Source organism: Quercus lobata, chromosome 9 (assembly GCF_001633185.2).
Source record: "Quercus lobata isolate SW786 chromosome 9, ValleyOak3.0 Primary Assembly, whole genome shotgun sequence".
Taxonomy (NCBI): Eukaryota; Viridiplantae; Streptophyta; class Magnoliopsida; order Fagales; family Fagaceae; genus Quercus; species Quercus lobata.
Genome location: NC_044912.1, coordinates 26,260,559 through 26,404,737, shown reverse-complemented (window position 1 = coordinate 26,404,737; position 144,179 = coordinate 26,260,559). Strand labels below are relative to the sequence as shown.

The following is a 144,179-nucleotide window of genomic DNA, read 5'->3' as shown; positions in this document are numbered from 1 at the left end:
TTATTTGACTATTTTGGTATCTTCAAACTGTAAGAATAAAGAGTGAATATTTGTGAGTTGCGAGTGTCTATTTTATTATAAATATTTATTATATGTGTGAGTGTGTTTAATATTGATTATGAACATTTTCTTTTGTGTGAATTGTGATGTGTACAAATGTGTGCATATATAGTACAAACATGATATAACTTTATATAATTTAATTTTTAGGAAATACAGAGGGTTTGTAATGATTCAAAATATGAAAACTTTTAGAAAGAAATTATAAAATTTAATGCATTTGCGTGTTTTTTTTTTTGTTGTTGTTGGTAACTTGATATAGTCAAGTTTTATTTTAATTAATTTTTTTTTAACTTATATTTCTTAATGAACCTTTGGGAAAAAATTCCTAGAGCCGTCACTGAGTTTTTGGCAAATTTGGATTTTTGGTAGTGGTTGTGGGTGGTTGTTCTTGGCTTGCTAGTTGTTGTTGGGTGGTTGTGGGCGGTTGTTTTTGGTTGGCAGTGGTTGTTGTTGGGTGGTTGTGGGCGGTTGTTTTTGGTTGGCAGTGGTTGTTGTTGGGTGGTTGTGGGCGGTTGTTCTTTGTTGGCCATGTTGATGGATTGGTTTGTGGTGTTTTTATTGTAGTGAGATAGATTATTTTATTGTAGTAGATATATTATTTTATTGTGTTGAAAATTAAAATAGATCCACTGCTACAGCATGTGTGTAGGTAAAATAGATAAAATAATTTTTGGTGGAGCTAAATTGTTAAATTTTTAGCTTTACTGCTATGGATGCTCTAAAGAGAGAATAATAGAAAGAGAGGCTTTGCCTCTGCTTAAATGATACACACACACCATGTTGCTCTGCTTAGATTTGATGGTTGGTGCCTAAAGTGGTGTCGTATTGCCTGCCTCTGTTATGTCTCATACCTCACTACCTTCGTTGGTCTGCCCTCCTCAAAAGCAGCAAGTGTCTTTGTTCAATTTCTTATTTATGTTTTTTTTTTTTTTTTAATTTATAATTATTTATTTTGATGGAATGTTTTTGGGAATTTGGTGTGTAAGATCAGACTAGTTTTTGGGAATTGCAAAGCCAAACAATTTTTTTTTTTTTTTTGTCTATTTTCATAAATAAATTAAAAAAAAAAAAAAAACGGATTTTCCATGCTGAACTGAGGGTCCTAGGTAACCAAATTTATTCTTAAATAAGGTTTTTTAGTTTGGAAAAATTAAATAAGGAATGATGACCTATTTTTCCAAGAAACAAGAGATATGTTATGATATTATTGCACTCTTTTTTGTTATTCGTTTTAAATTTTGTTTAAAAGAAGCAAATTTGGGTGGATATGAAATTATCCAGTAACTGTTAAAGATAAAAAATGGGTAATTGTTATAGGTTTGGTTTAATCGTATGGGTAAATAAAAGCCTTTGGTGGCCATTATTGTGTCATTCTTTGACTCTCTCCCAAAGCCTGAAATTCAATGGCAAGCAGTGTTAGATTTCATCTATGCTTCCTTGTTGCCTCTATTCTCTCATATTATGTTATAGGCCTTTTGGTTACAGCTCATAATGTCCCCCAAACACAATTAACACTACACAAAGATCAACATCTCATGAAGGTCTCAATTGGCACTCCACCAGTTGACATCTATGGCACTGCAGATACAGGCAGTAACCTTGTGTGGACACAATGTCTACCTTGTGATGCCTGCTTCAAACAGATTCATCCCATGTTCGATTCTAAAAAGTCCTCCACATACCGCAAAATTTCTTGTCAATCAGAAGAATGTCGTATACTATTGGATGAAGCCACTTGTTCTCCTCAAAATATTTGCAATTACAAGACTGGATATGCTACTGGTTTGTCCAAAGGTGTTTGGTCCAAAGAAAAAGTTACCATTAATTCTACCTCAGGGCAAGCGGTTTCCTTTGACATTGCTTTTGGATGTGCACACAACACAGGCGGCTTCCATTACGAAGGCCATGCAACGGGAACCATTGGGTTAGGAGCAGGGCCTTTGTCCTTTGTTTCACAAATTGGTAGCAAGAGGTTTTCTTATTGCTTGGTACCATATGGTACTGATCCTAGTATTACAGGCAAGATAAGTTTCGGCAATGGCAGTGAAGTTGTGGGTGATGGTGTGGTTTCAACACCATATGTAGGTGGAGATCAATATTATTTGACACTAGAAGGAATTAGTGTTGGAGACACATATGTACCCTTTAACTCTTCAGGTAAGGTTTCTAAGGGCAACATTTGTATGGATTCAGGATCACCACCATTGACTTTGCCACCAGATTTTTATGATCGCTTAGTGGTGGAAGTGAAGAAGCAGATTTCAATTGATCCCATTAAAAATGACACTCTTTTGGGGACACGGCTTTGCTATAGAACTGAAATTACTAATGAAAATGGACCAATATTGACTGTCCATTTTGAAGGAGCAGATGTGGAGTTAAAGCCCATACAAACTTTCAATCGACCAGTTAAAGAATATGAATATTACTGCTTTGCAATTACAAATATTGCAAATACTAAGTTGGATTTTAAGGATGGCGCAGGATTATATGGCAGCAATGTTCAAGCAAATTTTTTGATTGGGTATGACTTGGAAACAAAGATGGTCTCCTTCAAGCCAACTGATTGCACCAAACTGTAGAGTTTGCCACTTTCATGGAACCTATACGATCAATGGAATTAAGATATATACCTACCTATACTTCGTAAATATAGCTCAATTATCCTTTTTTTTTTTTTAATTTTTTAAAAAAGGCTTTATTTTCGTTGCGATATAATCACATTTCCAGCAATTTATAGAAATGTTTTTACTGATCGCTCCTCTTTGCTGTTCAAAAAATATAAAGTAAGCTTTACATGTTCTTTTCTTATTCATTAATTATTTTGGATTGGACCTAGGGAACTCTAATATTTATTTTCCCTCTGTGTATGGTAGACTTATTGGATTATCATCAAAGAAAGCCGTCACCGAAGTTTTAGAAATTCAAATCATGTTTTGTCTCTTCTCAAAAAAAAAAAAAAAAAAAAAAAAATCATATTTTGTGAATGACTTTAGGTTACGTGGCAATCCTGCTCTTTATGGTGGTTTAGGTACCTTTGTCTTCGCCTAAAAAAGAAATTCATATATATATATATATACTTTTTTTTTTTTTTAAAAAAAATTAGAGAGAGAGAGAGAGAAATTCATGTCAAGGACTCTAGTTATCAAAGAAGGCGAGGCTAGTTTGATTTCTTACGTGATTTGTATATCTTGAATTCTTTAATTTTGCACAAGACATCATTCACCTTGGACTAGGGAGTTTTGGATCACTATGGTTTGTCCTCTTCTTCAATGTACCTAACTTCAGCTCCTTAATTAGGTTGTATATATAATTAGGTTTGTATATATATTTTCTCTCTAATACTCATAGCATGTTTGTCCCTTTAATTTTTTTTTTTTTTTTTTGAGAGGTCAGCCCACAAAAGAGGGCAGAGGCTATTCATTAATAAAACCAAGATCTTGGTTGTAAACATCAACAGAGTCTGGGGGAAGTTCCTCCATCCAAACTAGCAAAGGATTACAAAAAGATCTACGGGCTAAAGAATGAGCAACCCGGTTACCCAAACGTTTAACATGAAGGAAAGAAATACAACTAAAAGAAAGAGATAGAGCATGGATATCTTTAAGAAGGTGACCCCAGCCAGAAGAGAGGAGAGATTTTCCTTGATAGCTTTTATGACCACTTTCGAGTCTCCTTCAACCACAACTCTCTCAAAACCAAGCTCTTTGGCAAACAGGAGAGCTCTTCTCGCTGCCATCACTTCCATTGTCTCCACCGAAGTAGGCAGGGGAATACTTTGTGACAGGGCAGCCAATACCAGTCCAGCCTGGTCACGAATTATCACGCCAAGACCAGCTGAAGAATGGGTTGAGAAAATAGCACCGTCGAAATTAACTTTCACTAAACTAGGGGGTGGCGGTTTCCAGCGGACCGCACGGGCAGTTCTTGGGATTTTTGCATGGGTTGGCCGAATATGGTGGAATTCTTGCACCAAGGCACAGGCTTGCTCTGGAATTTTTTCAAGGGGCAAGCAAACACTATTGAAGAATGCTCTGTTTCTAGTCATCCAAATCAAGGATATAGTGTTTGCGAACTCTTCCACACAAATAGGATCTTGAAGTGCTAAGGACATAAGGTCTACGAAGCAGGAGAGAGAAGCAGAAACTTCTTTAAGTTTTGCAAACTTTGGAAGCCACATGATGTCAAGTTTCTTACAGGACCACAGGGCATGAACTATTGTCTCGGGTTCCTGGTTGCAGTTGGGGCAGGTGTCAACTTGCAGCATCTTTCTACGGGTCAAATTAACCTTAGTGGGGAGCGAGTCAATGGAGGCACGCCAGAGGAGGGAACGGATTCTGTTTGGAACGTGGAGGTTCCAAATTTTTTTCCAAGTGCTATTGCAAACAGTTTGGGCAGGGGCACCCGGAGCATTTAGAGACTCCCAGTCTCGAGCAAGATTGTACCCCGTTTTTACCGAGTAGACTCCGCTACGAGTCCAAGGCCAAAACAACCAGTCCGGAGAGTCCAGAAAACTCAACGGGATAGCTTTGATAACTCTGTCCTTAGCTGGGGAGAATATAGCATCAACCATATCAGTTTTCCAGCAGTGCAAATCATGGTCAATTAAGGAAGCCACACTCAATTCAGGGTCATGGGTTCCGGGAGGAGAGGTTACTCTACCCGAGCCTCCATTAAGCAGCCATTGGTCCTCAAAAACCATAATATTCCAACCATTACCAATCCCCCACTTAGCACCCCTACTGATGATGTCCCGACCCTTAAGAATGCTTTTCCAAGCAAAAGAGCCCAAGTTATTTTTTGCCTAAAAAATGGAACCATGGGGGAAGTATTTTGACTTGAAAAATCTGTAGAACAAAGTGTCATGGTTAGTGAGTAGCCTCCACACTTGCTTGGCCAGAAGAGCATCATTGAACTTCTGAAACTCTCTAAAACCCATTCCTCCATTCTGTTTAGGGAGACACAAAGTATGCCACTTCACCCAGTGCACTTTTCTTCGGTTACCACGCTGCCCCCACTAGAATTTGTGAACCATGACCTCAATTTCGTGGCAAAGTGTCGAGGGTAATTTGAAACAGCTCATGGCAAAGGATGGGAGCGCTTGGATTACAGCTTTTATGAGAACCTCTCTCCCGACCTGAGAGAGGAGCTTTTCCTTCCAACCCATCAACTTCGACCATACTCTTTCCTTGATGAAAGCAAAACTAGCCCTCTTGCCTCTCCCCATAAAAGAAGGGAGACCAAGATATTTCTCGTATTGCTTAACCTCCGGAGCCCCTAGAAAGTTGATAATGTTTTCCTGAGTACTCACTGAGGTTGCTTTGCTGAAGAAGAGGGTCGTTTTCTCTCGATTTAGCTTTTGCCCCGAGGCAGCCTCGTACTTTGAGAGGATGGACTGGATGTGGATGCACTCTTGAATTGAAGCCCTGCAGAATATGAGGCTATCGTTTGCAAAAAATAGATGTGTTAATTGCGGACCATTTCTACATATAGATATGCCACGGATAAGACCCGCCTGGGCTGCATTCTCAATCAAGGCGTGTAGGCCCTCAGAGCAAAGAAGGAACAAATAGGGGGAGATTGGGTCTCCCTGCCTGATACTCCTGGACGGAGTGATTTTTTCAGAAGGTTCCCCATTGATCAAGAGAGAGTAGGAGACCGTTGTGATGCACATCATCATCAAGTTAACCCAATTCACGTGAAAGCCCATTTTTAACATTAATGTTTTCAGAAAAGACCATTCTACCCTGTCGTATGCTTTGCTCATGTCCAGTTTAAGAGCCAAAAAACCAGATTTTCCTGATTGATGCTTCATATAATGGAGAGTTTCGTATGCCATCAAAATATTATCAGAAATGAGTTTCCCTGCTTGGAATGCACTTTGATTTTTTGAGATTATATCAGGAAGTAACCCCTGGAGCCTATTAGCTAACACCTTCGAGACCAGTTTATAAACCACATTACACAGGCTAATAGGTCTAAATTCAGAGATACGTTTAGGGCTCTTAACTTTAGGGATGAGGGTTATAAATGTGTGATTGATTTCAGCAAGCATAGAGCAATTATTAAGACAGTTTAAAACAGCAGAGGTAACATCATCACCAACAACAGACCAGTAAGTTTGGAAGAAAATAGGAGGCATACCATCCGGGCCAGGGGCCGAGAGCGGTTCCATATCTTTTAGAGCCACTTCCACCTCCTCTCTTGTGAAGACCCTAACAAGATTTTTGTTCATGTCCACTGAGATCACTGACTGGATGGAACCAAAAATTGGATGGTTTTCCTCAGGACTGCAAGAAGTGAAGAGATCCCAATAGAAAGCACTAGCTATCTCTTGGAGTTGATGCTCAGCCGTGCACCAAATGTCCTGGTTATTTTTAAGCCCTTGGATGCGGTTTCTCTTGTATCTTTGGAAGGCCTTGTTGTGAAAGAAACGGGTGTTGCTATCCCCCGATTGTAGGTACAAGGAACGAGCTCTCTGTATCCACATCATGCTTTCCTTGTCGAGGAGCTCATTGATTACTAACTTTAAGCTTCGGACCTGGTCATAAGAGCCGCCCCTTGCAGCAGCCTCTTCAACAAGGACAAGCATTTTTGAAGCCTCTGAAAGCTGCCTTTTGACACTCCCAAAGGCAGACCGACTCCATTCCACCAGCTTCACTCCACACAAGTTAATTTTTGAAGAAACAAGGTTCAAATTGCTCACAGGAGATGGCAAACCCCATACAACATTTACTGTGTTCCTACACCCATCATCCTTTAACCACATGCTTTCGAAGCGAAAAGGTTTATTTTTGCAATGCACTATCCCTTCAGGCTTGATGACAATAGGGTTATGGTCAGAGGCATTGGAGTGTATGTGGTGAACCCGAGTGGCTGGGAAAATTTCCAGCCATGCAGGGGTGGCGAAGGCACGGTCTAGTCTCTCCAAGATCATAGCCTCACCCCTTTTTCCTCTCCAAGTAAATTTCTTTCCCGTGAAACCAAGGTCAATGAAACCAAGTTCATCAACCACATCCCGGAACGCTTCCATCTCCACTTCCCTTCGTTGCGACCCACCGAGTTTCTCATGAGCTCTAAGGATCTCGTTGAAGTCCCCTGCACAAACCCAGGGGAGGTGGAACTTATTATTTAGATCACGTAAGAGATGCCATGTTTCCACCTTTCTTCTTGATTCCGAAAAACCATAGATGCCAGTAAACCTCCATGCATCCTCCTGACCATCATTGACTATTGCATCAATAAAATTAAGGGAAGAACCAACTATTTTAATACTTACAGAATTTTTCCAAAAAAGAGCCAGACCTCCAGCTTTAGAAATTCTGTCCACTATCCATTTCTCCTCAAAATTAAGGTCATCACACACTTTTTTTAGCCTTTCTTTATCTGCCCAGGTTTCGGCTAGGAACAGGACAGAGGGGTCTTGTGCTCGCACTAGGTTAGCAAGCTCATGAATCGTACGGTGGTTCCCAAGCCCCCGCACATTCCAACATAAGCAACTCATTGATCTCGGTGGGGCTGGGAACCAGCCTCCACTGATGGGCTAATGTTTTCTTTCTGGTCTAGCATAACCATGGCTCTACGTTTAGAAGGTTTTGAGTTGCAGTGAGGGAGGTGAGCAACTCTTTTTCCCAGTGCAACGTTGAGGTCCTCAGACTCCTTAATAGAGCCCACTTGTCTCATGATCCTAGTCCATTTAGGAGAAGAAATGGGCGTTGGCTTAGGCATGGCTGGGCTTAAGTTTGTAATGTTGGCTAGTGGGCTAGTAGTAAAAGGGGAAGGGGTAGCATTAGTTGGGCTGGACTTGGTTGGGCCCAGGGGGGTAAGAATTTCAGAATTTATAATGGGAGAGTGCTCATACCTTTCAATTTCCTTGTCCAAAGCTTCCAACGTCTCCTCAAAAGTTTTTCCCGCTTCCGTTACATCATCCAGCACTATCGCACTAGCTTGCACGTGACCTGCCTCAGTCATGTCACTCTGAACCACTTCTGGGGGCGTCGGAACTTTCAGCTGAAAAACCGGTTCCATCATGACATTTGGATTTGAAAAAATTCCTTGGTTTTCGGGACGGATTACCTCCGGTGAGGGGCTGTCAATCCGGAGCACCATTACTGGTATATTGTTGCTCTGCACCGGATTTGGAAGCGGATTGGCTTTCTTACTTACCTCCTTAAAACCCGGAACTATAACCAACTTACTTTTTGAGGGCAAAAAAGGGGACGCTCTTAACCAAGGTCCAAACTGAGGGCTTTCCTCTCCCTGGTTTCCTTCACTAGCAGACCATAATTCACAGCTTCGTTCATCATGCGAAAGACACCCACATCTATAGCAGAGGTTAGGAAGTCGTTCGTACTTGAACGAAATCCATAAATCCTTGCCATCCTCTAGAGTAATCACTCTACCTCTGCAAAGAGGTTTGGAGATGTTTAGAGTAACCCTTACCCTCACAAATCTGTCCCCCACTATGTCCGTTTCCTCTTCTTCACGTTTTACTATTCCCATGTCCCTCACGTCCTTTGAGCCATCAAACTTTTGCATAACCACCAAATATTTATCAAAACTCCAAGGTTCCCCAGCTAGGACTCTCATCATGTCGGGTTGATCCTTGAAAGTAAAGAGGACAATGTGGTCCTCCTCCCTTCTAACTTGGAAGCCTTTTGAAGCTCTCCACAGGGGGGAGAAAGTTTTTGCAATAGCCTTAAGGTTGAGTACTCGCCTGGTTAGAAACTTGGCTGCCAGTACCCACCCTGTTTCAGCATGCTCTTCTAATAATCTAACATTGGAGCCCTCACAATCTGACAGTTTAAGCTTGCTCCACGTTTTTGTAAGGTCTTCCATAACGTGATTTTACTGGAAAGGAACCAAAAAAATAAAGGAGGTTTAGAAGTCAATAAGGAAAGGAAAAAATCAGAAAGGGATGGAGAAAAGGGGAAAAGAAGGAACTGTTTCCCAATAACCCAAGAAAAATTACCCACAGGCCTCTCGGTGCACTTGTCACTGAGAGGAATAGAAACCCACCTTTGAAAGGAGGGACAAAAGTTCTGCAGTCACTGGGAAAGATGAAAAGAACACCTGTCCCAAGCGAGAGAGAAACCTGGTTTGTCCCTTTAATTATACGGTTTATATATATATATATATATATGAAAATGTGATACATATATGTGATCGATAAGATAATATTATTTTGATAAGTATAAACTATGAGAATGATAATTTATATTTATTTTATGGACACTTCCTTTCATTTTTTCTAACTTAACTGAAATTTGTTTATATATATATATATATATATATATACACGTTAGAATTTGGAAATCTACTAATTTTATCCCCTTAGAGCAACCACATCAGTGTGTCTAAAAGATTCCGTCTATTTTACACAAAATACTTACTTTTTCTATTTTACACTATCAATTTTACAAAACACCCACATCAGTTTATCTATTATACACACATTTTTATTAAAATAATATTTTCCTTACTTTTTTTTTATTATTTCCCACCTAACCCCACCAACCCTTCTTCTTTATCTGAATACAGCCCTTTCCCCTTCTTCTTTTTCTTATTCTTATCTCTATCTCCGCCCCTCTTTCTTCTCTTTTTTTTTTTTTTTTTTTTTTTTTTTTTTTTTTTTGAGAATCATTTTCTTTCCTCTTCTTCTTTTACAATTTGGGTTTTATGCTTTTATCATAGATGATGATTTTGGGTTGGGTTTGATTAAGGCAAGGATTTTGGGCGGAGAAAGCAAAAATTTTGGGTGGAGAAAATGGTGATTTTGGCATCTTCTTCAGCATCTTCTTCTTCTCCTTCTTCTTTTTTCAATTTTGGTTTGATTATTTATATGAATTTGTATATGGGTTTGATGAATTTGGATCTAGATTTGGTGTGTCCATGTTGTTGTGGTGGTGGTTGCCGGTGTTGGGTTGCAGTGGTGGTGGTTGGCGGTACTGTGTTGCAGTGGTGGTGCTTAGCGGTTAGCGGTGCTGGGTTGTTGTGATGGTCGGCTGCTTCTTCTTCTTCTTGGCATTGATGAGTGAGTGAGGGAGGGTCTGATAAGGCAAGAGTGAGGAGAGAGAAAAAAATATAAAAAACTATATAGAAGAGCTACAGTAACCGTGTAAATTTACACGGTTACTGTAGCTCATGAAAATTTTTAGAAGACTTTACACAATTTTAGATGAGCTGATGAGAAAGGTTTTTTGACTAAAATATGTAAAATGGAGGAATTTTTGTATTATAGAAGACTATCCACCAACTGATGTGGATGCTCTTAGGAATGAAGGAAATGGGCCACTCAGAGGAGTATAGATCGGAAATGATATTTGTATATATATATATATATATATATTTTTTTTTTTTTTCGTTTAACAAATTGTTACTGGTTAGCTTATGTAAATGACTTTGGACTTTGGGGGCTGCTTAGAGTAGCATAGCTGACAGCTTCCATGAGATGAGATGTCTTTAAGTTTAAAATCCTATTCCTACCCACAAAGTAAATAAAAAAGATGTTTACAGAAAAAAGAACAAAAGCAGCTCAAGTATAAGGAATATCATGACCAAATTTTTTTAGAATTAAGTCTTTGGATTAGGCAACATTAGAAGCCAAAGGGCACATGATGAACAAAAGGAAGGGAAATGATTTTGTTATGGAGCGACTAGATAGAGCATTAGGCAACATACAATGGGTCCATTCTCTCCTACATTGTGTACTTTAGAAGGCCTTTCTTATCAAAAAGAAAAAAAAAAGGTTATATGGCCCATCCGCCTAGAATGCAAAGAAGTGATCAAAGAAGCTTGGAAAGCTAACAGGCTCATGGGTTAGGTTGGGTTGGGTCGGGTTTGGTGATATTGGGTATATATGGGTAAAAAATTAATTAATTAGATTAAAGTTCTATTACCCATACCCTAATTTATGGTTTGAATTCGAATGGGTTAACTAGTTTAGGTCCAAATTTACAAGATCTAATCATATGAACCTAACTATTTTCTTTTCTCATTTTGTATCACCTTTGTTGAATAGGGTGTCGTATTTGGTGATCCTCCATTCTTGTTCTAATTTCTCATTTTATCAATGAAAATGATATACATTCAATAGCTTCACGACCACCCTTTTTAAGATAATGGTTGGGATTTATTTAATTCAATCTAAATTTTTTAGAAAGTAATTATAAATCAATACTTGTATCAAAAAAATTATAAATCAATACTTAGATTGGTTAAGCACTAGATAGCAAAATATTATAATGCTTATTTAGGTACAAGTAGGTCATGCTATATGTAAATGTGCTTTTCATTATTGAACTTGCTTTGTTATTTTTTAATTTCCTTTTCTCTTTTTTAATATTTGGGTTGGGTAATGGAATTGTGTTCTCATTACATGAATAACGTGGATTTTTTTTTTATAGATATGATATGATTTGAATCTATTGTATTTACTTTGATAATTATCTTTATTATCATAACAAACTCCAATTTTTTTTTTTTTTTTTGGGTGTGTGTATGCAAAATTAAATCCTCAATTATTGTTTTCATTGATTGAATTAACAGGAACCCACAAATAAAAAAGATTTAAGATAAACTAAGATAACATATCATATCTCATTTGAACTCAAGCTTTGCGAAACATGTTAAAAACATAGATTAGCAAATGCAGCTTATGGCCAATTTTACTTTATTATGTACAAAATTAAGTCCAATTGTTAAAATAAGGGTAAAACATAGATATGATAGGTAGGTAGGTGTTCTTTAAATTTTTGACATCCGTCTATTTTAAGTTTTAATAGCTCAGAAAAATGGGAAAAAATGCTTATTGCGTTCTCAGGTGAAGGTTTCTTTAAAGGATCATAATCAATTTTGATATTGTGGGTATTGTGTACAAGGTGGGTGGGGAGGAATCCTCAATCTTCTTCTTGCATTTTGTGTTGTTTTATTGAAATCTCTTTGTATTTTAATTCATTCACTCTGGTTCTGTCTCTGTCTCAATTCTCCCTTATTTATGTTTGTGTTGTTTTGGTGTGTGGGTTCAATTTCAGTAGGATTCCATGGGTTCTTTCATCTTTGGGTGTTTTCCTAGGTTTTATGGCTATAAATTTTAGAGGGTTTTAGTGTGTCTTTGGGTATGTGATTTTTCTGTTGTCAAAAATCTGTAACCATACCATTCAATTGCTTTGTTTTGGTGGGTTAATTTTGAAACTATCTCAAAGGACTGAACTGAATATCTTGATAAAAATCTACCTCATTTATCAGTTACTAAGAACCTACCCTTCTATTCCAAGGTGTGTAACCAAAGACAAATCCTTTATGAATGGATTAATTAAATAATTTAAAATTCATTGCATATTCTGTTCTATGTATTACTTCTGTAAATGAGTCCAAGCACTTATAACATGTTCTTTTAAAAGTAATTACTAATTTTAATTACTTAGCTTATCAGTATGAATAATTTCCCCTTTGTTTCCTTTTCAGTGTCATCTTGTGCTAGGATTGATTTCTTTAGATCATTAAGGTAAAAATTATACGCATAATTTAATTTTTCCAAATGATGAAGTCTAAATTTGTAATGTTATATGGACATAAAAGTGAACTATGATTATACCTCACGACTTATACCTCACTACCTTAGTCGGTTAGCCTTCCTTACAAGTAGCAAGTGCCTTTGATTAGTCTCTTATTTATGTGCTTTATTTATAAATTTTTCTTTTTATATTTATTTATTTGATGGAATAGATTTTGGAATTTTCCATGTAAGATCAGTCTGGTTTTGGTTAAATTATTTAAGGGCATGGTCTAATTGGTTGAATGATTGGGCTAGATTTTCTTTAGCTTTTCTCTTGGTGATTTTGTGGTTAGGCCAATCATTTTTGGCTTGTTATTTTTTTTTATTTTTTATTTTTTTGAGATTTCATATTAGTAATTTTTAATGGGCATTTTGCTTTTGTTTTGGATGATCTAGGATGTTGTTAGTGGGGCCAAGCATAATTTTATTGCGCAAACTTGCTATAATTAATTACCTATATATATGTAATTATTTTTTTCATATTTTTTAGGGAGGGGGCAGGGGAAGGGGAAGGGAAACCCCCCTAAGATCAAAGAATGACTTTGTCCCTGACTCTAGGCTCCCGTCCCATATCTGAGTAGAGAGGCACAATATTTGTCCCTCTAATATAATGAGATTAAGAAATAAACTTTTTAGATTTAAGTGAAGTTCAGCAACAAATAAGACTCATTAAGCCTTATATGTACTTTTCCTATTCAATCATTATTGTTTAGCACCAAAGAACTCTTATTTATTTATTTTCCTCTCTATGGTAGCTAGGGTAATTGGATGAGCATTAAGAAAGCGGTCACAGAAGCTTTGGTAAAAGTTTAAATTCATATCATGCCTTGGGAATGCCTTTAGGCTAAGTTGCATCCTACTATTTAGAAAATCTTGTCTTCGTCTTAAAAGAAAAGCAGTTCCTTTTAAATCGCAAAGCCAAGCAAAAAAATATTCCTATCTTCATTAAAAAAAAAAAAAAAAAAAGGCGCATTTGCCATACAAAACCAAGGGGCCAAGATAACCAAATTTATTCTTAAATAAGGTTTTTTTTTTGGGAAAATTAAATAAGGATTGATGACCTATTCTTCAGTGAAACAAGAGATTTGTTATGATATATTGGTATTATTGCATTTGTTACAATCTCTGTTTTAAATATTGTTAAAAAGAAGCAAATTTTGTTGCTTATTAAATTTCTAGTTTATAGTAGTACATTTGATGCCATTCACGGACGGAAAATTCTCTTCTTTCTGTTTTTTTGTTAGGTTAACTTAATGGTGCAATCAAGTAATCGTTAGGCTAGACATGGAAAGTTCGGTTTAATCGTGTATATAAAAGCCTTTAGTATAGCCAGTACTGTTTCATCTCTCCAAATTCAATGGCAAGCGGTGTCATATTTCATCCATGCTTCCTTCTCTCATATTATCTTATAGGCCTTTTGGTTACAGCTCATAATGTCCCCCAAGCACAATTAATACCATACCACGGTCAGCATCTCATGAAGGCCTCAATTGGCACTCCACCAGTAGACATCTATGGCGTTGCCGATACAGGTAGTAACCTTGTGTGGACACAATGTGTACCTTGTGATGATTGCTTCAATCAGACTTATCCCAAGTTCGATCCTCAAAAGTCCTGCACATACAGTGAAATTTCTTGTCATTCAGAAAAATGTCACGAATGGGACCAAGTCCATTGTTCTCCACAAAATAGTTGCAATTACGTCAGTGGATACGTAACTGGTGGATCCCAAGGTGTTCTGGCCAAAGAAAAAGCCGCCATCACTTCTACCTCTGGGCAAGCGGTTTCTTTTGACATTGCCTTTGGATGTTCACACAACAGTAACCTCATTTACGATGGCCATGAAACGGGAATCATTGGGTTAGGATCAGGGCCTTTGTCCTTTGTTTCACAAATTGGTAGCAAGAGGTTTTCTTATTGCTTGTTGCCATTTGGTACTGAATCAACTGATCCTAGTATTACAAGCAAGATAAGTTTTGGCAATGGCAGTGAAGTTGTGGGTGATGGTGTGGTTTCAACACCATTTGTAGATCGAGAATCTGGACATGGATATTATGTGACACTAGAAGGAATTAGTGTTGGAGAAACATATGTGCCCTTTAACTCTTCAGGTAAGGTTTCTAAGGGTAACATGTTAATTGATTCAGGATCACCAGCATTGTCTTTGCCACCAGATTTTTACGATCGCTTAAAGGTGGAAGTGAAGAAGCAGATTTCAATTGATCCCATTAAGAATGACACTTTATTGGGGACACGGCTTTGCTATAGAACTGAAATTACTAATGAAAATGGACCAATATTGACTGTCCATTTTGAAGGTGCAGATGTGGAGTTAAAACCTATACAAACTTTCAATCGACCGATTAAAAGATTTGAATATTATTGCTTTGGAATTACAGATATTGGAAGTGAATATAATGAATTTTCGGATGGCACAGGAGTATATGGCAACTATGTTCAAGCAAATTTTTTGATTGGGTATGACTTGGAAACAAGGATGGTCTCCTTCAAGCCGACTGATTGCACCAAACTGTAGAGTTTGCAGCCACTTTCATGCAACCTATACGATCAATATACTCCTACCAACTTATACTTTATAAAATATAGCTTAATTATCTTTTTTTTTAATTTAAAAAAAAGGTTTTATTTTCATTGCGTTCTAATCATATTTCCAGCAATTTAAAGAAATGTTTTTACTTTTACGGTTTGTCTTTCGCAACTGCTAAAAAAGTGTAGAAATTTATTTAGTTGCGCCCACACGTCTCTCTTCATGATCATTTTTCGATGAAGGGAACGAATGCATCTTAGAATACCAGCCCAGTTTAGTGACCACTGGAAAGGGAATGGGGTCTCTTTTACAAATAAGTCACTTCATTTATTTATTTATTTTTTAGAAAATGTCAAGAATTTGTATTAATCAAATGAAGAATAAAACAAAATACAAGGAACACTAAGGCTTTGTTTGGTTTAAAAAAATGGTCACTCATCACTCAGTTTTCATCACCCATCACTCATCACTTAAAACACCCCACCCCGTTTGGCACCAACACTCACTTGTCATTACTCAATATTTTTCAACTATTTGTGGGCCCCATACCTGTACCTTGTGCAGCTTTTACTTTTTTTTTTTTTTTTCCTTCAACCCCCAGTACCCAAACTCACCCATTGAACCCAGTGAAAAAAAAAATGAAGAAGAAGAAACCCAAAAACTAGAAAGAAGGAAAAAAAAAAAAGAAAAAAAGAAGAAGGAAGAATTGAAGACCGAACCAGTGAAAAAAAAAAAAAAAAAAAAAAAAAAGGAAGAAGAAGAAGACCGAACCCAGGAGAAGAAAGGAATAAAAAAAAGAGTCAAAGGTCAAAAGGTGCGGCTGTGGGTCCCTCCATGTATGTTTAATTACAAAAATGCCATTGAGTTATGAGTTTTGGAAACTGAAAACAACTAAAATGTGTTTTCAGTTTCCATAACTCATAACTCAAAAATCAGAGAATTGAGTGATGGAAACTGAGTCATGGATCATGAGTCATGGAGTCCAAACAAGTGCTCTTCCGTGGGCCCCACCAGTTTTGAATTATGAGTTATGAAAACAGGATGATATCACTCAAAACTCTCTTCATCCAAACATCACCTAACTGATCTTTTTTTTTTGAGAAACCAGCTGAATCGTTTTATTGGAATTTAACAGCTAAAATCAGCCTAAACTACATTTGATATGTCTGGTAGTACATCTTCCATCCAGGCAGTTAGAGAGGACGAGTTAATAGCCCATCTAGCCAAAGCATGAGCGACCCTATTGCCTTGTCGACATACATGAACAAAACTACGTCAATTGAAAAATGAAGTTAAGACTTTAACATCTTCAATCAAGTGACTGTGGAGTGCTAGTGATTGTTCTGGATTATTGAGATCTTTTGAGATTACGTCTGAGTCCCCTTCAAAAACAGCTGAGGTAATACTAATCTCCAAGGAAAATTCTATTACTCGTCCTGCTGCAAGAGCTTCCACCTTTGCCACAGTAGTTGGTTGAGGTATTTGTTGCGACAAAGAAGCCATTACCGCTCTTTCTGAGTTGCGGATGACCACTTCGAGTCCAGCTTTCCCTGTTCCTGTGAATATTGCACCGTCATAGTTTACTTTGAAAACTCCCAGGTCTAGCAGTTCCCAATTCGTGTGCATCTCATGTTTCTACTTTGGACTGACTGTGTGGAGGTTCTGAAACTTAGCTCTTCGTTCCTTTGATAGCTGATCGATGCGTTGCAGTGGACATACCACTTCGTTGAATCGGACCTTATTATGTCTATTCCAGATGGACCAAGCCATAAACGCTAATAAGGATGGATCCTTGTTTTCCTTGAATGCATGCTCGAAATGTCCATTGGTGTTTTCCCAGTCATAGTTGCTAGCCAGCTCCATTGAGGGTCCTGTGTCCAAGCTTCTTGCAAGTTAGAACCAAAAAAAAAAAAAAAAGCATGTAAGCAGTCTTCAGCCATCACCTTGCAATTCTCATAAGTTGCCTCGGTGATGACTTTCCTCTTGCATAAATTGCCCTTTGTTGGAAGAGCATCCTTACAAGCCCACCACACAAAATTTTTCACCTTGCAAGGGACTTCCAAACTCCATATGTCTCTCCAAAAACTAGAGTTTATAACCGACACCTGATCCGGTACTTCATTTTCATGCAGAAATTAGTAACCCGACTTGACAGAATTGTGCCCCGATGGAGTAAAGGGCCAAAAGAGTGTGTCTTGTTGCGGTGAGGAACTAAGAGGGATAGTCTTAATTGCCTCTGCTTCTATATTACTAAAAACATAATCAATCACATCTGCTCTCCATCGCTTGGTTGGCTGATCAATCAAGGCTTCTACACATGAATTCTATTGCCCAAACAGTACTAGTGAAGTGACTTTGGCTTTGTTTTTAAGTGGCAGCCAATTATCTCCCCAAATCCTGATTTGTTTGCTGTCTCCAACTCTCCACACCGCTCCTCTAGAAATCACATCTCTCCCCTTTAAAATACTTTTCCAAGCATAGGAGGCTGAGGGTGACTCTTTTGCACCAAGGAGGGATCCATTAGGAAAAAACCGAGCTTTGAACACTCTATAAAACAGCGAGTTATCATCTTTTAGGAGTCTCCAAGCTAACTTGGCAAGCATTGCTTCATTGAACATAGTCAAATCCTTAAAACCCATCCCACCTACATCTTTGTGATTACACAACTCTCCCCACTTATCCCAATGGATTTTTCTTCTTTCCCTCCTTTGGCCCCACCAAAACTTTTTAATGAGTGTTTCAATCTCATGACACAAAGTAACCGGGAGCTTGAAGCAGCTCATTACATAAGTTGGAATTGATTGGATGACCAATTTTATAAGGACTTCTCTACCAGCTTGTGACAACAACTTCCCTTCCCAACATTGGAGTCTCTTCCAAACTTGTTGTTTCAACTTGTCAAAGCTTGCCCTTTTATTCCTACCCACCAAAGCAGGCAAACCAAGATATTTCTCATAGTTCTTTACTTCGGCTACTCCAAATTCATTCATGATGTGATTTTGCATATCAATCGTCGTTGATTTGCTGAAAAAGAGAGATGTCTTGTCTCTAGTATAGTAATAGTATTTTTATGATTTTTTAAAATTAAGATATCTTAATCACATCAAGATTCTCTAAAAAAATTTCTCAAAAAAAAAAAAAAAAGATTCTCGAAAATTTTTTAGGTACTCTATATTAGTATATTATAATTTTTTTTAAAGCCTCACATTTTATTTAAATTAAATGGCTAATATTATGTCATCTTAGCAATCCACTAACAAAAACATAAAACAATTCATTCCCTCAAAAAAAAAAAAAAAAAAAAAAAAAAAAACTCAAACTCAAACTCATTCACAGGCTCTTAAACTTCTCTCTTCATCCTGTACAGCACAAACCTGGAACAAATCCATTACTGGCAACCAAGCCCATCAAACTTAGATTTGTTGGTAACTTTCTCATATTGAACAATACATAACTTCACAAAGCTCTAACCCTTTTTAAAATTTATTTATTTATTTTACATATGTTTAACTATGATAGCTATCATAATTCAACATATGTAAAACAAATGGCATCTTTTATGATGTCTCATGCCAAGGATTCGAATCCCACCTCTTTCTAAATTCTACCCCATTATCTACCTATTTAAAAATAAAAAATAAAAAAATCCAAATTCTCCTAAAATTACAAAGCTTACATCAATGAAAATTTATTGATAAATAGCATGTTACTTAGAACTAGTTGTCCATTTTCGTAACCAACTAAATTTTAATAAATTACAACAAGCATAAATTACTTTTGAAAAATAAAACCATGTGCATATAAATATACCAATAAATTATTTTTTATTAAGGTAGAGCACAACATATTGATTAAATTTACGTACTCTATGCCATGAACTTTATAATTCAATTGGCACTTGTTGTTTATGTTAGAGACGTTTAAAGTTTAAATTTTCCTCTCCTAACTATCAAATTATATATATATGTGAAGAGGAAAAATTAAACATGACGGATCCATCTTGACGGACAAAAAAATGTACTTGCATTGGACGGATCACATTAGGACGGGCATAGCATGGATGGATCGAGCGGTCATGTGGCATCCAACTCATCATCACATGGTCTCCAAGGAACCTTAAATGGTAAATACTTGTGACACACGATTAGCCCTGATTCGTAGAGTCCCAACATGAATGGAATTCCGATACGACTAGAATTCTAGAATATACGCGAATCAATGAGTATTTTCCTTATAAGGAAAGACTTGCTCTGCAAGTCTTGGGATCTGGCCCTATGCGACTATAAAAACCCAAAAACCCTTAAGAAAAAGGTACGCATAATTTACCCCTCTCTAGCACTCTAGAGTTGTGAGAATATTTCTAACTTGACCTTCGGAGGGTATTTGGCCGGCACCACACCGGTGCTCTCTGTTAGGTATTCTCTTTTTTGTTGTGCAGGTCTTGCTTCGAGTGCACGAGGACTGTGTGGCTCATTGGTGATTTTTACGGCATCATCAGTTGGCGCCGTCTGTGGGAACGACAGCGATTTGTAAGCCATACAAACACTTCCCGGACAAAGAGTTGCATGGTACTTATTCGCTCGATGGCAACCACCAACAACGTTCAAGGAGACGAGCCGCGACCCACTACCCTGGAGAGACAGGTCCAAACCTTCACAGCAGTAGTGGAACGCCTTACCAAACAAAATGAAGTCCTAGAGGAGCAGCTATGGCAAAAGAACGCAGCCATGGGTATCTAAGAGGAGGATCAAGAAGGTACCAGTGCTGAACGAAGGGACCATGAGGGGCTCATTGATACGGCTCCGCCCCGAAAGGCAGGACATGAGTCGTCCATCAACTGTTGATACGACTTCGCCCCACATTGTCGTGGAGATGCAGATGATGAGAGAACAGATGGACTTCATGATGAACGCGCTCAAGGGGAGAGTGTCCAGTGATCTTGACGATTTGGTCCACTGAATCGACTCGCCATTCACCATGTCCGTTAACTCTTTCCCCCTTCCACCAAAGTTTCGTATGCCGTAGGTGGAAAACTACGACGGAAACAAAGACCCGCTGGATCACTTGGAGTCCCTCAAGACTCTCATGCACCTTCAGGGGATACCGGACGAGATCATGTGCAGGGCCTTCCCCACAACATTGAAGGGCCCCGTAGGGGTTTGGCTTAGCAGGCTGACGCCCAACTCTATTAGTTCCTTCAAGGAGTTAAGTACCCAATTCGCATTATAATTCATTGGGGGATACAGGTATATAAAGTCTACTGCATGCCTGATGAACATAAAACAATGGGAGGACGCGATGCTGATGTCCTACATAACTCGTTTCAACAAGGAGGCCCTTTCAATCGATGAAGTGGATGACAAAATACTCGTAGCAGCATTCACTAATGGCCTACGGATAGGAAAATTCTTATTTTCTCTAAGAATGATCCAAAAACCATGTCAGATGTGCTTTACAGGGCCACCAAATATATGAACGCGGAGGATGCGTTATTGGCCTGAGAAGAGAAGCCTAGAAAGAGGGAAAGACAGGAAGACGCTCGGCAGGATAGGGGGCGAAAGATGGCTAGGGCCGGAGAACGACGGGAAGACCGACGCTCCGAACCCTACACTGGGAAATTCGCAAGTTTCACACCGCTGACAGCCCCGATAGACCAAGTCTTGATGCAGATTAAAGATGAAAGAGCATTGACGTTTCCCGGCAAGTTGAAGGGAGATCCCAATAAGAGGTCGAGGGATAAGTATTGCCGGTTCCACCGTGATCACGGACACGACACAGCCGGTTGCTACGATTTGAAGCAGCAAATAGAAGCTCTTATAAGACAAGGGAAACTGTAGAGGTTCGTTCGTAAGGAAAGGACGGATCCACCATAGGAGCAAGCCCCACGATGGGAGAATGAACGCCCTAGACCCCTCATTGGAGATATAAGAATGATAGTGGGGGGCACAGCCGAAACCGGGTCGTCCAAAAAAGCCCAAAAGACCTACCTCAGAATGGTCCAGAACGTCCAGCTTACAGGCTCCGTATCTAAGATGGCACGGATTGACAACCCTGTAATCGGATTCTTGGAAGAAGACACTCGAAGGCTCCACCACCCGCATGACGATGCACTTGTCGTCAGCCTACGAGTAGGAGATTATAAAATGCACCGGGTTTTGATCGACAATGGCAGCTCATCAGACATCCTGTATTACCTGGCCTTCCAGCAAATAAGGATTGACAGAGAACAACTGGTCCCGATAAATGCCCCTCTCGTTGGTTTCGAAGGTACAAGAGTATTCCCCTTTGGCGCCGTCACGTTGTCAGTAACGGTAGGTGACTACCCGCAGCAGATCACTAAGGATGTAACATTCCTCGTGGTCGATTGTTCATCCACTTATAATGCCATTCTCGGATGACCAACCCTCAACTCATGGAAGGCTGCAACTTCAACTTACCAATTAATGATCAAATTCTCTACAGATTATGGAGTAGGAGAGCTGCGGGGAAATCAGGTGGCTACACGCAAATACTACATTGCGATGCTAGAAATGAATGATCACCAAAAAACATTATGCATAGATGAACAAAGGGCACTAGCAAAGCCGGTTGAGGAGCTAGAAGAAATAACCCTTGACGAATCAAAGCCCGAACAGACGACTAAGATGGGTACTTTATCAAGTCGGACGGTACGACAAGCGCTCATAACTTTCCTTAAGGACAACCAACATGTGTTCGCCTGGAGTCATGAGAACATGCCAGGGATTGACCCTTCGATCATAGTGCACAGGTTGAATGTATCGCCCTCATCGCCTCCCGTCTAACATAGAAAACGAGTGTTCGCTCAGGAAAGAGACAAAACTATAGCTGAAGAAGTTCAAAAGTTACTTGATACAGATTTCATTCGGGAGGTGTATTACCCTGACTGGTTGGAAAACGTAGTTATAGTTAAAAAGGCCAATGGAAAATGGAGGATGTGCGTTGATTTCATGGATCTCAACAAATCCTGTCCAAAAGACAGTTACCCACTCCCACAAATAGATGCCTTGGTAGACTCGACCGTAGGACATGAACTTCTGAGCTTCATGGATGCTTTTTCTGGTTACAACCAGATCAGAATGGAGGAAATGAATGAAGAGAAAACTTCCTTTGTGATGAGCCAGGGACTTTTCTGCTACAAAGTAATGCCATTCGGACTCAAAAACGCAGGGGCTACGTATCAAAGATTGATGGACAAGATGTTCGTCCACCAGATTGGGAGGAATGTGCAAGTTTATGTAGACAACATGCTGGTAAAAAGCGTAAGTGAAGACGGACACAACTTAAAGTCCAAAACGCAATGTGGACGGACACATTTTGGGAGACGGGGTTTTAACTCAATGGCCATAAAATGGAAGGCCTTAAAAGCACATAGCGGACGAATCCGTCAAAATTCAAACCCCCATAATTTCCATTAAGGCTTAAATGACGGGTCAAATAGAACGGACCCATTGCGTTCATATCAACCATGAAATAAGCAATTAAACAAAAATAGGTAGGTAAAAATATAAAACCCTTGAAGGGAAATTGTTTAACATGGAAAAAGTGATGACTGATAAAATTAAAGGATTGTTCTCCCAACTTAAAAAAAAAAAAAAAAAAAAAAAAAAAAAAAAAAAAAAAAAACCACTACTCTTAAAGGTTTGCATCCTTTTCCTGCTCGAGCTGACGGGTATCATCCCCCACAAGTTGGACTTGAGCATTTTGCGCTTGGGCTGACTGTCCTTCGCCTTGAGTCGCATCTTCAGCAAAAAGGTCCTCAGTGTTCTCCGAAGCAACGGACACGACAGAAGTTTGGCCTTGGTCTTCAACTTTGATGTTGGACACGTCCAGGTTAGGGTAGGCCTTCTTGACTTGACATAGAGCATCATCAAAACCTTCTAGAAAAGAGTCTCCTAGCTCGGATAGCAAGGCGTCGGAGTCGCGGTATTCACGGATTGCCACTTCCTTAGCTTGACGGAGCTGATCCTTCAGGTTTTGGATCTCCTTGTCCTTGTCCTCCAAGACCTTCTTTACCTCCTCCATCCCGTGCTTAAGCTCTTTCCTCACCTTTTCCGAGAGGTCAAACTTCTTTTCAATATTGGACTTCCAGGCTTTGAGCTGACTTAGTTCATCCTCCGTTAAGTCTGCCTTTGCCCGCACATGCTCCAGGGTGGTCTCATGGTGAAGGCACCGTCCCATTAGCCCTTTCATCATGACCATTGCCTGAAGAGAAAAAGGGGGTTAAATTTGAACTAAAAAGTAAGGACGGATGGAGAATGGACGAACGAAATTACCTGAGCTATGCTAAAGAGCCCTGTCTCCCCCATTGCCTCTGTGGAATGATTGCTTAAGTCTTTATAATCCTCAGTCGTTATGATGGACATCAGCGTCTCTAGGGCATATTTGGGGTCCTCACGGAGAAGGATGGGTGGCTTCTTCTAAGAGGGTGATGGCCCCTTCTTTAAACCTTTTCCAGCTCCATGCTTAGCCGGGGTAACCGTCTTTGCCCCTTCCGCCTCCAACCCCACGGCGGTATTCGAAGGAATCCTGGGCTTCTTGGATACACGGTCTTGTTTGGTTAAGGTTTTCCTCTTAGTGGATGGGTTTTTTGGGCCCGTCCCCTTTGGCACCTGACTACCATCCTCTACCTTCTTGGCAACTTGTGCCTTAATCATAGCTCTCCTCTTGGCAGCATCCATTTTTGTAAAAGGAAGACGGACAGAATTAGCTATATGGTAAGAAATCCAAAAATTCAAAAAAGTGTTAGTGACGGACTTACGTTGGCGCACTCGAATGTCGTATTTAATTGCCTAAGGGGTAGGCTCAAGTCCGTCACAATACCAATTAAGAGTGTTTAATGTAATTAATTTAGCCCAAGTCTTTTCCTCTGGCTTGGTCTTGTTAAAAATCCTTTCCAGGAAGCTCCACTGCTCAAGAGTAATCCGTGGACGCCGTCGAATTGCAAAAAGAGAACGGTTAGAGAAATTGTGAAGAATGAAAACTGAACAATTAAAAGGACTCATGCATTAGGACGGGTGCATACCAGACAGATTCAATATGCCCCAAATTGTGTCGACGGGTATGAACTCTGTGTCCTCTGGATGGCCCATCCATTCATTTCCCTTTAGGAAGAAATAACGATGCTTCCAGTTCCTATTGGAGTTTGGGGTCTCGTACACAAGCCTCAACAACAGGCTCCTAGGTGCAAAGCTATACATGCCCCTTGATTTATCTATCTCATTTGGACGGTAACAGTTAAGGAATTCTCGTATCGTCAACCTCCTAGCATCGTCCGACATAACCCTATAAAGGACCTCCATTGCTAGGAAGACCCTCCAGGCATTTGGAGATACCTGGTTGACGAACAGGCCTAAGTGTTGGAGTAGCTCACGATGAAGGGAACTCATGGGAAACTTGAGCCCAGCCTTCAACATCTGCTCGTATACTCCGACACCTTCCAAACCGTCACAGTAACATTTCTCCGACTCGTAGGGCAGACGGACGGAAATGTTATCTGGTATCTGAAAATGGGCTCTAAACGTTTTGCAGTGTTTCTCTTTAATTGAGGAAGTGAAGTAATTTATTGACCACTCGGGTAGCATGACGAACTGCCTAAGTCCATCAGGACCCACAACAGACTGAATTGCGAGGTCATTATTGTCTAGTTCGTCATTAGAACCCTCTTCATCACTCATCTCCAAACCTTCATTCCTTGAGGACGGAGAAGAAGCAGACAGGCTCCTCTCTTCACTCTGACTATCATGGTCTTCGTGACCTGACGGGTACACTTCCTCGTAGCCCGCCCCGTCATGGACAAATGACTGGTGACTTGACACATTAGACATATCCTACACGCGACGGTTAATCCTAAGACTCTGATTTGTTTGAAGTGGACGACGGTAATACAAATTTAAAGTGTAAAAAGAAGAAATTTTCTAAGTAGAAGGAGAGAAATACTTACCAAAAAATCAGGACGGATGGAGAAGAGCTACAGCAACAAGTAAAACGGCTGGACGGTCTCGTCTGTCTAGCAAGGATGACGGTTGTGTTCTGATCGTAGATTTCAGCAGAAAAGTAAAAAATGAGAGGGAGGAGGGTTGGTTTATATAGAGAGATAGCACGGAAGGCGAAGCGACACTTCGATCCAAGAGAATGGCCACTCAATGAATGCCACGTGTCCTGCGCAATAAATGATTTCAGGCCAGCTTGACAAGTCTGAGGATCTTGAATGAACCGTCACCCCACGGGTCCTTCCACTCAAATATCACGGACCCATGGGGTGAAGGGGGCAACTGAAGAGGAAAAATTAAACATGACGGATCCATCTTGACGGACTTGACAAAAAAATGTACTCGCATTGGACGGATCACGTTAGGACGGGCACAGCATGGATGGTTCGAGCGGCCACGTGGCATCCAACTCATCATGATTAGCCCTGATTCGTAGAGTCCCAACATGAATGGAATTCCGATACGACTAGAATTCTAGAATATACGCAAATCAATGAGTATCTTCCTTCTAAGGAAAGACTTGTTTCGCAAGCCTTGGGATCTGGCCCTATGCGACTATAAAAACCCAAAGACCCTCAAGAAAAAGATACGCATAATTTACCCCTCTCTAGCACTCTAGAGTTGTGAGAATATTTCTAACTTGACCTTCGGAGGGTATTTGGCTGGCACCACACCGGTGCTCTCTGTTAGGTCTTCTCTTTTTTGTTGTGCAGGTCTTGCTTCAAGTGCGCGAGGACTGTGTGGCTCACTGGTGATTTTTACGACATCATCAATATATATATCTATATCTATATATATATATATATATATATATATATTGGAGTTAAAATAGGCATGGCAGAAAACTTTATGAAATTTAAAAATCACCGTATTTTGCTTTTTACACACTAGTTTAAACTCACAAATGCATACCCAACAAACTAAACCAAACCGTCCAGAAACGTAACAGAATTCTTATTTTCTTTTGAGGTTGTAATTTTAATCCTAGTAAGTTTCGTTTTTGGTTTGGATAAGCGGGAGAGATATTGGGTATATCTCTTTTTAACCAACAGGTCTGTGGATGGGTAGGAACAAAAAATAGATAAGATCAAGATTATTATTTTTTTTTTTTGGGATTATTATTATTATTATTATTTATGGAAATACTAGAAACTTCATTAAGCACTGAAAAAATAAATTACAATATGGAAAAGGGCTTGTTTAACAAAATAAGGACTCTCTTCAATCAAACTGAGAGGAAGATTATTAATCCTTAATAATTAGAAAACAAATACTTACACATTGTCACATACACCAAATGACTCAAATTTCACCATAATAGGACTCAAATTTAGGAAAAGAATTAATGATAGACTATAACCATCACTAATAGTATAAGACTCTTTTAACGGTATAAATGGAACAAATACTTACACATACACTAAGTCCTGATGGCTGATAGGACTCAAATTCCCAAATCTTGATAGACTCAAATTAAAAAAAAAGTAGTAGTAGTATGATAGGACTCTTTGAAACTCAGTATAAATTGATTAGTATGTTATATGATTTTGATTCTATCAAAATAGTTAGACGAATTTGGGTTTAGAGTTTACACTCTTTTCTATTGAAAAAAGAAAGAAGCTCTACAGTTTACACTAATACACTCTCTAATGATGATACCAAGATTATGACTTCTCCAATTTTTGGTTATTTTGATGGTTAACAACTTAACACACACACACACATATATATACCTTTTTATTGAAAATATAATGAAAACATTGATGGTTATATATATATATATATATATATATAATGTTGATGGTTAATACATATATACTTCAAGAACCAAGGGTAATATTCTTTTTAGGATTTGAAGCATTCGCTCCAACCGATAAGGTTTTGTTAATGTCACTTTGTCTTGAATTTTCAAGGTGGCTGTGTGTAGAACCGTAAGTATGTAACTTTTTTTTTTGTTTGATGGCCGTCTTATATATATAAAATTTTTATTTTATTTTTGTGTAGGCTGGTTGATAAAGCAAGACTTGGAGGAGTGAATCATCTTCATTGGTAAGACAAAGTGATACTTCTTTTGAATTGTAGATGCATTAAAAGTCATGTTTATATATGGCCGAATATTCCAAATATGAATTTCATGATCAATTTGAATTTCAAATTGAATAATTAGGTTTCAATTTTAGAGTTATTGCATGTGTTGCAAATCTATATTTAAAGTGAAAAAATTTGAGATAGAAAGATTTATTTATTTATTTTTATCTAAACTAAATTGATGAGCGTGGATGAATTTGATTTCAATGGAATTTTCAATATCATGTTTGCATGCTGGGGGAGGAAAATTGTTCTATTAAAGGCTACAAACTTTTACGGACTACGTTAACAAAGACTTTGTTAACCAGCAATGTTATAGACTTATAGCCATAGGTTCTTATTTACCTAAATTATTTTGTTATTAAAATTAATATGGGATTCTTTATATATACGTTGATGGTTAAATACAAGTATATAAATTGCATGTGTTGCAAATCTATATTTAAAGTGAGAAAATTTGACATAGAAAGAATTTTAGAATGATGATTAATTTTCTGTGGTCAAAATGAATCTTTGTATATAGTTTCTAGATGTCTGATAAATTCTTTTGTTTTAATGGCTATTGAAAATGGTTTAATTGATATGTCACGTCATTGACCATTGCTAAAAAGTACAAATATTTAGAAAAAAAAAAAATATATATATATATATATATATATCATGTCTACAAACATATAAGAAACATATGAAAATGAGGCTTGCGGTAGATATGCTCTCCATCAATTAGGAAGCAAAACCATCATATGAAAACTCATGTTTACCATAAAAACTTGCAACCTAGCTTGCTAATTGTTGCTCCAATTCCTACCCAAAGTCCTAAATACCTAAATACCGAGAATAAAATATTATCTAGGGCTAATTACAACTTATCCATCTGTGGTTTTATCGAAATTTAAGTTATTTATCCGTGGTTTAAAATTTGACACTTTACCCACTTAAGGTTAATTTAGTTAGGGTTCCGTTATCCACCTCTGTTAAAAATGAGGCTAAATATGTATTTTTGTCGTCTTTTATGTCCCTCTCCTTTCAAAACCATTTCTTATACGGTAAGGTTATTTTATTATTATTATTATTTTTTGATACCATTCAAGAAAGAAAACGGTCAGGTTACAAAAGCAGTCTGATTGACCATGCAGCTTCGAATTGGTATTATATAAGCTATTAACAAGCTTGGGAACAAACAGTGCGTGATAGCAGGTGTCATTTTGGGCCAGATAAGCCCAATCATCAGCCATCAAAATTCTTTCCTGCCAGTTGGGAACCTGGACAGGTCTTTGTCTATCACAAAGGAACAAAATTTGCTTGAAACCCAAATTCCTAGCCTTGATATATAACTTCCTGAATGGTAATAGGAAATGGTTTGGCTTTGGCAGTGCAACTAGCTATCCCCTGCATGGCGATATCTCCAAGTCTATTTCTTGCTTCATAGGTGAATCCAGCCCTGTTGAATTTCTTATACGGTAAGGTTATGATAGTAAATTTACTCAACTGCAATTTCTTTCTTCTTAATCTTTATTTTAATAAAATAAAAAAAAATTATACTTATTTTTCATGATCCAATATTATCATCAATTCTATTAAACACAAACTAATATCTTCTCCCTTCTTCACTTTTCTATTTTCCTACTTTTTATTTTATTTTTTATTTTTCTTTTTATCCTCCTTTAACAGTTAACACGTGAAGCCTCCAAGTTTTTGAAACTTAAAAAAATTATTTGAAAACTCCAAAATTACTTGGAAGAATCTATACATGCTAGATAAATGAGCGTGGAGTCAACAATCATTGGTGCAAAAATAAAGATTCTCATTCAAAGTTCATCAATTATTTGGTATCAATTTGATTGAAAACTCCAAAGTTACTTTGAAGAACATTGATGATGAATAGACCGCGTTGTAAGGAGAATATATTAGACCTTTGCAAAACCTTGAATATGGTACAACTTTGCAAGTAGCTAACTGAGATTTGCGATGCTCATTTGATTAGGAGGCACATTATATATTCAGCTGCTTATAGAAAATTACGTTGGTGGAGAATCTGATGTTGGAGTTGAATGCCTTTTGGTTATAATAATTGACAAATAATAAAAGTTAAATGTTCTTTTTGTTTATAGTGTCTTTAATGAGAAAAATTTTAATACTATTTTTATGAAAAATATAAGAAAATATAAAAATAAAAATCTTTTCTTTTTTAATAAAAATTTTCCACCAAAAGTTTATAAAAGTATTTTCTGAATACCATTTTGGTGCATTTGAATGACATGATTTGGGTATTTGAATTTGAATTTAAGTGATTAAATTTTTTTGATATAAGATAGAAATTATACTCTAACTTAATCTAAGTGTATATATGTGTGAATTTCTCCCATGAAGACTTGAATCCCGATCTTTGCCCTCCACACTCCCCAAGCACTTATACTTGTAGAATGACCATTAAAATTCAAATATCTTGTTTCAAATTTTATATAGTTCAAAAAAAGTCAAGAATTTGGATTTGACAAATCTACCAAGTATTTTAAACCTTTAAAATGCTTGAATTTGAAATAACTCTTAAAATCAATGGATTTAAAATCAAGATATTTCAAATATATTAATTTAAAATTCAAATCCCTCTAAATCCAAGTTTTGTGTCTGGAAACTTGGGTTTGGAATTGGATTTGGATTTTAAATTATCCAAGCATTTTAAAGGTTTTAAATTCTTTATGGATTTGTCAAATCCAAATCCTTAACATTTTTTAAACTATCCAAACAAGATATTTGAATTTTAATCATCCAAATCCAAATGTCTAAATCATGTCATCTAAACACAATATTAAAGCATTTGATAACGAAATCCATATATATAAACGCATGCCAACAAAATGGGCGTGTCATAAAAATAAAAAACATGCCGCCAGGCACAAGAAAGAGAAAGAAAGAAAAAAAAAAAGCACATAATATTATTATAGGTTGGCAAGAAACATACCATTTGAATTTGTTTTAATAAGCTGGTATAATATTATTACTTTATGCTAGGAGTGGTAGTTATTAAAGCACGCACCTTCCAAGAAGGTGAATCTTACTATAAATTCCACTATTTAAGAAAGAATGAACGGGAAGAAACCTATCATAATATTAAAAAGAATAAATTGTTGTCTTGATTTTGATCCATTGCGCAAGGCATATACCTTACTAGTTTTTACATTCTTTATTGTTATCTTTTCCTTAATTATATTATTGATACTACTAGTCAATAATTCGTGTACTGCATGTGAAAGTTTAATATTTTTTTTCTTTTATTTTTTGTCTAATATAAAATTTAATAATTATGATAATAATTATTATGATTTTATTTTGTTTATAAAACTATACATTTTACTATTTTAAAGAAAATATGATTTAGTAAGTTCTAATTAATTTAAACAAACATAGTTTAACATAATTTAAAATTCTTTAAATCAAATTAAAAATATATATGATCTAGGAAAATATGAGCTTTCAAAAACTTATGTGGAAACATTACAAAAAATCAAGAAAAAAAAAAACTTTCATTTTATATATTTATATATGTTATTATTGGTATTTATAATGAAATAATGATAAAAGTCAAGAATTTTATGCTCTTACTGTTTTTCACTAAAAGAAAGATGCTTATAACTCTATTTGTTCTTTTAAACAAATTATTTTAAATGGTTTAGATGGAGGATAAAATGTAAAGAAGTGTTAAGGTACAACCAATTTTGTAGTTAAACTTTCTACTATTTTTAATTTAAAAATCAACTTTTTTTTAAGCAATTTAAAAAATTAACTTGATACATGTGAAGATTTATATTTTTATGACTAATATTATAATAAAATGGAGTCTTGGAAATTGTAGTTACACCAAGTAGTTACGAGTCCAAATCTTATGACTTATCTTTCCTACTCCATTCCATGTTCCACCAATAAATATTTTCTATATGTACACCTATTTAAGTCAAATTTAATTTTCAGATTTTTATTATTTAGTTTCCTAAAATAAATCAAAAACCCCAAACCCTCCCCACAGCCACCATTACTATTCGTCCTCCTCCACCACCACCACCACCACCAACAAGTTTCGTTGGTGCCACCAAGAGGAGATCTGACATCATCAACAGCCAGCAACCCCCGCCGGCCACCCACCCACCACCACCGGTTGTCAGTTACCAAAAATGAATTAAAAAAAAAAAAACCAACACATCCCCCATCAATCACCACCAGTCCACCACTCTTATTTAGCGCCTCTAGGAAGAGATGGCGATGCCATCAAAGCCGCCATGTTTGGGTACCAGCCATGGATTTGAACTTTGGAGTTTGTTTTTTACTTTTTTGGTTTTTGATTTATATTAGGAAACTGAAACAATGAAAGGCTGAAAATTAGATTTGACTTAAATAGGTGTACATATGGCAAATATTTATTGGTGGAGCATGGGGTGGAGCAGAAAAGATGTGACAAAAGATTTGGACTCAGTAGTTACACCGTCTTTGTGTAGAATGGCTAAAATTCATTAAAACAACATTGATAACTTACATAATTTTCTTATAATTTGCAATGGTTTCAAATTTAAAAGAGTATAATGTCAATAAATTGGAAGACATTCAATTTTGATTAATTTTATAATATTTTGTCACATTAGTTTTTGAGGCCTCAAAAATTTACACTTCATTATTCTATTATATATATATATATATATATATATATATATATGTATGTATGTATGTATGTGTTAAGGGTCATCAAATAGCCCATGACCCATGGGCTGGCCCAATAACCCGCTAGCCCACCAGGCTAATGGGCAGCCCAGCCCGGTAATATTGAAACCCGTGGGCAGCCCAGTAGCCCAATGGGACAGGCTATGGGTTGGTTTCTTTATCCATGGGCGCCCGGTGGGCCGGCCCATTAGCCCAGCCCAGTAGCCCGACCCGTTAGCCTGACTCATTGCCCAAAATTTATAACAAAATAATTTGGGAGTTGGGTGGGTGAGGGATTGAACTTTAGACATTATAAAAACTTTAAAACCACACACCTAACCACTAAATACTTGGAATGATTGTGATACAATATGCATAATAAATATATATTTTGGTATTAGTCTAGTAACTTTGATTTTTAAAACAAAGTTACTAAGATGACTGATGCCTTACCTCTGTGCCTCTGGAGAGAAAGTCATTATTTCCTTTGATAAATTCCAATTCTTTCCTTACAAGTTACAATTATAGAAGAAATTCCTTAAAAAAATAAAAGCTTATCGTTGGTTGGAAGAAATTCTTTCCTTAATGAGTTGATATTTGATTCTTCATATATTTCCTTTAAGAATTGATATTTTATTCTTCAAATATTTCCTTTAAGAGTTGATATTTAATTCAATGTACTTATTTATTCTTATCAATAAAAGTTAATTAATCTTATTTTAGTACCTTTTTAAGAGGTATGTCTTAGTATTTTTTTTAATAGAATCTTTTTAGTAGATTTAATTGTTCAATTTGATAGTTTGTAATAATATATAATTATAATTTTTTTGGTTAAATTTTTATAACCCCATTGAAGACCTGTTAAAAATGCCCATGGATAGCCCATTAAACCCACCTCACTAGCCCAGCCCGCTAAAGCCCAAATGGGCATTGCCCATGGGTAGGGCCATGGGTTAGGGTTTTTCCATCCAACCCGGCCCGACCCAGCCCATTGACTAGTCAACAGCCCATTAAGCCCAGCCCATTAGACCCATGGGCCAAGTAAAAACGGGTCAGGCTGGCCCGGCCCGGCCCATTGACGAGGCCTAGTATGTGTGTGTGGGTAAATATATGATAGATATAATAGAATTTTAACCCATGACGTACACTTTATAATAATTATTTTTTATCATTAAACTAAGGCATAAATTGTTTTTTTGGGGTCTCTTAATGGTTTGTTCTTTAACTTTATAATAATTGCTTGTTATCACCGTATCAAAATCACAATTTACTTTAAGATAGTTGAATTTTTATTTTTATTTTTTTTATTTTTTGTTTGTTTGTTTGTTTGTTTGTAAACACGATCTAGGATTGGTCTTTCTGGAGACTTTTATTGATCCTGCAAAAAGAAATATTTTGAACTGATCGTTCCTCTTTTGTTGTTCAAAAAATATAAAGTAAGCTTTACATGTTCTTTTCTTATTCATTTGTTTTGGATTGGACCTAGGGAACTCTTATTTATTGATTTATTTTTCTTTCCCTCTCCCTATGGAAGACTTATTGCATGATCATCACAGAAATTCGTCGCTGAAGTTTTAGAAAAGTTTAATTCAAATCATGTTTTGTGAATGACTCTAGGTTTCGTGGCAATTGTGCTCTTTATGGTGGTTTAGGTACATTAATTTGTCTTCGCCTAAAAAAGAAATTCATTTTTTTTTTATGATTAGGGAGAGAGAGAGAGAGAGAGAGAGATTCATGTTTAGTTATCAAAGAAGGCGAGGCTAGTGTGATTTCTTACGTGATTTGTATATCTTGAATTCTTTAATTTTGCACCATACATCATTGACCTTGGACTTGGGAGTTTTGGATCACTATGGTTTGTCCTCTTCTTCAATAAGATATTTCACTTTCTTACTTCCTAAAATGTACCTAACTTCAGCCCCTTAATTAGGTTGTATTTATATTCTCTCTCTCTCTGTCATACTCATAGCATGTTTGTCCCTTTAATTATACGTTTATATATTGTGAAAAGGTGATACATCATACATATATGTGATCGATAAGACAATATTATTTTGATTAGTATAAACTATGAGAATGATAATTTATATTTATTATATGGACACTTCCTTTGATTTTTCCTTAACTTAAATCTGTATATATATATATGTTAGAATTTAGATAGAGCATTAGGCAACATACAATGGGTCCATTCTCTCCCACATTGTGTACTTTAGAATTTAGAAGGCCTTTCTTATCAAATATATATATATATATATATATATGAGATGGGTTCAAGTTACACCTGGTGTAACTTGACAAGAGTTACACCATTTGTAGACCATAGATTTGTAATTGATCTAATGGTTAAAAAAATAGCATTAAATGCTAATTGACTTACACCTCATTCACTTAATTTATAGCAATTTTGTTTCTCTCTCCTTATTTATTATTTAAAACTTTTTACATATATTCCTTTTTTTGCCAATGACTTTACAAATATATTTGCAATACTTTTTATTTATTTTCTTTTTGGTTGAGTTCGTACTACTTTTTTTTCTGTTCTTTTTCTTTCTTTTAAGCCGGTCATACTCTTATAGTCTTATCAATTGTGAATATATATCTTGTCTCCTTAAAAATAAATAAATGGCTAAGTATTGTTTAATGAGGTTTTAAATAAATGGGGGAAACAAAGGAGAAGAAGTAATTACAACAAATGAAGAATTAAGTACATAGTTCCTTTTGATTAAAAACTGTTTGCTTAAAATCTACGACCCTGTGGGAAAAGGCACTACTTCATTACCAATGAAGAGTTGCATCAAACTATATCACTATGTTACTTGGGATCCTCGTCCTTGGTCTAAGTCCTTATGAACATGATTACTGATAACACAAACACAAAATAAAATATGCTAAGGACCACCAAGCTTCATATCCTTATATTGGATCTGGAGGATTTGATATAGATTTGATAACTAGAGGCATATATAATTTCCATGAAAAATCTAAATGTAAACAGAAAACAAAAACAAAAACAAAAACAAAAATGCCAATGAACTTTGGTCCAGTAGATAACATCCGTTTTTTTGTATAGTTTATTTTTTTTTCAAGTATAGAAATGCAAGTTCTTAAAAATGGCAGTATCCCTTTAATCAAGTGAAAAACAATAATTAAGGAGGGAGAGAAAATGCTAGTATTAATTATGAATGAGATGGAAACTAATAGCATTTAATGCTATTTTTTTAACCATTAGATCAATCACAAATCTACTGTCTACAAATAGTGTAACTCTTGTCAAGTTACATCAGGTGTAACTCTCTCTCTCTCTCTCTCTCTCTCTATATATATATATATATATATGTATGGCCCACCCACCCAGAATGCAAAGAAGTGATCAAAGAAGCCTGGAAAGCTAACAAGCTCATGGGTTGGGTTGGGTCCGGTGAAATTGGGTATATATGGGTAATGGGTAAAAGGTTAATTAATTAGATTAAAGCGGGTTGCTATTTTTATTACTCATACCCTAATTTTTGGTTTGAATTCGAATGGTTTAACAAGTTTAGGCCCAAATTTACAAGATCTAATCATACGAACCTAACTATCTTCTTTTCTCATTTTGTATCAGCTTCGTTGAATAGGGTGTCATATTTGGTGTATCTCCATTCTTGTCTAATTTCTCTTTTTACCAATGAAAATGATATACATTCAATAGCTTGACGACTAACCTTTTTAAGATAATGGTTGTGATTTATTTAATTAAATCCGAATTTTTTAGAAAGTAATTATAAATCAATACTTAGATTGGTTTAGTACTAGATAGCAAAATATTATAATGCTTATTTAGGTACAAGTAGGTCATGCTATGTGTAAATGTGCTTTTCATTATCAAACTTGCTTTGTTATTTTTTAATTTCCTTTTCTCTTTTTTAATCTTTGGGTTGGGTATTGGAATTGTGTTCTCATTACATGAAAATAATGCGGATTTTTTTTTTTTGACAGATACGATATGATTTGAATTTATTGTATTTACTTTGATAATTATCTCTATTATCATAACAAAACTCCAAATATATATTTTTTTTTTGGGGTGTGTGTATGCAAAATTAAATCCTCAATTATTGTCTTCATTTTTTTTTTTTAAGTAAACAGTAATATTTATTATTATACATACGAAAATAGTAATATTAACATTTTAAACCGAGTTTATAATACATTATATAATCAGAGTACAACTATAAAAGGGCCTAACATTTGAAGTTGTTTTCATTGATTGAATTAATTGGAACCTACAAATAACAAGGATTTAAGATAAACTAAGATAAAATATCATATCCCATTCGAATGACCATGACACTATGTTCCTATATGAAATGCATAGAAAGATAACTTTGCTTCCAAATATTCTTTTTTGGGTGTGTGTATGCAAAATTAAATCCTCAATTATTGTCTTCATTGATTGCATTAACTAGAATGTACAAAATAACAAGGATTTAAGATAAACTAAGATAACATATCATATCCCATTCGAACGACCACGACACTATGTTTCTATATGAATGCATAGAAAGATAACTTTGCTTGATTGAATCTATATATGGTTTAGATTTGGATGATGTAGAAGAGGAGAGGAGACCAACCTACCTAGCATGTTTAACATACTTTGATTTGTCTCAAATCGCTTTAACACTAGTGTAACAACAAAAATTATCAATGAGAAAGATATTGCTCTTTCAATGGATGAATTAATCTATACTATCACAATCTATCTTTTTCCTTGCGTACATTTGCTTCATTTCAACACTATTTGAATTTTGGTTTCCCTGTCATTGTCATGCTAGGACTACACGTTTGAATATTTAAGTTGCCCAATCTGTTCACTAATGCAAATTAGTATGAGGTTTGTGGAGTTTTTCTGAAAATGGTGTATAATCCCATAGCCAGATAATGTTTTGTTAAGTTATAGTCTTTCTTCATACATAGAAGTCCTTTGAGTTCTCCTTAGTTACACGGTGATTCCTATTACTATTAGCAATGAGCAGCATTCGATTTTGCTTTCTTAGAAAGATTTGCGAAATCAGACAAAGTCATCATTCATTGGATCCCATGAACACTCGTTGCCAATAGCTGAAGGGTACTGGTACACTGAACTTAGATGGTATTATTATAGAAAATTGACAAAATCAGTCAAAGTTAGATGATATTTTTCAAACAAAAATTTTGTTCTCCATAGAGTGGATGGAAGGTGAGATTTTGAAATTTGAATCACAAGCTTTGCAAAACGTGTAAAACACAGTTTAGCAAATGCAGTTATGACCAATTTTACTTTCTTATACAATTAAGTCCGGTTGTTAATTTGTCAAAAAAAAAAAATCCAATTGTTAAAATAATGGCAAAACTTAGATACAGTAGGTAGGTATTGTTTCTTAAATTTCCCTTTTAAATTTTTGACATCCGTCTATTTTAAGTTTTAATTGCTCAGTAAAATGGGAAATAACACTTCATGTCTTCTCAAGTGAAGGTTTCTTTAAAGGAAATAACGCTTCTTGCATTCTTAGGTGAAATATTTAAAAAAAAAAAAAATTATACTTAGGGGGATCAAGTATAATTTTATTAGGCAAAATTGCTAGAATTAGTTACGCGTGAGCACACACACATATACCGCTCTCTTGAAAGAGACAAATTTATTAATTCCCTAAGCTTGCTAAATAATGTATAAACGTTTGTAATTAAATTTAAACAATTAACCATTCAAAGTTTCAAACTATCTCAACTTTATTTACAGAAAAAGATACTAACAAACAAGTATTAATAGATGACCAAAAGTGCATAACTACTAATTATTTGTCTATTTTGTATCATTTGTCACTAAAAACCATTTTAAAAACATGAAAATAAAAAATGAAGAAAACACCTAGCAAATGGGTCTGAAAACATAGCAATAGAAAAGATAGTGTAGCCTCATCACTTAGCAAATAAAAGAGTTTTTTTTTTTTTTAATTTTTTTATAGAAAATATTTAAAAGAGAAATATAAAAAACATTCACTTTTATAGAATTCATATATACATATATTACCCCCACCCCCCCCCCCCCCCAAAAAAAAAAAAAACCTACTCATTACTCATATTCACCTAGTACATGGTCACATGGGTGATTACTAATTGCGTCATTTATTTAAATAAATAAATAAAAAGAGACCTAGTCTATGGGTCCAAACACATAAGACGAGAAAATATTTCACTTCAAAAAAAAAAAAAAGGGAATGTTAGAGATAGTCTTAATTAAAGAGAGAATAATAGAAAGAGAGGCTTTGCCTCTGCTTAAATGATACACACACACACCATGTCGCTCTGCTTAGATTTGATGGTTGGTGCCTAAAGTGGTGTCGTATTGCCTGCGTTATGTCTCATACCTCACCCTCACTACCTTCGTTGGTCTGCCCTCCTCAAAAGCAGCGTCTTTCGTTCAATTTCTTATTTATGTTTTTTTTTTCTTTTTTTTTTTAACTTATAATTATTTATTTTGATGGAATGTTTTTGGGAATTTGGTGTGTAAGATTAGGGCCAAAATGGCCAAATACCATCAATTCTTGAAATATTTTGCCCAGAAACACTGTTTCGGAAAAATATTGCGATCTACTACTTTTTGTGGTACTCGAGCTTGGTGAGCTCGAGTACCATATTTTTTTAATCCAACGTGGCCCGCTAACATGGAAAGTTTAATTAAAAAAATTAAAAAAAAAATTTGGCCATTTAGTACTCGAGCTTGGTGCACTCGAGTACTGTTCATGATACCTGAGTCCATCAAGCTCGGGTACCATTCTGCTTATGGACTTAACTCCTAAAAAATTGGCCCCTTAGTACTCGAGCTTTGTGGGCTCGAGTACTGTGTGTGGCACCCGAGTCCAACAAGCTCGGATACCAATCAGCCTGTTTCAAAAAATTAGGCAGATTGTACCTGAGCTTGGTGGGCTCGGGTACTTCACAAAGTACGGGTCCACCAAACCCGTACATTGGGTAAATTCTTTTTTTTTTTTTGGATTGACGAGAATTTGAGAATTAATAAAAAATTTACTTGAATATGTGTGTAATTTACCAAAAACAAAAAAAAAAAAAAAATTGAAATTTTACAATTTCCTTCTACAAGTTTTAAAATTTTGAATTGTTATATGATAGTTCATTATGAGTATTAATTGTCATTGTGGGTAGCTATGACCATTTTATTTTGTTAAGTTTGTCTAACATTTTTATTTTTATGCAGTTGTTATTATTTATTTGTCTTTGTTTTTATAAAAATATTTTAAACTGAATGGATAAACTGAACTCATTGGTTTTGTATTAATTATTGACGCACACAACCACAGTCATTCATACATAAATAACACATTTTGTGTCTACTTAACCAATAAAATACTTGAACAATCACTGACTTTACAAATTTTTTTTCTTGAATTTTTCTGACTTTATAACAAAAAATTATTATAACATGGTAACAATAAACACACATGCAACAAACCTTCTTTATTTCCTAATTACTAAATCATATAAAGTTATATTATATTTAGGGTCATTTTAACGGATACCCTTAAAGCAATTGTTATATTTTCCATAAAAGTAGTGACAAAACATTTCTCTTATATTTATATTGTACACACAAACTTCCACACACATTATTAATATAAAGAATAATGCTAGAGATACAAACTATTTTTCAAAAAATTTTACAAACTGCTGATGTGGTGAGTGATTATTGGTAAATGAAAAAATGGATATTAATGGTAGGCCTAAATAAAAACCAATAAGAAGTTGACCACATCAACATTTTGTAAAAATTGTAAAATAGTTTGTGGTTGTAACATTACTCTAATATAAATTTATGATAGAGTGACACTTACAATCTACAAACACTTATTCTATTTGTTAGAGTTGGAAATATTTGTTATAGGAAATAATTATTTCTTAATATTTCTTCTTTTGAAACCTCCTGCCCACTTTTCTGACGCCAACTACTAACTTAATGCACAATGAATGGTGTACCTTAACAACCACCCTCACCAGCTTACTTGTAGAATTTATGAGATGACTCTTGCACTTGCCAAGTCCATGTGAAGAGTCAAAATGCCCATGTGAAAGAATACTGAAGCAAAAGCTACTGTTGGGTCACCATTTGCGGATCTCAGTGTCAGTGTTTTTCCATTGAAGACAAACCATTTAACCTTTGGGTCCTGCCTGCGGTGTACATAGAGGTAATATAGTTAAATGTTTTGTTAGATTGTGTTTACATGTGTGGTTCGTATGAGATTTTTTTTGCATGACCACAATCCATGAGTTGAGTTTTTTGCAAGTTTAAAGTCCATTTACAACTGCTGATATATATATATATATATATATATATAACTTTTTTGTCAAAACAAATGGAGCACAACTATATTGTAACAAAATAAATTGTAAAGAAACAATTGCAATTAAAAGCATTTTTTTTTTTTTTGTTAAAAGAAAGAAAAAAAATAACCAATTCATAATTACTAATAGTTGAAAGAGAGATAGTAAATCCATAAATTATTATATGCTTTAGAAGAATAATACATAAAGTTTAGACATGTACTTTGATTCCTTAAAATAAATTAAGAAAAAAAAAATCATCTATAAGTTTTTTATTTTATTTTGTGAAATCTAAAAATATTAAAAATATAGCAAATACTTGTAAAGTTGTGTATATATCTTACTGTCTGATGGCTTCTTAAAATATGCCCCATTCAGCATTTACTTCTCTATCCTTCTAAATATTTAAAATTTAAGTTTATAACAAAAATTCAGATTTTAAAATTGTAAAAAAATTAAGAAATAACAGGATTTCATCATTCATTTATGGGTTAAGCTATTTATGAGATAAGCAAGAAAGGCAAGTGCTGTGAATAGTGATATCGGTAAAAAAATGAGCGTGTATACAATATCAAAATTCATTTGGGGGGGCCACAATTAACATAAACCATATATCTAAATAACAAAAAACTCAAGAAGAAGAAAAAAATTCGTATCATTGTCATTATATTTGCCCATGCTTTGAAGAATTCATTTTATATTTTATGTTTCTATGTATTTATTTATTTAGATGTAAAAGAATACTATGTCATTGTATATTGTTTATTCTATAATTTACAAGTTATCTAAATATTAAATAAAACACAGTTTTTTTTTTTTAACAATTTGCTGGCAGCCAAGTATTGTAATTAAATCTATTATAAATTATAGATATGTGGTTAAAACGATTGAAAATTATTTATATCTCTATACACAAAGTTGAAGAGGTTGAGTTTGAATATAAATTGTTTTTATCATAGGCCATATTTATTTAAGTGGTTATTGATGATGACAACTTTTATATTGTTAATAACAGGTCGGTGATGGATTTTCACTTTTTCTATGTGTACTACGACGGGGAGATGTATTATCATGAGTTGCATGGGTTGTTATACCAAGGCTCGAACCAAAAGCAAAAATATGTTAAGGTGAAATGTGGGATAGGGCTTACGAACTTGCAACGAAGAATATTGAAGGCGATGGGGTTAGACCACTCTAGGCATAACATTTCCATCGTGTGTCGAGCACCTCAACGGGTTGTAGATATGCAGGTTTTCTACAATTCACTACAATTATCGGGTGGCACTGAAGTGAAGATGATGTGGGAAATGGTTGCACAAATGGTGGCTCGAGGATTCATTGCTTCGGATCTCTATGTCACTGTTGATCCCGCCACAGTAGAGGCTGGAGAGGGTTCACAACATACTGTTTTGGATGGAAGAGTAGATGAGCACATCGACTCAATACCAAAAAGATCTTATCAAGGGTGTGTAGAGAACACAGGAGATGGGTATGGCAGTGAACCGTGGCAGACATTTACCCATGTGAACTCGATTGAGGAGGAGGAAGGGCCCCAGCAAGTGCATGAAGGAGAGCATTTAGTTGATGATGAGCTGCATAGGGGCACATCCGAAAATGAAAATGATCACGGATTTGGTGATGATGCAACCCATATCAATGTTACTAGGGATGACTTCAAGGAGCTCCTAGATACCATGGGTGAACATGAGGATGTTGATCATATTGAAGATGTGATTGTAGAAGAGAATAGAGAGACATGCACCGGTCCCGATCCTACGTCGGAATGGTTCACCAAAAACACTTGGGATAATATGTTTGATCCATCACTGGTTATGCAATCGGAAGTATTACCATCGACGCCTGGGGAGCAGCCAATTAAAGGGATGCTATTCGCGACTAAATTGACGGTGCGACATGCGTTGACTTGGTACGCAGTGCGAGAGAATTTTAGCTTCAAAACTGAGCATTCAGACTCAGAGAGGCCTATGGTGAGTTGCGAGGATGATTCCTGTCCATGGTCAGTCCGTGCGATATGTTGCAAGGGAGACAATGTCTGGAAGATCGCAAAATGCAAGGGCCCCCACACGTGCGACAAAATTCAGAATGCTTATGATGGTCGGATGATTGATTCGGTGTTCCTAATATATGTACTTGAGCGCTATATATGAGAAGACCCTGCGTATAAGATAAAGAACTTATGCCACGTTGCTTTGGCAGACTTAAAACACGAAGTATCTCACTACAAGGTATTCTATTCTTTAACTTGCATTTTATTTTCAATACAACGTAGAGACATCAGTCTTTTGGGAAGTATAATCATGATATTTTTTTTCCAAAACTCATGAATAATTTATATTATGAAAATTGAAATTGAAAAAAGAAAAGAAAAAAAGGAATGCGGAGCGAAGAAATATTATAGCCTTACAAGTCTTGATTTGTTTTCTTCAAGTTTTTTTTTATTTAACTTGTATTCATTTCTAACGTAATCATTATGGTTCACATACAAGGTATGGGATACCAAACAAAAGGCCGTTGCAGCTATATACAGGGATTTTAAGGAGTCTTATGCAGAATTGCCGCGTTTTTTGGCAGGACTTAAGGATGCAAGTCCGGGTACAAAGTATAAGTTACTAGTGGACGATAATTATGAACGGGGAACTTGTACATTCAAGTCCATATTTTGGGCGTTTCTTCCATGTATTGTTGGGTTCAAGAAGTGTAGGCCTGTGATTAGCATTGATGCAACCCACCTCTATGAAAAATATAAAGGGAAATTGATGATTACAATGGCGACAGATGCTAATAATAAGATTTATCCAGTAGCCTTCGCCGTTGTCGAGAGCGAGAGCACAAAGACTTGGGGTTGGTTCTTGGGTTGTATAAGAACGTATGTTACCGACCGGAGACACCTGTGTGTCATATCTGATAGACACCCTGGGATACAAGCTATCTTTAGAGACATTAATCGAGACTTTTCCCTGCGGCCTCCCATGACAGAACATCGTTACTGCCTTCGTCATCTATGTAGTAACGTCAACACTAGATGGAACAATGAAACTTTAAAGAATCTAGTATGGAGGGCAGCAAGTGCTACCCAGGAGCGAAAGTTCAATGCCACCTTCGAGTTAATTGAGAATGTCAACCGGGATGCGCACCAATATCTGAAGGATGTGCCCAAAGAGAAATGGGCTCTAACTTTTGACAAGGGTTATCGTTATGGGGCGATGACTACAAACGTCTTCGAGTGCTTCAATGGTGTTCTAAAGGGTGCTTGTAGCCTGCCCATTACGGCAATGGTGAAATACACATGGTTCAAATTGAATTCTTACTTCGATGATCGTCGCAATAAGAGCATAGCACAGTTAAATTCGGGACAAAAATGGACTAAATATGCCTTGGATATATTCATGAGAAATAAGGCGAAGGCGGAGCATCACAGGGTGACGAGATTGAGCGCGCAACAATAATCATATCAAGTAGATACACCACATACTTATGCAAGTGATGGACATGGGGATCACACACATGGAGTTAATTTGTTGCGAAGAACTTGCACATATCAGAAATGGAAGCTGTACAAGATACCATGTTCACATGTCATTGCAGTTTGTATTAGGTATCGACATGATGCAGAGCAGTACATTGACCCATGCTATAGCGTGGATGCACTGTTCTGGAGCTATGCTCCCGTTTTCCCTGCATTAAAAGATAGATTATCATGGCCGGATCCTGAAGAAACTCGAAGGTCCTCCCTAACCCCCGATTGATTCGAGAGAAAGGTCGTCCTGTCTCAACATGAATCAGGAATGAGATGGACGAGGGCGGGAAACGGCCGAGAACCACACCATGGAAGGAGGGGGGGAGGAAGGTGCAATGCGGGTTGTGTGACCAAGAGGGGCATAACCGAAGAACATGCCCTAAGCGGAATGAGGTACTGACGAGTGGTGGTCTCGCAGACTAGGTACGCTAAGTTTGAACCGTGGCATTCTTCTAAATGCAACTTGAAACAAAATGCATGCTATATGCCATTCAATTATGTATTTTTATAACTTAAGAAATATTGAAAAAAATTTTAAGGACCAAATATGACATATATACTATAAGCTACTTTCCCTATAGGATGCATACATGGTTGAGTTTAATTGTCTTTGGAAAAGATAACACTAAATTAATCAATTAAGTATAATCATGTGGTTATATTCAATTGGGGAACCTAAGTTTTTCCCATTATGTAGAAGAAAGTGCATCAGCTATGCATAGTTCTCTCTCTTTCTTTCAAAATGACATTAGAAATGTGTTTGTTTGTTTAAGACAAGCTGTGGTTGCATACGGATGATATTAAGTCTTAGATCTTAATTTTTTCAACGAATATCTAAAGTTAATGTGGAGAGCTTATTGCAATGAAATCTAATGCCAAATTTTGAACCTTTTTGGGGTTTCTTTCGGTCATAGTTGCAATGGCATATCACTTTTTATCTCTCTTTCCCCAGTTTTGTTTGAATTTTACTTTCCTATGTTCCTGTGAGTGACTGTTGTGTGGGTGAAAAGAAATGAGTATGCTTTTGTTAAGGTACAGGTAGTGGGATTAATAGTGATTTACAGCGAATACTAGAGTGTAAATACTGGATGCACATGTTAAGTCATTTGCTAAAGAACAACTTTTTTGTTTGATCAATCAGGTGCACATGATTAATGAATATAACTGGAATAATTCACATGTGTTTAGTTGGCTGAGTGAGTGAAGATTTAGTCAATGCATTTCTTAAATTTAGGTTTTTAATTGATCAAAATTTTTGTTTCTTCAAGTGTAAATGATGCTTCAAAATCCTGATTTATATTTCTTCCCCACTATCTTTTAGTAACCAAATGAAGCTCAATTCTCCTCCCCCACCCCTCCCTTTACCCTTTTACTCTTTGCTTTTTTATAATTCTTTATTTGGTTGAGATAATGGTGGAGAACAAAAGAGAACAAGAGCCTTAGTCCTATGTTCTCTTTCTCATTGTTCCCAACAGTTTGGTTAATGCCCAAGTGTTTCACTTCTTAAGTTCCATATAATGAATTTGGAATCCCAAAATTGATTTGTTATTTTCCCACTTTCTCATATTGACCAGACATAAATTAATTTCCATGTTTCTTGCAGATAGAGTTCTGCATCAGCTTGTTCCTGTGCTGGCAATGTTATATTCCTGTACCAATTTACTTGCGAAAATGCCATTTTGTTTGAAATTGTAGTCTGCACTTTCAATGGTTACTGCTCTTGATCTTTGACTCTTATCATGTGTACACTTTAAGTTGATGATATTTTACTCTTTCAGAATGCAATGTTCTTGGTTTCTCATATAAGCTTCTGCCTTTGCTTGGGATGGAAAATATCAGTTATGAACAAATATTATATTTTTTTTCGTGTGTTTTTGGTTGGGGACATGAGTTGAACTTATGTGTAGTGGCACCTCGAGAGTGATATAAATGATTATCACCAATTCTTGGTAGTTTATACCCATCTGCTCTTCTTCCATTAAAGATAAATGCACGGGACAAAAATGCAGCATTTGATATTGAGATTTTAAAGTGAACAAATTAACTTGCTCTACATTAGAAAACGATTTTTTTTGGGTGATTCACCTCTATCATTCCAATGTGGAATGATAATATTAAGCATCAAACTAAAGATGTATGGTTCATGAGGACTATATAAATTAGGTGCAAAAAGAACAATGTATAATTTCCCCTGACAAGTAATAACAATGAATTTGTACAAATTATATCTAATAACACCAGCATTTATGATAAGAATCAAATTCCTCATTCTTATGATGAAATTTGACCTTTTGACATCACAGTTCATAGAGGTATTGATTTTCCCAATCTGTTCCAGTTGATGTGTCTCATGGACAAGGTAATATTCAATCTTTAATTACATACTATACTATAAAGACTCAACAAATCAACAGTACCACAAGTTAATCCTGCATCATGGTATGCCTTCCATAGAATAGAAGTCACAATTCAGCCTACCCCCAATACAAAATCAATTAATATTCAAAATTTCAAAAAAAAAAAAAAATCTATATAATATATATTCCATCAAGTACACCGGTTTGCTTCTGACCAAACCTGAATTAAACCATTCACTTAGTTCACAGGCAGGACAAGGGACCCTACAAAGACCAGACTAATTTATCTCAACAAGATAAGGACAAACCTGAACAGCAGCCCCAAGAGCAACAACTTCATCAGGATTTACAGTCACATTGGGCTCTTTTCCGGTCATCTTCCTCACAAGCTCCTGAACAGCTGGGATGCGAGTAGAACCACCAACAATGATTACTTCATCTAAATCTTTGAAGGAAAGATTTGCATCTTTCAAGGCAGTTTCAACTGGTCTTCGTAGCCTAAGGAAAAAATAGATTTCAGTTATAATCCACTGAACTTATGCAGGCAAATAGGTATTCATATTGGAAAAAACATACCATTTTAAATCAAGATTGAGAGGGAGATTGAGAGAGTGAGTGATGAGAGAGTAGCTATGGGAATGTGGGTAAGTTGGGTTTCAGAAAATTGAGAGAGAAAGGAGTGACGTTCAGATAAAATAAGCTGCCAGTACAGAATGGTACCCGAGCTTGATGGACTCGGGTACCATGTACAAGCTGTACAATCTGCCTAATTTTTTGAAATTAGGCAGATTGGTACCCGAGTTTGGTGGACTCGGGTACTTTGTGAAGTACCTGAGCCCACCAAGCTCGGGTACAATCTGCCTAATTTTTTGAAACAGGTTGATTGGTACTCGAGTTTGGTGGACTTAGGTACTTTGTGAAGTACCCAAGTCCACCAAACTCGGGTACCAATGTGCCTATTTTAAAAATAGGCAGATTGGTACCCAAGTTTGGTGGGCTCGGGTACCAATCTGCCTAATATGTTAAAAACAGGCAGATTTACATTGGGTAAATTCTTTTTTTTTTTTTTTTTTTGGGTTTTCTCTCTAGGTTTTCTCTGGAAACCCTAGGGGTGAAAAAGGTGGCTAGCATAGCATAAGGGTTGCCTTTAGGCAAACTTTCTCTCCGTGCAAACGGTAGAATCGTTTATTTCCAAAGCTAACATGGAAGAGTTAACAGATAGGTGTGCAAGGCTGAAGTTGTCGGTGAGAGAAGATGTTGAAGTTGCAATACAAGCACCATTGACGGAGGACGGACCTGTCCTCATCCGGAAGTTTTGCACGAAGCGCAGAATAAATCTGGATTCCGTGGTCCGAGTGATGAGATCGGTTTGGAGGACGGAGCATGATTTCGAGGTTAGCGACCTGGGAGAGAATAAGGTAATGTTTCTATTCCAAAAGAAAGAAGATATGGAGAAGGTGCTTCTTCTTAGTCCATCGTCATTTGAAAAGTACCTACTAATCCTCCATAAGTTGGTGCGCGGAGAGGCGGTGAAGGATACCAAGTTTGACAGGTCGCCATTTTGGGTCCAATTACATGGATTGCCCACGATGTGTCAAACCAAGGAAGTGGGTATGAGTATCGGTGCAACCTTGGGGGAGGTGGAGAAGGTGGATGCCAATGGGAAAGGTTTTTGCTTGGGGAGCTTTCTACATATAAGGGTTCTTATGGACGTTTCCTTGCCGCTATGTAGAGGCCGTAAGGTGCGACTCGGTGATTACGAGCTAAAATGGGTGGATTTCAGATATGAGAGACTCCAGTATTCTACTATCTATGCGGGAAGGTAGACCATGATGAAAAGGACTGCCTGCAATGGATTCGAAGTAAGGATACATTACGGCCAGAAGAGAAACAGTTTGGTCCATGGTTAAGAGCATCGCAAGACAAAACCCAAAAATCCCAACTAGTTACGGCAGAGACAGATGGAGAAACCAGACCTGGCGTGGGTGCAAAGAAGAACATGGAAAGGAGATCGGATGGCCAGGTGGTTTCAACGCCGGCAAGAACGAACGACGGTGAAACCAGGCCAGACGAGATGGGAAGGACGGTGATCCCTAGGGCTGACGTGGAGGAGAGAACAGGTTTACTAAATCACGATTGCATTAAAAATCCGGATTTTCCGTATGTTTCAAATTTTGAGCAGCAAATCCGGGAATTAGATGCCGCCATTAATGGTAACATTCCCAGTATGGAGTCAGTAACAATTCAGGAAGCATATTTGGGAAGGGAGGAAAGTGCGCACGTCTTGGAGGAAAACGCGCTGAAATAGAGCAGGAAGAGCCATGCATTTGGGCCGAATGAGGATTCCCAAGCCCAACCAACCAATGTTGGGCCTCAGAGCATTACTCTTAAGCCCATGCAGGAACAAATAGGGAACGTGAGCCTTTTTCATCTTGGGATTAATTTTAATTTGGGGCTGCCTTCTCCAAAACTTAATAAGGCCCAAAGTATGAAGAAAACAAAAGATGGTAACCAAAGGAAGATGAAAGAAAACAGAGAGGTTCGTGGAGCAGAGGAGAAACCGGATGAGGAAACACAACCTCATGAAGAGAAGTACACTGTAGACGGAGCCATGGAGATTGAGATGGCTGTTACAAGAACAAAAAGAAGAACAAGAGTACCCTTAGCCGAACTAGAAAATAAAGAAGACAATGGGAAAAGAATTAAAGTGGCTGGTGAGATTAAGGAACTCGGTAAGCTCTTCGCATAACAGTTGGGATCGGCGGCGGCTGCTGCACAGCCTCGCCGGGCACAATGAGTGCCATCAATTGGAACTGTAGGGGGCTTGGGAACCCCTTAACAGTTAATGCGCTCCAAAAAGTGGTGTTGGAGAAAGATCCCACCTTAGTCTTTCTAATGGAGACTAAGTTCGATGTTACGGAGATGGACGGAGTTAAACAGAAGGTGGAAAGGCAGCAAGGACTGGTGGTTCCAAGTATACGTAGGGCAGGAGGGTTAGCACTATTTTGGAAGAACTCACTGCAGGTTGACATATTATCATATTCTCCGGGGCATATTGATGCAATTGTGTATGAAGAGCAAGGGATGAAAAAATGGCGGTTCACCGGGTTCTATGGCCACCCGGAAACAAGAAAGAGAAGTGAATCATGGACTTTGTTGGAGGATCTCAGTCACTGAAGTCACTTGCCGTGGGTATGCATGGGAGACTTCAATGAAATAATGTTTGCCAAGGAAAAAATTGGTGGTGGAGTTAGACTAGAGGGGCAGATGAGATGCTTTAGAGAGGCAATTAATAAATGCAGATTGAGAGACTTGGGATATGTGGGCTCAGATTACACTTGGAGTAGACATCTTGGTAAGCGAGGGTGGGTGCGAGAAAGGCTTGACCGGGCATTGGTGTCCACTGATTGGGCAGGTGTTTTTCCTTTGGTGAAGCTCCACCACTTGTCCAATTCAGTTTCTGATAATAGCATTCTAGTGCTCAAGGAAACCAGCTTTCCAAGGCAGCAAAGGCGACAATCAAAGCTGTTCCGGTTTGAGTCCATGTGGCTAGCAGATGATGGTTGTAAAAATGTGGTAAGGGAGGCTTGGGAGAGGGGTTATACTAGTCACTCACAATGGCCTTTGGAAGCTTGTCTGGAGGAGTGTCAAAAGTCATTAAGGGATTGGAATAAAAATACCTTTGGGCACGTGGGGAAGCATGCTATTGACTTACAGAAAAAACTCCAAATGCTTGAAGCCATGAAGTGTAATGCTGTGAATATGGAAGAAATCCATGCAACAAAAGTGGAGCTTAACAGGTGGCTTGGACTTGAGGAGGAAATGTGGCGCCAAAGAAGCAGGAATAATTGGCTGAAGGCAGGGGATAGAAATACCACATTTTTTCACACAAAAGCCTCGAACCGGTTCCAGAGGAATACTATTAGCATAATTTTGGATGCAGACAATGGATGGATAGAGGATGGAGATCAGATTGGTCAGAAGTTCGTGAGCTACTTTGAGGAACTTTTCACTACTTCATGGCCGAAGGTGGAGCAAGAGATGCTTGATGCAATCCAACCCAAGGTCACCGAAAGGATGAACTCTACTCTCACACAAGACTTTCATGCTATGGAGGTGGAGAAGGCCCTGAAACAAATGCATCCTTTAACGGCTCCTGGACCAGACGGTATGCCACCTTTATTTTACCATCATTTTTGGCCTATTGTTAAATCTATTGTAATTCTCGCTGCACTTGACTTTCTTAACCATGGTGTATCCCCCCCAAAATTCCATGACACTCATATTGTACTTATTCCCAAAGTAAAGAATCCGGAAAAAGTGACTGATTATAGACCAATTTCCTTATGTAATGTGGCTTACAAAATATCTTCAAAAGTGGTGGCGAACAGGTTGAAATTGGTGTTGCAGAAAATTATTGGAGAGAACCAAAGTGCTTTTGTGGCAGGACGTCTCATCATGGACAATGTCTTGGTGGCACATGAGATGATGAACCATATAAGCAAGAAGAAGAAAGGCAAATGTGGCGAGATGGCCATAAAGCTGGACATGAGCAAAGCATACGATCGAGTTGAATGGGAATGCTTGAAGCAGATCATGAAGAAGCTGGGCTTTCATCATAAATGGATTGACACTGTGATGCAGTGTGTTTCATCTGTGAAATATGCAGTAAGGATTAATGGGTAGCCATATGGATTAATCCACCCAACTCGAGGATTGAGGCAGGGTGACCTTTTGTCGCCCTACCTCTTCCTTATTTGCTCAGAGGGCTTGTCTGGCTTGCTAAACCATGCGGCACAGAGGAAAGTGATAAAAGGGGTGGCTGCCTCAGCTAATGGTCCTCGAGTATCTCATTTATTGTTCGCCGATGATAGCTTAGTGTTTGGAAGAGCAACAGTGAATGAAGCCACGGAAATCAAACGGATACTCAAAGTCTATGAATCCTCCTCTGGTCAACAATTAAACTGCCACAAAACCTCTCTGTTTTTCAGCCCAAACACCGATAATGATGTAAAAGAAAGGGTGAAATCTATGTTTGGTGCATAGGTTATTAAACCTCATGAAGCCTACCTGGGTTTACTTTCACTCGTGGGAAGATCAAAAAATAATACTTTTGCTCAGCTTAAACAGAGAGTTGCCAAGAAAGTATCGGGTTGGAAGGAAAAGATATTGACATCTGCAGGGAAGGAGATTTTGATTAAATCTGTGGCCCAAGCCGTGCCCCCATATACCATGAGTTGCTTTCTCCTACCCAAAAATTTGTGCGATGAGCTCACTAGTGTGATCAGACAGTTTTGGTGGGGTCAAACTGGAAATGAGAAGAAAACCGCATGGCTGAGCTGGGATGCGATGTGCGTGCCAAAAGACAGAGGAGGGATGGGTTTTCGAGACTTGAGAAGCTTTAATTTAGCTCTCTTAGCCAAACAGGGGTGGCGGCTTCTGACTAATCTCAACTCTCTCTTTAGCCGTGTGTATAAAGCAAAGTACTTCCCACATTGTAGCTTTGCAGAGGCGACATTGGGTCGGAATCCATCCTATGCATGGAGAAGCTTAATGGCGGCACAAAACATTGTACAAAGGGGTATGAGGTGGCAAGTAGGGAATGGAGACAAGATTAGGGTGTGGCATGATAAATGGATTCCTAGGCCGTGCACTTATAAGGTTATTTCAACAGAAAAGCCTAACTCCTCTAATGCTCTGGTTTGTGAGCTCATAAACAGAGGAACTGGGGAGTGGAATATTGACAAGCTAAACAGTTGGTTTTTACCCGAAGATAAGGAAGCTATCTTGGGCATTCCATTAAGCTCTAGCAACACTAATGATCGAATAGTTTGGGCCGAGAATAGAAGCGAGAAATTCACCGTTAAAAGTGCTTATGTGCTAGCTTTGGAAGAGAAGGCGCATAACACCAGAGCTGACTGCTTAGACGAATCAGCAAGGAGGAAAATATGGAAGACAATTTGGAAACTACTAATCCCACAGAAAATAAAGCACTTTGCATGGAGGGCAGGACGAGACATTCTGGCCACAAAATCCAACTTGGCTAAGCGGCGAATCACACCGAACGGAATGTGCGATCTATGTGGACACAACGAGGAAACGGTCTATCACCTGTTGTGGGGCTGTGATCACGCTAAAGAAGTCTGGAAGAATAGCAAAATTGTTCTACCGTTTGAAATCTCGACGCAATGGCACTTTTTGGATGTGGTGGCGAACCTACAGGAGTGCGAACATTATCGGCCTAGACAATTGGAGAAATTCATCTCGGTTTGTTGGAGTATTTGGAAGGATAGGAACGATCTTCGGATGGGTGGGAAAGGTAAAATGGGTAGAACAATCGTGCGGAGTGCCACGCATCTGGTGGAGGAATTTTGGCTGGCTAATGAGGAAAAAACAGAGGCCCAGGCGGACCCAATTCCTCTGGTCACTTGGCAATCGCCAAGTCAAGGGTGCTATAAAGTAAATATGTATGGTGCAGTCTTCACGAACAGGAAACAAGCAGGAGCTGGTGTTATCATCAGGGATGGCGCCGGGGAAGTGATTGCAGCGCTGAGCAAGAAGTGGAAGTGTCCATTGGGTGCTATAGAAGCTGAAGCAAAAGCATTGGAAGCAGGGGTTAACTTCGCATGGGAGATTGGTATTAGATAAGCAGAGTTTGAAATGGACTCGTTGATTATTTGTAATACTCTACACGGACTGGTGTCACCGCCCTCTTCAATAGTGAACGTAGTTGCTGGAGTTAGGAACCGGGTCTCATCCTTCAGGCAATGGAAGTTCACCCACATTAAAAGACAGGGAAATGTCCCTGCTCATTTACTAGCCCAACACGCTAGGATTGTTGAGGACTACTTTACATGGCTAGAGGAATGTCCCACTCTGATAGCAGATGCATGCATGCAAGACAGAAATGTAACCGTTTGATTTATTTTCAATAAAGTTCAGTATTTCCCATCAAAAAAAAAAAAAAATTCTTTTTTTTTTTTTTGGGATTGACAAGAATTAATGAATGCTTGGTCATTTTTTTTTTTTTTTCGGTATTTCGACGACAAAAGTCTTATAATTTAACTCGTTTACACTTTTGGTGTGTCTATCAAAATTATTGGGGAAAAAAAGTTATCCTTTTTTTTTGGGTGGTCTGTTATTATTTTCCAAATATTTGCTACTGAATAAATTACTACTCATTGTCATCATGGGCAATTATAATATAATGATGGAATTAATAATCGAATTCCCTCTTTGTTTTTGTCAATACAACTTAGGACATGTTTAAAACTATTATTCTATTGTTTTGTTTATGTCTTTGATATAGGAAACTTTTGAAACCAGAAGCTTCCAATCCTGTTATTTATGAGCACAATCAACCAAATCTATTTCAACTTGCATTAAAAATCTCTAAATACATCATACACATACCCATCTGTCCCTTTTAAATGCCCCACAACCCATTATCCAAAAAAGAAATAATTACCACCAAATATTTTGGTCATCAACCACTAACCCCACCACTGATACTAGAAGAGGAGCACATCCATTCAGCTTTGGAAAATTCCTTCCTGGACTTGACTATGGCAAGGACATCAAGTGCCTCGGGTTTTTTCTTCCAGGCATGAGAAGCACTCCTAGTTTGACGAAACTGGGAAAAAGAATGAACAGTTATCCCAAGCTCCTACATATGGGCATGATGCAGAGAGCCTTGGACTGAAGGAATTGCATGGCAGCTCCTACATCTTCTTCCATCAGCTTTGCTACTTGCTGTTCCGTGCCATCATTTGACCACTTATCCCAAGCTTGTTGATTTGTTCCACCTCCAATGCCCTCACCCTGCATTACACACATATCAAAAGTGAATACATAAAAGCAACAAACATGAAAATACTAGAGACAGAAGAAGGCAGACAACTTATTGAAACATTTTTAGATTCAGACAAGAATTGCATGTCAAAGGAAAAAAGGTGACTTACGGCACCAAGGCCTTCTACCTGAGACATGAGGCACCAAAAAGGCACAAGCATTATTGAAGTGAGGACCAAATCCAAAATCAATGTTGCAAACAAACATAGGAAAACAAGTCTGTTTTCCAGAAAATGTTCTTTGGAAAACGAATCATTTTGTAGAAAACGTTATCTATCGAAACAAACAGAGCATAAGTATCTTGGGTTTATATAGTTTTGCGTCCAAGTTGGTCTTTTATAAATTACTTTATTAGGTTTTTAGTTTACTAGTCAAACTTGGGAATCCTAATACTACTAGTACAAGAATGAGTACTTATAATATATATATATATATATATATATATATATGTTCTCAATGTAATCAAAGAATAGGTGGAGTTGATTAATAAATAAAGTATTTGAGCACAGAGGCATGTTGGCCTTCATGTGTTCTTTTCTCCCTCTCTCTTCTCTATATACTTCTTTTCTATCTTGTGCTAATGAGGATGTGTGTTTATTTGTCTTCCTTCTTCCTTATAATCCCAAATCAAGCTCCTCTTTCAAATGAAAACCCTAAATAAACCACAACCAGTGATGTAGGACAAATTCACCACATATTTTTGATGGTCACTAGCCACCTTTCTAAGGTTTGACAATGCTACAGGCTCTCTCTCAACTTGCTTCTTAGTAATTGAACATGCAGCTAATGGGTCACTAGACCCTGCTCCAACCCTCCTGTAGGCAATCATAAACAAAGAGGATAAAAATACCATTCACTAGACACGCAAGACAATAGTTTTCAACTAATACTAAAGTGGTCTCCAAGATATTGAAAATTGATCTACTCATAATAAAATAAAGAACTAGAGTACTCCTGGAGTGAGCTTTTGGATTATGCTTAATAGGCCTTATCCACCCCTCTCCCTTTTTTCAAGTTACTTAGAAAAAAGATAATGCACTAAAGGACTCAATTAACATTTTACGATAAAGATATGGAAGTAGGAATGTCACAACCAAAATTTTACTTTGAATACTATGTTAAGATTGACAGAACCATAGGTTTGAGCTATAAAGAGGAGGCAAGGAAAGGTAGATCTTCCATCAGTCAGTAATTACCCATGAAATGGATCTTTAAATATAAAAAATAAAAATAAAAATAAATCCTTCTTTCTTATATTGATTATTAATATAAGAATCAGCTCATTCACTAGAGCATTAATAATCTCAGATCGGGTTGAGATCATTGACTGTTGTAAGTGTTTCTCTACTTGATGAGACCATTTCAAACAAAAAACATCTCCATACACAAACATGCCATAATTACTTAACCATGCCATTTCTGCAAGGTTGTCCGACTAATAATTGGATATATATTCCACTCATCAAATTGAGGGCCATAGCTTGCAAAAGCAGGACCAAGAATGGAAAAGGAAATTGTGATAGTAAATAGAAGATGAAGAATTCATTAATGATTAAACATCAAGCCAAACAATTATACCTGCCTATTCTAAATTAATATGTTTTCAAGACTAGAAAAATAAAATAAAGCTTACTCACTTCAATAATTTCTCTGATGCAATTCTAGCTGCTCTAATTGTGCCACGGCTTGGTACCCATTTTACAACACGGTTTGGATCAGCCCGCATGGGAGAATGGATTTTGATAAGCTTAACAAGCAGAAGTAAAATATATCAAACAATGCTAATGATAGAAAATAACAACCTATGAGAGGAATTCACTCACGTAAGGAAGAATGATGGAAATGTTTATACAAGTTGCAATGAGAAAAGTTTATGATATCATAATCTAATTCTAGATAATTAACAATTGCCATGATTTATATTTTAATATTGAATTACAACATTTTCCCAGCATAGTGCCATATAAATTAGGAAAACAATGGGGGTGGGAAGGGGGGGGGGGGGGTGTGATGTTCATCCACCACATAAATGGAAGAAATAAACCTCTACCAGTGCTACATGACCTTGTAATCTGAGTATGCAACATCAACCCCCCCCCCCCCCCCATAACAGGGATTGAGCATTGGTAATCTTTCCTCTCTCAAAAGGAAGGAAAGCTTATATTAAAACCATTTTCATGAGGTTACGATTGATAAAACTATAGTATCAGCATATTAATAACAGAAAAGTTGTTGACTTACTCCCAAACACTCCATCATTTGATAGTATGCTCTACCATGCAAGGAGTATGACCTTGTCGAGATTCAGAGAAATATCTAGTCCTGAAAAAGTATCATAAGGCTCTCTGATCAGGTAAACATAATCAGATTACATAAAAATACTTTATTTGGAACTACTGAGTGCTGGAAAATATATAAATAAATTCTATACCATTCTTTATAACCGGGATCCACAGTGAAACCATACATATCTACTGATTCACAAATAGAGAGAGCAAATTCAAGAGCCTTGAGCCCAGTTCCTTTTGCTGCTGAACCAAAGGATCCACCTAGCATAAGATATACATGATTTGTTATTGGAACTTCCTGCATAACAAGCATCCCCAGGAAAAAGAAAAAAAATCAGTAAGATAATTATCCCCAAAAGCAAGTAATTTGCCATAGTCTAATCAAGCAAATGCCTGAGTGGCCATCTATTTAAGAGGGAATACAAACGAGCCAAGACAAGTAACTGGGAGAAGAAATTTCAAAAAATGTTTAGATTCAGCAAGAAACTTTTCTTTCTTTCTTTTTTGCTCTGGCTCAAACCCAGAAATTAAAAGCATGGTCCTATAATAAAGCGATATATGCATGAACATATATATCTATTAGGACATTGTTAAGGAAATGAATTTACAAATTAATACATTTTAAAATCACAAGAATAATTAGTTAGTTAATTAAATTTGCACTTGGATGATTTTTGGCAACAAGTAAATGCTAGGGGAGAAGATCAGACTAATGCAAAATATTAAAGGAGACCAAATTCATTTGTTGAGGGTACAAGCAAAACTAAAACAAGATACCAACCCGTATCATTTTGTTCATAATGTCATGAATTGTTGTTTTTACGATCAAGACCTTCTTCCTTCTTTCTGCATAACCCATATCTTTAGTTTACTTCTAGTAACATGTCACAGGCTTCACAAGTTAAAAAAAAAAAATTACGGTGCTCATGCCATCTAACTCCACAACTTTATCAAGAGCTTTAGCAGATCCCCTATTAAGAAGACGGAATGTACTTTTCTTGCCCACATAGTCTGAATAATTCTGCAATAAATCAAATGATAGGAGACTAAGGAGAGGTAGAACATTTATTAAATAAAGCAAAGAACAGAGTTTCTAACATCAACATTGTAGCAGCTTAACCTGAATTGGAGCACCATTTTCTCTGATAACAACATCATAACCAGACTGATGTCCCTTCCAAACTTTGTTTTCAGAAGATCTCCTGAGTTACCAATAACAGCACATCGGCCAAACTGCCGTGGAAGATATGGTGGCGTTTCGGGAAGTACCAGTGAAAGTTTCTCCATGCATAGAGTCTTATTCTTACATTGGTTGCTGCAAAATAGAAATGAACTACATCAGCTAGCACATGGCTGTGAATTTCTCAGCACCTTTAAGAACCTAATTTCATATTAAACTAAAAACCAAAAATCTAAACAAAGTCCAAGCCTCTTGAGAACTTTCTAGAAAAGTTTTTCTTCTGTATTATTTTTGACTTCTCAGGACTTATACTTCATAAGATGAGTTGATAATTTCCTTTCTACATTTTCTTCTTATCTTTGATTCAATACATTGAATAAGATAACTAGTACCAGTCACTAGTACAACTACTTACAGAAGTACTCCCTTATTGATCCTGCGCCATGCATAATCCTCCCATCCATTTGGTAAAGCATCAATGAACTCCTTGGTGAGTATTGTAGAACTATTGCGCACCTGAGTAATCAACTCACTATATAACAAATCAACTGTAAAGCATACAAGGAAATCCTAACAAACAAATTAAGTATAAAAGGATCACAATGAATCTGACAATAAACAAGACAGAGAGAAAACAAATTTAACATTATTGCACTAAGGTGTCAGCTAAAAAAAATATTCTCTAATGTCAACATGTCTTTGTCTCCTTCAAAATTAATGCATGCAGTTGAATAGTAAAGGAAGGTAGAACAGCCTGCTCACCTGTTCCCATGTAGCCACAGCTTCACAGAGATCAAAATCAAAGGATAGGCCTTCTAGTTCACCAGTTTTAGGATCTTTCTGTTCACAACTAAAAATTTCCAAGGAACTAAGTCAGAGTATAATAGCAACATGAAATTAATCAAATCACATTTCCCCATATCATAATTGATATATTTTCAAGAATCACAATAACACAAGCCTCAAAAATTGCGAAAATCAAAGAGAAACCTACCCATTTGGGGATGGTGTCGCCGTGGAATTTTATTGTGACTTTGCAATAATCTTCACCACTCAAAGCTTGTAAACCTAATCCATTTGCAGTCTGCACCAAAAAAATCAAATTCAGCAAGTACATAAAAATTCATAAAAACCATAACTTTCCCTACACGCAACTCGTGTATCTCACATAGACATCGTAACTAAAAACCCAACTCAAATTTCATTGATAAATTACCACTTGTCCTAAAAGCTTATGTAGTTAAGAAATAGTAACCATTATTCAAACACTCCCCCTTGCGTAAATTTTAAATGAGATATAGAGTAGAGACAAGCATCGAACTCAAGACAACCCGTTTTAGAAAATGGTGAATTTTATCATTTAACCATTATTTTAACATTCACAAATACCCGAATCAACCATTCGGGTTTTAAGCTACGCTAATTCTCACAATGTAGCCTCAATTAATCCAATCTAACAATACTACTAAACAATTTCAGTTCAAACCAATAAAACCACAAGGCTTGATCACTACTAAACTCCAAAATATTCAAAAGTTTATAAGATCTGTAAAATGAAAATATGTCACTTCAGCCATATATCTCTCAAAAACTTGCATTATTACCTTTCTCAGAAGAGCTCAAAAATATCACCATGCTATGAGTGAACTGCGATGTTTTCTGTAGCAAAGTACAGGATTTTTTACAGCAGAAAATGTAAAAGCAAGAGGATCTAAGTGCAAGACACTAACCTTTGTACTTCTAAGATAATTGTTGCCATAAGTTAGGACCTTTTGACTTTCTGTATTGTTGCAATATACTACCCTTGAGAAGCCAGCTCCTCCAATCAGTGAGTGTTCAGGTTGAAGGGACGGAATCTGTGTAAATGCATCTTCTTTCTTATACCACCAGCTATTTTCTAAGCTATCATTTCCACCCCTAATTGTTTAAATACTTCTATTCCCACACCATAGAACAATTGTGAACCTATAGAGCAAATAATTTCTGAGAATTCACCTTTCTAAGGAAGCTTATCCACCACCAAACTTTCTAAACTCAATTCCCAATTACTAATAACAAGTCCTGCCCCCTCAAAATTTAGGCTCAAATTGATGTCAAAATTTAAAAAATTAATATAGCAAATGAACCAATCCAAAAAGAATGTTATATGAAGGGGTTTTTTTCTTGAGCTGAAGTGTATCTCAGTTTTTATTATAGACTTGACTACCAGCCAAAATGGCCAAATACCACATTTTCCTAAATTTACTAGCAAAAAAACAGTTGTGCAACTGAAAAATAACGGACATAAGTTATTCTATAGGTCTAAAATGGAAATTTCTGAAGTTCATTGCCAGAATTTTGCAAGTTACGAACAAAAAATATATCAGCTTGTAAGCCCAAATCTTCAAGTTCATTGCCAAAATATATGTGCTACAAAAAATATATCACCAAAGGACAAGAAGATCCTATACATGACAAAAAGATCCTATACCATTACAAACCCAAAGTAGCACTAATTCTTGACCATTCTTGAATCATCCTCGTTTTCTTCTCCTCACCGGTTCCTTGACTGGTCTCACCTTGCCTGAAAAGAACACAACACAAGCAAATACTAATATGCAAATCATTTAACTATAAAGAGATGTATATGTAATCGGTATCGAATCAAACTATAGTACCATGTCCAGTCCCACAGTCAGGAGGATGTGTTCGTGTCCGTTATGGCCTTTGTGGCCGATCCTCAATGTGTGAAGGCTCTGGTGGGGGGGTGGGTATCTGTGTCTGGATGAACTCGGTATGCATGCCCTCAGGGGGGACAGCACCAGGGGTGGGTTACCCAGGAGTAGGCATGAATCTCATCTCATCTCTACCATGTACAACTGCGGGGGCAGTGCCAGTAGTCAGTGGGGGAGATGTACGAGTGGTGGGCAACGGAGATGTACTAGGGGATGTGAGTGGGCAGGTACCATTGCTCCTCATGGATGGGGACCGAGATGTGTGGGCATGGGCAAACGTATGGGATGGACCCGCATCATCGTGTGCCATGGAGCCTATGTCATAAGCAGTGTCCAAACACATCTCATCTGTTGTCTGACTTGCTTCCTCCATGGTGTGGTCATGCACGGGTGTGTGGCGCTGACTAGATGTGGGCATGGGTGTGTGACGTCGAGTAGATGTGGGCACGGGTGTCTGATGCCGATTGGATGTGGGCACGGGTGTCTAACGCCGACTAGATGTGGGCACGGGTGTGTGATGCGGACCAGATGTAGAACGCAGACCAGATGTGGGACATCAACTAGATGTGGGCACGGGTGTGTGACGCTGACCAGATGTGGGAGGCCAACTAGATGTATGACGCTGACTAGATTGACAGTCTCCATGCCCTTGACGTCCACCTGCTTGCCGACCACGCCCTACAGCTGGTTCACTTGTGTTGCCCACATTGCGTGCATGGTCCAAGGTTAACCGACCGATCTCTTCAATAGATTGCAAGGCAATAATACAGTCGGTGTAGATCTCATACCCTGGTTCGCACTTCGCCATAATCCTCAACTGCGATTCAACCTGTCACAAATATACAAGAGTAGTGTTAGTAGGTTGAACTAAACTATGCGAAGCAAGGTACATTTATAATAAAACAGTCTTTGTAAACTTACCAAAGTGTCCCAGTACGAAATCTCTTTTGTAATATGGTGAACAGTGCGGGGACGAAACCACACCATATACTCATCATTGTAGCTCATCTCCCCATGAAAGGGCGGTGCATTGGCAATTGTGGCATGCGCAGCCCATTTACCAATATGCAGGGCATGTACTTGGGCCCAATTTTGATGCTGCTTGCCCTAGAGGGTTATCTTATGCAGTTCAGTTGAAGTATCAACATCGACTGGTATGCCTTGCTTCATCCCAAACTGTCGGAGAACACGTTCGGGATGATGGCCTTCAACCACCCAAAAATGTATGAGCGGCACGATAGACCTCCATATGTGTTGGCCTGCCGTACAATATGTAGGCAGAGAACCCAAATAATTTGTGTACGGCTCCCAGACAATCTGCAATGATCCAACAGATGCAAACAATCATATTAACAATATAATTAGAAAAAATGTGTAACGAATGTGAACAATACATGTAACTCTGAAATAAAAAATGTTTATTCATTCCAAAGTGAATTGTAAGTACAAAAAGTATATGCCAAAGCAGTTCCCACTTGTAAGACACGATACCTGATTTGGCCGTAGCGAAGTAAGCGACACACAATAAGCACATAGGACGTGCATTGAATGTTCAGTTGTTATCTTAGCCCCTTTCCATCTACCAAACAACACAGACATAACCTTCATATTAGTTACTTACATAATTCCCATGCGAACAAAGTTAATGCGGAAATGTAAAACGGTAACTATCTAAGATGCTACATACTTGATAGCAAGTGGACCTGGAGGCAGTGCCTGGTGTGGATGCCTCATCACAGGACATATGTGTGGAAACCTTGCTCACGCCCACGCCCACAACTGCACCAATAGCAGTGCACTGCTGATCTGTTTGGCTGTCTTCTCTGATGCCTTACAGAGGTGTCTATAGAGCCAACTTAGTGCTGCACTACCCCAACTATACTTCTTTCCGTTGCAGTTACATAATTGAGATCCGATCGCCAGACTTGTCCATAAACAGTGTACCACCTAACATCTCCAGTATGTAAAACCGAGCATACTTCTGCATAAGCACCTCAGGGGCGTCAATCGGGAGAGGGTTACTAAACCGATCCTCAAGCCATTTGGCTTTTACCCTCGGCCCTTCCATCACTGCAGTGTTCTTATTACCACCAAGTTCTCTATCTGGCGGCCTATACCCTAGCCAGCCACCGCAGAGTTCGCGCCAATTGGTTCTCGGGGATGTATATACCACCACCGGCAAGCCATCTACAGGTACCCCCATTATAACCTCCATATCTTGTAGTGTGATGGTCATCTCACCGTGGGGCAAGTGGAATGAGTGTGTCTCCGGCCGCCATCTCTCCACCAACGCTGTGATCAATGCGTGGTCAAGGTCCATATGTGGGACCCGAAGTAGCCCATCTAACCCCGCATCAGTGATATAAGCGACAATTCGTGGATCTAACCCATCTAACCCACCTTCAAGCAGACCTTTCTCCCGGTGACGACAAGTCAGTACACCTGGCACTTCTTGCAAATAAAGCAGCTTAGTATTAATAATAATTAGAGTACCACATAATAATTACGCTTCAAAGTTAAATTCCAAAAATCTTTCTACTACATATATTGAACAAGTGCATACCTCGCCTTCCAAATGAGCATCCCAAAGCAAACTTGAACGATGCTCATCCTGCCCCATCAACAAAGTCTGTATAGAGGGTCCTGCTCCATGTGGGTCCATATCTGGCATTTGGTGACAATAGCAAGATAGTCTTATTTATTTATTTTTAATTATAAACATATTTGACTGAAAATGGCAATAATATATATCTAACGCAGCCTTCACTGATTTCATAAAAAAAAAAAAAAAAAAAAGAATTAAACTTGAGAGAGTGAGAGGGAGACTCAGAAAGTGAGGGATGAGAGTTTAAACTATGGGTAACAGGGGTTCTTAGAGTTTAATGGGAATAGACTAGAACAGTACTCCCATTATTCAACTCAAGTTAAGGTGTTTTCCAATGTCAAACATAGGCCATCATGTCTTTCCCACAATCTCAATAACAAGTTTTCATTTGGTTTGACATGCCCCCCTACTCCTAGTGCCCCTAACTTGAATCAAACACTCATTTTTCCTAATGCAGTCCTTCACCCTTACTGCACATGGCAATCAAATAGTAGATTGAAACAATTCTGGGATTAAACATTAAGATGTCTTTGTATTACATTGTACTATCATAAAGAAAATGCATAAATAACTTTGAGGATAAGTTTTCAATATAGGAAACCCACGAACTTATTTAAATACCAATCACACCCAAAAAATGCCAAAAATGTAAGCGCATCATGGGTAGTTCAATTTTCTTCTCAAATATAGAGTTTTAATGGCTTATTGACTTGAATAAAATGAATTACAAAATAAAAAATGAGTATGCGATTGTGAGGTGCAATAACATTCTTCACAATACAAATTGCATAAATTCTCTTTTTAATAAATCTTAAATATTCAAATAATTTAAATAAACTTGCATATTCACATTTGCATTAACCCAGTATGCTGAAAAAAATATTGGAGACAAAAGCCAAAATAAAATTAGAGACGGACCAAAATTAATTTAACTCATAGTTGTGGGAGTGGGACATTAAGAAATAGAACAACCATCTAAATATTGCAGATAACCACAAAGATATTGCAGAAATAGAACAACCATCTAAATATTCATTAACAGTAGCCTTGGGGAAAATTCTAACTAAAAGAGTATCACTTTGTAAATCAATATTGTATTTGCAAACGTAATAGTGAAAAAGTAGACTATTTGCTTCTTCATTGCAAAGTTGCTCCTAAGTTAAGGGCTCTCATTTTTTTCCCCTATGTACAGAGAACAGTGGTGACTGGTGATGCTGAAGAGAGTGATAGATGATTTATTTGGTTTTTATAGCTGGTCTAGCAAACATAGAAGCTCTCTTACTTATAATGGCACCACCTTTGTTTAATGTGGACCATATGGAGGGAGAAGGAAGTGAATGTTTAATGAAAAGGAGTCAACAGTTCTAGAGATAAAATCTGGCTTTTTAAGATCATTGTTCGAGTGGTCCCGATCATAGGCAATAATGAGTAAATTTCTATTCTTAGATTTCATTGATTCACTCTCTATTCATAGGCAATGATTAGTGTTTTCATTTTTTATGAGTATCTTCTACACACATCCAGTGTGCATAGAGTATCTCCCCTTTCACATTAAAATCTTACTACTTATAAATAAAAAATTGAAAGAGAAGAAGAAATTTTAGACAGTCTTAAAATGAGTTTTACGGCCTTGAAAATTGTCTGATGATAGCATAAGACCTGTTAAGCACTAAGATTGTGCGGAAATTTACTAAAGCATCTTGCCATCTTCTACATGCATAAAAATACCCACAAATACCCACAAATTATGCATAAAAATACAAAATTTACAAACACAAATACCCACAAATACCCAATGCTCAAACTGAAGATGCAAGTTGAGCGAGACATACCTTGTGAGAGGGAGACCGAGAGCGAGAGCAACAGAGCGAGAGGGAGACCGAGCAACAGAGCGAGAGGGAGACCGAGAGCGAGAGCAACAGAGCGAGAGGGAGACCGAGCAACAGAGCGAGAGGGAGACCGAGAGCGAGAGGGAGACGGAGAATGAGAGCGAGAGTGAGACTGAAAGGGAGATTGAGAGCATGTGGGAGAGTTTGATAGCGAGATTGAGAAAGTCAGAGAGAGTTGAGAAGGAGATTGAGAGAGTCAGTGATGAGAGAGTAGCTGTGGGAATGAAGTTTATAAGCTGGGTTTCAGAAAATTGAGAGAGGAAGTTTTGATATTGTTATAAAATAAGTTGCCAGTACAGAATGGTACCCGAGCTTGCTGGACTCGAGTACCACGCACAGTACTCGAGCCCACAAAGCTCGAGTACTAAGGGGCCAATTTTTTAGGACTTAAGTCCATAAGCAGAATGGTACCTAAGCTTGATGGACTCAGGTATCATGAACAGTACTCGAGTGCACCAAGCTCGAGTACTAAATGGCCAATTTTTTTTTAAAATTTTTTTAATTAAACTTTCAATGTCAGTGGGCCACGTTGGATTAAAAAAAAATGGTACTCAAGCTTACCAAGCTCGAGTACCACAAAAAGTGGTAGATCACTATATTTTTCTAAAACAGTGTTTCTGGGCAAAATATTTCAAGAATTGATGGTATTTGGCCATTTTGGCCGTAAGATCAGACTAGTTTTTGAGAATTGCAAAGCCAAACAAAATTTTGTCTATTTTCATAAAATAAAAAAGGCGGATTTTTCATGCTGAACCGAGGGTCTAAGTAACCAAATTTATTCTTAAATAAGGTTTTTTTAGTTTGGAAGAATTAAATAAGGATCAATGACCTATTTTTCCAAGAAACAAGAGATATGTTATGATATTATTGCACTCTTTTTTGTTATTTGTTTTAAATTTTGTTATAAAGAAGCAAATTTGGGTGGATATGAAATTTTCCAGTAACTGTTAAAGCTAAAAAAAGGGTAATTGTTATAGGTTTGGTTTAATCATATGGGTAAATAAAAGCCCTTGGTGGCCATTATTGTGTCATTCTGTGACTCTCTCCCAAAGCCTGAAATTCAATGGCAAGCAGTGTCAGATTTCATCCATGCTTCCTTGTTGCCTCTATTCTCTCATATTATGTTACAGGCCTTTTGGCTACAGCTCATAATGTCCCCCAAACACAATTAACACTACACAAAGATCAACATATCATGAAGTTCTCAAATGGCACTCCACCAGTTGACATCTATGGCTCTGCAGATACAGGCAGTAACCTCGTGTGGACACAATGTCTACCTTGTGATGCCTGCTTCAAACAGATTCATCCCATGTTCGATTCTAAAAAGTCCTCCACATACCGCGAAATTTCTTGTCAATCAGAAGAATGTCGTATACTATTGGATGAAGCCACTGTTCTCCTCAAAATATTTGCAATTACAAGACTGGATATGCTACTGGTTTGTCCAAAGGTGTTTGGGCGAAAGAAAAAGTTACCATTAATTCTACCTCAGGGCAAGCGGTTTCCTTTGACATTGCTTTTGGATGTGCACACAACACAGGCGGCTTCCATTACGAAGGCCATGCAACGGGAACCATTGGGTTTGGAGCAGGGCCTTTGTCCTTTGTTTCACAAATTGGTAGCAAGAGGTTTTCTTATTGCTTGGTACCATATGGTACTGATCCTAGTATTACAGGCAAGATAAGTTTCAGCAATGGCTGTGAAGTTGTGGGTGATGGTGTGATTTCAACACCATATGTAGGTGGAGATCAATATTATTTGACACTAGAAGGAATTAGTGTTGGAGACACATATGTGCCCTTTAACTCTTCAGGTAAGGTTTCTAAGGGCAACATTTGTATGGATTCAGGATCACCACCATTGACCTTGCCACTAGATTTTTATGATCGCTTAGTGGTGGAAGTGAAGAAGCAGATTTCAATTGATCCCATTAAAAATGACACTCTTTTGGGGACACGGCTTTGCTATAGAACTGAAATCAATATATTACTAAAAGTTGAAGCGTGGCATTTATAGCCGTTGAGCTCCTGTTGCACCACCTCATCACCACGTCATTCACCACATAATTAATATTTATTCCTATTTTTTTTACAAATATATATATATATATATATATATAGATTATTGACTTTACATATTCATCTTTGTTGGTTTTAATATCCATATATAATTAATATTTATTCCTATTTTTTTTACAAATATATATATATATATATATAAATAGATTATTGACTTTACATATTCATCTTTGTCGATTTTAACATCTATATATATTTCTTTTTATTTCCAATTTTCCTATAATTTTTTTTTTTACATTCACTTTTTTTTTTTAAATATTTACATTTTCTTTAACCTTTCTTCTTCCCTCACCTTTTCATCTCCCCACTACCCTCTACTTTAATATTGCTATTCATCCTTCTCTTCATCTTCCTTTATTTGTCTCTTCTTATCCCTTCCCTCTTACTATAAATTTGTCACTCTTTTCCATTATTTGCATAGTTTTCTCTCACAAAAAGGTTTTCTCTCTCTCTCTCTCTCTCTCTCTCAATGTTTTGGTGGATCTTTATCTCTCTCAATGTTTTGGTGGATTTTTATTTTTTATTGCATCTCCGCTTTAGGTTGATAAAATTTTGTATTTTTAAGAACTCTAATTTATGTTGATACGATTTAGTTTTGTGTTTTAAGTTATTATTATTATTATTATTATTATTATTATTTTGCTCTTTGATTGTTAAATTTTATCCGATTACATTATAAAAAATTAAAGATAGTAGATAAAAATAAAATAGTATTCCATTACATAGCATAATTTGGATAATTTAGTGTTTATTGTTATATCTTTTAATTTTTCTTATTTTTTTCTTCTCTTCCATTTTACTCAATATTGAAATTCAACCACATCCTCCTTATCATTAAATTATTTATATTTTCTCTCTCTTTTTGTTTTAAAAAATAAAAAATGTAATATTTTACTTAAATTCAAATAAAAGAAAATTGTGCTCATCAAATTGTACTCATTTTTTTTTAACATTTACACTTTCTTCAACCTTTCTCATTCTCTTTACCTTTTCATCTCCCCAAAAATTCTACCTTGATATCACTCTTCCTCTTTCCTTTTATCTTCCTTTATTTTGTTTTTTTATATTATCATCCTCTTAATATAAATTTATCATTCACTCTTCTATTCTTTACATAATTTTATCTCACAGAAAAGTGGTTATTTCCCACACCCTCAATTTTTTGGTAGATTTTTATTTTTATTTTTCTTGCATCTCTATTTTAGCCTGATAAAGTTTTGTATTCTTTAGAGCTCTATTTTGGTTTATGGGATTTAGCTTTGTGTTTTAAGTTTTTTTATTTATTTTTTATGTCTTTGATTGTTAAATATTATCATATTTCATTATAAATAATTAAAAATAGTATATAAGAATGTACTATTATTATATTACATAGAATTATTTGGATAAGTTAGTGTTTATTATTATGTATTTTATTTTTATTTTTTTTCTCATATCATTTTATTTAACATTTAAATTCAACCACATCCCCCATATATATCATTAAATTATTTATATTTCCACTCCTTTTTTATTTTTAAAAATTTTAAATATAATATTTTGCCTAAATTAAATAAATAAAATTTTCCACATTAAGTGGAGTAATGCTAGGGAAACACTCATTCTCACACCCAATGCATCAAAGGAAGAATGAAATACAAAACAAATCAAGTTAGAAACACTAAATTTAAAAAAAAAAAAAAAAAAAAAAAAAAAAAAAAAAAACTAATAATGCATATTTAATGTCATAGAATCATCATCAAATTTTGGAAAATGATAGGTTGCCAATGGAGAGAGAGAGAGAGAGAGAGAGAGAGAGAGAGAGATGGTATAGAAAAAAAACCAATACAAAGTAATAAAGAGTAGATAAAAAAATAAAAAACAAACGTCAATTAGTAATCGTTAATTGGAAAACAAAGAGGTTGTTAGGAGAAGTAAAAAATAAAATAGAGATTACCGTGTGGAGAACATTAAAAACTTTACAATGTAGTAACATAAACTGTTTAATTCACTTAAAAAATTAAATCAACATTATTCTCAAAAAAAACAAAAAATAAATAAATAAATCAACAATCAATAATTAAATACAATCATAGTACTAAATTTAAATTTAAAACTAATCAAATTCTAACTATGGAAACCATATTAATCATAACTAAAAAAGAGATGTACTCTGATGGTAGTAGAAATTGAGTAGGAAATAAAGTTAGAAAATTTAAAAATCCATTTTTTGACATTTCATTTAACCTTATTTATAATATATATATATATATATATATATATAATTTTCATGCACTATTACTTTTGAAAATCTAATGAACAATGCTACCTCTCATTTATCGTCTTTGTTATGCAAATCATCAGTTAGTAAATATATGATAATGGTAAGAAGCGTTACAAATGAGATCATTAAAAAAAAATATAAAATTAATTAGCCACTATCATTATGGAGTAGTAATCTATAATTTTACGCATCTAAAAAAGTGGAATATATAGAGTTTTTTTAAAGGTATGTATAAAGATTCACTATATGTGTGTGTGTGTAAAGGTAAAAAAAAAACAAAAAAAAAGAAGGTATATTTAAGGTTTTTGTTAACTTAAAAACTAATGAAAATTAAATGGTTAATAACTAAAATTATAGTATTAATAAAATATTTAATGAGACCATCCTAAAAAAATTACTGCGCGCAACGCGCGGGTATGCGACTAGTTACTAATGAAAATGGACCAATATTGACTGTCCATTTTGAAGGAGCAGATGTGGAGTTAAAGCCCATACAAACTTTCAATCGACCAGTTAAAGAATATGAATATTACTGCTTTGCAATTACAAATATTGCAAATACTAAGTTGGATTTTAAGGATGGCGCAGGAGTATATGGCAGCAATGTTCAAGCAAATTTTTTGATTGGGTATGACTTGGAAACAAAGATGGTCTCCTTCAAGCCAACTGATTGCACCAAACTGTAGAGTTCGCCACTTTCATGGAACCTATACGATCAATAGAATTAAGATATATACCTACTTATACTTATAAATATAGCTTAATTATCCTTTTTTTAAAAAATTAAAAAAAAGGCTATATATTCGTTGTGATCTAATCACATTTCCAGCAATTTAAAGAAATGTTTTTACTGATCGCTCATCTTTTGCTGTTCAAAAAAATATAAAGCAAGCTTTACATGTTCTTTTCCTATTCATTAATTGTTTTGGATTGGACCTTGGGAACTATAATATTTATTTTTCCTCTCTATGGAAGACTTATTGGATTATCATCTAAGAAAGCCGTCACCGAAGTTTTAGAAAAAAGTTTAATTCAAATCATGTTCTCTTCTAAAAAATTAAAAATAAAAAAAATAAAAATTCATGTTTTGTGAATGACTTTAGGTTACGTGGCAATCCTGCACTTTATGGTGGTTTGGGTACCTTTGTCTTCGCCTAAAAAAGAAATTCATATATATATATATTAAAATGAGAGAGAGAGAGAGAGAGAGAGAGAGAGAGAGAGAGAGAGAAATTCATGTCTAGTTATCAAAGAAGGCGAGGCTAGTTTGATTTCTTACGTGATTTGTATATCTTGAATTCTTTAATTTTGCACAATACATCATTGATCTTGGACTCGGGAGTTTTGGATCACTATGGTTTGCCCTTTTTTTTTTTTTTTTTTTTTTTTTCAAAATAGAATTCTACTCTAACCTAATTTAAGGACATATTTGGTAGACTGTAATAGACACTATAATGTAATAGATATTCCTATGGTATAACTATTCAGTTGTTTGGTTATGTTATTATTACAATGAATAGTTATTCCTTATAAATATTTATTCTTCAAAATGAGGAACATTTATTCCTTATCAAAAGTACTGAATATCTATTCCTTCACCTTATGTAATAACTTTTTAAAATTTTTTCCTAAAAAGCCATTAGTTACCACACCTTCAAAAGAAAAGAAAGTAAATTTTCCTTCTTGTTAATTATTAGCTCTATTTTGAACACCCTAAAATAAGTGTATTTTAGGAAGAAATTTGACTTAAAAATGTTTTAATGATACGTTCTTTTTATACTCTACTAAATTGTGGATGCATATTCAGGATTCTATTCCTAAATGGTCACCAAACTAATAAATAGTAATACTTATTAAATTCCAACTTAATATATTCATTATAATACTTATTCTTATTCTCATGTAATAATCATTACAGTCTACTAAACGTGCCCTAAGTGTATATGTCTATGAAACTCCCTCCTAGAGACTTGAACCTCGACCTTTACTCCCCACATTACATAAACACTTATACTTGTGAAGTGACTATCGCACCAAGGGTGTGCGGTGGTAATTTGCCCTCTTCTTTAATGTACCTAACTTCAGCTCCTTAATTAGGTTGTACATATAATTAGATTTGTATATATATTTTCTCTCTCATACTCATAGCATGTTTGTCCCTTTAATTATACGGTTTATATATATATATATATATATATAGTGAAAAGGTGATACATATATGTGATCGATAAGATAATATTATTTTGATAAGTATAAACTATGAGAATGATAATTTATATTTATTATATGGACACTTCCTTTAATTTTTTCTAACTTAACTGAAATTTGTGTGTATATATATACACGTAAGAATTTGGAAATGTACATATTATTTACAAAGCTAAAACTTTTCTCTCCCAGGTAGGAGTTCTCTCCCTCTCCTCTTAGAAAAGGAGCTCTCTCCCTCTCGTCTTTTAGTGTCAAGCACTCCCTCCCTCTTTCTCTGATTGGGTTTTTCCTTGGCTTTACCCATCACCCCCTCCTAACGCCGCCATGGAACAAGCGATGGTAGAAGGATTACTCAACCTTCATCTCACAAAGGAGGAAGAAGAAGAAATCTCAATTACAACAAAGAGTAAATTGGAGCTTCTAGAGGAATGTGCGTTGAGCCTCTTTGGTAGACTGCTATAAGACCGACATCAAAACCAAAGGGCTTTGAAGAACATGTTGAGATCAACGTGGAAAACAATACACTACAATTCAAATTCAACTCTGAGTACCAACTGAAGTGGGTTGAAAAAAATGGGCCATGAAATTTTGACAATAATCTTCTATTGTTGTGCAGATGGAAAAAAGGTTTCTCAGCTACAAACATCACTTTCACCCACTCCTCTTTCTGGGTCTAGATTTGGGGACTCCCCTTTGAGCACATGTCAGATGAGGTAGGTAGAGAACTTGGAAACAGTTTGGGGAAATTTATTGAGTTAGACAGAGGAGCAAGACAGACAGATCAAGCAAAATTTATGCGAATCAGAGTAGATTTACAACTTGATAAACCTCTTAGGCGTGGGGGTAAGGTAGCTAGTGCAGATGGTGAAAAATTCTGGGTAAACTTCAAGTATGAAAGGCTTCCTACCTTCTTCTTCCACTGTGATAGACTGGGGCACGATGACAAGCATTGTCTAGAGATCACGTACGAACAAAGCTCGTCCAAACAATATGGCGACTGGCTTCAAGAACAGGGAAATTCGAAATAAGGGATGGAAAAATCAAGATCTACTAGCAGTGGGGGTTGGAGTGATGGTAATGAAGATAGAGTAGAGGAAAATATTCAAACAATGGCAAAAATCTCCTATGCCTTAGCAACGGATGGGGGTGAAGGTAGCTTAGGTAGCAGCGGCAACCGAGGAAAGGAAAATTCAAAAAATATGGAGATGTGTGATGTCGCAGGCTTCGAGGCAAATTAGTCAACAAGAAATCAGAATGGATGGGCTACTCTATGCGGGTGGAACACTACACCACGCAACTGCCAGGGGTATGTGATGAGGCAGCTGCTCCCTCCAACGGTCCACCAAGAGATTTGAAAAAAGACAAAGAAGCATTGGATGCCCTCTCTCTAATGGGCCAACAGGCCCAAACGGGAACATAGTTCATGGAAGTCTCTAGCCCACTCAAGCTATTGGCAGACCCAACCAAAACTAATGAAAGAAATAAGGGATCTAAGGGCTCAGAAATAGAAAGGAAAGTGAAAACAAAGACCCAATTGAAGAAAATGGCAAGAGAAAAAGGGGAAGAAAAAAAAAGCCCAAAAGCTAAATTCCAACTACTAGTTGCTGGGATTAAAAGGGTGGGAAAGCTTATATTTGAAGAAGGGTTAGAATCATTGCAAAAAAGGAGATGCACAATTTCTAATACCAGTCATTTTGAAACTAAAGAGTGATCGACGATGGCTGCAAGGCAGCATTGCCGGGAGCCATGAATCCCTTAAGTTGGAAATGTCAAGGGCTTGGGAACCCTCAGTCAATCAAAGCGTTGCATGACTTAGTGCGGCGTTGGGATCCCAAAGTGGTCTTCCTTATGGAGACCAAATCAAAAACCAGACGTATGGAAAGGATAAAGAATAGAATTGGGATGGCAAACGACCTCATTGTTCCTTGTATAGGCCGAAGTGGAGGACTTGCTCTCTTATGGGCAAGAGAAGTTGACTTGGAAATTAAAAGCTTCTCAAAGAACCACATAAATGCAACTATCACAAAGCCTAGCAACAACTTCAAATGGAGGCTAACCGGCTTTTATGGTCACTTGGAGACTCACCGAAGGTATGAATCTTGGCACCTTCTAGCTTTTCTTCATAATCAGTTCCAACTTCTTTGGCTTTGTTTAGGAGATTTTAATGAAATTTTATCAGCGGAGGAAAATTGGGTGGAGCTCCTAGGCCCCAACAGCAAATGGATGGCTTCAGAAAAGTACTGGATTATTGTGGTTTTCAAGACTTGGGCTATATTGGGTCTGATTTTACTTGGTGCAACATGCAAGAGGGGGAAAACAGAAAATACTTGAGGCTTGACAGAGCTTTTGCAACTCTAGAATGGATCGGAAATTTTGGGGTAAGAAAGTACTCCATATAGTTGATTCCACTTCTAATCATTGTGCACTAGTAATCTCGAACTTAACATCCATTCGCCACTCCCAAGCAAAGCGGTTTCATTTCGAGGCATTATGGACTAAAAATGCTGATTGCAAAGCTATTATTGAGGCATCATGGGGGATTGGGGTTGATCTTAGTACCCTAGAAGGAATAATGGAGAACTTAAAATCTTGTGCTACCGAGCTAACTAAATGGAATTCAGAGGTTTATGGGCAAATTCCAAAAAAAATTCAGGCCAAAAGGAAACCCCTAAATAGCCTAACCAAACAAGATAAGGCAGGAGACATGAGCACTGAGATTAATAGCCTAAGGAAAGAAATCAACGAGCTTTTGGATGATGAGGAAATCTATTGGGGGCAAAGAGCTAAAGCTAACTGGCTTAAGGAGGGGGACAAGAATACTAAGTTCTTCCATGCTCAAGCTTCTGAAAGGCGTAAGTAAGACACAATTCTAGGAATCTGGGATGAGCAAGGTAGGTGGTGTGATGAATAGGAAAGCATTGCCCAGGCAACCATTAACTATTTTGAGAACATTTACACAACAGCCCATCCAACATGGGTTGAAGAAGTAACTGCAGCTATCCCCTCTAGGGTGACTGATGAAATGAATACAAATCTCACTCGGGACTTCACCAAGGAGGAGGTAACCATAGCTCTCAAGCAAATCCACCCTACCAAGGCACTTGGCTCCGACGGTATGTCTGCCATATTTTATAAAAAATATTGGAATATTGTGGGTTGTAGTATTACTAATATGGTTCTAAATGTTCTCAATAACAATTTATCCATGACAGAGCTGAATAAAACAAACATAACCCTCATCCCGAAAACAAATAATCCCAAGAGAATGTTTGAGTTCCGCCCCATCAGTCTCTATAATGTAGTGTTTAAACTCATTTCTAAAGCCCTTACTAACAAACTTAAAACCCTCCCCCCTCACATTATAACTGAAAACCAGAGCACCTTCATCTTGGGCCGACTCATTACTGACAATGTGCTTGTGGCCTTTGAATTAATGCATTTCTTAAATCATAAAAATGTAGGTAATGACAATTTCATGGCAGCCAAGCTCGACATGAGCAAGGCCTTTGATAGAGTTGAATGGTGCTTCATCCAAAGGGTTATGGAAAGATTGGGTTTCAACACTAGGTGGATAAATTGGGTAATGCAGTGCATCACCATAGTCTCATACTCAGCTATTATAAATGGGGTAGCATGGGGAAATATCCCCCCAACTAGAGGACTTCGCCAAGGACCCAAGCCTCTTCCTCCTTTATGCCGAAGGCCTCTCTGCTCTCATACATGAGGCTGCACAAAATCAGCAATGGATGGGCATCTCAATTTGTAGAGGCTGCCTAAGAATCACCCACCTCTTCTTTGTGGATGATAGCATTCTCTTTAGCAAGGCAAACACCGAAGAGAGTAAAAAATTAAAACAAATCCTTTAAAAATATGAAGAAGCATCTAGCCAAAAAATTAACACAGACAAATCTTCGGTGATCTTTAGCCCAAATACGCCTCAATCAATCAAAGAAAAGATTTTTGCCATCCTTGGCCCCATGCAAGACTCAAGATATTCCAAATACTTGGGTCTCCCATCGTTTATTGGAAGATCCAAGAAATAGGTATTTGCTACCTTGAAGGAGAGGGTGGGGTAGAAACTTGCTGGTTGGAAGGGTAAACTACTCTCTATTGGTGGTAAGGAAATACACATTAAGGCAGTTGCTCAAGCAATCCCAACGTATACAATGAGTTGCTTCCAACTACCTCAAAGTTTATGTGAAAATTTAGAAAGTATGATGAGAAATTTTTGGTGGGGTCAGAAGCAACAAGAATCCAAAATGTGTTGGATCAGCTGGAAAAGGATGTGCAATTCGAAAGCTAGCGAAGGCATAGGGTTTAGAAACTTGCAAGCTTTCAACCTTGCTAGTTGCTATGTTAGCTAAGCAAGCATGGCGTATCCTCACAAATCCAAGTTCCCTTGTTGCCCGTGTACATAAGGCCAAATACTTCCCCACAGGTGGTGTTCTCAATGCCAAGCTTGGCAATTCCCCATCATACTCTTGGAGAAGAATTTACAACAGTCTCAGAGTCTTAAAGGAAGGAACTCAATGAAGGGTAGGTAATGAAAAAAGGATCCATATATGGGATGATAGATGGATGCCAAATCCATCCACTTATAAAGTCATCAGCCCTCCAAATAGCAATCCAGAATTCCCAATGGTTTCCTCACTCATAGACCCACCATAAAATGGTGGAAAGTTGATTTGGTTTAAGCAACGTTCCTTCCCTTCGAAGCTGAAACAATTCTCAGAATCCCTTTGAGCTACAATCTGCCTGAAGATAAAATAATATGGTTGGGGAATAGCCGTGATGAGTTTATAGTCAAAAGTGCGTAATGGACGTAGGGGAGAAAGAGGAAAGCTCCTCGGGGGATCCTATAGGCTGCTATGCAAGAAGCTTTTGCACCTAAACTTCCCAGCCAAGATGAAGATTTTTGCTTGGAGAGCTTGTGTTAATGGACTGCCTACAATGAAAAACATGAATATCAGAGGCATTACCAATAGTAAAACATGCCCAATTTGTGGTTTTGAACCCGAAAATATCACCCATGCCATCCTAAGATGTGATTTCACCTCTTAGGTTTGGGATTTATGGGCTGAAAATCCATTAAGAGCCAGTCAAAACAACTTGAATTTCTAGGACTCAGCCATGCATATCCTCACTCAAAAGTCTACCCAAGATCTAGAAACCTTCTTTGCTGTAGCCTGGGCCATTTTCTATAACAGAAATAAGGTGGTCCACAATAAAAGCAACCTTTCCCCACAACAGACTTGGCATATGGAAAAAAGCTTAATGGAAGACTACTCAAGTGCTGCTGATACGGAACTTTCCTATATTAGAATCTCCCCCACCAAATGGGAACCCCCCTCACCTGGAGTCTACAAAATAAATTTTGATGGAGCTTTGGACCAAAACAGGTACTCTAGTGTTGGGGTCATTGTAAGAGACAGCAAGGGTCACCTAATATCTAGTCTATGTAAGTTTCTTCAATCCAGTTATTCTACAGAACTCGTGGAGATAATGGCTTTGGAGCAAGGAATCCTGCTAGCTAAGGATTTGCAGCTGCCTAGAGTTATTTTCGAATCAGATGCACTCAATGCCATCCAAGCCATTAATGAAAACGCTATAGGGAGTAGTTTTGGCCATTTCATTCAGGATTTTCTCCAAGCTCGGAATCTATTTGAATCATGCTCTTTCAAGCATTCAAGCTGTGACCTTAACAAGGTTGCCCACGAGTTGGCCCAATATGCTTGGAGGAGTGCAAGTTCACACATCTGGAGTGGAGTCACACCCCCAATGGTTGCTTATTTAATTCAATCTGAGATGTGTACTATATAGCTATGTTGTCTGGCCTGTATCTAAACTCTCTTTGTTGTACTCTTTGTTTGGTTATTAATGCCATCTTATTTCCCTTTCCAAAAAAAAAAAAAAAGGAATTTGGAAATCTACTAATTTTATCCCCTTGGGAATGAAGGAAATGGGCCACTCAGACTTTGGGGACTGCCTAGAGTAGCATAGCTGACAGCTTCAATGAGATGAGATGTCTTTAAGTTTAAGATCCTATTCCTACCCACAAAGTAAATAAAAAAGATGTTTACAGAAAAAAGAACAAAAGTAGCTCAAGTATAAGGAATATCATGACCAATTTTTTTTTATAGAATTAAGTCTTTGGATTAGGCAACATTAGAAGCCAAAGGGCACGTGATGAACAAAAGGAAGGGAAATGATTTTGTTATGGAGAAACTAGATAGAGCATTAGGCAACATACAATGGGTCCATTCTCTCCCACATTGTGTACTTTAGAAGGCCTTTCTTATCCAAAAAAAAAAAAAAAAAAAAAAGAAGGTTAAATGGCCCATCCACCCAGAATGCAAAGAAGTGATCAAAGAAGCTTGGAAAGCTAACAGGCTCATTGGTTGGGTTGGGTCTGGTGACATTGGGTATATATGGATAAAAAATTAATTAATTAGATTAAAGTTTTGTTACCCATACCCTAATTTTTGGTTTGAATTCGAATGGGTTAACAAGTTTAGGTCCAAATTTACAAGATCTAATCCTATGATCCTAACTATTTTCTTTTCTCATTTTGTATCACCTTCGTTGAATAGGGAGTCGTATTTGGTGATCCTCTATTCTTGTTCTAATTTCTCATTTTATCAATGAAAATGATATACATTCAATAATGGTTGGGATTTATTTAATTCAATCTAAATTTTTTAGATTGGTTAAGCACTAGATAGCAAAATATTATAATGCTCATTTAGGTACAAGTAGGTCATGCTATGTGTAAAAGTGCTTTTCATTATTGAACTTGCTTTGTTATTTTTTAATTTCCTTTTCTCTTTTTTAATCTTTGGGTTGGGTAATGGAATTGGGTTCTCATTACATGAAAATAATGTGGATTTTTTTTTTTTTTTTGATAGATACAATTTGATTTGAATATATTGTATTTACTTTGATAATTATCTTTATTATCATAACAAAACTCCAAATATATATATATATATATATATATATTTTTGGGTGTGTGTATGCAAAATTAAATCCTCAATTATTGTCTTCATTGATTGAATTAACTAGAACTCACAAATAACAAGGATTTAAGATAAACTAAGATAACATATTGTATGGGGTGCTACTTCCCTCAAGCCCATTGTTCATGAAACCCATCACGATGATGCCACGTGCACAAGGCCTTGGACTTGTTGGACCTCGGGCCTTGGGACATTGTGCATGGTTATGTGTACTATTGGGCCTATGAACTAGGCCCAAGCAAGCCTTGACGCTCATTCGAAGCCCAAAAACCGTAATTAAGCCATTATGAGGCGACCGGCAAAGGTGAGACCTTGCTTGGTTGGGAAATGCAATTTTCCAGGAAGGTGAGTCTCTAGATGCTTGGTATTACCTTGGGGAAGATCGCTGCTGAACGTCCCTCTTAGGGTGGGAACTAGTTCCAAGGCCACTACTCCCATTCCCAACTAAACAACCATTCAGAGACAATGGAATTGGACCTTCAAACCCTCTAATGACCTAAAGTAATCATAACCCATCCACTAATCTTGAGTTATAAATAAGAGATGAGAATAAGGAAAGGGGGTTGGCAAGGTTGGGAAGAACACTAAGAGAAGTGAGCGAGAACCCAAAGAGAGCAAAAGAGCAATTCTATGAGGAAGTGAGAAAAGCTTAAGGAAGTAGGAGTGCATTTGGGCTGTTGAGCAAAGAATCACCCATTGTAGGAAACTCAAAACCCACAATACAAATAGATTGTGAGCCCAATTAGAGGTTTAGTCCAACAACCATATTTTGGGTATGCACACATATCATATCTCATTCGAACGACCATGACACTATGTTCCTATATGAATGCATAGAAAGATAACTTTGCTTGATTAAATCTATATGTAGTTTAGATTTGGATGATGTAGAAGAGGAGTGGAGACCAACCTACCTAGCATGTTTAACGTACTTGGATTTGTCTCAAATTGCTTTTAACACTAGTGTAACAACAAAAATTATCAGTGAGAAAGATATTGCTTGTTCAATGGATGTATTAATCTTTACTATCACAATCTATCTTTTTCTTTGCATGCATTTGCTTCATTTCAACACTTTTTGAATTTTGGTTTCCCTATCATTGTCATGCTAGGACTACACATTTGAATATGTAAGTAGGCCAATCTCTTCACTAATGCAAATTAGTTTGAGGTTTGTGGAGTTTTTCTGAAAATGGTGTATAATCTCATAGCAAGATAATGTTTTGTTAAGGTATATATAGTCTTTCTTCATACATAGAAGTCCTTTGAGTTGTCCTTAATTAGTTACACAGTGATTCCTATTACTATTAGCAATGAGCAGCATTCGATTTTGCTTTCTTAGAAAGATTTGCAAAATCAGACAAAGTCATCATTCATTGGATCCCATGAACACTTGTTGCCAATAGCTGAAGGGTACTGGTACACTGAACTTAGATGGTATTATTATAGAAAATTGACAAAATCATTCAAAGTTAGATGGTATTTTTCAAACAACAATTTTGTTCTGCATAGAGTGGATGGAAGGTGAGATTTTGAAATTTGAATCACAAGCTTTGCAAAACGTGTAAAACACAGTTTAGCAAATGTAGCTTATGACCAATTTTACTTTATTACACAATTAAGCCCAATTGTTAAAATAAGGGCAAAACTTAAATACGGTAGGTAGGTAGGTACTGATTCTTAGATTTCTCTTCTAAATTTTTGACATATGTCTATTTTAAGTTTTAATAGCTCACCAAATGGGAAATAACTCTTCTTGTGTTCTCAGGTGAAGGTTTCTTTAAAGGATCATAATCAATTTTGATATTGTGGGTATTGTGTACAAGGTGGGTGGGGAGGAATCCTCAATCTTCTTCTTGCATTTTGTGTCGTTTTATTGAAATCTCCCTGTATTTCATTCATTCACTCCGGTGCTGTCTCACTTCTTTGTTATTTATGTTTGTGTTGTTTGGGTGTGTGGGTTCAATTTCAGTAGGATTCCATGGGTTCTTTCATCTTTGGGTGTTTTCCTAGCTGGGTTTTATGGCTGTGAATATTTGAGGGTTTTTAGTGTCTTTGGGTATGTGATTTTTCTGTTGTGAAAAATCTATAACCATACCATTCAATTGTTTTGTTTTGTTGGGTTAATTTTGAAACTATCTTAAAGGACTGAACTGAATTTCTTGATAAAAATCTACCCCATTTATCAGTAACTAAGAACCTACCCTTCTATTCCGGGGTGTAACCAAAGACAAATCCTTTATGAATGGGTTTATTAAATAATTAAAATTCATTGCGTATTCTGTTCTATGTATTACTTCTATAAATGAGTCCAAGCACTTATATCATGCTCTTTTAAAAGTAATTATTAATTTTAATTACTTAGCTTATCAGTATGAATAATTTCCCCTTTGTTTCCTTTTCAGTGTCATCTTTTGTTAGGATTGATTTCTTAGATCATTAAAGTAAAAATTATATGCATAATTTAATTTTTCCAAATGAAGAAGTCTAAATTTGTAATGTTATATGGACAGAAAAGTGAACTATGGTTATCCCTCACGACTCATACCTCACTACCGTTGTTGGTCAGCCTTCCTCACAAGGAGCAAGTGCCTTTGATTAATATCTTATTTATGTGTTTTTATAATTTTTTTTTTATATTTATTTATTTTGATGGAATAGATTTTGGAATTTGCCGTGTATGATCAGACTGGTTTTAGTTAAATTTTTTAAGGGCATGGTCTAATTGGTTGAATGACTGGGCTAGATTTTCTTTAGCTTTTCTGTTCGTGATTTTGTGGTTGTGCCAATCTTCTTCTTCTTTTTTCGAGATTTTATATTAGTAATTTTTTATATGAGCATTTTGCTTTTGTTTTAGATGATCTAGGATGTTGTTAGGGGGGCCAAGTATAATTTTATTGCACAAACTTACTAAAACTAATTAGTTATTATATATTAGTATTTATTTTTTCATATTTTTTAGGGAGGGGGCAGGGGGAGGGGAAGGGAAACCCCCCCTAAGATCAAAGAATGGCTTTGTCCCTGACTCTAGGTTCCTGTCCCATATCTAAGTAGAGAGGCACAATATTTCTCCCTCTAATATAATGAGATTAAGAAATAAACTTTTTAGATTTAAGTGAAGTTGAGCAACAAATATGACTCCTTATATTTACTTTTCCTATTCAATTATTATTGTTTAGCACCAAAGAACTCTTATTTATTTATTTTCCTCTCGATGTAGCTAGAGTAATTGGATGAGCATTAAGAAAGCAGTCACAGAAGCTTTGGTAAAAGTTTAAATTTATATCATGCCTTGGGATTGCCTTTAGGCTAAGTTGCATCCTACTATTTACAAAATCTTGTCTTCGTCTTAAAAGAAAAGCAGTTCCTTTTAAATCGCAAAGCCAAGCAAAAAAATAATTCCTATTTTCATTATAAAAAAAAAGGTGCATTTGCCATGCAAAACCGAGGGGCCTAGATAACCAAATTTATTGTTAAATAAGGTTTTTTGTTTGGGAAAACTAAATAAGGATTGATGACTTATTCTTTAGTGAAACAAGAGATTTGTTATGAATCGTTACAATCTCTGTTTTAAATATTGTTAAAAACATTTGATGCCATTCATGGACGGAGAATTCTCTTCTTTCTGTTTTTTTGTTAGGTTAACTTAATGGTACAATCAAGTAATCGTTAGGTCAGACATGGAAAGTTCGGTTTAATCATGTATATAAAAGCCTTTAGTATGGCCAGTACTGTTTCATCTCTCCAAATTCAATGGCAAGCGGTGTCATATTTCATCCATGCTTCCTTCTCTCATATTATCTTATAGGCCTTTTGGTTACTGCTCATAATGTCCCCCAAGCACAATTAATACCATACCAAGGTCAGCATCTCATGAAGGCCTCAATTGGCACTCCACCAGTAGACATCTATGGCGTTGCTGATACAGCTAGTAACCTTGTGTGGACACCATGTGTACCTTGTAATGATTACTGCTTCAAACAGATTCATCCCCTGTTTGATCCTAAAAAGTCCTCCACATATAGTGAAATTTATTGTCATTCAGAAAAATGTCAAGTATGGGACGAAGGCCATTGTTCTCCTCAAAATAGTTGCATTTACAGCATTGGATATGTAAGTGGTTTATCCCTAGGTGTTCTGGCCAAAGAAAAAGCCACCATCACTTCTACCTCTGGGCAAGCGGTTTCTTTTGACATTGCTTTAGGATGTGGACACAACAATACCCTCCATTCCGATGTCCAAGCAACTATTGGGTTAGGATCAGGGCCTTTGTCCTTTGTTTCACAAATTGGTAGCAAGAGATTTTCTTATTGCTTGTTGCCATTTGGTACTGAATCAACTGATCCTAGTATTACAAGCAAGATAAGTTTTGGCAATGGCAGTGAAGTTGTGGGTGATGGTGTGGTTTCAACACCAATTGTAGATCGAGAATCTAGTCATGAATATTATGTGACACTAGAAGGAATTAGTGTTGGAGACACATATGTGCCCTTTAACTCTTCAGGTAAGGTTTCTAAGGGCAACATGTTAATCGATTCAGGATCACCAGCATTGTCTTTGCCACCAGATTTTTACGATCGCTTAGAGGTGGAAGTGAAGAAGCAGATTTCAATTGATCCCATTAAGAATGACACTTTATTGGGGACACGGCTTTGCTATAGAACTGAAATTACTAATGAAAATGGACCAATATTGACTGTCCATTTTGAAGGTGCAGATGTGGAGTTAAAACCTATACAAACTTTCAATCGACCGATTAAAAGATTTGAATATTATTGCTTTGGAATTACAAATATTGGAGGTACAGATAATGAATTTTCGGATAGCACAGGAGTATATGGCAACTATGTTCAAGCAAATTTTTTGATTGGGTATGACTTGGAAACAAGGATAGTCTCCTTCAAGCCGACCGATTGCACCAAACTGTAGAGTTTGCGGCTACTTTCATGTAACCTATACGATCAATATACTCCTACCAACTTATACTTTATAAAATATAGCTTAATTATCTTTTTTTTTTTAATTTAGAAAAAAAAGGTTTTATTTTCATTGCGATCTAATCATATTTCCAGCAATTTAAAGAAATGTTTTTACTTTTACAGTTTGTCTTTCGCAACTGCTAAAAAAGTGTAGAAATTTATTTAGTTGCGCCCACACGTCTATTTTCATGATCATTTTTCGATGAAGGGAAGGAATGCATCTAGGAATACCAGCCCGGTTTAAAGACCACTGGAAAGGGAAGGGGGTCTCTTTTACAAATAAATCGCTTCATTTATTTATTTAACTTTTAGAAACTGTCAGGAATTTGTATTAATCAAATGAAGAAGGCGAAAAGCATATTTTCGTCCTTACATTTTCACACAATTCCCACTTTGGTCCCTATATTTTATTTTTACCGCTTTTAGTCCCTATTTAGAAAAATGCCTTCTGTTTTAGTCCTTTCCGTTAGTGCCGTTAGGGCACTGACCTACGTGGCAAACGGAATTATTAAAATAATAATAAAAAATTTTATTTTGTCATTAAAAAATGTTAAGTCAGCATTTAAATTTAAAAAAATAATTTATTAATTTTAACTAAATAAAAAAATAAAAAACATAAAAAAAAAAAATCACATTAATTGAGATCGAAGTGTGTCTTGAACAAGAACATCAAAAACACAAACTAGATCTAAAAATACAAAATTAAAATTCAAAAATCACCGACCCAGAAAATAACAACAAAAAAAAAAGAGAGAAATTTTAGGAAAGTGAGTTTCTCATTCCTCATACCTTCCTCTCTTTCTCTCTCTGCATTTTCCATAGATCGATTAATATTGGTCAGTACAACCAACACAGTAAAATAAACCAAAAAGTGAGAAAACAAAAATGTCTGAGGAAGAGAAATTGTTGAAGGAGGCAAAGAAATTGCCTTGGGAAGATCGATTGCTACACAAGAACTAGAAGGTCAGGAACGAAGCCAATATCGACTTGGCCGCGCTATGTGATTCCATCGCAGATCCCAAGGACTCTCGCCTTCGCGATTTCGGTATGTTTTCGACTCTTTTGGTTGGTCTTTTTAAAGGTTTGGACTCAGATCTGCGTTTCTTCGTTTCTTAATGTTCGATCTGTAATTTAGGTCTGCTTTTCAAGAAGACAGTTGCGGATTCCAATGCGTCGGTGCAAGAGAAGGCGCTCGACGCTTTGATTGCGTTTTTACGAGCTGCTGATTCCGATGGCGCTAGGTCTGTTTGCCTTTTCTCTTTCTTTCATTTTGGTTTGCTTGTTGTTGAAACTTCGTAATTTGGATTGGTATTTGGTAATGTTGAAGGTAAGCCAAGGAAGTATGCGATGCAATTGTGGCAAAATGCCTCATTGGAAGGACGAAGACAGTGGAGAAAGCTCAGGTGGCATTCATGCTTTGGATAGAATTGGAGGCAGTCGACCAGTTTTTGGTGCTTTTTCTCTTTTTCTCTCTATGTTTAATTTGATGTTCTTAATTTTTGGGTTTGTGATTTTTGGATTTTAATTTTGTGTTTTTAGATCTGAGTTTGTGTTCTTGTTGTTCTTATTCAAGACACACTTTAATCTCAATTAATGTGATTTTTTATTTTTATTTCTGTTTTTTATTTTTTTTATTTAGTTAAAATTAATAAATTATTTTTTTAAATTTAAATGCTGACTTAACATTTTTTAATGACAAAATAAATTTTTTATTATTATTTTAATAATTCCGTTTGCCACGTAGGTCAGTGCCCTAACGGCACTGACGGAAAGGACTAAAACAAAAATAAAATAAAATATAGGGACTAAAAGCGGTAAAAATAAAATATAGGGACCAAAGTGGGAATCTTGTGAAAATATAGGGACGAGAATGTGCTTTTCGCCAATGAAGAATAAAACAAAATACAAGGAACACTAACTGATCTGAAACAGAAACATCAGGAAGAATACTATCCAACCAAATAACAATATCTGCTATTTCTTTAGCTTTGCAAGCTTGGAGATGAGATATGGTGTTACCCTTTCTGCGGATAAGGGAAAGTTTGTATCGTTGGAAAGATGCGTCTTAAGCTTGGGTATCATGAATAAGATTTCTAAAAGGAGCTAGCAAATATATATTATTCTAGAGAGCTATCATCACTCATGTCTATAGATGGAAATAGGACTTGGGGTTTAGGGGGATGAAGTATAAACAAACAAAAACCAAAAAAAAAAAAAAAAAAATCTATTTTTTTTAATCATAGATTTAATAATTAAAAATATACTAATTATTTTTTTTTATCATCTTATTTTATATTTAATAATCATCTATAAAAGATACTAATTATTTTTGTTAAAAATAGAAATATGCACACAACACTACACTTCAAATCTATAATCAATTATATAAAATCTCTAGAATTAACCATTGAAAGTTTTAAGGGTAAAATATGTATTTGATCCCTAACGTTTAGAATATGTGTTAATTTGGTCCCAACATTTATATGTGTCAGTTTAGTCTTTAGGTTTTTGTTATTGTGGCAAAATAATCTCAATCTATAAGTGATGGATGGAAAATGATTATGTGACTAACTATGAAAAAAAAAAAAAAAAAAAAAATCTCTCTCTCTCTCTCTCTCTCTCTCTCTCTCTCTCTCTCTCTCTCTCTCTCTCTCTCTCTCTCTCTCTCTCTCTCTCTCTCTCTCTCTCTCTCTCTCTCTCTCTCTCTCTCATATCCTTTATTTTCTTGGCAACAAAGTGGCCCCACCACAAAAACAAAATTTCTCCGAGGAAAAAAAGAGCCCATTCTCATCATAAAATGCCTAAAATTTTATAAATGATTGAAAATATTCATTAATTATGTTTTTGAAGTTTGTCAATCGCAGTCATTATTACATCGTATTGTGAACATTTTGTTATACCTTTAGTATTTTTTTTTTTTTCGAACAAGGCTTAGAAAATAGGAGACTTATAGAAATTTAACCCAATTGAAGCCCCCCTAAAATATTTCAAAATAAAAAAATATATATTGCAAATGTGTTAGATCATCAATGAAAAAAAAAATTAATTTATTTTCCTAGCAACCAAACAGATCAAAATCAGTCACTATAGAATAGACATCAACCATGCACGTTGGGGTTGCTGGATTGGAGTTGATCTCCAGATTTCAGATATGCTTGAACCCTTGGAGCATTAAGGTGGACACGTTTTGTACCGGAAGGTCGGAGTTGGACGTCAAATCTTTGCCTACCACAGCTCTTTTTTGTTTTGGTTGAATTTAAAATTTCCATTGTGGCTTTTTTTCAAGGAAACAGTACTGATGTGAGGGGAGAGACCCTTTTGGCTTGTTTTTCATTTTCGATGGCTTCTCCAATATCAATGGTTGATTTGTGGTTTAAAGTTTATACTGGTGTTTAAAGGGGAGAGACCCTTTTTTTTTCAATTGAAACAGTCTGGTGAAAGTTTTTCATGTTGGATTAATGGTGCAATCATGTTTCTGGGGTCAGTTTTTATTTAATTGCAAATTTTATGATATTTGGAAGTGTTTGATAGAAAAGAAAAGAAAGGAAAATGAGGGGAAGTGATTTTTTTTTAAAATAAAAAAATTCAACAAACGTGGGAATCTTTTTCTAATTTTTATTTCATGTGGTAGTGGACGTGTAATTTGATTTGAAGTGGCATAAAAATAATTTGTATATTTGATAGTCAACCATATAAGCATTTTCCATCCACTATTTAATTAATGACAAATACCATTTTGACTCAATAAATTGATACATTTGAAAGGTCGGGTACCAAATTGACATACAATGTAAAAGATTAACGCTCTGTTTGTTTCGCTGGAAAACCTTTTATAAAGACAGTTTTTCACATTTTCCAGTGTTTGGTAGCACACAAAAAACATGGTCAATGAAAAACTATCTTTGGTCAACAGAAAACTATCTTAGGCCTTTCCTTATTTCGTTAGTTCCTATGATTTCTTTCATAATCGTTAGTTCCTATGATTTCTTTCATAAACAGTCAAGTCAGATAGACAACATTATTCAATTTAGCTGAAACTAATTTACTAAAACTAAACAAAATTCGAAATTCAAACCAATACACAGTAGAATACCACACACACTACATTAAGCTGTCGAACAATTTGTTCTAGATCTGCGCATGCAACCCATTGGTTTCAAGCATCCCTCTGAGGCTTATCGTATAATTTTATTTTATTTTTTCAATTCCATCTTTCTTTTTTTTCACTTTTGGTTGGGAGATTTTTTCTTTTCGGAAAAAAGATAAAATCATATTTCTCTACCTGTTCCCTCTGTTGTGAGTTTGTGTGAGTGTTAGTTTCTCAGCAAGAAAAAAAAAATTGATGTTAAATTAATCATAATTTTAAAACATTTTATTGTCATTTTCATGTAATCTTATAAGAGAATAAAAAAAGCCGAAGTTTCTCTGACCTAGGTCTGGCGGTGCTAGACTCTTGTGGTCTGTAGAATCCTGTTTCCTACCCTGAAGGAATTTCGTCGCCTCACGTAACTAGGTTGCGTCGAGGGCTAGGGTTTTTTTTCGTTGTTTTTGTGAGGTGGGGAAAAGCAAGTCTGCAATGGATAGCCTAGCAGAGGCGTGGACCTGATTATCTTTATCTAAACGAGAAGGAGAAGTTTTTAACTTTGAAAACCAAGTGTGCAGGAAAGAATACACGCTAGCTGCTAAGTTTTTCACGAAGCGCGCTCTAAACATTGAGGTAGTCGCTCACATCCTGAAACCCTTATGGCGTACCAGGCAGGACTTTGAGATTCAAGACATGGGCAACCACATTTTGTTATTTGTTTTTGAGAATGAAGTAGATGCTAACCAAGTTTTGCTAGGGGAACCATGGTGCTTTGATAAATATCTAGTTGTTTTACATTGGTATGAGGGTGATAGCTCCCTTAGGAGGCTTTGTTTTGACACGGTGAAGTTTTGGGTACAAGTGCATGACTTACCATTACGGAAGATGGTCACGGAAACGGCAGAAAGTCTGTGCAAGTTTGTTGGTTGGGTGATCCATTCCAATGATAGGTATAAGACGGAGTGTGGTGATTTCATGTGAGTGAGGGTGGAGATAGATGTTCACAAACCTTTATGCAGAGGACAAACGGGTAGATTCAGTCCGAACAGGGAGGGATGGGTGTCGTTTCGCTATGAACGATTACCTATATTCTGCCATTGGTGTGGGATCCTGAACCATGATTCTAAGGAGTGTGATCTGTGGCTTCAAAGTAAAGGAGAATTGAGTACGGAGGACCAAGAATATGGGTCATGGTTGAGGGCTGACCCTCCAAGTCTGCGTCGGAAAAAAGTGGTACGGGTGTGTGGAATAGGTGCACCTAAGGTAGCGTCGGGTCGGGAGAGAGAAGCCAGGGAAGCCAATATCGAGTTGACTAGCCATGCCGATGTGCAACAGGGAGAGCAAAGGGTGTTTGAGACAAATTTGGAAGCTAAGTGTGGAATGGGGGAAATTACACCAATAGTTGTGGAACTCTCGAAAATTTTGAGAAATGAGGATGCTTCCCAAAACCATTTAAAGGAAATTGATATGGAGTTAGAGGGACACACGAACACTGTGAAGGGAACAACAGAATCAAACTTTTCGAAAGTGGGTGGGGCCAAAATTCAGGGTAAAGCAATAATTATGGTGGAAGAGTCAATCTTGGTAGACACAAATTCGGATGTGGTGGGGTCTTCACCTCAAACTGAGGTGGACTTAACTAGGATAATTCCAAATAAGAAAAAGGAGGAAGGACATCTAGTTAGCCAAACATGTTGGGAGGGAAAGGATCGGCAGAGGACATAGATACAAACAGTGGGCTTGGGCCAACCAATTAGTGGACGAGACAACCTTATTTTATCTAGGTAGGGTACTAGAACGTGGAAGATGTGGAGGTGGGCTCTAGACGTAAAAATAAGCCAACACCTAAGTTGAATGAGAACACAAAGACAAGGAAGAGGCAGGGAGAAGTTGAAGTCCTTGAGCTGAGTAACCTTTTGAAAAATGAATTTGGATCGGCAGTGGCTACAATGCAGCACTGCCGGGAGCAATGAGTACTCTTAGTTGGAACTGTCGGGAGGTTGGGAACTACCGCATAGTTTAGTCTCTCCAAAGCGTAGTTGAGAAAGAAGTTCCCAACTTAGTTTTTCTCATGGAGACTAGGGCCCCGTTTGGTTTAGAGCTAACTCAATTCTCAGTTCTCAGTTTTCAGTTCTCATAACTCAAACCCAAAACTCATAACTCAATTACCTATTTCTACCACTTTTCCCCAAACCCGTGGGCCCCACCACTGACACTACCCAATGTTGCGTTTGTTGCTACCCGTGTCTCGTTATTAATGAAAACCCCACTTCTTCTACTTTTTCTCAATTCTACTTTACTTTCTCCCACTTCTTCTTCTTTACTTCTCCAGACTGAAAGAGTCATCGTGTTCTGCCTCTTGCCTCTCGCCTCCCACATCGATGCATGCCAACATCAAAGCAGGTATTTTCTCTAATGCTCTTCGCTTCGTCTCTCTGTCTCCCCTGCTCTGTTTCGATCCGTTTTATTGTCTCTTGCTTTTGTCAATTTTTGAGAGATTGTTTTTCTTTTTACACAAAAACTATAGCTCTTCTCGTAAGTTGAAGGATAATATCAAATCATATACCTACCACAACTTTCCAATAAAAATTTCCTCTAACAAATCTTGACGCCCAGTGATTTAATAAGATCTTGATTGGTTTCTATAGGAGCAGTGATTTCAATGCCAAAGTTTCATCTTCCAAATTAGTCGTGAGGAGCAACCTAGCTTTGAGGGGCCCTTTGGTGTATGTTTGCTCTTTTACTTGTTATTTTCTTAGCTGGTAATATTGTTATCGTGAGTTTTTTGTGCATGTCTTTGTGGCGATTGTGATTTGAAACTTTTATTGTGGTAATGATCTGATTTACAATCATATTGTGCATATTTTGCAATTTAACAATCTCCCATTTTTTTTCAATTCATTTTTTCAAGGGAAAATGAGTTGGGATCTTTGATTTACTATTAGAACAAAAGAGGGTTCTTTGTTATTCTCTTGAAAGGTGACATTTTTTAGAGATACTAAGAGTGACAATCTCCATCTGTTTGTTTAATGTCTCAAACTTTCAACGTGCACTCTATTTGTGGACTGGTTGCTCTTTTGGTTCAAAAAATTTATAAATATTGATTTCCTTTCAAGTTTTGAGAGAATTGTGAATGATTACCTACTTACGATGCATAATATGTACCATTCAAAATGCATCATTTGTAAGGCTTAATTCTGTATGCGCTCATGGTTCTTGATTACTAGATATCATCCAAATATTGATACTCAGCGTTACATAATATTTTGACATTAATTCTATATTATGTTCGTTAGTTTTTGAAATCTTAGATTGCTATAATTTTTTTTTTTTTTGATGTAATTTTAATCTGTGGTTGTTGCATGGTAGTCCTCTTAATCTTGAATTGTAAACTTTGGATTCTTATATATTAGTTGTTCTTACAGTGTCAAGTGTTCCAATGCTGATGGAAATGGAACTTCAGTGAAGAGAACAGTTCTTCATGATCTCTATGAGAAGGAAGGGCAGAGTCCATGGTATGATAACCTCTGTTGGCCTGTTACAGATCTACTTCCTCTAATTGCAAGTGGTGTTAGAGGTGTTACTAGCAACCCAGCGGTAATTATGCACATATTATTAATATTAAAACTTTTCCATGATTTGGAACCAATCTGATACGCAAACTCGTCCACAGATTCACCCTCAGTTCTTCCCCCTAAATCAAACCCTAAATCCACACACTCACCCAAACACTCCGGCCACTCTGCCTCACTAAATCCCGCTACCCATACTGAAACCCACAATTTTTAGAAGCTTGTAAAACACCAGGTAATCCATTTTGTTAAATGCTCTTCTTGTTCTGTGGGTTTGATTTTTTGTTTTTTACGCCTTTTTGTGTTGGTGGGTTGAACTGTTGATATATGGTTAAATCATTGAATCATGTATATCAAGCAAATCAAATTTCTATCTTGTATTTTGTCAAAAAAAGGGAACCCATTGTCTGTTTCTATGCATTGTTTTGTGAAATGCATTGTTCTGTTATATGCAATGTGAGTTGGATGGATCTTCTATCAAATTTCTATGCATTGTTCTATGATATGTATTTCATTTTAGTAATAGCTTGTAAGAGTTAAATTTGATTTGGCATATAATGAGATCAATGTATCCTCTAACAAGCTTGTTTTTTTTGTCCAAAGGAATTTTGAGAGGTGAGGAGGAGGATGGAGTGGTGATTTTGGATGTACATTGTCTTTATTAACATATTTTATCCTCCTTAAGCCCAAACTCCCATTCTCTTCTGATTTACATAAACTACTTGGAGAACCTATTATTGTGGATTTGGATTGCTTTACTCATGCTTGTATAGAATGTTTGTATAGAATGTTTCAAGTATTCTTGTATTCGTGATTGATATAGTGGCAGGTTCTTACCAATGTCGGAAACAAGTAATTATTACTCCAGTACTAGTGGGCATCTGTGTGACCTAGACCATTGCACCCTTAGGACATCCCTGAAACTTCATACTTTTGGTAGGAGGTTTTATGGCTGTCACTACTGGTCACCAGTAAGTACCACATCCAAAATTAGTAAAACATTGATTATGTGCATTAACTCACCAATTTGTTGAAACCCTATTTAATTGCTTTATTTGATTGTACAGGGTGATGACCGTGCATGTAAGTTCTTCAAATGGTTGGACACCAAAACTTGCATGTGTGGCGCAGTAACAACACCTATTGTGTTAGCAAAATTCCGAAGATTGGAGAACGAGGTGGAACTTGCTAATGAAGAGTTGAAGCAAGCACGTGCAATGGGAGAAGCTGCAAAACGAAAGGCTAAAAGAGCCAAGGTTACGTGCAGGATTTTCGAAGAGAAAGTGGAGAAGTTCAAGATAGCTCTAGTAATATCATGGGTGATGTTTGGAGTACTACTTATTTTGTCTACTAGGTTTAAGGATGTTAGAAGCAGGCAAATGTATTTGCCTGGATGAGTTGGTTATGTGCGTAATAAGCTAGAATTGTATTGTGAAAATTGGAGATCATTTGTATTGTAATGGTACAACTTCATGTACCAGTTTTTGTATTGTAAGTATAAACATTTATGGTATGTATGACATTGTACTTTTATAAATCTTCCTTCCAAGTTTTTCCTATGCTCAATTATTTTACCCCATGCCATGGAAGTCTCACAATGCTTTTATCCATTGATTTATATATATATATATATTCTTGTATTGATTCTCTATTGCCTACCTTTTTTTGTATTTTGGATGCATTTAGCTGTAGTTTTAGTGCTTTTGATTGGATAATTGAAAACAGATGGTGGCTGATATAAGCTGTAGCAAATTTCAATTTTTCACTTTAACTGCTGTGAGTCAGGGAAGAACAATGGCAACATCCCTGCCTTACAGGTGGGAAGATTAAGAGAAATTATTTAGTGGGACTAGTAGAAGCTTAGGGGATGGGAAGGATTTAAATTATTTTATTATGTGCATTATCCATTCATCTTAGATGCACTCATGCACAAATTTAAATATAAATTATTTTGTGTCATCTTTTGTGTCCTTGAATATAAATAAATTTGTTTATAAAAAAATTAACATGATATTCATTGACCTTGTAGCTAATAGTTGAGATTCTTGAAATCTAGCTTTTCCGAAATATTGTGAAAAGGAAGTACATACAATTGCATATAAGCATGTTTACCTATACTTACATTACCAATAGGTATTAGATACACCTATTTTTACATTGCCAAAAGGAATTACATCGGAAATGTCAATGGGTTATTGACATTAAGCCATAACATGTAACGATTGTTCATAATTAATGTAAATTTACAAAAAGATTCATCATAATATCTAAAAGAATGCATCATGTATCTAAGGGACTTCTAGTCACAGTACCTAACTTTATACAAAAGTCGCCACAAAAAGTCATAGGCGGAGGTAATAACTCTATACAACAAGTCCCAACAAAAAGCGGTGAATCTGTATATGTGCCCAACATCAACCTCGTTGTCATGCGTACTCCTCCCACATGCGAGCAGTCACATCATCCCTAAACTCACCCATTGCCCTCTTCGCCGCATCAGACATCTCCCTCACATACCTCATTTCAGCACTTGCACTTGACTCAAGAGAATTCCCATTGTTCCCAACTTGTACATCATCTATATTAATGTCAAGGTTCTCCCATGAGTTAAACATTTCATCTCTACAATTATTGATATGTATAAAATTGTGTAATGCACAACAAGTAGAAACAACCAAATGTTGCCGAGATTCCTTATAGTTTGCCATACAACTCAAGATGGGAAAGCGAGCCTTAAGGACTCCAAAGCTCCTCTCAATTACCATGCGCAATGAAGAGTGTCTATAGTTAAACAACTCTTTCCCCGATGCCGGTTGCCTATTGCTCCTCCTGAATTCCTGAGCATGATATCGGGTGGCCTTGTGTGGTGGAAGAAACGATGCACCAATGGGGTACCCTAAATCAACCAAGTAATAGGACCCTACAAGAATAGCATATCTCAATTAGTAATAGGTGCATGTTTTATATACATATACAGGAATTACTAAATGGCATTAGCATTACATTCAAAACTAGCACATAATATTTGATTTTAATAAGACAATAGCAACAACATTCAAAACCAGCACATAATATTAGGACATCAAGACAGAACCGATCAAACCATAGTTTAAAAAAGTGAAGCAACAAATAAATCCTTATATCAGTAATCAACCTAGATATGCATAATTGTATGAAAACTTTACTTCCTATGGCAAAACAAGGCTAGTTAACATCACTTCTTCTGCAGAAAAATAGAAAACAAATAACGTGACAATAAACTAGACCGGAATAGAGTGCAGTATTGTACTAATTCTCATTATCAAATATCTATGAAAGTTCTAACTTTTACTAAAACTGCATAAACAAAAGCAACATACATAGATTATGCAGGACAGAAAAGTACCATTTCTCTAATCCTAATAACTTCAATCAATGATGGGAATAACAACTTTGCTACTTCAAGTGCAAACAGCCAAACAAACATTCCAGTAGCACACATTGTGGTAATTTCTACAAAAATCCAATATACTAACATGGAATCACATCAGGGAGAACATGGAATCAGCAAGTATGCTTGAAAATTAAAAAGGAAAAAAAAAAAAATACACTTAGGGAGAACAAGAAATCAGCAAGTATATGCTATACCAAGGGGCAAATTCCTGAATTGAAAACATGCTTACTAAAAACTAGCATAATTGAAGATGGCAAATAAAAATTAAAATCTTCAAGCATTTTGCACTGTACAATAGGAATAAACTCCGACACAGCAAAGGCAGCAAATGAATTACACAAAGATATTAAAGCAAAGTAGGTGACATGCAATATCCAAGAGGTATGAGCCACATCATGTGAAACGTCCCTCTTCAACTGCAATCTCACAATTCTATGTGATGCCAAACATATAGTGCTCTGCATTCCAATATTCTGCATAGCAAGATTAGCCTCCCACGTATCCTCACAAAAGACTTCAAGATTTGTAGTAGCTCTACTATTTGGTTGTTTTAAAGACAACAATGTCATTGCTTTAGATAACTATTTCACACAGTTTCTTACGTGCTATAATTTAGGACAAATGTCATTGAGTACTTCTAAAATACATGGAACTCCTCTCTTTCTCACTAATACAGTATCGATTAAACCTCACACACCCTTTTTTATAAAGGAGAGAACCGCTAAACTATAAATCCAGTGGTTTTGGTACTCAGACTTTGACTGTCAATAGAAATTAACAATCTATAAACACAACACCACCAACTTGAACTCAATTCCAAATGAGAGTTTGTATTACTCCCAAAAGAAGTAATAGAATTTGTATCACACACACAAACTTGACTTTTTTTTTTAATCACAAGGCCAAATTTCTCATTGAAAAGTGAGGACTGTGACAAGAATGTCTAAAATTTTACCTTTAATAGAGAGTTTGTATTACTCTCTTCGCATTTTTATTCTACTTAATGATATTTTGCTGAAGGTTTCTAAAGGCAAGGAAGTTTGACATGGATAAAACTCTCTATATGTGGGCTGAAATGCTTAATTGGAGGAAAGAACTTGGAGTAAATGACATATTGAAATAATAAATCCCCATATAAATTAAATGACAGATGGTAAAGGAATATGAAAAAAAAAAATAAAAAACTTTACATCAAAAGCTATTCATTATTTGGGACACAACAAAAAGCAAAATAGAAACACACTAGTCAACAAAACCTTATAATATAGAATTATAGTGCAGAATGCAGAATGCAGAATTTGTTGTGAGCAGATTAGGCACATGTGTAAAAATGCAGAATTAGTACAGAACAGAACAGAATGCAGAATTAGAACAAAACAAAACAAAAAACAGAATGAAAAAATAGCAAATAGAATTCAGAACTAGAACAGAACAGAATTCAGCATAGAAAAAATTAGGACAGAACAGCAATATGAACAAAATTCAAAATTAGATCAGAACAGAATAGAAAACATACTAGAATTCAGAATTACAACAGAACAGAATGAAAAAATAGCAAACAGCAAATAAAACTAGAACAGAACAGAATTCGGCACAGAAAAAATTAGGACAAAACAGCAATATGAACAGAATTTAGAATTAGATCAAAACATAACAGATCATCACCATGAAGACGCATACCTTCCGGTGGCCATGGGAATCCATGCTTCGGATCTTTAATAGCTTCTTTGAAGACCTTTGAGTCGTGGGCACTTCCCTCCCAACCAGAGTGGACATAAGTGAACTTCATATCATGGTCACATGCGCACATAACGTTGGTTGTAATCAAGCTCTTGCGACTCCTACAAGGTTGGGTTTTCTCACTTGGAGGCCGAGCACTAATATGTGTTCCATCAATAGCTCCTATGCTTCTCTATATTGAAGAGAGCCAATTATTTGTAAACAACATCTCTATATGTGAATGAAGGAATACAAAATAGTAATATGTGTGAACATACTCATTGAAAGAACTTGTATTATGAATTGATTTACCTCAAACCAAGGGTAGTATTTGTTATTCGACCGCATATGCTCTGGAAGGCCTACCACATTCGGATCGGGTTTAATTAAATGTTGGCCATAGGTGTGGACAGCCCACAACACCCTACGGAACTTGCGACTGACAGCTTTAGTGGAATGTTGGAATCTGTCACCCATAGGTCGCATCCGAGTATTATGGCCGACAATGTAAAAGAATATGGCAACAGCCTCCTGCATGTCCACATGCCCCTTCCCTTCCTTCAAGTACCCATGCTATTTCAGCTCATCCACCAAATGATAGAACAAGTCCAATGTCATGCGGAACATGTCATGACAATTGGTAGGATTGCCATCCCTCACTTCAGCCATGTAGTTTTTCCCACTCAAAATGCTAGTACGCATTGGGCACTTGTCATAATGCTGCGGGAAATAAGCCACCATCTCACCAACAAATGGAAATACAATCCAAAACTCTTCCTCCTCACTGTCATAGTCTGAATCTGTGTCTACACCAATTTCCATGTTATCATCACAGTCATTGACATCCATGTCATGATCACAGTCATTGACATCCATATCATCACCGCATCCAGAACTCTCCATGTCATCATCGTCAAAGTCAAAGTAAGCATCGTCAAAATCGAAGATCCATAATGGATCATTGGTAGAGACCATTCTACCCTATACCCTACAAAAACCAAAGCATCAGTACCAATTCATTGCAATATGTAAACTAACAAAAGGAATAATAAGTGGTATTGAAGATGCTGCAATAATGTTAGCACAACTCTCCTTATAATGTAAGTACTAAAAAACAATTACCATAAAAATGATACAATACTAAAAAAAAAAACACCAAGTACATAACATCAATTACCAAACCCACATACTAATGTAAATTGCATCAAGTAGAGATCACCAAGTGAGAAAGCTCACATACTAACATATGCTAATCATGTCTAATCCACATGCATAGTTCATAACAATTACCATTACAACAAAAAAAACTTTAAGTAAAAGTGTTCAGCTGAACAAGGCAAATACAACCAAAAGTCCAAGATCGTCTATGCACACACATAAAGTCCTCACAAGCTACATAAGTGATTCACATCCGAATCACAATAATCCATACAAAATAGAAATAAGAAGTCTCCATTAATTTTCTGGGTTGTGAGCATAGCACTCCATCCACCTCCTCCTCCTATGTTTTGGCATGCCCATGAACACCACTCGTCTCTCTTTTTTTTGGAGAACCTCGAAGATGTTGATATAGGTGTCATCATCAAGATCATTGTACTGGTTCAGCACATCTAAAGCCCTCCCAAGGGAGCAAGGATCACCACCAGTAGCAGATTGTGCAACATGGTCGGAGCTACCCATAAACTTGCCCATTTTCTTGTTAAACCGTTCCCTTACCAATGTAGTGTACTCTTGAAGAGCAATGGTCATCTCATTAGCCTTATCCGCTTTCTTGGCAACCTTTTTCCCTTTGCCAGTAGGCTCTTCAATGGGATGTTTGTTCGCACGTTGGGTTTGCTCCATAGCAAAGGGATCATCTTGGGTTATGCCCTCCATGTCAGGATTGTAGTAGTCATCGATACCTAACTGGGTATGACGAGCCTCATTGGCAATTTCCTCCTCTTAGGCACGCTCTTCATCACTACTGGGGCTGGTGTGTTTGATGAAATTTGATAGGCACCGGTTGCAGCATTAGAAGCAAATAGTTGTCGTAGTTTGTCATAACTAGGACATCCACTCTTCCGTAATGCATTTGCTTTAGAATCAGCCTGAGATGACAAGATGTACATCAAAATCATACTAATACAAAATAGAAAATTACAAACATTTTACCAAGGAATTAGGGTAGTAAATCTAATATACCGCAACCACATTCGCCCACACCTCCTCAGAAGCAGTAACCATTTAGGTTGTCTCATCCCACCCCAACCCGATATGGCTCAAAAGCTGGCTCCACTTTCTCTGCTTTTGCCTAAGCCTATTATGCTTTTGTTGCACTTGCTTAATGCGAAAACTCCTTCCCGTTTGCTCATTTAGGACATTCGTAATTGATAGCCAAGTTGTAGCCTTAAAAATACCATGTTCCATATTCCCTTTTTGTTGTTCATCCACCATAATATCAATGAAGATTTTTTCAATGTGGGAAGGCCACTTTGGCTCCTTAGCATTTTGAGGTTCTTGTGCCATCTAATACAAATATCCCAACACAATTGCGGAGATGTTAATATATATATATATATATATATATATATATAGTTCCTTGAATTGGCCACTTCATTTCTATTGGAAGAGGAACCGAGACAGTATTTTACTGAAGTTTTCATTTCTTAATGTAATTTTGATAAATGTTTATGTTACTTTGAAAAACAGAAAACTAATGGATGGACAAGTAAAGCTAAGAAATGTAAATAGTGCAATATGCAGTGCTCTATCTGTTTTTTATTTATTTAATGCTTACTATCATACAGTGTCAATATCTAAGATCAAGTCATCACTTATCAGTTAATTCCAAACAAAGGAATGAAAACAGTATTCTTAATAACAAAGAAAAGAACCATATTCCTAATTAATCCAAAACCTCAAAAATTAAGTTAAAACTTAGACATTTTCCTTTTATCATATGTGTATGAAAATCAAGAGACCAAACCATCAAAAGACCACCCAAACATGAAGTGAGTGAAACCAACAAAATTTTGGTAATTGTTAAATTGCCAAAACCAGGATGTTCTTCACAAGTTACTATAATAATAGGAAACAAGAGATACTACAAGAATAAAGGTTGCACTTGATGAAATTGCATATCAATTTTTTCAATATACAACACAAATTAATGATCTGAAATGTGGGAGAGAAAAACCTCATCCTTTTTGTCTTCTATACACATTAGACACAATCAGAGTAATAGAACCACAAACTTCTGCGAGCTAAGTAAGCTCTGTCATACTTGAGTTGCCATCAAATCAAGGTTTAATATCTTATTTGTTGTAGATGGTGAAAGAATCTCTAAAGGTAGGAAAATAAATTAAACAAATGGCAGTTTGATATAAACAAATGAATTTGAAACGTAATCTTAAGCTATTGCAGCAAAGGTATGGTTGGGAGAATGGAAAGCCAAGGCATGGGTGACTCATGGCTGTGCTTTGCAATGTGGTTTGTTCTGGCAAAGCACATGCCGACATGCACACACACCAGAAAGGACTGTGCTTTGTGGACTGAAGGTAAAAACTATATACCAACGAGGCAAAGCAAGGGGAAAATGGGCAGTTTTTACTTAATTTACAACCAATTATGAAGCAAAATGGTTTTTCTTTTTTTCTTTTTTTGATCCAGAAGCAAAATGGTTTTTTTTTTTTTTTTTGAAATTTAACACCATATTTGTTCATCAATTAAACAAATAGGTCACATAATTTCATACCACAGTTGTGGAAAGAAAGACCCACTTCAATAAAACACAAATAATGAAAAGAAAGACCCAGGTGCAGATCAATAAAACATAAATTATAAAAAGAAAGAAAGATCGAAGATAAGTCCATGGAGAAAAACCCACTTCAACAACAACAAGGCAAATACCCGTGGGCAGAAATCAATAAAACAGAAATTATACCACAATGCCCAAATCATATAATGGTCATTGACAATAGAGAGGGAGATAGAGATATACACTGCATCTAGGAGAAGATCACAGAAATGCCTTCAAATGGTTTTTGCAACGGACAAAGAAATGACTTCAAACCCACTTCGTGCTTCGGTTTAGATCGCTGGAGGCTAAGATTTGATGGAGTAATGAAATGTGAGAGAAAACGGAGAGAGGGAAGCAAAAAGGGGGAAAATTTTGGCTAAAATATTTTGAGGGAAGTGAGAAATGGTTTTTGAGGGAGCAACGGTAATATCAAATAGCAGCTCTGAACTGACTTGACAACATAGAAGAAATGGGTCCCATAGAGTCCGGAAATTTACCTTAGTGCCACTGAGTTATGTAACTTAGAAACAGAAAACAACATTTTGTTGTTTCCGATTTTCATCACTCTCACTCAACCCAAACTGAGTTTGAGTGATGAAAACAGGGAGAGAAAATCAAGCCAAACACTTAAAATTGTGTGGGTCCCACGTAATTCTCAAACTTAGTTATGAGAACTAAGTCATATGACTCAAAACACCCCTAATCCAAACAGGGCCTAAGATTCCGAGAAAATGACAACATAAGATGAAAGAAATCCATAACTCTATTGGTTTTACTCAAGGATTAATTGTTCCAAGTGAGAGTAGAAGTGGGGTCTAGCCCTTCTTTAGAAACCAGAAAATTTTGTTAACATTAAGGGCTATTCAAAATGGTATATTGACACCAAGGTTGTTAGTAGTAATATTCAAGGGAGTTGGCATTTTACAAGCTTTTATGGCCAACAAGATACTAGCAAATGGGAAGAAACTTGGCAGATTCTAGAAGCTTTTGGTCGTTGTAATAAATTGCTTTGGCTTTGTATCAATGACTACAATGAAATTCTTAGTAGCTCAGAAAAATTAGGAGGGCAACTTAGACCGGAAAGACAAATGGACAGGTTTCGTGAGATTGTGGATTTATGCTAGTTTAGGGACTTGGGGTACTCGAGTGGGAGGTATACTTGGTCAAGACATCTTGAGAATGGAGACAGTGTATGGGCTTGTTTGGGCTTTCATTTTCAACAGATTTTCCAATCCAAAATTGCTTACAGTCATGAAGGGAGGCATTAAAACGTTGGAACAAGGTGGAGTTTGGCCATGTGGGGCGCCGTATTTCGAATTTAAGAACCCAACTCCAACGGCTAGAACAACACCTCGAATTACATGGTGAGGAAATTCGAAGTGTGCGAAAAGAGTTGAGTTCATGGCTGGACATCGAGGAGGTTATGTGGCAGCAACGCTCTAGAAATATGTATCTGGTGGCTGGTGACCGAAATACTCGGTTTTTCCATGTCAAAGCTTCAAATAGAAACCATAAAAATTGCTAGAAGGTATGGAGGATAGCACTGGTACTTGGCAGGAAACATCGGAAACAATTGAAGCTATTGTTACAGAGTACTTCTTGTTGCTTTTCACCACTTCCAACCCGGCTAAGATTGAGAGGGTCACTGACATTGTCCAAGCTATGGTCTCTAAGCCCATGAATTATCTTCTAGGCCATGACTTTCAAGCATTGGAAGTGCATTAAGCGTTTAAACAAATGCACTCGACAACGGCACCAGGCCCAAATGGTATGCCCTTTCTCTTTTATAAAAGATTTTGGTCTCTTTCTAGTGATTGTGTAACATAGGCAGTTTTGGATTTTTTGAATCATGGGATAGCCCCCCCAGACTTTAATGACACCCACATTGTCCTTATACCAAAGGTTAAAAATCCCTATAAGATTATTGAGTATAGACCTATAAGCCTTTGTAATGTCATTTATAAACTAGCTTCAAAGACTGTGGCTAATAGGCTTAAGATTATCTTGTCTAGCATTGTAAGTGAAACCAAAGTGCTTTCACTAAGGGTTTGTTCATAACTGATAATATTCTAGTAGCTTATGAGACTATGCACCATATTAGTCAAAAAAGGACTGGGAAAATTGGGGAGATGATGTTGAAACTAGACATGAGTAAGGCATATGATAGGGTGGAATGGGTTTGTTTGAAGGGTATCATGGAAAAGCTTGGTATCCATAGGAGAATGGTGGAGATTGTAATGAGATGTGTTTGCATTGTTACTTATTCTATTCGGATTAATGGGAAACCTAGAGGGCATATCATCCCTACTAGGGGTTTACATCAAGGGGACCCTTTTTCTCCTTATCTATTTTTACTTTGTGCAAAAGTCTTATCTGGGTTAATTAGACAGCAGGTGGAAAGAGGCAGTATCAAGGGAGTGACTGTTTGTCGTGGTGCTCCTCGTATTTCTCACTTATTTTTTGCAGATAATAGCTTGATCTTTTGCCAAGCTACTTTGGAGGAGTGTGAGGTGCTGCAACAAATCTTCTCAGTTTATGAATCAGTGTCGGGGCAACAACTAAATAGAAATAAGACTGCTTTATTTTTTAGCAAAAACACTCCAAGGACCATTTAGGAGGAAATACAATGATGGTTTGGGGCTCCAGTGATTCGGCAGCATGAAAAATATCTAGTACTACCCTCTCTGGTGGGGCAGTCTAAACGTAATACATTTAATGATTTAAAGGAAAAGTTGGGGAATAAATTATCTGGCTAGAAGGAGAAGCTCCTCTCAAATGTTGGCACGGAGATTCTGATAAAGTCAGTGGCCCAAGCTATCCCATCCTACAGTATGAGCTGTTTTAAGCTCCCTGGTGCTTTGTGTGATAAACTTGTTGGTATGGTAAGACGATTTTGGTGGGGGCAGCAGGAAAACCATAATAAATTGGTTGGTTGAGTTGGGAGAAGATGTGTGCTCCAAAAAAGGAAGGAGGGATAGGATTTCGAGATTTGAAGGCATTTAATATTGCTTTGTTGGCTAAGCAGGGATGGCGACTCCAGACTTGCCCAAATTCCTTGTTCCATTGGGTCTATAAAGCCAAATATTTTCCTCGTGGTAATTTTTTGAATGCTTCGTGGGGAGACATCCATCTTACTCATGGCGTAGTATTATGGCTGCACAAAAGACTATTCAATTAGGATGATGGTGGCAGATTGGTAATGGTGAAACTGCAAGATTATGAAGCGACAAGTGGTTGCCCATTCCATCATTATACAGACCTGCAATTTTTCCCCATTTTTCCCTGATGATGTCAAGGCTATCCTCTCTATTCCTTTCAGTCCGTCGCTGCCTGTTGATAGGTTGATCTAGGCTTCTACTCCAACAGATCAGTTTTCTGTGAACAGTGCCTATCAAGTTACTCGTCAAGCCATGCTTGATCTTCAACATAAAGAGTGCTCTTCTTCCCAGCAAATGGCTTCTTTCTGGAGGTGCATTTGGAAGTTGCCTATTCCAAATAAAATTTAGGCTTTTGCTTGGCGAGATTGTAGAAATATTTTGCCAATTAAGGCAAACTTGCAGTTTCAGAAAGTGACTCAAGATAATGTATGTGAAGAGTGTGGGGTAGCGGTGGAGTCCTCGGGTCATGTGTTTTGGCACTGTGTAAGAGCTAAGGAGGTGTGGACAGCGGCTAACGTGGAACTAGGAAACCATTTGGTGGAGATACACAAGTTCATAGACCTGCTCTAGTATGCCCAGATGTGAAGCAAATGTTTGATCAGGCTCTGGCCCATTTATTTACAATTGCATGGGGGATTTGGTCAAATAGGAATGAAATTCGAACAGGTGGACCTCGTAAGTCAGCCTTAGTTATTGCTAGCTAGACTAAGGACTACTTGGAGGAGTTTCAACTTACGAATCATAAAGTTCAGGCGAAGAAACTAGAAATTGAGGTAGGCTGTTCACTTCCTCACCCTCCGTGGTTCAAAATTAACATTGATGGTGCTGTATTTGAAAAGCAGCAGTCAATGGGGATTGGGGTTGTAATTTGGGACCATCTTAGGTTGGTTCATGCTGCATTGAGTATGAAGATCCACGCTCTGCTGGGGCCTCTTGAGACTGAAGCCAAGGCGATGGAGGAGGGAATAAGGTTTACCTGGGATAGGGGTATCAGTACTGCTATCTTCGAAGGAGACTCAATGGTGGTCTATCACTCCTTCACTGGCTCAGCAACCCCACCTTCAAGTATCTTCAATATGATCTCAGGTTCTTTACTACGAGCCACAAGTTTTAGTGAGTGCATATTTTCTATTGTTCCACGAAATGGTAACAAAGTGGCCCATGGGCTAGCCCAACACATTAAGGATTTAGCAGGATCTTGTACTTGGATAGGAGAAATTCCTTGTTTCATTTAGCAGTTAGTGTCTCATGATGTACTGTTTTCATCCTCTTTTTAATAAATTGAAGTTGTTCGCATAAAATTAAAAAAAAAAAAATTAAAAAAATCAATAAGGACAGGGTGTAAACCCCTTGGTTTATACCAACTAATAAGGACATGCCACATCAGCCTTTTACTTAAGACTCACTATAAAATCAATATATCTTAATACACCTAATAACATCTTAAAAAAAAAAAAAAAAAAAAAAAAAAAAAGCCCTTTTCCCCTAAAATCTCATCTCCTTCCTCAGTCTCCCACCACAAACCTTGCCAAACTGAGAGACACCATCGAAGAGGCTGATATCATTGAGAGCTTGCACAGTGGAAGATTGAAGAGTACCTAACACAAAAAAAAAGGAAAAAGAAAAAGAAAAAGGCCAAAAATAAGAGCTTGGGCACTGTCAAACACAAAGTTAAGTGTTGGTAACCCAAAAAAAAGAAATTCTTTACCAAACTTCAAAAACGTATTTGACAGATTTTTGCTTGACAGCTCACAAAGTAAGAATGAACAGAACCAAGCAACAAAATGGTCAAAAGCAAGTGCTTCAACATTGCCACATACAAAGCCAAGTGTAGGGGATCCAAAAAAATATTTCCTTTTCATACTCCAGTAGCGTCTCCGGTGGTCGTCAAACTGGCAGGTGGAGGTTTGGTCATCGATGATTCTTCGATTCCAAGGGAAGGAGGATGGGATTTTTATTTATTTATTAGAGGGTTCTTAATAAGATGAATGATTGTGTGTGGCTAGTCCTATTTTTCAAATTGTGAAAAGTTGTGTAAAGATTATGTGGCATGTTATGGTTGGAGGGTGTAAAACAAAGGTTTTACACCCCGTCCTTATTAAATTCAGACTCATATTATAAATTACATTTGTTTGTGTTAATTTTTTATATTTGTTTTTGCTCTTTTCCTTTTTTGAAAGTGTTGCATCAAAATTAATTAATTCAAGAATTAAAACATACCAATTTTTATAATTTACTTTTCACCAATTAATCAATAGCTTTGATTTCATTTATTGTAGCCTTCAAAAAAAAAAAAAAAACTATAATATTTTTCTAAGAAACTTAATTTTCAAAAACTCTATGACATCCATATTATAATTAATGTAATTATTATAATATATATCAAGTTACACCTAGTATAAGTTTAAACAATATTACACTACTTAATAACTTTTTATTAAATTAATATTTTGAATATTCCACAATTGGATTTTGTGTTCTTAATACAAATGCAAAAATTTGTGCCTATCGAATGTTATTTACTATTTAATTTAGAAACTCATATTTTATGTACATTTTTAGAACATAAAAACTTGATATTGATCATTTTTGTAAATAAGAGGAAAAAGAAATAATTATTAAATTTTAATCATTTTGTAGTCCACAAAACGAGAGAGAGAGAGAGAGAGAGAGAGAGAGAGAGAGAGAGAGAGAGAGAGAGAGAGAGATAATTAAGAGCCCTTAGCCTATCCAGTATTTTTCGGTAGGATGGATTATATATCTCAAGGTATTGTAGATCCCTGGGCAAGCTAGGAACATTTTCTGAAGTAGTTAACACCTTAAATACATTGGTACCGACTAAGTTTATTTATTATTTTTTTAAAAAAAAGTATTCATTTTTTAAATGGGAGCATACATTCATTAAGGTTTTTTTCTTCTTTGAATAAAGCCTAGGCTTCTGGTCTGGTTTCTCAAAAAAAAAAAAAAAAAAAAAAAGTCTTTTTAAGCTAACTGAATATTTGTCGGATGGATAAAAATACCAATTACGTTATGGATGGCCTAATATGCCTAAATGCACATGAGAGGGGAAAAAAAATGACTGGTGGAAACTAAACCAAGAGGCACAAAACATGAGGTTGACTTAAGGTCTATATGGATAGAAATTATTTTGCTGAAATTGAAAATTGAAAACTAAAAATACTGTAGCAAAATAATTTTTAAATGTGTGAATAGTACCGTGGGATCTATTTTTAATAAAAAAGTTGTTGAAAAGTGAAGTTTGTGAGACCCGTGAACAGTGCACGGATGCACTGTTCACTGCTAAAAAGTCAAAACATGCGGCTGAAAAAAAAAAAAAAAAGGGAAAGAAACACAAACGTGGATTCCCAAACGCGGATTCAAATGGATACTTAATCTAATGTATAAGTGAGACATTTTGTCTAATATATTGTGTACATTACAAGGAGTTAATTTTATACCAGAGAGTAGGGAGCTATATATTTTGAAACCAATCAGCATCGGTGTTCCCCTAGTAACACTATAACTAAATGTTTTGCAAAATGCTAAAGAAACTATAACTATCCTAATAGTAATACCCAGCATCGGTGTTCCCATAGTAATACTATAACTAAATGTTTTGCAAAATGCTAAAGAAACTATAACTATCCTAATAGTAATACCAACGTTTTTTTTTAACCTTATCTTATTCTCATTCACTTAGATTTCTCTTAACCTTTTTAGTTTTTACATTTTCTCTTCCTCCTCCTCCCCCCCCCCCTTTTAAACTTCTTTACATGTTCCCACTTTAAAGCTTGTCTCATATTGTTGTGTTTGTGTCATCACGTGCAACCACTATTGAAAAAACAAAGAAATAGAGAGAAGCGGCCACACAGAGAGAAACAAATCTAAGACTGAGAAGAAACGAAGAAATAGAAGACAGAAAAGCAGACACAGAAAAAGAAGCAAACGCGAAGCAGAGAAAACACAAAAGAATAAGAAGAGAAGAGACCGAGATAGGAGAATACTTCTTCCAATAGATCATAATCTATTATTAGAGATAGGTCAGTAGTTTTTTGCCAACTGCGGACGCTGGATTAGTATTGCTTCTACAACTTGAGGGATTGGAGGAGGCTGTGCATTTAGAGTGAGTGAGGTTAGACCAGGTTTGAGAGATAGAGTAGAGATATTTAGAAGGACCTTTTTTTTTTTTTTTTTTTACAGAAACTGACAGGACTTTGTATTAATCAAATGAAAAAGGAAATGGATTACAAGTTACAACTGATCTAAAACAAAAGTATTGAGGAAGAAAACTACCAAACAAAATAACAATATCAGCTATTTCTTTAGCTTTGCACGCGAGGTAGGAGATGAGGAGCTGTGGCTTGGGTATCTTGAATAGGATTTCCAAAAGGAGCTGTCATCATTGTTATAGAATCTCCTTCAAAGAAACAATTCATATAACCCATGTTTTTGGCAAAAGGAGCTGCTCTTCTAGTAGCTAAAGCTTCAAATTCCATTACTGATGCAGGCAATGATAAAGGTATAAAGCAACTATTACTTGATCTTAACTATTTCTAACAATGACACCTCAGATTGTTAAAGGCTTTTCTATCAAATTTTGTTAAATATTACGGTTGATTGTCTAAAATTTAAATTTTTTTTCTTTAAATATTCTAAATTATAAAAATCTAATTAATGATTAAAAATATTTTCTAGAATTTTTTTATTAAAAAAAAATTAGTGGAAGTTGATAAAACCTTAATTAAATAAACTTGAAACTTAAAAAAATATAAAAAATTATGGAGAAAGACAGTGTATTTTGCATTTTTAGCCGCACAAAAAAAGCAAAAATACAAATTGTACCCTCAAATGGGAAATAATGCTTCGTACATTCTCAGGTGAAGGTTTCTTTAAAGGATCATAATCAATTTTGATATTGTGGGTGTTGTGTACTAGGTGGGTGGGGAGGAATCCTCAATCTTTTTCTTGCATTTTGTGTCGTTTTAGAGGGTTTTTAGTGTGTCTTTGGGTATGTAATTTTTCCGTTGTGAAAAATCTATAACCATACCATTCAATTGTTTTGTTTGGTGGGTTAATTTTGAAACTATCTTAAAGTACTGAACTGAATATCTTAATAAAAATCAACCCCATTTATCAGTTACTAAGAACCTACCCTTCTATTCCAGGGTGTGTTACCAAAGACAAATCCTTTTATGAATGGGTTTATTAAATAATAAAAATTCATTGTGTATTCTATTCTACGTATTACTTCTGTAAATGAGTCTAAGCACTTATAACATGTTCTTTTAAAAGTAATTATTAATTTTAATTACTTAGCTTATCAGTATGAATAATTTCCCCTTTGTTTCCTTTTCAGTGTCATCTTTTGTTAGGATTGATTTCTTAGATTATTAAAGTAAAAATTATATGCATAATTTAGTTTTTCCAAATGAAGAAGTCTAAATTTGTAATGTTATATGGACAGAAAAGTGAACTATGGTTATCCCTCACAACTCATACCTCACTACCTTAGTCGTTCTGCCTTCCTCACAAGTAGCAAGTGCCTTTGATTAGTCTCTTATTTATGTGTTTTTATAATTTTTTTTATATATATTTATTTTGATGGAATAGATTTTGGAATTTGCCGTGTATGATCAGACTAGTTTTGGTTAAATTTTTTAAGGGCATGGTCTAATTGGTTGAATGATTGGGCTAGATTTTCTTTAGCTTTTCTCTTGGTGATTTTGTGGTTGGGCCAATCTTTTTTGGGCTTGTTATTTTTTTTTTTCGAGATTTTATTTTAGTAATTTTTTATATGGACATTTTGCTTTTGTTTTAGATGATCTGGGATGTGGTTAGGGGGGCCAAGCGTAACTTTATTGCGCAAACTTGCTAAAATTAATTACCTATTATATATTAGTATTTATTTTTTCATATTTTTTAGGGAGGGGGCACGGGGAGGGGAAGGGAAACACCCCTAAGATCAAAGAATGGCTTTGTCCTTGACTCTAAACTCCTGTCCCATATCAGAGTAGAGAGGCACAATATTTTTCCCTCTAATATAATGAGATTAAGAAATAAACTTTTTAGATTTAAGTGAAGTTGAGCAACAAATATGACTCATTAAGCCTTATATGTACTTTTCCTATTCAAATATTATTGTTTAGCACCAAAGAAATCTTATTTATTTATTTTCCTCTCTATGGTAGCTAGAGTAATTGGATGAGCATTAAGGAAACGGTCACAGAAGCTTTGGTAAAAGTTTAAATTCATATCATGCCTTGGGAATGCCTTTAGGCTAAGTTGCATCCTATCATTTAAAAAATCTTGCATTCATCCTAAAAGAAAAGCAGTTCCTTTTAAATCGCAAAGCCAAGCAAAAAAATAATTCCTATTTTCATTAAAAAAAAAAAAGGTGCATTTGCCATGCAAAACCAAGGGGCCTAGATAACCAAATTTATTCTTAAATAAGGTTTTTTGTTTGGAAAAATTAAATAAGGATTGATGACATATTCTTCAATGAAACAAGAGATTTGTTGTGATATATTGGTATTACTGCATTTGTTACAATCTCTGTTTTAAATATTGTTAAAAAAAAAAAAAGCAAAGTCTGGTGCTTATTAAAATTTCTAGTTTATAGTAGTATATCTGATGCCATTCACGAACGGAGAATTCTCTTCTTTTTGTTGTTTTGTTAGGTTAACTTAATGGTGCAATTAAGTAATTGTTAGGCCAGACATAGAAAGTTCGGTTTAGTCATGTATATAAAAGCCTTTAGTATAGCCAGTACTGTTTCATCTCTCCGAATTCAATGGCAAGCGGTGTCATATTTCATCCATGCTTCCTTCTCTCATATTATCTTATAGGCCTTTTGGTTACAGCTCATAATGTCCCCCAAGCACAATTAATACCATACCAAGGTCAGCATCTCATGAAGGCCTCAATTGGCACTCCACCAGTAGACATCTATGGCGTTGCCGATACAGCTAGTAACCTTGTGTGGACCCCATGTGTACCTTGTAATGATTACTTCTTCAAACAGATTCATCCCCTGTTTGATCCTAAAAAGTCCTCCACATATAGTGAAATTTATTGTCATTCAGAAAAATGTCAAGTATGGGACGAAGGCCATTGTTCTCCTCAAAATAGTTGCATTTACAGCAGTGGATATGTAAGTGGTTTATCCCAAGGTGTTCTGGCTAAAGAAAAAGCCACCATCACTTCTACCTCTGGGCAAGCGGTTTCTTTCGACATTGCTTTAGGATGTGGACACAACAATACCCTCCATTCCGATGTCCAAGCAACTATTGGGTTAGGATCAGGGCCTTTGTCCTTTGTTTCACAAATTGGTAGCAAGAGATTTTCTTATTGCTTGTTGCCATTTGGTACTGAATCAACTGATCCTAGTATTACAAGCAAGATAAGTTTTGGCAATGGCAGTGAAGTTGTGGGTGATGGTGTGGTTTCAACACCAATTGTAGATCGAGAATCTAGACATGAATATTATGTGACACTAGAAGGAATTAGTGTTGGAGACACATATGTGCCCTTTAACTCTTCAGGTAAGGTTTCTAAGGGCAACATGTTAATCGATTCAGGATCACCAGCATTGTCTTTGCCACCAGATTTTTACGATCGCTTAGAGGTGGAAGTGAAGAAGCAGATTTCAATTGATCCCATTAAGAATGACACTTTATTGGGGACACGGCTTTGCTATAGAACTGAAATTACTAATGAAAATGGACCAATATTGACTGTCCATTTTGAAGGTGCAGATGTGGAGTTAAAACCTATACAAACTTTCAATCGACCGATTAAAAGATTTGAATATTATTGTTTTGGAATTACAAATATTGGAGGTACAGATAATGAATTTTCGGATAGCACAGGAGTATATGGCAACTATGTTCAAGCAAATTTTTTGATTGGGTATGACTTGGAAACGAGGATAGTCTCCTTCAAGCCGACTGATTGCACCAAACTGTAGAGTTTGCGGCCACTTTCATGTAACCTATACGATCAATATACTCCTACCAACTTATACTTTATAAAATATAGCTTAATTATCTTCTCTTCTTCTTCTTTTTTTAATTTTTTTTTAAAAAGAGGTTTTCTTTTCATTGCGATCTAATCATATTTTCAACAATTTAAAGAAATGTTTTTACTTTTATAGTTTGTCTTTCGCAACTGCTAAAAAAGTGTAGAAATTTATTTAGTTGCGCCCACACGTCTCTCTTCATGATCATTTTTTGATGAAGGGAAGGAATGCATCTAGGAATACCAGACCGGTTTATTGACCACAGAAAAGGGAAGGGGATATCTTTTACAAATAAATCGCTTCTTTTATTTATTTATTTTTTAGAAACAGTCAAGACTTTGTATTAATCAAATGAAGAATAAAACAAAATACAAGGAACACTAACTGATCTGAAACAGAAACATCAGGATGAATACTATCCAACCAAATAACAATATCTGGTATTTCTTTAGCTTTGCAAGCTTAGAGATGAGCTATGGTGTTACCCTTTCTGCGGATAAGGGAAAGTTTGTATCGTTGGAAAGATGCGTCTTAAGCTTGGGTATCATGAATAAGATTTCCAAAAGGAGCTATCATCACTCATGTCTATAGATGGAAATAGGACTTGGGGTTTAGGGGGATGAAGTATAAACAAACAAAAACCAAAAATAAAAATATTTTTTTATTTTATTATTATCATAGATTTAATAATTAAAAATATATTTATATTTTTACAGAAAAATTAATACCGTTCTTTTCTTTTAGTAATAAATCATTATTTTTATTTAAGATGGTAAAAATTAATAAATCATTTCTTTTATTTAGTATATATATAGAATAAAAATTCAAACTGATTTTAATATCTCCACAAAAAAAAAAAATAAATAAATAAATAAAGAGAAAAATGTGCTCATAGAAGTAGACAAAAAAATTGTTTTGACGAGAGGGAAATGGAACAAAGGTCAATTGGTTTCATTAAAAAAAATATTAACTTCTTGTGAACATTTTAAAAGTGGCACTCTTTTTTTTTTTTTGGAATAGATTGACAAAATTTGTATTAATTGCTATCTTAATGGGTGCAATATGCACTTGTTAAAAGAAAAAGTCGACAGATAAAATAAAAGTTGTATTTAACTATTTATCATCTTAATTTATATTTAATAATCATCTATAAAAGATACTAATTATTTTTGTTAAAAATAGAAATATGCACTCAACACTACACTACAAATCTATAATCAACTATATAAAATCTCAAGAATTAACCATTCAAAGTTTCAAGGGTAAAATATGTATTTGATCCATAACATTTAAAATATGTGTTAATTTGGTCCCAACATTTATGTGTCAGTTTAGTCCTTACGCTCTGTTTGTTTCGCTGTAAAACCTTCTACAAAGATAGTTTTTCACATTTTCCAGTGTTTGGTAGCACACAAAAAACATGGTCAATGGAAAACTATCTTTGGTCAACAGAAAACTCTAATAAAAATAAGGCTTATTTTCTATAGGTTGTTTTCCAAAAAATTATTTTGGAAAACAATCTTTCTCTCACGTGTTGCATCTCCTATAAATATTATCTTCGTCTATAGCCGTGGGAAACATAATTTTTTGGCGTTTTCTCTCTCTTAAGGTAAGTTTTCTCACTTTTTCTCTCTTCCCTTTACTTTTTCTCTCCTCACACCCTCACTGTCACCAACTCTGGTCTCTCCTCTTCCCATAGATCTCTGTCTCTGTCTCTCTTCTCTCTTTTCTCCATGTTTCTCTTCCCCTCTATAATGCAATTCTCTGATTAGATTTTTTTTTTTTCCCTTCACTGAGCGGTCAATAGCTCCAACTTGCAAAGGAGAAAAAATTTGCAGTGGTAATTATTTCATTCCTCTCTACCAAAATCCCAATTCTTTGCTTTGAATTTCAAGCTCGATTTTCTTTTTTCTCTAAGAAATTTTCGGTTTGATGGATTCCAGGCAAAAGTTAATTCTTTTTCGTACATAAAGTGCAAAAAAATAAAAAATAAAATAAAAAGAAGAAGAAGAAGAAGAAAGAATGAAGTAAAAGATGAAAATTTTAAACATAGTACCTATATTGCTTTATATTGCTTTTACATGGGACAATCTTTACTGTGGACTAATAATATTGGTATATAATGAATGATAATTGTTTAGGAGAATTGCATTTGTTGGCAAATACTTTTTTTGTTGGCAGATACTATTGATGATATATTATACAGTACATTATGTAAATACATAATTTATAATAATATTGGAGACTTGTGGTTGACCATAGTAGACAATTAGTATACCAACAAAAGAGTAGACAATTAAAAGTTATTGTTATTTATACTTATTGAAAATGTATTCTCCTGTCAAATTTATATATATATATATATATATATATATAGACAAATGGTTGATATATGTGTGTGTGTGTGTGTGTGTGTGTGTGTGTGTGTTACTGTCTATATATATGAGCAAGATGAGTGGTAGAGATCATGAAAATTTGACAATTAATTAATTTTGATTGTATCTATTGTCAAAATTTTAGTATGAAAACCAAATTCATTCTTGGTTTTTTATTTATAATGATTACATTAGTTAGTTTACATAATATACATGTTTTAAATTATAAAAGAAATAATTTTTGAAAATTGCATACCAAACACTAAAAAACATTCTCAAGTTCATTTTCAAGGTTGTTACCAAACACTGGAAAATGAGACAGTTTTCTAAAAAATACTCTTTGGAAAATGAGTAATTTTCCAGAAAATGTTAATGCTGAAACAAACAGAGCGTTAGGTTTTTGTTATTGTGGCAAAAGAATCTCAATCTATAAGTAATCAATGAAAAATGATTATGTGACTAACTATGAAAAAAAAAATCTCTCTCTCTCTCTCTCTCTCTCTCTCATTTCCTTTATTTTCTTGGCAACAAAGTGTTGGCCCCACCACAAAAACAAAATTTCTCCGAGGAAAAAAAGAGCCCATTCTCATCATAAAATGCCTAAAATTTTACAAATGATTGAGAATATTCATTAATTATGTTCTTGAAGTTTATCAATCGCAGTCATTATTACATCGTATTGTGAACATTTTGTTATATTTTTAGTATTTTTCTTTTTCTTTTTGAACAAGGCTTAGAAAATAGGAGACTTATAGAAATTTAACCCAATTGAAACCCCCTAAAATATTTCAAAATAAAAAAAATATTGCAAATGTGTTAGATCATCAATGAAAAAAAAAATTATTTTCTTGGCAACCAAACAAATCAAAATCACTCAATATAGAATAGACATCAACCACGTTGGGGTTGCTGGATTGGAGTTGATCTCCAGATTTCAGATATGCTTGAACCCGTGGAGCATTAAGTGGACACGTTTTGTACCGGAAGGTCGGAGTTGGACGTCAAATCTTTGCCTACCACAGCTCTTTTTTATTTTGGTTGAATTTAAAATTTTCCGTTGGTGGCTTTTTTTAAAGGAAACAGTGATGTGAGGGGAGAGACCCTTTTTTCATTTTCGATGGCTTCTCCAATATCAGTGGTTGATTTGTGGTTTAAAGTTTATACTTGTGTTTTTTTTTTTTTTTTTTTTTTCAATTGAAACAGTCTGGTGAAAGTTTTTCATGTTGGAATGGTGCAATCATTTTTCTGGGGTCAGATTTTATTTAATTGCAAATTTTATGATATCTGGAAGTACTGTTTGATAGAAAAGAAAAGAAAGGAAAATGAGGGGAAGTGATTTTTTGAAAATAAAAAAATTCAACGAACATGGGAATCTTTTTCTAATTTTTATTTCATGTGGTAGAGGACGTGTAATTTCATTTGAAGTGGCCTAAAAATAATTTGTATATTTGATAGTCAGCCATATAAGCATTTTCCATCCACCACTTAATTAATGACAAATATTATTTTGATTCAATAAATTGACACATTTGAAAGGTCAGGTACCAAATTGACATACAATGTAAAAGATTAAGAATCATATATGTAATTTACTCAAGTTTCCAATTATCTCAACATTACTTTTAAAAAAGTCACTAGTGAACAAGCACAAGTGCAAAACTACTAATTATTTGTCAATTTTGTATCATGTCGGTAAGAAGCATTCACCTTTATAGAATTCATATATACATATGTTATAAAAAACACCGGCTCATTACTCACATTCACCTAGCATTTATTTAGAGAAAAGGGAGTATCATCTCATCATTTAGCAAATAGAAGAGTTAAAATAGAGAAAGATTTAAGAGGGTCTCTCTCTATTAAAGCAACTAAAAGAATTATCGATTTCACAAATGTATCCCTCCCCCCCTCCCCACCCCCAACCCACCCCTTGCCCTTGAAGAAAGGCTTTTTCTATTATACTTAAGCTTTGTTTGGATTGCGTTCCATGTTCACACGTGTGCATCTGCCTCTTTTTTCTTTTCTTTTTTAGCTTTTCCAGTGGATCCCATGCACTATTCACGAGATCCATAAACCTCTTTTTTCAACAAAATTTTCATTGAAAATGGGTCCCACGGCACTATTCACACATTTAAAAATTATTTTGTTACAGTGTTTTCAATTTTCAGTAAAGTAAGCGGTATTCAAACGCATATTTAGACTTTATTTTATGGAGGTTTGTATAGAATATCAAAACAAATAGAAAGAGAGGTCGTGCCTTTGTGTGTGTGCACATACACTGAGAGAGAGAGAGAGAGAGAGAGAGCTTGTTGCTCTACTCAGATCTAGTGACTAGAGCCTAAAAGGATATTGTCCAACTTGCCTCTAATGGGTCTCCTTGCCTAAGTTGGTTATTCGGTCCTCCTCGTAGGCCGCAAGTGTCTCTACTCAATCTTTTGGTTAGTTTTTATTTTGGGTGAATGTAATGGAATGGTTTTTGAAATCTACTATGTGAGAGTAATAAACTACAAAGACAAACAAGCCTTATCTCAAAACAACAAAATCAAAAGAAGGGAGGCTATATTACCAATATCAAAAGAACCAAAAAGATTACAAACTAAAGACCACTTTGCCAAAAAATTAGAAGCCACTTTAAACAAGCTGGGCAACCTACAAATAGAAACCTTAGGTGATAATGCTAAGAGAACTTGAGGGTTAGCACAAACAGATATGATTCTCTAAGCACCGCCGCCGGGGGGGGGTAGGGGGTAAAAAAGAAGATTTGCACAATGTTAGGAGTCTGATTTTATGATAACCGCCTCAAACTCCAAGTTGGTTGCTAAGGATAGAGTCCATTTAATAGCTTCAACTTCTTCCTAAAGAGGGATGATGATATTCAGTTTCTTAGAATAAGAAAAACCTAGCTCCCCTCTCTAGTATTTGGCGATAGACGTGATGGAAAAATAGTGAGGGCCCATAGCAATGAAGGACTTGGTTATTTTTATTTTTGAAGTCTTTTTAAACCAACTTAATATTTGTTGGATATATAAAAATACCAATTATGTTGATGCCCTAGAATGCCTAAATGCACATGAGGGAAAAAAAAAAAAAAAAAAAAAAAAAAAGAAGAAGAAGAAGAAGAAGAAGAAGGTGACCAATGGAAACTAAACCAAGAGGCCATTAAATTGACTTAATCCAAGGCATTAGTGTGACATTTTGTCAAACACATTGTGTACATTACAAAGAGTTAATTTTGTACCAGAGAATAGGGAACGATATATTTTGATACTAATCAATATTAGTGTATCATTTCGGAATTACAACTATATATAAACTAAACTAAATGTTTTGTAAAATGCTAAAAATACTATAAATTTTATAAAATAACATATTATAAATTGATGCAATAATAATTGTGATTGGTAAATGGCAATAACATAATAAATAATAAACAAGTATAAATAAATAAAAATTTTACTGGTGACATTAATTTCTAAAGGTTAGATTAAGTGGTGAAATTTGTCACATCTTTAGATCATTTATATATTTTTTGCTCTAACTATCCTAATATTAATACCAACATTTTTTTAACATTATTTTATTCTCATCCACTTATTCACTCTACCTTTTACGTTTTATCTTTTATTTTTTTTCCTTCTTTTAAACTCCTCCACATGTTCCCACTTTAAATCTTGTCTCATGTTGTTGTTTTTGTAACATCACGTGCAACCAATATTGAAAAAACAAAGAAATAAAGCGACGCGGTCACATAGAGAGGAACGGATCTGAGACAGAGAAGAAATGAAGAAATAGAAGATGGGGAAAAAAAAAAAAAAAAAGAAGGAAAGAAAAAAGAAAAAAGAGCAATTTGAAGCAAAGAAAACTAAAAGAATAGGAGAATGCTTCTTCCAATACATTTTCATCTAAGTTAGTAATTTTTTGCCAACCGCGGACTAGGATTGTTTCTGCAACTTGAGGGATCAAAGGAAATTGAGTAGTTGGAAACTTGGAGTGAGCGAGCGAGGTTAGACCAAGTTTGAGAGAAAGAGGAGAGATTGTATTGCACTAAGGATATATAAGTTGAGACAGAAAGTGAGAAAGGGGAGGCTTCCAGTTTTAAACAGAGACAATAAGATTTGAGAGAGGAAGAAAAAGTGTCTTGGAACATCTAAAAATAAGCATTAATTGGTATGATTGAAATTTTTGATATACAATTGGTTTTTGGTGGAGGTAGAAATTGAATCTCAGATCTCTTATTCAACCATTAGAGACTTTATCAGTTGAATTAATTAGAATCTACAACATTAAAAAAAGTTGTAAGCTTTAGTAAAAGTTTAAATTCAAATAATGTTTTGGGAATGCCTATAGATTAAGTTGCATCCCTACTATGTATTTAGAAAATCTTGTCTTCGTCTTAAAAAGAAATGCAGTTCCTTATAAATCGCAAAGCCAAACAAAAATTAATTCCTATTTTCATTAAAAAAAAGGCACATTTGCCATGCAACACCGTTGGGCCTAGCTAACCAAATTTATTCTTAATTAAGGTTTTTTGGTTAGAAAAATTAAATAAGGACCTTTCTTCAAAGAAACAAGAGATATGTTACGATATTATTGCACTCTTTACGTTATTTGTTTTAATTTTTGTTAAAAGTAGAAAATTTTGGTGGATATGAAATTTTACAGTAATTGTTATTGCTGGAAAAAATAAGTAATTGTTATAGGTTTTGTTATATCTTGTTTATAAAAGCCTTTGGTAACCAGTATTGTGTCAAACTGTGACTCCCTCGCAAAGCCTGAAATTCAATGGCAAGCAGTGTACGATTTGATCCATGCTTCCTTGTTGCCTCTATTCTCTTATATTATGTTATAGGCCTTTTGGCAACAGCTCATAATGTCCCCCAAGCACAATTAACACCATACAAAGGTCAGCATCTCATGAAGGTCTCAATTGGCACTCCACCAGTAGACATCTATGGCCTTACCGATACAGGTAGTAGCCTTGTGTGGACACGATGTCCTTGTGATGTCTGCTACAATAAGATTCATCCCAAGTTCAATCCTAAAAAGTCCTGCACATACAGTGAAATTTCTTGTCAATCAGAACAATGTCATCTACTATTGGACGAAGCCGCTTGTTCTCCTCAAAATATTTGCAATTTCAATACTGGATATGCAAGTGGTTTATCCAAAGGTGTTCTGGCCAAAGAAAAAGTTACCATCACTTCTACCTCAGGGCAAGCGGTTTCCTTTGATATTGCTTTTGGATGTGCACACAACGATTCCTTCTATTTCGATGCAATGGGAATCTTTGGGTTAGGACCAGGGCCTTCGTCCTTTGTTTCACAAGTTGGTTGCAAGAGGTTTTCTTACTGCTTGTTACCATATGGTACTGATCCTAGTATTACAAGCAAGATAAGTTTTGGGAATGGCAGTGAGGTTGTGGGTGATGGTGTGGTTTCAACACCTTTAATAGTCACAAAAGATTTACCTTCCTATTATTATGTGACACTTGAAGGAATTAGTGTTGGAGACACGTATGTGCCCTTTAACTCTTCAGGTAAGGTTTCTAAGGGAAACACGTTTATCGACTCAGGAACACCACAATTTGGTTTGCCACTAGATTTTTATGATCGCCTAGTGGTGGAAGTGAAGAAGCAGATTTCAATTGATCCCATTAAGGATGACTCTCTTTTGGGAACACGGCTTTGCTATAGAACTGAAATTACTAATGAAAATGGACCAATATTGACTATCCATTTTGAAGGTGCAGATGTGAAGTTAAAGCCTATGCAAACTTTCAATCGACCACTTAAAGAATATGAATATTACTGCTTTGGAATTACAAGTACTGCAAATTCTGATTTGGCAAGTTGGGATGGCTTAGGAATATATGGAAACTATTTTCAAGCAAATTTGTTGATTGGGTATGACTTGGAAACAATGATGGTCTCCTTCAAGCCGACTGATTGCACCAAACAGTAGAGTTTGACACTTTCATGTAATTTATACGATCAAAGAAAGATATATACCTATTTATACTTTATATATATAGCTTAATTATCTTTAAAAAAAGACTACTTTCATTTCGATCTAATCACATTTCTAGCAACTTAAAGAAATGTTTTTACTTTCTCTCTTTGTCTTTCGCAACTACTTCGCTTCATTTATTTATTGAGAAATTTGCAAAACTTTGTATTAATCAAATAAAAAAGGAAATAGATTATAAACTACAATTGATCTAGGGGTGTCAATGTTCAACCCAATTATCCGCGAACACGACACGAACCCAACATGGGTTTTTGCGGCTTAGGGTTAGGCCATAATGGGTTTGGGTCATAAACAGACCCGAAAGCAACACGATAAGAAACATGTCATTAGCGGGTCAACCCGCGTAACCTGCAATAAATATGTTTAACACGTCAATTTATTTGTGTCAACCTAAAATGAACCATTTAACACAACTCGTTTAACTCGTATAACAAATAAATATTTATTTTATTTTAGATTTGTTAAATACCTTTTTATATCCAACATATATTTTAAATTTAAAAAGAAAAGTGAGTAATTACAAAAACTTACAAGAGATATAATTGGAAATTGAAACTTTATAAATCCTAGATCTCTAATCCCTACAAACCTTAAATCTCTAAACCTTCTTACAAATATCTAATTATTTTTTTATTTCAACTGTACTACTCACTCTACTATATGATAGACTCACGCCCAATTCTCAAATTCAAAATCTCAAACCGGTTATTTCTCTCTCTCTCTCTCTCTCTCTCTCTCTCTCTCTCTCTCTCTCTCTCTCTCTCTCTCTCTCTCTCTCTCTCTCTCTCTCTCTCTCTCTCTCATGTGTTTAGTGAGTTTTAGAATTAAAGAAAATCGTTTTCTTGGTATTTCAAAATTCTACAGTAATTTTTTATTCATAATGTTTTTGTTCTATAAACTTTAGACCCATGTGCCGTTATTAATATATAAGATATATTAATTGTTGATTAATGCCACGGTTGTAGTCTTTGTCTTGTGCCGTGTGTTTTTTTTGGTGTTTGTATTAATGTTGGACACCATATGCATATCTTGCAAGTGGGTTTATTGAGATTGTTTATAAACTAGATCTAATGGGCATTGTTTTTAAAACTATTGAGGCATGATCATGTTTTGTAACTACTAATACTTAGATATATTCTTTTGGCATAGAGCTTGCACAAATAAAATTGGATGAGCTTGTGGAAGATGTTATGAATTTGGATATCAACAAAGAATCTATGGATGATAATCGTAGTCATAATCAGGATTAGTCTACTGTTTGCTCAAATTCTTTCAATATTGATACTTAGCATTTGGCGAGTTTTAAGGATATTATATTTTTGTTGAACTATGTTATTTCATTTTTGTTAAACTATGTTATTTTGAATTTTGGGTTGAAATGTATGCACTTCTTTTAGAGTGTGAAGAACTTATTTTTAGATGAATGTTATATTTTTGTTGAACTATATTATTTTGGATGTGGGTTGAAGACTTGAAGTGTATGCATTGCTTTTGAGATGTAAATTTTTTTTTTTCAATTGAAATATTCTGGTGAAAGTTTTTCATGTTGGAATGGTGCAATCATGTTTTTGGGGTCGGTTTTTATTTAATTGCAAATTTTATGATATTTGGAAGTGTTTGATAGAAAAAAAAAATAATAATAGAGGGGAAGTGATTTTTTGAAAATAAAAAATATTCAACAAACGTGGGACTCTTTTTCTAATTTTTATTTCATGTGGTAGTGGACGTGTAATTTGATTTGAAGTGGCATAAAAATAATTTGTATATTTGATAGTCAGCCATATAAGCATTTTCCATCCACCACTTAATTAATGACAAATAACATTTTGATTCAATAAATTGACACATTTGAAAGGTCGGGTACCAAATTGACATACAATGTAAAAGATTAAGAACCATATACGTAATTTCCTCAAGTTTCAAATCATCTCAACATTACTTTTAAAAAAGTCACTAGTGAAGAGGTGATTGCTTCAGATGTAAATCAGTTGTTTCAGAATTGAAATGAATAATAGAAGTACCGATTGCGTATCACAAAAAAAAAAAAAAAAGTCACTAATGAACAAGCACAAGTGCAAAACTACCAATTATTTGTCTATTTTGTATCCTGTTGGCAAGAAGCATTCACCTTTATAGAATTCGTATATACATATGTTATAAAAAAAAACACGTGCTCATTACTCACTTTCACCTAGCATTTATTAAGAGAAAAGGGAGTATCATCTCATTATTTAGCAAACAGAAGAGTTAAAATAGAGAAAGATTTAAGAGGGTCTCTCTCTATTAAAGCAGCTAAAAGAATTATCGATTTCACAAAAAAATTATCCCTTCCCCCCCCTCTGCCCTTGAAGGAAGGCTTTTTCTATTATACTTAAGCTCCGTTTGAATTGCGTTTCACGTTCATGAGTCTGCGTCTGCCTCTGTCTTTTTTTTTTCTTTTCTTTTCCAGCTTTTCTAGTGCACTGTTCACAGGACCCACAAACCTCTTTTTTCAACAAAACTTTCATTAAAAATGGGTCCCATGGCATTATTCACACATTTAAAAATTATTTTGCTACAGTATTTTCAGTTTTCAGCAAAATAAGCAGTATCCAAACACACACTTAAGCTTTATTTTATGGAGGTTTGTATAGAATATCAAAATATCAAAATAAATAGAAAGAGAGGTCATGCCTCTGTGTGCGCACACATACACCAAGAGAGAGAGAGAGAGAGAGAGAGAGTGCTTGTTGCTCTACTCAGATCTGGTGACTAGAGCCTAGAACGATATGGTCCAACTTGCCTCTAATAGGTCTCGTTGCCTATCTCGACACGATATAAACCCGACACGCTAACCCGAATTGACACCCTTACTGATCTGAAAAAGTAAATTCAGAAAGAAAATTACCAAACTAAATAACAATAATATCGGCTATTTCTTTAGCTTTTTGAGCTAAGAGAGATGTGGTATTACCCTTTTAGTGGACATGAGAAAGTTTGTATCACTGGAAAGATGCGTCTTAATTCTTAAGCTTGAAAATGAGGCTTAAGAAAATTTTTTTTTTTTTTGAATCGATATTGAGGCTTAAGAATTTGTTCTAAGGAATTGTTCTGACTTAAATGAGTTAGCTTAATAAGGTATTATTATTTTATCAAATAATTAGAACCACTTGATAAGTTAGGCCAGTGTTAATTAGAAATAACCAAGTTAGGCCTTTCCTTCTTTCGTTAGTTCCTACGATTTCTTTCATAAACTGTAAAGTCAGATAGACACAACATTATTCAATTTAGCTGAAACTAATTTACTAAACTAAACAAAATTCGAAATTCAAACCAATACACAGTAGAATACCACATACACAACATTAAGCTGTCGAACAATTTGTTCTAGATCTGCGCATGCAACCCATTGGCTTCAAGCATTCCTCTGAAGCTTATCGTATAATTTTAATTTTTTTTTCAATTCCATCTTTCTTTCATTTTTTCACTTTTGGTTGGGAGATTTTTTCTTTTTGGAAAACAGATAAAATCATATTTCTCTACCTGTTCCCTCTCTTGTGAGTTTGTGTGAGTGTTAGTTTCTCAGCAAGAAAAAAAAAATTGATGTTAAATTAATCATAATTTTAAATCATTTTATTGTCATTTTCATGTAATCTTATAAGAGAATAAATTCAATAAGGACAGGGTGTAAGCCCCTTGGTTTATACCAACTAATAAAGACATGCCACATCAGCCTTTTACTTAAGACTCATTGTAAAATCAATACATCTTAATACACCTAATAACATCTTAAAAAAAGAAAAATGAAAAAAGAGAAGAAAACCCTATTTCACGTTTTCAAATCAATGTAAAAAAAGAGTCCCTAAAATCTTGTCTCCCTCCTCAGTCTCCCACCACAAATCTTGCCGGATTGAGAGACACCATCGAAGAGGCTAATATCATTGAGAGCTTGTACGGTGAAAGATTGAAGAGGACCCAACACACAAAAAAGGGCCAAAAACAAGAGCTTGGCATCGTCAAACACAAAGTTAAGTGTTGGCAACCCCAAAAAAAAGAAATTTTTTACCAAAATTCAAAAACATATTTGACGGGTTTTTGCTTGAGAGCTCACAAAGTAATAATGAACAAAACCCAGCAACAAAATGGTCAAAAGCAAGTGCTTCAGCACCGCCACACACAAAGCCAGGTGTAGGGGATCCAAAAAAATATTTCCTTTTCAAACTCTGGCAGCAATTCGGTGGTCGTCAAACTAGCAAGTGGAGGTTTGGTCATCGATGATTCTTTGATTCCAAGGGAAGGAGGATGGGATTTTTTTATTTTATTTTTATTTTTTTATTAGAGGGTTCTTAATAAGATGAATGATTGTACGTGGTCAGTCCTATTTTTTCAAATTATGAAAAGTTGTGTAAAGATTATATGACATGTTATGGTTGGAGGGTGTAAAACAAAGGTTTCACACCCCGTTCTTATCAAATTTAGACTCATCTTATAAACTACATTTGTCTGTGTTAATTTCTTTTTTTTTCTTTTTTCTTTTTTACACTTTTCCTTTTTTGAAAGTGTTGCGTCAAAATTAATTAATTCAAGAATTAAAACTTAAAAATTTTTATGATTTACTTTTTACCAATGAATTGATTGCTTTGATTTCATTTATTTTAGCCTTCAAAAAAAAAAAACAAAAACTATAGTATTTTTTTAAGAAAATTAATTTTGAAAAACTTTATGACATCCATATTATAATTAATGTAATTATTATAATATATATCAAATTACATTTGGTATAAGTTTAAACAATATTACACTAACTTAATAACTTGTTATTAAATTAATATTTTGTATATTTCACAATTGGCTTTTGTGTTCTTAATACAAATGCAAAAATTTATGCCAATTGAATGTTATTTACTATTTAATTTAGAAACTCATATTTTATGTACTTTTTTAAAACATAAAAACTTGAAATTGATCATTTTGTAAATAAGAGGAAAAAGAAATAAATATTAAATTTTAATCATTTTGTAGTCCACAAAACGAGAGAGAGATAATTAAGAGCCCTTAGCCTATCCAGTATTTTTCCGTAGGATGGATTATATATCTCAAGGTATTGTTGATCCCTGGACAAGCTAGGAACATTTTCTGAAGTAGTTGACACCTTAAATACATTGGTACCGAGTAAGTGTATTTATTATTTAAAAAAAGTATTCATTTTTTAAGCTAACTTAATATTTGTCGGATGGATAAAAATACCAATTACGTTGTGGATGGCCTAATATGCCTAAATGCACATGAGAGGGAAAAAAAAAAAAAAAAATGACTAGTGAAAACTAAACCGAGAGGCCCAAAACATGAAGTTGACTTAATCTAATACATAAGAGGTACATTTTGTCTAACAAATTGTGTAACGACCCAAGAAAAAGTGCTAGTCACATCTACGCAATACCTCGAAAAGACTAGTCGCAATTGAGACTCCTTGTAGTTGTTAATAAAGCCTAGTGCTCCAATCTCCCCCACTTAAATCCCTAACGTCCTCGTTAGGACCCACTTTGGGGTAATGTCTCTGAGTCCACACAGGGTTACCAGGCCGGCTCTGATACCATATGTAACGACCCAAGGAAAACTGCTAGCCACATCTGCGCTATACCTCAAAAAGACTAGTCGCAATTGAGGCTACTTGTAGTTGTTAATAAAGCCCAGTTCAATCCAGTAAATATCCGATGTGGGACTCATCACACACCCACACACATCACATAATCAATCAGATTGGGACATCACACATTGTGTTCATTATAAGGAGTTAATTTTGTACCAGAGAGTAAGAAACTATATATTTTGAAACCAATCAACACCGGTGTTCCCACAGTAATACTATAACTAAATGTTTTGCAAAATGCTAAAGATACTATAACTATCCTAATAGTAACACCAACGATTTTTTTTAACCTTATCCTATTCTCGTTCACTTATTCTCTTTTTTTAACCTTATCAAATGAAAAAGGAAAGGGATTACAAGTTACAACTGATCTAAAACAAAAGTATCGAGGAAGAAAACTACCAAACCAGATAACAATATCAGCTATTTCTTTAGCTTTGCACGCGAGCTAGGAGATGAGGGAGCTGTGGCTTGGGTATCTTGAATAGGATTTCCAAACGGAGCTGTCATCATTGTGATAGAATCTCCTTCAAAGTGAACAATTCATACTACCCATGTTTTTGGCAAAAGGAGCTGCTCTTCTAGTAGCTAAAGCTTCCAATTCCATTACTGATGCAGGCAATGGTACCCGATGGGATAAAGGCGTAAAGCAACTATTACTTGATCTTAACTATTTCTAGCAATGACACCTCAGACTGTTAAGGCTTTTCTATCAAATTTTGTTAAACGTTACAATTGATTGTCTAAAATTTTTTTAAAAAATTCTTTAAATATTTTAAATTATAAAAATCTAATTAAAATGATTAAAAATATTTTCTAGAATTTTTTTATAAAAAAATTAGTGGAAGTTGACAAAGCCTTAATTAAATAAACTTGAAACTTAAAAAAATAAAATGAATTGTGGAGAAACTTAGAGGGTATATTTTGCATTTTTAGCCGCACAAAAAAAGCAAAAATACAAATTGTACCCTTAAGTTTGACCGAAAATTCATTCAAGGCCTCTAACTTTATTTTCATTCAATTGAATTTTCTAAATTTTAAGTTTATTTAATTAAGACTTTTCAAATAACTTTCGTTAAATATTGCAGTTAAGTGTCAAATTTTAAACTTTCTTTTGTAATTCAGAAGGAAAAAATAATATATTTTCAATACTAAACTTTGATCATTTTGTAGATAAGAAAACAAAATCAATAATGAAATTGATCCTTTTTTTCTTTTTTTTTTAGTAGATGGTTTCTTTTCTTAACTTTGGTGAGGTAGGATTGGTTAGCCTCGCAATAACACACCGTCAATGAAAAAGTGATAAAGCAATCCTTGATAAGAACAAATAATTTTCTTTTATTTAAAAATCTATTGCAATTTGGTTTCGCCACTTGACAAAATCACAAATTTAAGCCCAACTTTTATGCCCAACTTTGCAATTTGGTGCAACCACTTAGTGCAACTACAACACGATAAAACAATCATTGATAAAAACAAATAAGTTGTTTTTATCTAAAAGTTTGTCGCAATTTGGTGTTGCCATGTAGCACCATCATAATTTCTAAGCTTAACTTTGCAATTTGGTGTAATATTGCAACCACGACAGATCTCAACTTTTATGATATATATATATATATATATATTTTTTTTTTTTTGGTTTGGACCTAGGGAACTATTTTTGCTCATGTCTATGGAAGAGTTATTGGATGACCATCAACGAAATCAGTCAAGGAAGTTTGAGTAATTTTAATATCACATAAAAATGCAGAATATATTATTTTACATGACAAATTATGATTGACAATTTGTCATTGTTACATAGATGTACCACTTTTTCTCCACTACAATTGTGGCAAAAGTTGTGGTCATGTGAATGCCTTTAGGTGAAGTGACAATAGACCAATAGTGCTCTTTAAAAAAAAAACTTTTGTCTTCACTTAAAAAAAGAAAGGACAAGGATTTCGTGCAAGGAAATACTGCATACAAGGCAAGGTGTCAATTAGTGAGAGTGACCTGTTAACTCAAATTTGATGACTTACAGTGTTAAATTTTGCTTTAGCTCGTGTAAAATATGAGACCCATAATGCAATGTGTACTATAGTTTAACTAGATTTATAGCTATAGAGCATAAATATCAAACTACAACATTCTATAGCCACAGCATAAGCAGGTCTTAAGGCATTGAATAGTTTTCAAGTCTTGGCAAAGTTCTCCATGTTGTCCACATAACCAAAGGGGAGTGGCTATTCTAGTAACACTACTATGCCTTCCAAAAGACCATAACTCTCTAGCAATCAAGAAATGAATTACCAGAAAATCATGCATGAAAGCTTATTTCAAGTTGCAACCATGAATTCGGTGTCTACCAAACTTACATTAGGCATTCAAGTCAGTCAAGGTCTACCAAACTTACATTAGGCATTCAAATCAGTCAAGGTTTCCCTATGATAGTTCACATAGATTTCATATTCTGAAACTAAAAGCATTTAAATTTTATTCAACAAAACAGATTAAGACTAAGGCCCAAATAACCACACCCAGCAGATGATAAAAAAATAAATATAAAAATTTATAAACTCAGAAACATTTTAGCAGCGCAAAGTCGCGGACTACAACTAAACCCCCATTACAAGAAGTCAGCACCTAACACCAGTAATCACTATCCAACAAAAACCAACAAAAAACATAAGCTCTTAAAAATAAATGGAAATTCTAAAAACAAGTTTAAGGAAATGTGTTAGTTACCCACATAAAAGTTATAATGAATTCTATCATTTTTGATGGGTTGTTGGTATAAGCAGGACACTTGTCACTCTCACTAATTGACACCTTGCCTTGTATGCAGGATTTCCTGCAAACATGTTTGCAGGAAATCTTGTCCAAAAAAAAATGCAGTTCCTTATAAACAGCAAAGTCAAACAAATATTTATTTGCTTGCCCCTGCGAAATTGCGGGGCCTAAACAAATTTATTCTTTCATAATAAGGCTTTATGATCCATTCAACCGTTCAACGAAATAAGAGACATGTTATAATATTATTGCATTCTTTATGCTCTTTTCTTTCAAAAACTATTACTAAAGCAAATCTTGATAGATATGAAAATTTTCAAGTTTTTATTTAGTAGGTCATTTGATGCCATTCACGGTAGGAGAAATCGCTTTTTTCTTTTTCTTTTTTAATGGTAGGTCAATAGATGCCTTCAAGTAATCGTTATAGGTGACTAACATATTTCCTTTTTTTCTGGTTATTCATGTTCTCACGTAACTTTTCCAGGTCGGACATGAAAGTTTGGTTTAATACCGAGATTTGGCAACCAATGTAAACCTACCTACACCTTATTCGCAAGTCTTCCTGTGCCCATGTATATATTTGTAATATATTTTAGAGACTTTTTTTTGGGGTTTGTTTCCAAATTGTTATCTATATCAGAGAGTCAATGAATTTAGTATTACATAATTTACATTATCCCAAAAATGGTGTTATCATCAAAAAAATTTATAAGCTACTGGAATATAATGTAGTTTTAGCAATGCAATCTGCACACCATTTTAAAAATGGTAGCAATATAATATAATATTCAAATCACATTAAATGAAAATTCCTTAAAAGTACAATTATTAAAGGAGCAGAGAAAGTGTATATAATAAAACTTTTCAATGTGTGACTCTGTCCTTAGGCCACAAATTCAATGGTCGGCATTGTCATGTTTCATCCACGGTTCCTTGTTGCCTTTATTCTCTCAAATTATCTTGTATGCCTTTTGGCAACTGCCGCTCGCAATGGTGGCTTTACCTTTGAGCTAATCCGCCAAGACTCTCTCAACACTTCTTTCTACAATGCTAATAAATACTATCCAAATGTCCCCCAATCACAAATATCTGCATACAAAGGCCATCATCTCATGAAGGTCTTAATCGGAACACCACCGGTACACATCTATGGCATTGCTGATACAGGTAGTGACCTTGTGTGGACACAATGTGTACCATGTGATGGCTGCTACAATCAGACTAATCCCATGTTCGATCCTCAAAAGTCCTCCACATACAGTGACATTTCTTGTCAATCAGAACAATGTCATCTAATAGACACTGGCACTTGTTCTCCTCAAAATCTTTGCAGTTACACTTATGGATATGGAAGTGGTTCCATAACCCAAGGTGTTATGGCCAAAGAAAAAGTCACCATTACTTCCACCTCAGGGAAAACCGTTTCCTTTGATCTTTCTTTTGGTTGTGGACACAACAATACCGGGACTTTCAATGACCAAGAAATGGGAATCATTGGTTTAGGAGGTGGGTCTGATTCCCTTGTTTCACAATTAGGTTCCACCTTTGGTAGCAAGAGGTTTTCTCAATGCTTGTTGCCATTTGGTACAGATCCTAATATTGCAAGCAAGGTAAGCTTTGGCAATGGCAGTGAAGTTGTAGGTAGCGGTGTGGTTTCAACACCTTTAGTAACCAAAGAAGATAAAACTCCCTATTTTGTGACATTAGAAGGAATTAGTGTTGGACAAACATATGTGCCTTTTAACTTTTCAGGTAAGGTTTCTAAGGGCAATATGTTTCTGGATTCAGGAACGCCACCTACGCTTTTGCCAGAAAATTTTTATGATCGCTTGGTGGCAGAAGTGCAGAAGCAGATTCCAATGAATCCCATTCAGGTCCAGGATGACGCTGATTTGGGGACACAGCTTTGCTATAGAACTGAAATTAATCTTCATGATAATGCACCAATATTGACTGTCCATTTTGAGGGTGCTGATGTGCTATTAACGCCTAGACATACCTTCATTCCACCTAAAGATGGGGTTTACTGCTTTGGAATGCAAAGTTTTGGCAATATAGATATTGGAATATATGGAAACTTTGCTCAAGCAAATTACTTGATTGGGTTTGACAGGGAAACAATGAGGGTCTCCTTTAAGTCGACTGATTGCAGCAAACAATAGAGTTTGCCACTATCATGTAAAATAGTCGATCAATAAAAGAAATACAACTATTCTTTTTTCTTTTTTCTTTTTTTAATTGTATATCTTAATTTTGAATTTAAAAAAAAAAAAAAAAAAAAAAAAAAAAAAAAAAAAACCAAAAGACTTAATTTTCTACCACACCTGCCTAGCTAGGGGGCAAAAGTCTCGTATGCACCAGCTGCATGTCGGCTAGGTGATATCTAAGAACTAGATTAGAGTTAAATCTCAATTGAAACTTGATATCCAGGTTCAAATCTTTCATTTCCTAACTATCAAATTATAAATAAATAAATCTCATTTTTTATATAAAAAAATATGATAATAAATTAATAACAATATCAAATATTTCATTAATGAGCAACAATCAAACAAGACGCAGAAAGCAAGAATAAAAGAGCAAAAAATCTGGATATCATTCATTTTTAGACAAATCACGTGATTTGTCTAAAAATGAATGATATCCAGATTTGGCTATCATTACTCAAGATTAGTATCTTTCAATTATTAGGCTCCAAGAGAAATTCATTCTACTCCTAATTACACGCTGTGCACAATTTTATATATATATATATATATATATATTTATGTAATTTCCACAATATCAAAATGGAAAACAAAAAAAGAAAATTCAATTTCATTCAAGAATTTAGAAAATAAGTTAGAGAGAATTTTCATTCCTATTATTTAGGGTAAGGATATAATTTAACTACAAAATTGGTTGTACCCTAATGCTATAACCTTACTCAATATTTTTTTATTGAAGGTAAATTTTGACAAATCAATTATTGAATTACATTTTCTTTTTATATCCTCCATGCTTGCAAAATTTCTAAAAAATTAAAGATCAATAGCTATGTCATCACTAAATTGTTTAAATTGCAATTTTTTTTAGTTTAAAATTATACATTAAATATAAGCTTATAGGTTATATAGCAAATAATATGTTATTGGCATAAAATTTGACATGTTTATTAAGAGCTTAAAGAAAATGCAATTCAACAGTTAAATTTTCAAAAAGACAAAGTTTAGTTACAAAATTGGTTGTAGCCTTCCTTACTCAATATCTTTAACATTAATACATATTTTGAAAATCTAACTATTGGATTACATATTCTTTACGCTCTTAATACCTATGTCAAATTTTGTGACTATCGGATATTATTTACTATATCATCTTTAAAATTATATTTTATACATAATTTTAAACTACAAAAACTTGCAATTCAAACAATTTTTTGATGACATAACTATTGATATTTAATTTTCTAGAAATTTTGCAAGTATGGAGGATATAAGAAGAAGATGTAATCCAATGGTGGATTTGTCAAAGTATTGAATAAGGTTGCTACAACCAATTTTGTAGCTACACTTTGTCATTTTCAAAATATGTAATAATGTTAATTTTTTTAAAGAATGTTGTAACCTTAAGTTACAACCAATTTTATAACTAAACTTTGTCCTTAGGGTAAATTATGTATTTGGTCCCAATCTTTTACACCATATTTTTATTTAGTCTCTAACTTTTCAATTGTGTCAATTTGGTCCCTAACATTTCAGTACTATGTCAATTTAGTCACTAGCATTATTTCTTGGATGAAAATTGCTAACATGGCAAACGACCAAAATAAAAAAATTAGTTTCCGTTGATGTGACAATAAACTAATTTTTTATTTTGACCATCTAACTTTTCAATTGTGTCAATTTGATCCATAACATTTCAGTACTATGTCAATTTAGTCACTACCATTATTTCTTGGATGAAAATTGCAAACATGGCAAATGACCAAAATTTAAAAATAAAAAATAAAAAAATAGTTTCTGTTGATGTGACAATAAACTAATTTTTTATTTTGGTCATCTGTCACGTCAACAATTTTCATCTAGGAGATAACAATATGGACTAAATTGACACAACACCAGAAAGTTAGGAACCAAATTAACACAATTGGAAGGTTAAAGACCAAATTGAAATATTTTGTTTTTAAGAATGAGACCAAAATGAAATATGATGTAAAAGATAGGGGCCAAATATGTAATTAACCCTAAAATTTATTTATAACAATTTGAGCATCATTAAAATATGTTAGAAGTTGACAATTATTGTCCCAAACAAACTTTCTTAAAACCCAATTTTTTCTCCTTAATATCCAAAATATTGAAAATTATATCAAATTAATAAATCGATCAAAAGAAAAAATAAATGATAAACAAACATTTTCAAGACCTAAAGCCAATCGAAAGTGTAAACATAAAAAAATGAGATAATTTTTATAAAAAAAAAATGCTTTTTGGGAATGGAAAATGATTCATTTCTCAGAAAATGAAAATGTAAATAAAAAAATAAAAATAAAAAAGAGTAAAATCCAATCTTTCTCTCCCTAATATTCAAAAGGACATGGTTTTGCTACAAACTTGGTTGCAACCAATGACTATAACTTCACTCAACCATTGGATAATATTTTCTTCATATATCCTACATTTTTGAAAAAAAAAAAATTCAGAAGATCACAAATCAATAACTATGTCACCAATCAAATGTTTAAATTTTAAATTTTTGTAGTCTAAAATTATGCATGAAAACAAGTTTAAAGATTGAATGGTAAATAACATCTAATTGACAAAAAATTCGACATGCATATTAAGAGCAGAAAGACCATACAATCAAACGGTTAGATTTTCAAAATATTTAATTATGTTAAATTTCTTTTAATGAAAGTAGTAGCCATTCGCTACAACTAAATTTGCAACTAAACTTTGTCCCATCCAAAATACAAAAAACTATCTAATCAATTTAAAATTAAAAGAAAAAATGAAATAAATAATTTCAAAACCCGTTCCTAATAAAACCATGATTCAAATACAAAAAGAAAATTAAAAATAAGGCCAAATATATTCCAAAACTTTCTCACCCAAATATCAAAACACAAAATGTATTTGTACTCTAAAGAAATACACAAAATAAAAGAGTTCAATTGAGTTGGAGCTGCATGTGACTAAAGCCGTAAGTCCAAACTGTAGCCTATAGGCTATAGGTAACAATATTAGGATTAGGTTATATATCCTTGTTTCCTCTATAAAAAAATAAATAAATAAATAAAAGGTTATATATCCTTGTATTGTATAATTTCATTCTTCTACAATTAATTCTTTAGCTAATAATTTGGCTTGATATTAAACAATCTGAATCTAAAATTTTCAAGTGGGTTCCAATTAACTTAATTGGTAAAGTTTCCAATAGTTGAATAAAATATTTGGGGTTCAATCCTCACCTACACCAATAACCAATTGATATCTTAGTTTGATGATAAAGAGCTATCATCATCATGAGGAATAGACACCATAGATTGAAACTCTCTCTATATAAAAAAAAAATCTAAATTTTCAAACCTATAAATAATGAAAGAGTTTGTCTGAATTTGAAGCAAAACAAAAGTTGGCTCAATTCATTGAATTCGGTCAGAGTTGTTGACCAAAATCAAGCCACTATAATAGGAAGCAATTTTCCAATTTGTTCCCCTTTTTCTTTCTTCTTAAAAAAATAAAAATAAAAAAAATAAAAAACCGGATAAGATTTGTATTGTCCTACTTTATATATATATATATATATAGTTGAGAAAGGTATTGTGCTACTTGATTTTTAAAAAAAAAAAAAAAAAAAAACTCTATCTTTATATTATAAAAAATAGCAAATCTTGGTAGATATGAATTTCAGTATTTTGCAGTTTTTAGTAGGTCATTTGATGCCATTCATGCTTGGAGAAATGAATGTCTTATATTTATGATGGTATCATCAAATTTATTAGGTATAAATATAATACATTGTATTTGTCAATTAAGAATTTAAAGATAATAATATAATATAATATTGAAACAATTAAATCGAAATTTTGGAGGATTGAAAAAGTGTATATAAAACTTTCCAATTTGTGATTCTCTCCCAAAACCTTGAATTCAGTGGCAAGCAGTGTCATGTTTCATCCATACTTCCTTGTTGCCTCTATTCTCTTAAATTATTTTATAGGCCTTTTGGCAACAACTGCTAGCAATAATGGTGGGTTTACGGTTGAGCTAATCCACCCGGACTCTCCCAAATCTCCCTTCTACAATGCTAACAAAACTTTTACCGGCCGTCTAAACAAATACTATCCAAATGCCCTTCAATCACAAGTAACAGCTCTCAACGCTCAGCATCTTATGAAGGTCTCAATTGGAACTCCACCGGTAGACATATATGGCATCGTTGATACAGGTAGCGACATTGTGTGGACACAATGTGTACCATGTGATGGCTGCTACAAACAGATTAATCCCATGTTCGATCCTCAAAAGTCCTCAACATATAGTGATATTTCTTGTCAGTCAGGACAATGTCGTCTTATAGACTCTGCCACTTGTTCTCCTCAAAATCTTTGCAGTTACACATATGTATATGCAGATGCTTCCATAGCCCAAGGTGTTTTGGCCAAAGAAAAAGTCACCATGATTTCTACCTCAGGGCAAACAGTTTCCCTAGACATCGCTTTTGGGTGTGGACACAACGATACCGGGACTTTCAATGACCATGAAATGGGACTCATTGGGTTAGGAGGAGGGTCTGTGTCCTTTGTTTCACAAATAGGTTCCATCTTTGGTAGCAACAGATTTTCTCAATGCTTGTTGCCATATGATACCGATCCTAGTATTGCAAGCAAGATAAGTTTTGGCAATGACAGTGAAGTTGTGGGTGATGGTGTGGTTTCAACACCTTTAGTAGCCAAAGAAGATAAGACCCCCTATTTTGTCACACTAGAAGGAATTAGTGTTGGGGACACATATGTGCCATTTAACTCTTCACGTAAGCTTTCTAAGGGCAACGTGTTACTGGATTCAGGAACACCACAGACGATTATGCCATTTGATTTTTATGACCCATTGGCAGCGGAAGTGCAGAGGCAAATTGCAATGGATCCCATTAAGGATGATCCTGATGTGGGGACACAGCTTTGCTATAGAACTAAAACTAATCTTGACGGACCAATTTTGACTGTCCATTTTGAGGGTGCGAATGTGCAGTTAATGCCTTTACATACCTTCGTTCCACTTAAAGATGGGGTTTACTGCTTTGCCATGCAAGAATCTGACGGTGATGTAGGCATATATGGCAACTATGCTCAAGCAAATTTCCTGATTGGGTTTGACAGAGAAACAATGAAGGTCTCCTTCAAGCCGACTAATTGTACCAAACAGTAGAATTTTCCAGTTTCATGTAACAGTTTGTCAATTAAGAAGTATGACCTGGTTATTCTTCTTTATACTTTATATATCTTAATCTTAACTAGTGGTGCAATTCATGGGAAAGTTTCTATATAATATAATTTTCAAACTTTGTATTTTCTTTGGTATTTTGATTAATTGAAATTCTGAATTAATGTGTATGTGTGTGTATATATATACATATATAATTGTCTCTTTTTTATTTTCGATATTTCTATAAAAATATTTTATTTTATTTTGATACTCATTTATGTGAATTGAGATCAATTTTATCCCTTAACTAGTCGCTAACCCGTGCGATGCACGGAATAGTTAAATAAAAAGATAATTAATCAATCTCACAGTAAAAGAAAAGGCTAAAAGAACCAAAAAGAGACTACTTTGTCCATCACGTAATCAACCCAAGTGGCATCGTAGCTTATAAACAAAAGTCATTGTTGCATTTCATGGCTGCATACTTGCTAATAACTTATTGATGACAAATGGAATATAGCTCTATATTAAAACTAAAAGTAAAAGTTCAAACATTCTTTTTCTCTAATTATCAAAAACTAAAAGTAATTTACATCAGTTTCAAATAAAAATCACTTGAAGAATCAACTACTTTGAATCATTATCTGAAAGAGGAGCGACATAAAAACTTAAATAAGTCTCAAAGATGAGGTTCTTCAAACATATTTCAGCACCAATTTCCCAATTCAGCTCTATGTATGGCAACCAATTATCTTAGTCACTTACAATTTTCATCCACCTCCCTAGATCAATAAACTATATATCTACTAATCTACCTACCCTAACTTCAAATATTGAATACAAAGAAAGAGCCAAAATTTCTCAAACAGATTGTGCAGTGTATATAAACTTAAATTGTTCTATTGCCTTTTATTCACGAAAATAATATAGAAGAAATAGAAAAAAAAAATTGTTAAAAATGAATGCTTCATAGCTTCCACCATACTTGTACTTACACATACTAATCGTTATTTTCGAAAACTTGTAAAATGAATGAATGTACATGCCTAGATTCAGCTGCAGAACCTGAAATACCAAAGCAAACCTCTATAGATAGTGTAGCACAAGATGTAGCATCAATATTATCCTAGCAATCCAATTATCTATTTGATCCATTGGTTGCAGTGGTGGGCCATTGAATTTGTGAATATCTGTAGAGTCCTTACTAATCTCTTAATAAATTTAAAATATGATTGGATTCGTCATGATTTCAACCATTTTGCTGCATTACTTTTTCTAAGTGTAAAATGTGACAAACCTTGTAATGCATGGGTTATATTGCCGCTATAACATTATATTTTAAAATGAATATAATTTGCATTTAATCTTTTAATACTGGACTAAATTGATCTCTTAGTTGCTTAACTATACATTATATCTTATTACAACTAACCTAATGAATATATTACATTTGCTAAATTATATGTTATAATTTGATTACAACCTCCTTAGTTTAGTTGAACTGAAAATAGTCAAAACACTAAAATTCTACAAATTTAAAGTATATGCACCCCAAAAAATTAGAAAGCAAGCAATCAACACCAATCCAATCAAATATGGTGATGAAAAGTTTTGTTCAAGCATTTCTTTGAACACTTTCAAGGGAGTTGAGAAACCAAAGGGAAAAAAAAGAGTTTCTTAGAATTGAGAAACCAACTAATATAATAAAAAAGATTTTCAGTTTTTGAAGATCATAAGCTATTGAAGATTTATCATACAAACTAATGCTCCCAGGCTAATCTACCAAAATAAACGCAAATCTAAACCCTAAATTGAAATACCAAAACCTAAATCATATTTTTACCAACAACATTTTAAAACAAAATTAAAAACTTTACTGGTAATGTTTCTAGAGGTATAATGGTGGCTTGAAGCCAGAAAGCGGAGGGAAACAGGCTGACAATGGAAAAATCCCTCAGATTTCTCTCTCTACACCTAATGTTTGCTGATTTGTATTTTGAATGAAGTCTGCAGAGGAGCATTTATAATAAGGGCAGAGCTGCAGAGACAGAATGTTTGAGGAAACAATGGAGAGAGTTTTAAAAAGAAATTAAAAACTTTACTGGTAATGCTTTTGGAGTAATACTGTTCTGTCCAAAATGTGCAACCATACCAGCGGTTTTAAGTTTGCAACAATAACACTGAAACAAAATAGAAATACCCATTTAAGAAAAATAAAATGGTTCCTTTAATAGGCCTAATGAAAAGGTATAATTTTCAGTTTTTTTAAATGTAATCAAATTGCTTGGACATTCAATTGTAAATAAATATTATGCAATGGATTTTAAATTCTCCAATGTACTACCTAGGGCCATATCTTCCGTGTTATGACATGCAATCATGTATCAATCAACCCTTCAACCCTGTTATTCATTTATTTAGTTTAATCAATAAGTAACCTTCTTAATCCTTTTCTTGGTAACAATGAAAAATAACCCAATATTTGCACAAAATATACTTCAAAAATAGATATGGAAGAAGTAAAAACATAGCTCTACCTTTTCAATTATGCACTTTGCTATTGCTGGAATTTGTAGATAGCTTCTAAACTCTATGGACTTGGTCCTTCGATGTGCATGGTAGAAAGCAAAAAATAAAAGTCAGTAGTAGGCTGATAGCTATGGATCTTAGCTTCCATGGTTATACCAAAATTAAAAATACAAACCTTAGCATAACTAAAAAATAAGGATCAAACAAAACCCCTCAAAAATGTAGATGCTAATCTCAAAATCAAATAAAGAAGTAATAAAAACAATGAAAGTATTGAGATGAAACAATTAAACTAAACTTAAAACCAAGCTTCAGTTAACAATTACCTAAATATCAGTCATCTTAATCACAAGCATTCCACCATAAAAATATATCTTGTAAAGGGAAAAAATTTATAGAACAGAGAGTCTAAATTTGAAGAGAGATAGAGATAGACCTGGTGAGGCCAAGTGGCCAATGATGACAACTGAAAAGGAAGCCATACCCTCTGCCACAGATGGACCTGTGGTAGGATTCACTTAACAATAGGGACTAAGGCAACCGTTCAAGTGGGATTGTTCTGCCTCGGGTGTTGGGTGCTTCTCTGATTTCAATCAAAATACAGCCATGAATAAGCAGATATTCTCAAACCCAAACCTGAATTTCTCTACAAACTCATCCCAAACTCAAATTAGCTACCAAAAATAAAAATAAAAATTCGATAGGGGTAGAAACCTAGGTGCCGACAGGGTTGTGAGAGAGAAAACTGAGTGAAAAGGGGTAGAGTATATATTCAACAAAGAATGGAAGAGAAAATCCAACATGAAAATCAACCATTTAGTATAATGCATAATATATATAACTAAATAATAAAATACATTATGAGTACGGGTATATATTTTTGGTTATAGAGTCCTAATTAAATTTGTTTATAGTTACAGATTTCTAAACCAATTTGATTACCAAAACTTATCTACAAAAATAAATGAAAAAAACACTGATTTCTAACCAAACTTAGTTACCTTTGGGCCGGTTTCGACGGGTGGGTTGGGTGTGATGGTGTATCGCCAACGGGAGGGTTGGGGTGCATTGTTCTCAGCGGAGTTTGTGGGTTGTTGAGGTTGCATGTTGGTGGTTTGTGGCTTGCAGTTGTTGGTGGGTCTGCGGTGGTTTGTGGCTTGCGGTTGTGGGTGGGTCTGCATTTTGGAGGGAGTAGAAGGGGATTGGCCAAAAACAATCTCTGTTGATTTGTGGGTATATGGTGGTTTTGATTGAGAAATCTGTGTTTTTGGTGGTAGAAGTGGTGTTCTTTGGATGGAAGGTGGGTTTTGCCGTGGGTCTAAGGAAGGAGATATTTATTGGATTGTGGGTATGGTGGGTTTTGAATCTTTTGATGGAGGAATTTGTGTTTTTGATGGAAGAAGTGGCGTGTCTTTGGATGGAAGGTGGGTTGCCGTGGGACTGAGGGAGCGTTGGGGGAGAAAAGTTTATAGGGTTTTAGAAAAGTTTAATTTTGCCTTTTATTTGTTTTATTTTGTTTTTTTTTTATTAATATTATGCTGATGTGGAAAATTGTGGAAGTTCCAAAAGCTTCGGTTTTATATATATATATATATATAGATGATAAACACATTCTTTACTAAATTTGAAATTCAAATATAAATTAGAATTTGAATAGTTACTATCAATGGTTTTATTTAGGAAATTTTTTGAATATTAACGTGATGTTTAATACCAATGTTATTAATTCTGTTTCGGACCTAGTTTCGATTTATCTACTGGAACGGAATATTTTGGTATCAGTCTATTTCGACGTATCATTTTAAAATGTTTCAGGATTCCTAAAAAAAAACATATATATATATATATATATAACATGAAAGTATCAATTAAAAAAGTGTTACTATTATATCAAATAATGAATTTGATTTAATTTGTCTAAAAAATTAAATAAAGTGGGATTAAAAAAATTTATTATAATTTTTCTACAAACAAAATTCACATTTTGGATAATTGTAAAAAATACAATAAATGTGAAGGTTGAAGCATTTATTGCATGGACAAAAGTTATTAATATTTTAATTAATAAAAAGATCTTAAATAAAATCACAAATGTTATGTCCACAATACTTTAACAATAAATTCTACGTGATAGGTTATTATGGGTTGATATAGATGGGCAAAAAAATAATTTTATTAGTAGCTTCAAATTAAAACTTATAAAAACTTTCAACCTATAATTTGGTATGAAAGTGTTGTGAAAATATTGTAAACATAATACTTTTCTTAATAATAATACCTCTTTTTTTTAAGTATAAAATTATAAATAAACATTAATATATATTAATAATATTAGATTCTCAAAATAATAATAATATACATTAATATTATTATTATATACCATTGTACCTAGATAACCCCTAGTTTGAATTCGACCGAAATTGATCGAAACTTGATGGAATGGCCAGAACTTACCAAAACTGGTCGGAATTTGACCCAAGGTGGAACGGGTGATATTACCGTATCGAATTTCATGCCGATACAAGATATTCCAGCCAGAATGGCCAAAATGGAACGAAATTTATAACATTGTTTAATACCATCATTGCTAGCAATTTCATTTTTATTGCAATATATATACTTTCCATTATAAATGTTTAGGTAAATTGCAAATTACACCTCTAAAGTTTGGGGCTATTTGGATTTTAGATTCTGAAGTTTTAGAATTTGAATTTTACCCCCTGAAATTTGAGATGTTTGGATTTTCCATTCTAACGCTTCAGAATTTAGATTTTTCTCTCTCAAGTTTGGGGCAGTTTTAATTTTACACCCTAAAGTTTTAGAATTTAGGAGTATAAAATCCAAACACCCCCAAACTTTAAAGGGTAAAATCCAAATTTTCAAATATTAGAGTGCAAAATCCAAACACCCTAAACTTCAAGGGGTAAAATCCAAATTCTGAATCATTAGGATGTAAAATCCAAACATCCCAAACTTTAAGGGGTAAAATTCAAATCTAAAACTTTAAAGTGTAAAATCCAAATACACTCAAACTTTAATGGTGTAATTTGCAATTTACCCTAAATGTTTTACTTTCAAACGTTCTTGTTTGAATATTTAATAAGGTAACGTTAATAGATGGAAAGTTTTCAGCAACTTAAGTGTATAGCTATTTTCTGAATTACTTAAATAAATTTCACAAACTTATCCTGAGGTTTGTGATAATATCGACTAAGTCCAAAACATTTTAAAACTCACCAATTTGTTCCTCAAAAGACAACTCTGTCCCTCTCTTTTTATTCTCTCTTCTTTCTCTCTCTTCTCTTCTGTTTCATTCCCTTCTCTCAAAACTCTCTCTAACTGGCAGAACTCATGAGCTTGGTCAGTGGCATAAGCATTCAACAACACTTGGATTCGTAGCCACCTAAGATCATTTGCTTCACTATTTTGCACAGACTGAAAACAACGTCATCGGATTAGCCAGGGAAATCCTCTGATTCGGTTGATTCAAACTTGGACTCGGCGGTTTTGGATTCATCAAGAAGAATCCGAAATTCCTCTTCCAAATACGACATTGCTCGCCGTTGAAGAAGACAAAGAAAATGGGTTTTTGAAATGGGTATTTTCTGAGAGAGAGTGTTGTGAGAAATAAACTCAGATCAGAGGAGAGGAGAGGAACAAGACAGATGAGAGAGAAAGAAGAGAAAATAAAATTAGAGACAAAGTTGTCTTTTGAGGACCAAATTGGTGGGTTTTAAAATGTTTTGGACCTAATTGGTATTATCACAAATCTCATGGTAGGTTTGTGAAGTTTATCTAGTAAGTTACCATATATACAAGTATTTACTATTTGGTTTAATGGAAAGTCAAAATAGTTGGCAATATTTCAAATGTATATTTTGAATCTTTCTAAATGGATTTGTAGTCAAGGGCATGTTTGGTAGACTATAATAGACACTGTAATGTAATAGATATTCCTATGATATAACTATTCAGTTGTTTGGTTATGTTTTTATTACAATGAATAATTATTCCTTATGAATAGTTATTCTTAGGAATAACTATTCATTATCAAAAGTACTGAATATTTATTCCTTCACTTTATGTAATAACTTTTAAAAAAAATTTCTTAAAAAGCCATTAATTGCCACATCTTCAAAAGGAAAGAAAATAAATTCTCCTTATTGTTAATTATTAGCTCTATTTTGAACACCCTAAAATAAGTGTATTTTAGGAAATTTAACTAAAAAATGATTTAATTACACCTTTTTTTTATATTCTACTAAATTGTGAATGCATATTCAGGATTCTATTCCTAAATAATTACCAAACTAATTAATAGTAATACTTATTACATTCCAACTTAATATATTCCTTATAATACTTATTTCTATTTTCATGTAATAATCATTACAATGTACCAAACATGCCCCAAGATTTGACACGTTATGGGCTATTGTTTGTCTATTGATTTCAATAACTTTATGACCCATTTAAATGTTTTCATAAGTATTGATTATTTGGCTAAAGACAAGATGCTGATGCTTGTCTGGCTATTATATAGATAGAAAGAAATAAAGTTTTGGCTATCACCTTTTTTTGGCTCATCAAGCTATAGACTTTCAAAAATTTTGTTATTGTTCTAAACACTCATTGCCTGCTTCTTCTTTTATTTTCTAGGAAAAGAAAGTGCTACAGAGAGCTTATATCCTACAAGCAATATGGGCTCACAAGGATAATCACCAAGATGGCTGGGTTGTTGTATCTTGGAAACAACATGTAAAAATTATTTGTTTACTACATCAAATAAGTTTGTAGATAACACGATTTGTCTCAAGATAGTGACTTGATCCACACCTCATCCCCGTCACCTCTTTTGGTAATTATTTGTTTACTACATCAAATAAGTCCATAGACGGCACGATTTTGTCATAAGATAGTGATTTGATCCACACCTCATCCCCATCACCTCTTTTGGTAATATCATTTTTGTGTAAATTTTAAAGAAAAGTCAGGTAATATCTCTCCTTTATTTCCAACATTTTACAAATATAAAATTTGATACTCATAATAGTTACTAATGAGTAATGGCTATTATTATATATGGAACTTTTTTTTTTAAGGGGAATATATGAAACTAAATATTTTATCATTATGCATTTATTATAATTGTATTTATATATTAAAATATATATTTTATCATTAAAGAAAAAGGACTTGGTTTAGGTCCAGTGCATCTAGTGCACTAGACCCAGTCAGATGGTGACACGTGTCTAAAAGTGGACATATGTCATCATCTCAATGGGTCCAATATTACTAGACACTAGACCTAAGTTTGACCCAAAGAAAAATATGATATATCAAGATTCTAATGGATGTCCTCTCAAAAAAAGGAAAAAGATTCTAATGAATGGTTTAAATATAAAATGAAATTTAAATTCAAATAAAATATACAAGCCTCAGCACACGTGCTCCACATGTGCAATGAGACTCTTTTCTTTATTATTTTGAGTTTAATGTAATTTTTCAATTTGAATTTATCTATTGTTAGTGAGATTACACAGGAATGAATTTTTAAGAAACTAGAATTTAGAATTTGAAATAAGTAAACTGTTAAGTTTAGTGTGTGCTAGTTTTTAGAAAAAAAAAAATGTATTAAATGTGCTTGAAATACATTCAAATAAAGAGTGTGCTAATTTTTAGGAAAAAAAAGTTTATCAGGTATTTTTTTTTTTTTTTTGAATTTTTTTGAATTACAATTTTAACCCTATTTTTTTAAAACTAAAGATTATTTAATCAGATTAGGAGTATTTTTGACATTTTCTAAAGCCAAAACTAATTTTCTAAATCCTCTTAATATATAGAGTTATTAAAATAATAACACATGAAATTATGAAACCTTAAAAACTTATGTGACAAAATATGATGAGGTCAACCAAAAGTTAAACATTTTTAGAGAATTTTATACAATATCCACCATTATTTATTTTGGTAAGATACCTCAAATAAATAAATAAATAAATTTCATAGATGCAAATAAATAACTTGGTGTGTATATATAGTTTACCATAGATTATTTTTGTTTTGCTAGAATTATTTATGTAATCACATATTCACATTTGGATAGTAATAACATCATATATGCCATTAATAACATTTGCCGCAAGCAAAAGGGTTACAGTTCTTCCTTGCAAATGCAGTACACAGGGGCATAGAATCACACTCAAGAATTATTTCCTGAACATCAATGTCACAGACAAACAACACTGCAGCCTCCATGGCTTTAGCAAAGGTCCCAGAGGAGAATAGATCTTTTTGCTTTACGCAGCCACCACTCTGTGGTGATCACCTCTAGGCTCTAACCACAACTCCAATCCATGCTGCTCCTTGGTCAGTGAAAATAGTTCCCATACACAT

The 144,179-nt window shown here is 35.2% G+C and overlaps 9 protein-coding genes, 2 long non-coding RNA genes and 1 pseudogene across 14 annotated transcripts; 10 read left to right on the top strand and 2 right to left on the bottom strand.

Annotated features, from left to right (window-relative positions):
- Positions 1-1,466: 1,466 nt before the first annotated feature.
- LOC115961490 (aspartic proteinase CDR1-like) lies at positions 1,467-2,645 on the top strand. The gene has a single exon (XM_031080467.1). It carries the CDS (start codon positions 1,467-1,469, stop codon positions 2,643-2,645), a length of 1,179 nt encoding a protein of 392 aa, XP_030936327.1.
- An 11,331-nt stretch (positions 2,646-13,976) lies between these two features.
- LOC115961489 (aspartic proteinase CDR1-like) lies at positions 13,977-15,155 on the top strand. Its single transcript, XM_031080466.1, has one exon. The coding sequence runs from the start codon at positions 13,977-13,979 to the stop codon at positions 15,153-15,155; it is 1,179 nt and encodes a 392-aa protein (XP_030936326.1).
- Positions 15,156-54,613: 39,458 nt separating this feature from the next.
- LOC115961488 lies at positions 54,614-59,161 on the bottom strand (annotated as a pseudogene).
- A 6,636-nt stretch (positions 59,162-65,797) lies between these two features.
- On the top strand, positions 65,798-69,764 carry LOC115961487 (aspartic proteinase CDR1-like). The gene is made up of 3 exons (XM_031080464.1): positions 65,798-66,230; positions 66,278-66,550; positions 69,547-69,764. The coding sequence occupies exons 1-3, from the start codon at positions 65,798-65,800 to the stop codon at positions 69,762-69,764; spliced, it is 924 nt and encodes a 307-aa protein (XP_030936324.1).
- A 12,291-nt stretch (positions 69,765-82,055) lies between these two features.
- On the top strand, positions 82,056-83,231 carry LOC115961485 (aspartic proteinase CDR1-like). Its single transcript, XM_031080463.1, has one exon. The coding sequence runs from the start codon at positions 82,056-82,058 to the stop codon at positions 83,229-83,231; it is 1,176 nt and encodes a 391-aa protein (XP_030936323.1).
- A 773-nt stretch (positions 83,232-84,004) lies between these two features.
- On the top strand, positions 84,005-84,797 carry LOC115959173. The gene is made up of 3 exons (XR_004084781.1): positions 84,005-84,326; positions 84,417-84,522; positions 84,609-84,797. It is a non-coding gene; the product is annotated as an uncharacterized LOC115959173 (long non-coding RNA).
- Positions 84,798-89,568: 4,771 nt separating this feature from the next.
- On the top strand, positions 89,569-92,449 carry LOC115962235. Of its 4 annotated transcripts, none has more exons than XR_004085372.1 (5): positions 89,569-89,768; positions 90,014-90,091; positions 90,791-91,172; positions 91,767-91,908; positions 92,005-92,449. XR_004085372.1 is itself a non-coding variant. In XM_031081135.1 (5 exons), exons 1-5 carry the CDS (start codon positions 89,623-89,625, stop codon positions 92,332-92,334), a joined length of 786 nt encoding a protein of 261 aa, XP_030936995.1. In that variant the 5' UTR covers positions 89,575-89,622; the 3' UTR covers positions 92,335-92,449. The 4 variants fall into 4 exon arrangements, 2 of the variants coding, with proteins under 2 accessions (XP_030936995.1, XP_030936994.1); XR_004085371.1 differs by having other exon boundaries at positions 91,761-91,908; XM_031081135.1 differs by having other exon boundaries at positions 89,575-89,768; positions 90,791-90,880.
- An 8,948-nt stretch (positions 92,450-101,397) lies between these two features.
- On the top strand, positions 101,398-110,991 carry LOC115961484 (aspartic proteinase CDR1-like). The gene is made up of 3 exons (XM_031080462.1): positions 101,398-101,532; positions 103,868-104,111; positions 109,871-110,991. The coding sequence occupies exons 1-3, from the start codon at positions 101,398-101,400 to the stop codon at positions 110,989-110,991; spliced, it is 1,500 nt and encodes a 499-aa protein (XP_030936322.1).
- Positions 110,992-118,199: 7,208 nt separating this feature from the next.
- On the top strand, positions 118,200-119,378 carry LOC115961483 (aspartic proteinase CDR1-like). Its single transcript, XM_031080461.1, has one exon. It carries the CDS (start codon positions 118,200-118,202, stop codon positions 119,376-119,378), a length of 1,179 nt encoding a protein of 392 aa, XP_030936321.1.
- Positions 119,379-128,744: 9,366 nt separating this feature from the next.
- LOC115961482 (aspartic proteinase CDR1-like) lies at positions 128,745-130,021 on the top strand. Its single transcript, XM_031080460.1, has one exon. The coding sequence runs from the start codon at positions 128,745-128,747 to the stop codon at positions 130,005-130,007; it is 1,263 nt and encodes a 420-aa protein (XP_030936320.1). The 3' UTR covers positions 130,008-130,021.
- A 2,638-nt stretch (positions 130,022-132,659) lies between these two features.
- LOC115961481 (aspartic proteinase CDR1-like) lies at positions 132,660-135,257 on the top strand. Its single transcript, XM_031080459.1, has 2 exons — positions 132,660-132,696; positions 133,984-135,257. Exons 1-2 carry the CDS (start codon positions 132,660-132,662, stop codon positions 135,255-135,257), a joined length of 1,311 nt encoding a protein of 436 aa, XP_030936319.1.
- A 1,650-nt stretch (positions 135,258-136,907) lies between these two features.
- LOC115961617 lies at positions 136,908-138,301 on the bottom strand. The gene is made up of 3 exons (XR_004085316.1): positions 138,220-138,301; positions 137,792-137,858; positions 136,908-137,292 (listed from the first exon to the last, which is right to left on the bottom strand). It is a non-coding gene; the product is annotated as an uncharacterized LOC115961617 (long non-coding RNA).
- Positions 138,302-144,179: the final 5,878 nt, after the last annotated feature.

Bases quoted from the DNA above. Each gene is read 5' to 3' on its own strand.
- LOC115961490 (XM_031080467.1), top strand. From the start codon at position 1,467: ATGGCAAGCAGTGTTAGATTTCATCTATGCTTCCTTGTTGCCTCTATT.
- LOC115961489 (XM_031080466.1), top strand. From the start codon at position 13,977: ATGGCAAGCGGTGTCATATTTCATCCATGCTTCCTTCTCTCATATTAT.
- LOC115961487 (XM_031080464.1), top strand. From the start codon at position 65,798: ATGGCAAGCAGTGTCAGATTTCATCCATGCTTCCTTGTTGCCTCTATT. The intron at 66,231-66,277 runs GCAAGCGGTTTC...CACACAACACAG, and splicing joins ACCATTAATTCTACCTCAGG to GCGGCTTCCATTACGAAGGC. The intron at 66,551-69,546 runs GTAAGGTTTCTA...TCCATTTTGAAG, and splicing joins TGTGCCCTTTAACTCTTCAG to GAGCAGATGTGGAGTTAAAG.
- LOC115961485 (XM_031080463.1), top strand. From the start codon at position 82,056: ATGGCAAGCGGTGTCATATTTCATCCATGCTTCCTTCTCTCATATTAT.
- LOC115962235 (XM_031081134.1), top strand. From the start codon at position 89,623: ATGAAAACCCCACTTCTTCTACTTTTTCTCAATTCTACTTTACTTTCT. The intron at 89,769-90,013 runs GTATTTTCTCTA...TGGTTTCTATAG, and splicing joins GCATGCCAACATCAAAGCAG to GAGCAGTGATTTCAATGCCA. The intron at 90,881-91,760 runs GTATGATAACCT...TGATTGATATAG, and splicing joins AAGGAAGGGCAGAGTCCATG to TGGCAGGTTCTTACCAATGT.
- LOC115961484 (XM_031080462.1), top strand. From the start codon at position 101,398: ATGGAGGATAGCACTGGTACTTGGCAGGAAACATCGGAAACAATTGAA. The intron at 101,533-103,867 runs GTCTCTAAGCCC...TTTGAAAAGCAG, and splicing joins CTGACATTGTCCAAGCTATG to CAGTCAATGGGGATTGGGGT. The intron at 104,112-109,870 runs GTTCTTTACTAC...ATTATCTTATAG, and splicing joins TATCTTCAATATGATCTCAG to GCCTTTTGGTTACAGCTCAT.
- LOC115961483 (XM_031080461.1), top strand. From the start codon at position 118,200: ATGGCAAGCAGTGTACGATTTGATCCATGCTTCCTTGTTGCCTCTATT.
- LOC115961482 (XM_031080460.1), top strand. From the start codon at position 128,745: ATGGTCGGCATTGTCATGTTTCATCCACGGTTCCTTGTTGCCTTTATT.
- LOC115961481 (XM_031080459.1), top strand. From the start codon at position 132,660: ATGCATATTAAGAGCAGAAAGACCATACAATCAAACG. The intron at 132,697-133,983 runs GTTAGATTTTCA...CCTTGAATTCAG, and splicing joins AAAGACCATACAATCAAACG to TGGCAAGCAGTGTCATGTTT.